This window comes from Cupressus sempervirens, chromosome 10 (genome assembly GCF_028749045.1).
Source record: "Cupressus sempervirens isolate cs-2001-9-10 chromosome 10, ASM2874904v1, whole genome shotgun sequence".
NCBI classification, from domain to species: Eukaryota; Viridiplantae; Streptophyta; class Pinopsida; order Cupressales; family Cupressaceae; genus Cupressus; species Cupressus sempervirens.
The window spans coordinates 35,629,431-35,773,609 of record NC_143127.1 but is presented as its reverse complement, the minus strand read 5'-3'; the positions used below and the strand labels follow the sequence as shown (position 1 = coordinate 35,773,609).

The window sequence follows — 144,179 nt, the reverse complement described above, 5'->3', positions numbered from 1 at the left end:
CAAACACTCGGAACTCACCCTGCTGTATAGGCAACGAAAAGGTGAAAAGGTGAGATAGAAATCTGCAATAACATGGAAATAAAAATCAAACATGACATAACAATTCTAAATTATTTTAAAAGAAAATCATTTAATAGCTCATGCATGTTCATACTTAATGTTCCCCTATTGTCAAGTCAAGCGGTGGTGATCGAGTCATTAAACCCATCCGAAAACCTAGGCCAAGGTCATTGAAGACATATTTTCCATCTATGATCACTTGATGTCAGTAGTGTCAGTTATTCAAACATGTCCATCCATAACTATGCTGACATTCTAAACACTAAAATGCTTAGGTGGCTGGACTAAAAGTATCCCAAGCCTGATCCCGGGTAGAGAGGACCTTTCTATTCAATATATTGTGTGGGGATGAATATGGTCTGAGGTTGAAAAGTTAAGCCTAAGTCAATGTTTCTCCTCTTATCAAAAACTGAGGCTTGCACAACTAATTAAAGACTCGCCAATTACTTCTCATATATTCCTCTTTCTATTTCATGTTATGCTTTTACTTTACTTGTATGCAAGGAAAGATAGTAAATCGTTATTACAGTTATTTCAATTAATTATTATTACAATTTTTTCAATTGATCATTGTTACAGTTATTTCAATTGATCATTATTACTGTTATTTCAGTTAATCATTATTACAATTATTTCAGTTTGGTTTTGCTATCTCAATAAATCATTAGTAGTTAAAATCAGTTAATGTCTCATAAAAAGGAATTCAAGATATTTTGTTTCAATAATTAGGTGAGGAAATCTCTTTCTAGAGCAATAATCCATTTACAAAAATCCATTTGTTACATAAGTATTTGTCAAACAATAGAAATATAACATTGGTTATTGTTCCCCCACAATGTGAAATTCTCACTTTTTCCATTATCAAAAGAGAATACATGTCTAACTATTCTTAAGAAATATCTCATCACTCCTTGTAGATGTAATTTATTCTTTCTTCTTTCTAAGTAATGGTCTTCTTTCAAGTTCCAATTCTGGTCCTTTCATCAAATGAATGTCAAAACATTCATTAATTTTACCAAGAGCAGAAATATATCTTTCAATTACTTGTAATCGATGCATATTTCAGACCTTTCAAATGATTAATCTTTTAACTAAATCTAATTCTTCAAACATTAGTCATTGATCACATAGATGTTGACTTTGTTAAACACAATCGCCAAATGATCATTTTGTTGACTCAAATAATCCTTTTATAAATTGTTGTTAATATCAATTGATATATCCAATTATCGTTGTCAACTTGGTAAAAGTTGATTATGATTATAAAATTGATTTGATTAAGTTTAATTCTCCACTAATGAATCAAACATTCAATCTACTGAATAATGTTAGCTTTTCATAACCACTCAAATCGTATCAGCCATTCTTAAACATCACACACTAAGGGAACAATTAAGCTTGGGAAAAAAAGCAACTTGGATATTTAAAACTTTTGGTCTAGGAATTATGCTTAGTGTGTGATGTTTAAGCCGTTCAGATCAGATCATATTCTTGATAAAATTCACGTGTCCAAGAACATAGATGACAATAAACTTTAGCAATTGTACAATCCTGTGAAGGAGTTTATTAGTTGCTGGGAACTATGATACATCAGTTGAGTTTTGCAAGTCGACTATTTAAAAAACAAATTAGGCTTCATTGCAACTTCCTATTATAACTCCACTTACATACAATGTAGGTTTTCTTGCGCAACCATATGTCTATACATAGATCACCTTTGAAATCTTGGTCATATTTATTTAGTTTCAGAAATTGCTAGTGTTGTTCACGAATACAAATATGCAACTTCAATAATGAAATCTCTAAGTTGAGTTTCCAGTAAACAATAGCAGAAGTATGAAAGCCAAATCTGATTACAACTTTCACAGTCCCTGTGTGCTTCCAGATGTACAATAACCTCCAAGTATGAATCAGAGTGTATTGAGTTTTGACATCCTCTGCAATGTTTAAAACAAGGTACTCATAGACCAATGTGAGCTTGAGGAACTTGTTCAATGATTAATGTTGACAGTGGCATCATCTATCAAGCTAACATCCACAGTCCCCTGTAATGTCAGTCATGTTAAAAACAACTCAGGAGAGTGGGATCCCACACACTTAATTCTTATCAGCTAACCGAAACCAAAGTGGAACTCAGAGAATTTAAACTCTCACAGTAGGCAAGTATTGTTGCAAGCTTATTCCAACTTATGGTAGCTGATGTATTCTCTTTGCACAGGCAAGTTCCATCTGCAAGGACCCCTTTCCATGTTCGTGTAGACTTCCCGAATGTGTTATAAGCTACCTGCACTGTATTCCCAGATGACAATGAAAATATTGCATAAGCAAATACCTCCACTCCCATATTCTTACATTGTTTTGAATTATTTGTTTCCTGTCTTAAATCTCCTCCCATCCAAGATATATATATATTGAAGGGGTGATATAAATATTATGCAGCCAATATATCTGCTAAATTCTTAATGAAATGTTTGCCAAACTTTATATCTCGATATTCAACCAGCGATAGTAAGCTTTGACGGCACTTCGAATCAAATAATTTTATTTGTTCACCTTATTTATAGTGGCCAAATAATTTGCCAGTGCTTTCAATATACTTTGTGGTATTCTTTTTGCAAATATTGATGACGCCTGTCCTGGTAAGACCCCAAAACCTCTAACCATGATTTCACACATCTTTAATGAATTTCTTGTTGGAGATTATCGTCTGCGTTGAAGGCTCATAAAAATCTTACGCATGTATAGATATTAGTGGTTCTACATTAGATATCGTCAATAATCCATCGTGGCTAAACTATGTTGTCTTCTCCATACGTGGCACGTCTTACATTAAAAAACGAAGGAATTTGAATGGCTTGATATTATTATGTTTTGAGAGGCTTGACATTATACAGCCACATATTTTGGGGAAAGTGATGGTACTTTTCCAAAGGTGTAAAAAATTTCTCCACCATCTTGTTCCAATGTAATAAAACCACTTTCTCAACTTTCAATACTTTGAAAAGAGAATAAAGACCAACAAATATATTTAAAACAGTGACCTCCTTGTTTGTTTGCCGGATTTGGGAGACCTTGTCATTACAAAATTCTTTTGCAGAAATTTATGTAACCGACAATTAGATGCTGTTATTTTTAGTATCAAATGGAAAAGCATGGAAAGGCACCCGAGGCCTATGAGATCCCAAAGAGAATTCTACAGGAGCAGTTAACCCCATCAATGTAGATCTGCTTCTGAAGAATTATTCTTCCAGAATTGTAACCTGCTATGATACCATGTTAAGGATGGTGATAAATCAATATAAAAAATGCTATATATAAATTCACAGGTCTGAATCTGAACTAGTGGTATTCAATCTACAAAAAGCAGAACACTTCTCGATTTCGATATCTCCTTTATGTGGATCGAATCTGCATTAAGTATTCATGGAAGAGACACAGCCCATGAAAAGACATGTCCGTTCATGACATGTCTCATGAATGTGCCTTTTCATATCAAATTAGACACTCATCTCTAATGGGGATTTATTACTCAACAAACACAAATGCCTATTAATTTCAATCTGATTTGACCTTGCACAGATAAATAAATATCCAATCTGAAAATGATCACTGATAATAATGCTTGATCTTGATCGGAATCCTTTATGAAACATGAAATAGCAATAATCTGCAAGTAATAATTCTCTAAATGCAGATTGATAATATACTTGGGGCATATGGTATTTCAATCAGTTATATGAATGATAATTGGTTTCCATTAAATAATGATACACACAGTTTAAATGAGTATATATATCAGTATCTACAAAGTATACTGATATATATACACAATAATGTATATATATGCAACATATAATCATTCACCATTCTATATCTGACCAAAGCTATTATTCTCAACACTTATAGTGAGAATAGGAGCTGAGTAAATCTACATGCCTAACCTTCAACGACAGATCTGGATGACTTCGATAGAAGTGGTCTTGTCATGACATCTTAACTTGATAATGAAAGCTCCATCTACGCAAATGGCTTCAGAAACAAAACACGAACAACTCAAGCACATTAATCAACAGAACTTGAACATTGTTTTTTATTTTAAAACCAGATCTAACAAGACCCCAGGCAAATGCTTTAACCATCTCAAGGAAAGTAAGACATAACAACAAACTAAAATGCAAATGCAAGTTATATACCATAAAGATAGTAATGCTATAAAGTTTAAACAATTTAAACAATTCATGCAAGAAATATAGCAAGGGAGTAAAGCGGGGACTTCCCTGAGGTACCTAAATCTCTCTTAACTATATCATTGCCTTTATCTCACGCATGAAACTTGTATGGCCTGGAAAATGTATTTTTATACCCCTAAATGTAAGTAAAAGCACTCATCCTAGAAATCTGATCCAAAGAAATTGTGTGAGAAATGCAACACAATAAAAACTTGAACTAAGCATGTAGTGCCTCTCCCATTCGACTTTTGTAAGTCATCCTGATGGATGCAGCCTTGTTGATCTTTTGTTGTAATGGATCATGATTGTGATCATGAGTGGTCTACACCATTGAGGTGATTGGATTTATGTTTTTGTATCAGTTGCTTTGATTATGCTTTGGCTGATTTATAAGATTATGATGTGATTTATGATTCACTGAGGTTTGTGCCAATGGTTACCAGGATCGATGTGGTATCATGAGGTTGTTCTATGATTACCTTGAGATGTGTGCAAAGATTGCACTGTGTACTATTACCGTGCTAGACTGGACTAGGTTCTTATAGCAGTGGTTAGTTATGTTTATGACTGTGTTGCTTATGTGTTTTAAGTGCCTTTCCATGTTGTTTAAACAACCATTATTAAATGCTTAAATAATCATAAATAGATTTTTTTATGTTGGATTCATTGGTTTTGTGTTGCAGATATTTGCCTTGTTATATTTTGATTTGAGAGATAATTGTTACTCATGTTATATTTTACATTTGAGATGACCTAAGAGTCAAATGTTATACCTTGATTTCAGTATCATAGATGTTAGACTACTATGCTGCTCAGTCGATCATATTGTATGATGATGTCATTTTGAGATGATAGTGTGTTTTATGATGATATCTGATTATCCAGTATTTGGACATATCTATGATTATGTTATGTGATGGATTTAATGTTATGGGTATTTATTTCATTCTTGCATTGTTATGCTTTATGTGAACATGAGTGATGTAAATAGATTATTTTGATAAAATTAAATAAATGGTTAAATTAGGTGATTTAATGCATTTATTGCTTCAACTATATTATTATATGCAATTGCACTTGATCATGTTGTTTAGTGTACATGATTTATATCCCTAGTAGTGGCACACGGAGTTAGTGATTTAGCCATTCATATTTTACCAATGTCATCCTTATATGGTTGACGTATCCTTATTTTAATTGTTTAATTAATCATTTCAATCATTATTAAATCTAAACTCATTTGCATTATGTGATTAGACCAGTAAGCGTGCTTGTGCATTTAGAGGTTTGCATTGTCGCAAAAGTTGTTAAGGAAATTTCTGTGTTTTTGAGTTTTTGGGCTTTTAATTGATTTATTTTAATTTCTGGCAGCTTTTCCATAGATGAATTCCTATTACTAGAAATAGTTTGTTTTCATTTGGGTTGATTCGGGGTTTAACTAGGTTGGTTGGTTATTTTTTCTAATCGATTATTCACTCGAAAAGTGAATAAATATCCAAAAAAGAATTTAATTCCTTACTTCTCACTTTTGAATTAGAAAGTTTGAGAGTAAAACCCAAAATCCTCTTTATGAGGATTTACTATTTTTTTTTTTGTGGGAGCTATGGGTGTGGGATTGTTGCGAGGTTAAGCTCGTTGGATCCATCTCAGGGAGACCTTGGATTGTCGTGATTTTTGGCTACTTCTACAGGTTTTTTATTTTATGGTTCAGTTTCCCATTTTGCCCCTTTTGGCTGTGAGGTAGGACTCTCCCGTTTTATTGTTTCTGCTTCATTTTTGCTTCTATTTTTGGTAGTTGTTTGTTACGAGGCTCAGAACTAGTGTTCCCCTCTGTTTTTGTATGCTAGCTCTACCAAGTTGGGCGGGTATGAGCATTTTCCTATTTTTCAAGTTGAGGGTTTGGGGTTTTGCACCATTATACTAGTGATTTTTGCATACGGTGTCCGAACTCAATTATTTTGGATTTTTGAAATTTTTGTACCCAAAGACCAAATGGGTTTTGATTTCAAAATTTTTGAGTTTTGAGATTTTTTGCCTCAATTTGTGTGCCGCCTAGTTTTCTCGAGTTTTCTTGACATGAGTTTGGTCATGGATTTTGATTATCCATAGGATGTTAGTCAAACCATTATTTCACTTTTATATTTGCATTGGGATGTGTGTCACATCCATACTCCCAATGTCATGTTCGGTTGAGTGATTTTATACCTATTGTAATGGTTTCTTTTAGACCTTTGTTCTTGTTTCGTGGACACTCAGATTTATGTAGAATTCATACTCTCGGATTGAGGCCAGTTGAGTAAGTTCATGATGTTTGGTCTTGTTGCATCATTGGGATTCGTGTAGAATCCATACTCCTGAATTGAGGCCAATTGAGTGATTTCATGATGTATGATTTTATTGTTCTTTGGAGATTTGTGGAGAATCCATCCTCCTAACTTGTTGTTGGTTGAGTGATATTTTTCTTGTGTTCTCATCCAATCTTTGTGTTATGATCTTCGTGATAGTGGTGCACCACACATGAGTACGTGCGAATACATTTTTCAGGTGACTTGCGAGGCCCGATCTTCAACCGTGGTACTTCTGAAAGTTATGATCATTTGGGTTGAATTGGGAATATGCATGCCCACGGGCACTTGTTGTAGGATGAGCATGGGTAGGGTAGGGTAGCATATGGAGGGGGCTTCTATCTCGTAGCTTGGTGTCATGATGCCATAGGGTTGGTAGAGGAAGTTTTAATTAAGTGATAACTAAATAAAATGTGTAAGTGGTAATAAAACTTAAGATAATAAAATTTTGTCTGATGGTTCCAAGAGAATACCTTGAGAGGGAAGTACCTTGCGAGAGTTTCCACATGTAATCCGAGCTTGGGCTTGTTGATGCCAAGTGACTCTCCATGTTATCAGCCCCTACTTAGTAGCCTATTGAGTGTCTAACCAGGACCTGTACTACTTGCATTGTCTTAAGTTCTTGGTTACGGTCATCATACTACCTGGCATGAGTGTAAGCCTTGGATGTTGTGCATTTTGTGTGTTTGTGGTTGGATCATTATCTTCATCAGCACAGTGGGTGTGGACCTATAGGTTCCACGTGGTTGGGAGGCATAGTTACCTACACCACTGCTAGGGACTGGTGTACAGAGATGGTCTATTGTCCTAGTGCGACCATTGTTGGATGTTTTCACTTGGTACTTCGAGTTTCAAAGTATGCTTTCATTGGGATGCTTGGATATCATGTTTAGATGATGCTAGTTTATTTGATGCATTCCTATATTATGATGTTTAGAATATGATTAGATGATGTGAATTGCTTCGTTGGCATATCCATTGCTTATTGGTTTAGCATGTTAGATTTTCTTAATCTTAGGTTGTAGCATGTTTTAGTAGTGACATTCTCATAAGATAACACCAAAAATCTAGTTGGTAGTTTGGGATGTTACGCACAGGGGATGGCTAAGATCCATGATGGTCTTATAACGCTATTGATAGTTCGGAGGAACTACGTACTTACTTTGGTTCTTTTGCACATTGCGATGTTATTTTTAGTTCTTGCTATGTTGTTTTAAGTACATTGCGATGTTACCTTTTGTACTTTCCTTTTTACTACTTGTTAGTTGGTTAGATGTTGTTTCCATTTTTCAGTATTGTGTTCGAGTGTTTATGCCTCGAATTGTGGATCTAGTACTCCTAGTGTGGAGGAACTTTATCCCTTAGCTCTTTTATCTTTTCATTCCTTGCTTGTTATTCTAGGAGTTCATGTGAAATTGTGCATCCTCGCACGAGGATGCAAGATCTCACATGGCGTATTGGGTTTCTTCGCCTGGTGGAGCATTTCCTTGTGCGAAACCCAACACTAGTGTTAAGTGCTTGGGTTGTTTGTCCAAGCACTTACTTGCACCACATGGTGCACATCCTCATGCAAAATGCACTTTCTCGTGGGGCATGTCACACATCTTCGCGCAAAAACTTGTCAGTCTATGGTCCTTGCATGGAAAATAGGGGGCTTCTCTATTGTCTTTTGGAGAATGCAATTTGAACTTTTGAGTACCCTTTAGGAATGCTAGTGGTTCCATGTTTTGACAAATCAAAGATTTTGTGTTTTGATATCATCTATGGTTTTCATTTTTGAGTTGTATGTGTCAGTTCGGTAGTGGCATTTGGAGATCTGTTGGTTGCTAAAATTTTGGTTAATTCTTTTGTTGCGATCTTTGTGATCCTTGTATGATGTTGACACACTACTACATTTAACATCATTTTTCGACCAAAAAATTCGACCATCAACTAAATAAATTTAGGGTGGTCAAAATGTAAAGGCAAAAATTTCATTTTTTTACATATAAGACCCATGTTGGTCGAAATTTCGACCAACACAGGGCTTATACATCCGCAAAGTTCAAAAAACATTTTCCCAATTATTTTTTTTGCGCTCGGTTTCATTTGACATTTTTGGAGCATTCTTGCATGGTTATCTCTGCATTTTCGCATGGTTTTCTCTGAGCCCAATTTTGTTTCAGGTTTTCTCCACCCACTTGATTAATGACGCCTGCTAGCCCTGGGAATAATATGAAAGGGGGCTCTGAATTTGCATCAATATAGGGGGGCGGAATAGTAGTTCGAAACTCTCGATATTGTCTTTCTTTCATTCTTCCTGATGTGCTCGACTTCAAAAGCTGTTCCATTCACGACTTCCAATCACACCTGCATCTCTGGTGGTCGACGAGAGGGACTTCTCTTCGAGCATATTTCCATAGGTACATGTGTATTTTTGTTGTAGGTTTTTATGATAATATTGAAGATGGAAGTAAATACTATTACTATCATTATTATTTTTTATGCCAAAGTTCAGCCATTGTTGTGTAATATAAATGGGAGAGTCTCCGCTCAAGTGTTTTTTCTCAATGATATTTTGATGATAAGTGTTAAAAAGAGTCTAGTTGCAAAAATAATGTAATGTACTTGTTGTTTCATTTTATTGAAAGTGTGTAGATGCAGATTTATCATTTGGAATGTTGGTCTATTGTAACAACTATTATACTTTTTGTTATAGTAGTGAAAGAAAAGAAAGTAAATGTATATGCAGAAGCTGTAGTTGTAAAAGCTTAGAAGAAATAATAATGACAAATTTTTTGTTTTATAAATATAGTTGTGTTGGTATCATATTTTTCTTGTATTTTTGTTTTAATAATACATAATTATATTATATCATTTAGACAATAGTTTCATATTCAAAAAAAGAACAAAAAGAAAAAAAAATTGAGTGTGTTTCTCTCTTCAACTCTAGAACATTCAACTTAAACATCAACACATAAAGATAATAATTTGAAATTTGGTGTGTTTAGTGCTTGGAGTTGTATCCTCAATACCTAGGCCATGTGGGCTATAAAACATGATATTCATGTGATTCTATGTTAGATGATGATGATGATAATGAATAATCACCATCTACTACTAGCTCATGTAGTGATAAAAGGTCTTCAATGCACCTCTAACTACAAGTATCCCATGGAAAACTTGTGATGGAGATGACTCTTCAAACTAATAGACTATCATGGAAATTTTTTGATGAAGATGACACCTATGAATACTAGACTATCTTCAAAAACTTATGATGAAGATGGCACCTAAATTTACTAGACTATAATTGAATTGATGTACTTTGGATCCTTCACCGAAAGTCTTTGTCATTTTGTTAGAAGATGATTTATCTACTAGTTCAACCAAAAGAATCTCTCTCCTATATTTCAACATTACATTTAATTGTTGCATTGCAATTAGGTCTTCCTACAAGGCTTTCCATTTGGAGGAATAACAAACTTGTTGGTGTTTTAAAACTACTAAGCAACAAAATGCTTAATACCAAGATGACAATACTCACACAGTCTAAAGACTAGCCAATTCTTATTATCAATTATATGTGCACACCATTTGGGCCAAACTTCTACAAAACCAAGGGTGGTTTTCTACTCTTTTGTCTCTGCAAAACCAGGGTGGGTATACCCAGGGATGATACAAGACTGGGAAAATTGTATGAGAATTATCTTAGTTTCATTCTTATTCTCATCTCAAATTCTCCAATACATGTACAATTCTTGATACTTTAATAAATACATCCCATATAACAGATATGGCCAAAAATCTTCTATAGGTCTGCAGATGTTCTCAACAATAATGGCTAACTAAAGCTAAAACATTCCATGCAAACAAGTAGAGGCCAACTTTGAAGATCTACAGGAAATAAAAGTAAAGTTGATTATAATTCTGCATTTTGACAATCATGTGTGACACATTTCTCTTTCAGTTGGATTAAATTTGATCAGTGCCTAATCCATTGGGGTTCAGAGTCTACTACAAATCTCTAGATCTAATTTGTTGCCTTACAACAAATTTTATCAGCAATTCTTATCAGAAATTGTCATTCAAAATCCTTTCCACTACTGCAACAACCTTATCAAATTCATCAAAGCTTTTACTTAATCCATTGAATTAACAACCATGATAAACATATATACAACCTAATTGAACTGCATTCAATTGCACAAGCCTTTACTTATACAACATCAAGATAACCAAGTAATCAAAAAGAGACAAAGTTCAGAAACAACTGATATGGGGATAGTTCATAATTTGTATTCATTTTCCTTGAAAATTGTATACAATTTACAATAGACTCAGAATGAGCTTTAGAAAGAAACACATATCATTCTATATTCATGTATTCTCAAGATTTGACAGAGAAAATACATCACGAATTTTTGCTCAAAAATGGTGGACCAAAAATAGACTAAGTGTATCACTTAGCAAATAGAATTCGGACCTTTTCTCTTGCCCTAGAATTTCACTTATATAGTGTGAAATGCAACAACCTTCAGGCTAAGAGAAACTGACAGGTATCTTTTACAAGGAATATCTACATACACCTATCACAAAATGACAAAACTATGGGTAACAAAAGATATCGAAATCAAATCATTCCTTTCGGTGGGTCAGCTTCTGTTACATGTTCTGATGTTGTTGAGTTGGCTATTGATCTGATTCATCTTCATATGTAACTACTAAATTGGCCAACGATGAAGCTTCTTCTGACGAGGGCACATTAACCTCCACCTGCAGGCTTCCACCACCTTCATTCTGCATGGTAAGGACAACTTCTACCTTTTCCTTTTCTTTAATTGTATTGGCATCTTGTGGTCCCGGTTCTGCAACTGAAAGTGACAGGTTTTTCTTGTCTTCTTCTTCTGATTGGGTTTGAGTAGTGATGGTATCAATGATTTGGACTTCCTCACCCTGCACCTCATCACTGTCAGTTTCATCTACATCAAACTATTCACTAGAAGGCATTTCTGCCATCCACCTGTCAAATAATGTGTCATATGGCCAATTGAATTGCAAAATATCCTTCTGTTTCTTTATTATATAATCAGCCTCATTATCAATATCAACAAATTTTTGTTTTAAAGAATCAAAGAATATTTTGGCTTTCACCATTTCTCCTGTTGTGGTGGCCCACTGTGCATGCCCTGTTTCATTTATGACTTGATTCATTCTTAAATAGAATAAATCATCAAGTTCCTTCGCCCATTCCTCTTTGCTTTTCAAACTATTTTTCTTATCTAGGGCATGAGGAAATAAATTAAATTTTTGGCTCTTATATTTGTCTAAGTAGCCTATTATTATCTTCTATAAATATATCCTTTTGCTATCAAAATTAGCAAGATCAAAAACAATGTCAAAGGTTTTATCAATCTGATCACGAGAATTATTTATAATAGATAGACACAATAAGGTTATTGCTTTCTCCCTTCTCACCCATTTGTTCACAATAGGCTTTAGAGCCTCATCATCTGCTTTTAACTCCTCCCAGATGTTAATCACCCTGGCCAATTGATCATGGATTAGTGGCCATTCAACCTTGTCTCCTAGATATGTAAGAGTTGTTCTTAGTTTATCTTCATATTTAGATTCCAGCTCTACATGTAAGGCCCACAGTTTACTCTTTTCTTCTTCAAAATCCTCAGTAGTGTAATACTATGGCCCTTGGGGTGTGTTTGGTATTTCAATGAGGGGGGTAGATTTGAAAGGTTCAACAGGGGGGCGAGGGTATGTTATTTTAGGCTTGGTGGATTGTCCCAGTAGCTTGTTCTCAAGCTCAACTCTCTTTTTTACCTCTTTATTGTAGGCATCCACAACTACTACATATTTACTTTGTAATTCAAACATTTCCTTTTCCTCCCTTTTAGTAGTAGCCAAGGCAAACTGAGAATAATCCACATTCATGTGGGCTGCCTATACGTGTGAGGTATCAACAACTCTCCTCACAATAATATTCCCTGTCAATCCTGAACCATCAGGCTATGCTAATACAATCCTAGATCCTCTTCTTAATGACCACATAACAAGAGCAAATTGATCATCACTAAAAGCAGTCCCTGCAAATTCCTTTTTATTTGGGTCTTGGAACTATAGTCTATTAGAAACAGAGTTGAAAATCAATGCATCTGCAATATCCCAATTAGGCAACAATAGTATGTTAGAATTTTTTACCATTTGCCTTCCCTCCTCAGGGGTAATGTTCTAAAATTCTTGCATCATTTGCTTCTTTATTTGGTTTTGGATGGAGGCTTCATCCACTTATGGATGCTCTGTTTTCATGTTCTTACATCTTTCCTAAAAATTGTGGATGTTTGCCCTCCAAGCAAATTGATGGAAAGCCCTAGACCTTACAAAACTGTCATTTGACAAAAATTGCTGGCTGGCTTGTTTCAAAATAGGGTCCAATTTCCTTCCCTTAAAATCAGCTACAGTTAGCTTGAGGCTTGGCACAGGAGGTTCCTGGGGGTTCCCTTCATCGATCTCTGCTTGAGTGACAAAAACTCCCCCTTGTGATCCAATTTGTTCAATTTTCTCAATAGTGAGTTGCTCCTTCCCGGTTCTCAAAGGGGTCTGTGAAGGTGAATACTCCTCAACATGAGAATCCTCATCTCTTATTATTTTCCTCCTCTTAGGGGGGAGCTCAGTAGGCCTCTCTTCCAAAACCCTACTAGTGGACTCAATTATTTGTTTTCCTTTGTCCACTGTATTCTTTTTAGTTTGAACAATAGTATATCCTGGCCTTTTTTGGATAGTTAATTGACTTGCCCTTATATTGGGAGTAAAACCCAATCTTCCCATTACTTCCCTGGCCTTATCCGGGTAGAACCTAATAAAGAATTGCTTCTTTTCATTCATTACCTCTATTATTTCAGAAAAATTATTCATAAGTTTTCTCATCTTATCTACATTTGTAACTGCATCGTCCAAAGGACTATAATCTGGATCAAAACAATGAATGAAATCCAAAATTTTAGAAAAGACTTTCCACTTTTCTTTCCTAGTCTCTTGCTCCTGCAAGGAGTACTCATTCCTTATTAAGTCTTCAAGAAAATAAAATTCATGCTCAATTTTACCAAGCTTAATTCTCTGCCTCAGAGCCAAATGATAAAATCCTTCAGAATCACAAAAATGAGGATGGGAAGTGGCCATCTTATAAGGATTCAAAATCTTGTGTAGAGAAAGCCAACCTCCTTTTATGATTACAAAATGATGAGCCACTGTGCAAGTAGGAAAAAATGACCCCTTTTGTCTTTTCAATAGAAGGGCTTCCTCCACTCCTCCCAGCTGCCACAATATCTCAGCAACTCCTAACTTCAAAGGCACTTGGTAGGGTAGTACGTGAGGGCTTCCTTTAAACCATATATTCTAAATATAGTAGAAACAGAATATGGAATGACATCTCCCCAATTATGTGAAACTTTCAAACCACTTGGGTTGTCCATAGGCCTAATGAGAGTCATCAATGCTTTGGGGATTCTGGGATTGTCCCTTAATAGGAGGCATCTCAGCTTTGAAGTGAAATACCTATCAAACTTGACAAAACTTGCATTCTCTGCATCCCAAGTCATATCTGCACTCCACAATTGAATTGGTAATACTTCCCCACTCTCTTCTCTATCTAATTCCATTTCTTTACTAAAATATGTTACTCCCTTGAATAAGACATGTGCATTAATAGAGAATAATGGCCAAAAGTTTTTTCCACCTTGCCCTTAGCAATTCCAATCAGTCCAATGTGAATCTCCTCAGCTAAGTAAGAAGCAAAATGAAAAATTATATCGACACCAAAAGAGGAAATCTGAGTAATCATATACATAAAATCCACAGGCATGAACTCTTCTTCATCTCTCCCAAAAACTTTACACAAGGACCTATATATTTCTATAGCCCTAGAATTGAAGTATGCCCTTTTGAAAGGCTCCCTGGAGGATGTTGTTATTGCTGGCAGTGTTCCAATTCTACCTATGTGTGTGCTCAACGCTCCTTGCCTAACTGCATCTCTCTTAGACATATACTAATTTTCTAACCCTTTCAAATCAATGGGCACATGATAATCAGTGACAGACCCTAAACTGAAAACTTCCCTAATCTCCTCTGCGCTGATTGTAATCAAGATTTCACCATCAGTTCTCCTCACTACCCTAAGGGTTTGGTTGTAATTCTTAGCTACAGCTTCCAAAAGATCATAATCCATGAAAACATTGGGAACCACCATTTTTCCTAGACCAAAATTCTAGATGTTGGCATGAGAGGCAAAAAGGTTCCTCTCTGAAAACCATTTTTTGAATAAAACAAGACCAGTCCATGAAGTTGTTGCATCCTTAACCCAGTTTCCTTTGTCATACAGCCCATCTACTATTTTTAGCCTAGGGTTTAATGAAGTTAGCCTCTTAACTTCTACAGTTTCAATAGTGGAAGAAGGGAGCAGTTCAAGCAAATCATCGTGGACATTCCTATCCAAATAGTTCTCTTGACTAGAAAATGCTTTATGTTTTGGAGCCATTTTAATTAACTCTCGAAGGAATTGAAACAACAGGAGGATTATAATGCAAGTACTTACTTTGAATTTTTCTCTAGTTCTTCTCAGTGTTACTGCAATATTTCTGTGAACAAACTGCTTCACAATCTTACCGAATCCAACACGGTCTTCTCAACAACTATTTATGCTTAGAAATGCTCTAAATCTTTGTTCGAGTATGGTGGAATTAAGAAAATCTTATGTGTTATACTCTATTTTTCTTCACACGTGAAGCTTTCATCTCTCATAAATGCACAAGGTGACATCACCTTCTATATTCAAATTTACACTGTGGATTTACAAAAAATCCTACGATCCAGGGATGTAAGCAAAGATGACTTATGTTCCTCTTGACAAGCTGGTAGTCAACCCAATGAAAATTTTTCACGTGTACCTTTCCTTCATTGTTGGCCCCTCTGAACTGGACCCACAGAACTCTAAGGACACATGTTACTTAGGCGCTATCTCGCTATACATAAAGAGTGAGCACCTTGCCATAGTGAGATAGCGCCCATCATTGATCCTGATTTGATCATGCGGATGACATTTGATGCATTGCTCAAAAGAAATATGGTGGGCCCTTTGTCGCCATGTCACTATTCGTAACCTTCATGCAACTCGCCATAGCAAGATAGAGACGATCATGGATCTAAGATAGATCTGACGATCAGTCTTTCAAATATTTTGTGAACAGGGCATGGGTCCAATCATTGATGACATGATGAAATCCTAGCTATATTACCTGCTGCTTGGGGCCCATATTTGTTTATTTTTCAATCGGGCGCTATGTCGCTAATGGCGAGAAGAACAAGTTCCTGATAGCGTCATAGAGAATCCCGGTGTCTTTGCTTTTCTCGACGTATACGTGTAGCCCATTAGATGCCAACGTGTTTCAAAGCTTTATAATTGATATCTAATGGAGTACTTTCTGAGACCCACTTACTCTGAAAAGTTGCCGCAGTACTACTTTCCGTCTGGGCACTATGTTGCTAACGGCAAGAGACACCAATTCTTTGATAATGACATACCAATTTTTGGTGACTCATCAAAATTTAGGGTCAAAAAGATAAAGGCGAGTGAAGTCATAACTACCCTCATTAATGCATCTGAAACATAATAAAATAGCATGTGCACCACGCACCCTGAAAAAAAATTACGATCATCGAAAAATTTAAAAGTGACTGCCGGCCATTATTTTTGGTGAAGTCATCATGTCGCTAATGATGAAGTGCCCAATTTCTTTGATAGCGACAAAGCGACTAATCAAAAAAGCTAAGATTTTTGTTGACACCTTTTGTACCTCAATGTTGTAATTCCTTTTCAAGTTTTGACATGTCTGTTGTCAACGTGATGAAATATCTCTGAAACAATACAATCTTCGGTCACCGTATTTTTACTTGACAGTACCGCTTTTCAACTTAGCGATGGTCGCTATGTCACAAAGGGTAAAATACTTGTATCTTTTCATAACGAGATAGCGATTGCCGTAGATCTTTTAGGGATCAGGTGGTCAGAAACACAAAAGAAAAGATGTGACTTAGGGCATAGAAAGTTTGAAAAGGATGGGAATCTTCGCATATTTTTAGTTTCGCGCCCGAAAAATTTATAAGAAAACAAGACCTAAGGTTTCGACAAAAATTTGCTTCAAAGACCTACAAAATATGACTTGGCTAGAAACCCTATTCACCATAGGTGGATCCCAATCTGAATTCTTCTATACCTTGGAAAAAGGAATTCGATTATGCAAAAATTCAGACCAACAAAACTATCATGGAAAAATTGTGACGAAGATGCCACCTGCAACTATTAGACTATCATAGAAAAATTGTGATGAAGATGACATTAAAAACTATTAGACTAGATCATGTGTACAAGTCACAAAATGATTCCAACATATGAAATTAAGTGTACTACATAGGATAGTGATGACTGAATTTTCATGCCCTCCAAATTTGGTGGTTGTAACATTTATACCAATTTCATTTGTGGGATACACACTCTTTAAATACTCCAGGCAATTCCTGAGTGTGGATGTTTCAATTCTTTAGTGTCAAAACTTGAATATATTTCATGCTTATCATTTCCTCTAGCAATTCTTACGTAAAACATCATTAAAATAATTGTTCCTTTTGACAGCGTCAAAGAGTGTATATATACAATATTTTTGAAGTTGTTTTGTGCTAAATGAACCTTTTGTGATCAAGTCTTGTAAATATCTTGGTTGGTACAACTGCAGATTTCTTACTGGCTTTGTACTAGTACCCAAGATTAACATTGATGACATTAGTAGAATTCCAAGTTTTTCTCTTGTATTCCTATTAATTGTACTTGATTTTCAAATATGTTAAAGAAGAAACAAATGCCAGTTAATTTACAGACTGTAATTGACCTGAATCGCTTGATGTATTTTTTAAATGTTGAGATGCATATACTAAGAATTTTTTGTTGTTGCAGACCAAGCCACAGCTGACAGACAGGTCAAAGCTTCCAACTATTGTGGATCCTGTGATTAAATAGTTGCTGAACTTGAAATATCTTCAGCAAGTAAGTTGCATGCAAAATATTTCTTTTGAAGGGAACTGACATTATTTTTAAAAATACATTCAGTTTATAAAATTTTACTCATGTTTTGGTGGACAAAAACTTAACGTTCTTCCACATTTCTTGCCCATTTTATTGCATATCTAAAATAAGACATAATCTTGCCATTTTCCAGTAGCTAAATGTCTTTAACTGTGATTGAAATTTGGCATAAAATGTATTTTTTAGGTCAGATTGTCAGCTAGTTCTGGTTGATCGCCATTTGAAAATTAGAGGTGCTAATCCTTTCGTTGAAGATAAAATTTATAGTGCACTACATATCATCACACTTACCCAAAAAAGTTGAGCCAAACATTTGATTATCTAGATTGAAAGTCATTGTCCACTTCATAATCTTAGCAAGAAGAACACCATAAGTGCTTGTGAACCAAGTATTTATGATGAAGCAAGAAGGAAAGAAAAATGAAAAAATGTGTTGAGTCGAGAGATAGACGTTGGAAAGAAAGCCATTGATTATAAAAAGTATTAAGATCAAGTTTAAAAATAATGTTTTAATTGACAAGCACAAAGAAAGATTAAAGAGCAACAAATTTTTCTTGTACATCCGTGCACTATCTCCATGATTCCATGTTTGGTCCTTAGCCTCTTTGCAATAACCACATGATCGATGATTGCCAAATAGTGCCAACATACTATGTGGAAAGACCCTTTCTAGATCATATTTTAATGCAACAATTTATCAAATGATGGCGCTTTGAGGGGACAATGATCATCTTCAACCGTGTGACTTTGGCTCATTGCTTCAAATTTGTTAGAGGATATAGAAACTTACTGACTGTAAACAATAGGTATGTTCTTAGAAAAAAAACCCATACTCATTGTAAACAGCAGGTATGGACTTAATGCATATTTCATGAGTTGTGGTTCATAAAAACCCATACTCATCAGCTTGAATTGTTTGTTTAATACCCAATGCATTGAGGTGATGCTTATAATTTGAATTCATAACAACCATTTCTCATCAACTTAAATTGTTTGTTTAGTACCCATTGCATTGACGTGACACTTACAAGGTTAAAGTATTGCAACTTCCTAGAAGGTCTGCCTACTCAATTCCATGATGATCCAACTTTCCTTGATCCTTGGGAGAATGATGCAGGAGCATCAAGGTCAAGGTTGAAGGCATGAGAAGACATTAAGGTCTCAAGATAACCAACATGACCATGTTAGAATAGTTGATGTAATAAGACCCTGTGAAGGTCCTTTTTGATATGTTTGTAATAATTTTAGTTACATTTGAAAATATTAATTAACAAAAACCATATGTGTAGATATAAACATTAATCACAACATGTGCAATTTATTTTTAGGTATATTTTCCTGTGAAGAAAGACCACACCTGACAATATGAATCTAGAAGAAAATAATGAGACAATGGCTGCATTGTGGGCTCAATTCTGAAGAAAACTTGATAAATGTTATTGTCCTTGCAAAAAGTGTAAGGGTTTAAAGAATCGAAGAATTCTAATCACAATAGCCCAGAGTCATTGTAGGCAATATGGTCATGTTGAAGGGGGCCATGATTTTCGTCCATTGCTGAATGTGGATTTCCTACTAGAGGAACATGGAGGTGTTAATATCCAAGTTGAGGATAACGCTCCCATGGAAGAAGATGATAATGTGCCAGAGGACATGATTGAAGAAGATGGTATTGGGGCAAGTGATCAAGAGGCTCACAATGATGGTACTAGTGAATCTGATAATAATGATGAAGATGGTCTTGATACACCTTTACTTGAGAAGGCACACGAGCCCTTATACCCAGGCTCCCAAACAACTCTACTATCGGCTATAGTTTGTTAGTGAACTTAAAGGTTATGAATAGCATATCCAATGTAGCAATGTCACGTATGCTAAGGTATCTCATTTTTGTCATCTTCAAGGTTAGCATACAATTACTATTCATTATATTAACAATGCATATTTTTTGTTCTAGGTTGATTAGTGAGTTTTTGTTACCACCATCAAACATTTTGCCTCGTTCATACCGAGAATTATCTAACATTATGGATCAGATTGGAATGAAGTATCAGACAATACATGCATGTCCCAATTATCACATTCTATATCATAAACAACATGAATTTGCAATAGAATGTCCTGATTGCCATGTTCGTAGATATTAGTCAGATCAAATAACAAAAAAAGTGCCTCACAAGGTTCTTCGGTACATTCCCATTATTCCACATTTGGAACGGTTATTTAGGTGCGCTAGCTTGGCACAATTTATGGATTACCATGCACACAATAGAAGTCAGGATGACATTATGCGAATGCCTGCCAATGGTTCTGCATTTAAAGAGATAGAAGAAACATGGTCACACTTTAAAGAAGAACCTTGTAATCTGAAACTTTCATAGGTGGTGGATGGTGTCAATCCATATGGAGATATGAGATCTATTTACTCAGTATGGCCTATTTTTGTTATTAACAATAACATTCCTCCTTGAATGTCCATAAAGAGGGAGCACATAATGTTGTCAATGATTGTGCCAGGTATTTTTTTTTTATAGTTATCTAAATTAATTTATAAATAGTGCATGAAAATGGTTATAATAATTACGTAATGTTTATGTTCATTCAATTGATAGGTAAATACCAAGTTAAAGATATGAACATGTATATTGAGCCCCTCATTGACGAGTTGTTGAAGTTATGGAATGGCATTACTATGTATGACATCTCTAGACTGATAGGACATCGACAATTTCAATTCCATGCAATGCTTGTATGGACAATACATGATGCCCTTGGGCTAACTCATTTTTGCGGTATGTTATATTGTTAAGATCACATATTTTTGGTCTGTTATAATGCTTACATATGACTATCAAATGCTTAAGTTGCGCATGATAATTGTACATGATCCAATTATACATGATCTTTTAGGTCTTCAAATAAAGAGAAAATTTGCATGTCCAGTTTGTGGTCTGAAGATGAAATGTCATCATTCGAGAAGTTTAGGAAAGCAGGTGTTTGATGAGTTTAGACACTTTCTCCACAATAATCATAGGTGTCGAATTAATTAAAAACATCTTTTCAATGGGAAAGAAGAGACATCATCAAGGTCATGAAGAATGACACCTCATTTATGGAAGTTGGAATACGATCGACTACATCGTCGAGGTAATGTCCAATTTGTCATCTAAAGTTTACAATTTGTATTTCGATATTGTCTTATATTTACTAATGTTGTAACTGATGCTCATGAAGGTTGTCAAGGCATCAATGACCAACTTCCTAGAGGAATGAAAAGTTATCCTACTCAATTTAGCAGGTTACCATACTACAAGGATCTCCCAATCGCGCATTTGTTTGATGCTATGCATATTGGAAAGAATGTAACAGAGACACTATGGAAAATGTTGGATGGAAGGCGTGATAGAGAACAAATTGCTAAAATTTGGACTGACATTCATGAATCTAATCATGCACTAAAAGTTTTCATTGAATCAAATAGGAATGGAGATCGCATAAATACAAGTGCCCTTCCTTGGTTATTAACAGAGCAACAAAGTGATGCATTAAAAGAAGTAATAAAAATTTTAAAAAAAAAAATTCCAACAGGATTTGTTGCAAATATAAGCACTCTTCTATCAAAGAAAGGTGATTTTGGGCCAGGGTTGAAGACACATGATTGGCATACCTTCCTCAAGGTAAGTCATGTTTTCTATTTACAGTATATTTGTAAGATTGAATGTAGTACCAGTTGCATTATTTAATAATATATTGAAATGATCATTTTTTAATGATTGCAGTTTGTCCTATGTCTATCCCTTCCACAAAAGTTTGACAACAATATTAAACAAGTTATATATGATCTTGGAAAATACATGACGTTAGAAGAGTGTTTTTTCTTAGATTTGTAGCTTTTTATCTGAAATCTATTGTATAATTTTATTTGAAATCTCCTCTATGTGTTTTTGCATGTTGAATCTCATTTAGGTGGTTATCATCTAAAGAAATTGATAAAAAAGATATAAAATATTGGAAGAGAAAAATTCCACAGCCTATGTGTGAAATGCAAAAGGGTTTACCTCCAACGTTTTTCAATGCTCAAGAACACTACCTCATACATCAAGTTGAGGAGATTGAATTGTGTGAACCTGTACAAGCTAGATCAATGTGGATGGTTGAGAGGCATTTGAAATTTATGAAGGGCTTGGTTCGACAAAGAGCATGTCCTAAGGGTTCTATTGTAGAGGGATATATGATATACCAAACCATGGTGTATATCAGTGAATATCTTCCGAAGTTTGTAGCAGGTATCCATCTAGATCGCATTTGGGATCCCAACTGTAATGAAAAATTCAAAGGGGAGTACCTGACGAGAAAAGGTAGATTGAGGAGGGTGAGAGGAAATTATAAGTTATTTTTATCCATCATCAATATATATAAGTTGTTTCTAACTGGTGTAATTGTCTTCTTTATAGTTGGTCGTGAGTGGGATGCACTACACTTGTATATTGCAAACAATCTTGATTGGATGACAGTGTGGATTGAACACTCTCAAGAAAATGGTCACTCATTAACATGGGATGGTGTTGCATCATTGGTTAAAGAAGCTCATCATAATGGAGATCTCAATGTTACATCAATGGTACTTGATCTAATATATGGCTTAAGAGATACAAAGGTATGCATAAGATTACTAATCATGAGACATAAGTTTAATATCAACTCACAGATCAATGAGAAGATTCTTGACATGTTTGAATAATTGCAAGTCAAATAGCACAAAGCTATGTACTACCATGGCTATAAATTTTGCACAAAAAAGTTAGATGAAATGAAGAAAACGTGTGATTTTGGGATAAGTGTTGTCTTCGCGGTCACCAATATTTCATCTAGAACTGACATACATCCTCAACAATTTGAAAATCGATACTATGGCATTTTGGATGATATACTTGAGTGCGACTTTAATTCATTCAAAATAGTTCTATTTTTCATCAAATGGTTTAGGTTACGACTGAATTGAAATGATCCTGATAGGACTATTATAGAACACGACAGTGGATTTACTATGATTAATACAAGGTCATTTGAGTCAGTCGGAGATGAGCCCTATGTTCTTCCAAGTCAATGCGAGCAAGTGTTTTACTTTGGTGTTCCAGACAAACCAGGTTGGTCATTTGTTGTTAGACATGACCCAAGAGGAAGGCCGGTAAAGTATAATGTGATCAAAGAAGAAGATATTGAAGAAGCACAAGAGGAAGTAAATGATTATCAGGAACAACAGTTACCTAGTGATGAAGAAGAAGAAGATGGTGATGATTTTGGTCATGCTAACAATAATGGTGATAATGATGATGATCATGATCATGGTGATGAAGATGGTGATGATCATGGCGATGATGGTCATGATGATGATAGTGATCAAGAGGATGATGATGGTGATGAAGATGGTGGTGGTGACGACGATGATCAAAGTGACGAGTACAATGATGGTGATGATGATGATGATGATGATGACATGGATGACGATCATGATGATCAATGAAATCTTCAGGTACGATCAATGTCAACTATGATGGGGTCTTGTATGACCAAATATTTCTTTCCAAACTATATGTGCACATATAAACATTAAGTAGAACATGCCAAATATTGTTTTAGATATAAACATTAGTTATGCTAAATTTTTAACTTAAGACAAATGATTTACATATACAATCTACTTTATTATTAATATTTTTTTTGGTAAGTCTTACTTTAATTTCGCTGCTGATTTCTAAGACTTACTAATTTTTTTCACAGGGCGATATGGATGCACCATGTCAAACACCTTCAGTAGAGGTAAACATTAATTATTGTAAATTTTAATGTTAATATAGAAACAAATGTCCTATTATTATGTTCTTTTCTTTATGGCTTTGGAGTTATTTTGATGAAAGTATACGAATATTTGATGTCACAACTGATAGGAAAAAGCTACAATGATCGCTGATCAAATGCAATCTAAAATATGGGCGTCATATCTACATGACATTAGCCTTAGTACTGACCCTGTATTCATCACCCAACAAATTACACAAAGATACACTGATGAGCTTGTTCAAATTATCATCAAGGGTGACAGAAGTGAGGAGAAAGAGGCACTGAGAATAGAATTGGACCGTAGAATCCAATCTTTGAAAGTAAGCAATAATTTGACTAAAGCAGTAATAGAAGTTCAATAGATATTAATATTTTATAGTATCTTATGGATCATGATCTCTGATTTTATGTATTCTTGTATAGAAATATGTGCCAGTTGCGACATCACGTGCTGAACATGGTCAGAGTTGTTTCACAGTACCTTTGTGTAAGTAACACTTTGTTTGTTTTGATCAACATTATAACACTTACCTTTTTTTTTTGTGAACGTTTCTCGCTAGTATCCCATTTGATCTTTATCCATTGCAAATTTCTTTGCTAACAATATTCTATTCTTCAGCTCATGATGAAGTGCAGACTCCTCCTTCGGTTGGTGGTCCACCATTGTCTGCTGCATTGTTGGCAACAAGGACCATGCAAACATTATCGTCTATACCCAGTAGAATTGGTAAAACCTTGTTTTGCTATATTTTGTAATGTGCTATATTTTGTAATGTCTTTCTACAAGTTGATGAACAACGAAGTAGCACATTAGTGCTTAAATGATGTCTACAGAAGCTTGCATACACACAAACACATGCATACACACACCACGCATACATACATACATACATACATACATACATACATACATACATACATACATACATACATACATACATACATACATACATACATACATACATACATATATATATATATATATATATAGCCACACATAGAGAGACATGGACATAGGCAGGGAGGTAGACCAATAGAGAGTAGTACTAAAATTGTCATTTAATTGTTATGATGTTTCAGTTGATAGAGCAACAGAGAGCAGTACTACTGAAGCTGATCCATTTCTTGGAGCAGTTAGTGTGATTAGTACTGGTTTGTATGAAGGGACATTGTTGCTGAATAAGAAAACTATGTTTCCATGAAGAGAACGAAAGCTTCCAGGTGCTTTAAAATTGATATTTTTTAAAGTGTAAATTTAGTTTACTTTTACATTACTCATTTTGGACTGATAAATCCTTTATGTTTTTGTAGGTAATAATGCTTTCTTTGAACATCTTTTTCATATGACATTGAGACTATTTGGACCCACCATACGTAAAAGGTACGTAGTTTCATATCATTGCTACATAATTTTTATTTTCTTCTATTTATTGTAATATATTAAAGTTATTGATCTAACAATCTATTTGTTTTTAAAAAGGTGGAATTTACAAGCTGGGGAATTAAAAAATCAGCTAATTGCATCCATTGAGGAGAAATTTGGAAAAAACATTTTTGACACTGGCCTACTTTTGAAAAGAGCAACAAAGCATATAAAGACTGTGAGGGATCAATATAGAAGGGGTCTTAAGGATAACCCAAAGTACGACCGTCCTCCTATGATTCCACCAATGGAGTGGAATGAAATAATAGAAGATGCAAAGGAGAAAAGGATATGTAAAGATAGAGATAATGAAGCAGCATAGGGCAAAAAGAGGTATGTCATTATAGTATTAAGTACATTGTAATCATGCAATAATTATTGATATTTGTAAATATATAATCTAATATGTTTGAAATTGTTCATAGATTGCAAGACACATTCGTGGCTACAAAAGCGATAATAGAAAAGGTTGGCCAACACAAACTTGGCTTTGGTGGCTATATGAATCTGCAACCTTGACTTGTAAGTAGAGAAATGAATTTTTTATTTATTTTTTAATATAATGTTGCAAACAGTTTTGTTTAATGAAACCATACATGGAAAACTGACGTTATCAAGCAAAAACCATAGGGCACAGATTTCAATGTAGAGGTCACAGATGAAGATAGAAAAATTTTCTTGAAGGAAGGCTATAAAGTTGTGGTTGCACACCTACGTGAAGAATTTGTAAGCCTTGCCCAAGAATCCAGTGCACCAAATGATATCTCACAGGTAAATTAGTCAGATGAAAAGTAAATGAAATTAAATAGTTGAGAAGATTCTTTTTTGGTATTAGTTTTAAACGTAAATTGACTACATAACAATGTGCATAACATTTTACTGCAACCTTCATATCCTACCACAGAACCTGCTCCTGACGAAGGCCATGATGTGCATTATAGTGGTGGGGGTATTAATTTTCTATTAGAAATTAATTATGCAATTATGAATACAATTTAACATCTTCAATTGGAATTTGACGTGTATCTTTTTTTTGAATATTTCAGAGCATGTTGAACATCATGCTGAAGGACTGGACCATGTTCCAAGTGTTCAACATGTTGACGCGATGGCAGATCAAAATGTTAATGTACATGATGTGGCATTATCAGGTAAGAAAAATGCATTTTATGTTGTACTCGTACTTAATTACAAACTTGTAACAGTTAGAAAAAGAAAAAGAGTATGCCAATTTATCACATTCACTTGTTCTTGCAACAGAGCCCCCTTTAGTGCAGCAACCTCCTACTCCTCCAAAGAGAAGGAGCCATCGTAATTTAACATTACACATGCCAGAAGAGGAGGAGAATGAAGCAGATATGGATGTCCCTATGAGCACTTTTCTTAAGAGAGCTCAGAAAAACAAAAAAAAGAAATGATGTTTTAAAAATCTTCTTTGATAAACCTTGTTGGATAATGAAAGAACTTTGTTTTAAGTAATTATGTATAAATGATGCATATTAATACAAATTTTTATTTTATGTTAATGAATATTGTTATGTGTTAATGAAGTTTTGATTAGTATTATGTATTAATGATTTTTATATCATATTAATGAATGTTATGTGATTGTATTAATCGAATGTTATAGTTCATAAATGGATGAATGAATGAATGAAGTATGTAATTAGATGATAATGGGTACTTTAGATTGATGTTAGGGGGAGGGGGGTGAGGCCAGATGAGCTTCCACCTTCACGTGGTTGGCCTTGTTAAGTAGAGAATATTATAGTATTCTTGAAACCAAGTGAAGCTCAAATTTGTTAAGTCTTCAAACACACATCCCAATTCTCTTTAACAAGACTGAAGTTTTTTCGCTTGTAATAGTCTCATTGCAGTCATCTTTTGGTTCCTTGAACATATAGTTCTTGCTTAGTTTAAATCCCAATTATTAGATATTTTTCCACATTGGAGTTAGTTTGGCATAGAAACCTGCATATTTTATTATATATATTTAGTCAACTAAAAGCAATGTAGAAAGCATTCACATAGTTGATGTCTAACAAAAGAAGACAAGATGCATATACTATTTAGCATGGAAATCCTTGTAGGTGAATTGTGTGTATATGTACACACACACACATATATGTATGTATGTATATAACTTCAAACAAATGTATAGACTCAATTAGCAAGAGACACCAACCTCAAATCCTGCAATGCAGAAGGAACTGACCTTTGAAATGCAAAGTGTTTATAATGTAGGTAGATTTACCTTAGATCTCCTTTGAGGTCTTCAACAAATCTGCCTTGTACTTATGAATAATCCACCAAGATTTGAAATATTGTTTTTCAATAAATGCTCTAAACTTGGAATATACCTTCATAAAAATTCTGCCTTAGATATTCTCATCATATTCAAAATAAGCCTTCACATGTCTATTCACTTAGGTCTGATTTAGGTCTTCCACAAATTTGGCTTATAATTATGCTCTTGAATCTCTTAAAATCTTCTTTGTATTCAAATGATATTTAATGAATTGATTGATACAAATTTCCTCATACTTCAATCCAAATATCATTGTCATTGTCAAACATAACACAGATATAAAATCATTTTGGTTATTCACTTGTTATACAAGTTAGTCTTATCTTTTTGGTTTTCACAAGTCATGCACTTATGCATCTTTGGGATATCCACAAGCTATTAGAGATGTTTGGGTGGTTCATGTCCTTTTTTTTTTTGTGTTGTTTGTAGGGTTTTTGCCATGAAGTCTAAGGACAGACATGTTGGATGTTTGTGATAGACATGTCCACCTATAAGAAAAGTATCAAATGTAGAAAAAATGCAAAGAAAAGCTTGTAAGGGTTTTAGGTATCTTTAGGCCTAGTAAAACTCGTAAGGGTTTTAGGTGTCTTTGGAAGGGTTAGTGAAGTTATAAAACCTTTGAAAAGGTTAGTGAAATATATTAAAGGAATATATGATTGTAAGTTGTCAAAGTTGACACTTTGTGTCAACTAGACAACAAATTTCAGTTTATAACTAACTGGTAACAGTCAGATAGTTAGACAACAGTGGTTGTTTACTATTTTTTGGTTATTTAGAATGGATTTGTAGAGTGTTTGGGGGAGAAGTAGATTTGGGGTGGTGAGACAAGGCATTGTGAAAAAATTATAATCAATAAAATAATCCTGTTCTCTGCAATTCAATCTCTGTCCCATGGAACAATGAGTTCCTATGATGTATCAAATGCATTTTGACTAATATTTAATGTGAGAAAATTTTATTATTTTTGTTATCTTGTCCATGCATTCTTTTAATTTTCATTGCGGGTTGAGTAAGGAATAATATACTAGTGCATGCAAACCAGTGACTGGTTAGGCACAGTCAACTGTACTTATTCTAAAGTTTCCACTGTAGATTCTCTCCTACCACCTGTAGTCACTGTTATTGGTGGGAGACAATGAGGTTGTGATAATTTATTTGTACTATATTAACCAAATGCAGGAGAGTGGGAAAACTTGGTGCAAGTGCAGTGTTGGATGGTAATTGTTGATGGAGGTTTAGCCTGGATTAGACACCAGTCTAATAGACAGTGGATCATTTCATGTTTGAAGATGTTTGGGGGGTGAATCCTTCATGTTTGGGGGGTGTCTCTGTTACCAAAAATGAGACAGTAGAGCACTGCTAGTGTTATGGTGGGAAAAATATGTCTTTCATTATGATAGACTATTTCTAAGTCATCTGTGTTGTTTCTTGCTATTGTCAAGCTGTCTTTGTTTTCCTTGAGACCATGAAAAAAATTATCTACCATTTTTGCTAATGATAAACTTTTGACTTGAACAATGATAAAGTTTATTAGTAATCATTATAGTGGAACAACTTTTGACTTGTTCAAAAATTTTAGTCGAAGGTGTTGGAATGTATAGTAAACCCCAAGCTCCTAGAAATCACCTGCAACCAAAATGCATGTTACATATGTGTCTGAGAGAGAATATGATCCAAAAAGCATGCCTACTTTGGTGATTTGGCTATTATTGCAGCACTACAAAGTGTCTTATAGTGTTTCTCATTTTCTTAAATAATAGGCAATTAGTTCATGATTTCATCATATCTTATAGTGGAACAACTCCAAGAATCTTGGGTAAATTGCTTGCTATAAGACTTTCTTGTATAGGACACTCAATAATGTGGGCTAAGTGGTGGGCACAAAGAGGAACAAGAAAGGATCTGTACAAGTGCACGGTGCAGTAGAATTCAAAAATGAAATTATCTTAGTTTCATTATGATTCTCCTTTGTTACCCTCACATACATACACAGCTCACTTCAATTCTTCAATGCTCTTAAACTTATACACATCCCTTATCAACAGATCTGGTCATAATTCTCCTAAAATTTACAAATATTCTTGAAAATAGCAGCTACCTAAGACTCAGGAATTAGATATAAATGAGTTGAGACCATCATTTATAATTCTTGAATAGGATTGAAAATAATTTTGATTTTGTAAGATGATTTGATATGCAGCAGCAGAATTCATCCTTGTTTACTTTTGATTTATAGGACCAGTGCCTTATCCATTGGGCAAGAAATTGACTATTGGCGGGAGATCTAATTCAAATAACTTGTATAAGAAATAATCAATTGCAATCACCCATCTCCATTCTTATGCAATATCCCTTTTATGAACTCATAACCCTACTAATTTACTGAAGCATTTATATAATTGCTTGAATTAAAAGCAACAATAAAACCAGCATACAACCCATTCAGACTGCATTCAGCCAAATAAACCTTATTTAAATGACTTCAAAGTAAACAAACCCATAAACTAGAGACAGAAATTGATGATCCACAGATATAGTGTAAATACCCCTTTGTATTATCCTTTTCATATGACTAATACAATAACCAATAGAAAATCAATTGAATGCCCATAATAGATTGCCATTTCTGTCATTTCAATTTGCTTATTAGAAAGTACAATGGAAGCAAACTCAAAACCTCTGCATACTATTGGACCGACTGAATATGTACTCTTCTTGAAAGAAACAAAAAATTGCACAAGTCTCAGACCATCACAATGCCTTGAAAACTCATTTATATAGCATGAGTTGCAACAAGCAAAGGGCAATTGTGATCTAACAAGTGTCCAAGGAACAAAGCATCATACAAAAGACAAAAAAATCACAACAGAATGCTAGGCGTATCAAATATTCCTTCAGGTAGGCCCGTTCCAATTTTTGTTGTGAATCATCAACTTCTGATTTGTCTCTCATTATTTCGGCTCCTCAAAATATGTGGCTACCAAGCTGGTCAAAGAAGGATGATCTTGCGATACCTCCAAATTGGTTTTCTCCTGCGGGTTCTCACTACTTTCACCCTGAGCAGGCATTATTACCTTTTCCCCTTCTTCTATTTTCAGTTCTGGTGTAGAGGTGTCAATAACCTACACCTTGCCTTCTAGTTTCTCATCATCATTTGAACTGTCCTCCTCTAACTGCTTGTCCAACAGAAGATCTGCCATCCAAGTGTCAAATTGTATATCATCCGGCTAGCTGAACTGTAGGATATCATTTTGCTTTTTTAAAATATAACCAGCTTTCTTTTCAAAACCAACAAATTCTTGCTTCAAAGAATCAAAAAATAATTGAACCTTAACCAATTCCTCTATCGTGGTGGCCCACCAGACATGCCCCTTTTCATTAATAACTTTATTTATCCTTGTGCAGAAAAGGTCATCCAATTCTTTACTCCACTCTTCCTTATTTTTCAATTTCTTCTTTCTATCCAAGGCACAAGGAAATAGATCAATTTTTTTATTCTTGTACGTATTCAAATAAGAAATAATTTTCAGTTACAGAGCAACTCTCCTGTTATCAAAATCTGATAGGTCATTAGCAATATCATACAATTTTTCAACATGGTCATGGGAAGACTTTATAACTGAATAATATAGAAGGGTGATTTTCTTTTCCCTTCTTCCCCATTTATTAACAATACGCTTCAGGGTATCATCATGAGTTTTCAATTCCTCCCATATATCTATTACTTTTACCAACTGATCAAAGAATAAGGGCCACTCAATTTTGTCCACTAAATACATTAGAGGCTTTCTAAGCTTATCCTCATACTGTGTATTTAACTCTACATGTAAGGCTCATAGTTTGCTCTTCTCTTCTTCAAATTCCTCAGCTGTATAATATTCAGGCCTTTGAGGTGTGTCTGGTATCTCTACAAGGGGGGTTGATTTAAAAGGTTCCTTTGGAGGACGGGGGTATGTTATTCTTGGCCTTGTGGATTTCCCCATTGCCTTGTTTTCAAGTTCAATTCTCCTTTTTACCTATCTATTATAGGCCTCAAGAAGTGTTTCATATTTATTTTGTAACTTAGACATAACCTGTTCCTCCTTCTTAGCAGTGGCCAACACAAACTTAGAAGAATCCACATTCCAATATGTTGCCTGTACATGTGAAGTGTCAGCAGCCCTTCTTACAAGTATATTTCCCATCAACCCAGACTCATCTGATTGTGATGGTGTGGCTCTAGATCCCTTTCTCAACGGCCAACTGACCAATGTAGCTTGATCTTCAATGAATGAAGTGCCTTGGAAGTCTCTTCTATTTGGGTCTTGCAACTCCAATCTACTTGAAACAGAATTGAAAATTAATGCATCTACAATATCCCAATTGGGCAATAATAAAATGTTAGATGCCTTTATCATTTTCCTCCCCTCCTCAGGGCTTATATTCTGCAATTCCTTCATCATTTCTTCTTTAATTTGGTTTTGCATGGAAGTTTCATCCATTTCTGGATGCTCTATTTTCATCTTTTTACATTTCTCCTCGAAAATGTTCATGTTTTTCCTCCATGCAAACTGCTGAAAAGCCCTTGATTTCACAAAACTGTCATCAGTGAAAAATTGATGACTTGCCTACTCTAATACAGGGTCCAACTCCCTGCCTCTATAATCAGCTATTGTTAGATCCAAACTTGGGAGAGGAAGTTCTGGAGGGTTACCCTCATCTAATTCTACTTGAGTAATAAAAATATCTCCCTGTGATCCCATTTGTTCAACCTGTTCACCAGTGAGTTGCTCTTCTCCAATCCTCAAAGGGGACTGGGTGGGTGAATATTCCTCATCTTGAGGCCTTTCTTCTGTCATTACCTTTTTCCTCTTAGGAATAGGCTCTTTAGGGCTCTCCTCTTGGGCTATACTAGTAGATCCTATTATTTGTTTGCCCTTGTCTATAGGAACCCTTTTATTTTGAATTATAGTATATCCGAGCCTCTTTTGTACAATTATTTTATCAGTTCTCACATTTGGAGTGAAAGCCAACCTCCTCATGACCTCTCTGGCCTTATCAGGATATGAATCAATAAAAAATTGTTTCTTTTCATTAATGACCTCCATTATTTCAAGGAAGGTATTCATGAGCTTACTTATTTTGTCAGCCTCTATAATAGCATTATCCAAAGGATCATATTTATTATCAAAACAATGAATGAATTCTAAGACCCAGGAACAAACTCTCCATTTTTCCTTTTAAGTTTCCTACTCTTGCAATGAGAATTCATTCCTTATAATATCCTCTGGATAATAAGAATCATGCTTGACCGGTCCCAACTTGATTCTATGCCTCAACATCTGATTGAAAAATCCCTTAGAATCACAAAAATGGGGATGAGAGACAACCATCATATACTGCTCCAAAATTTTATGCAAAAAGATCCATCCCCCTTTTGTAATCACAAACTGATGGGCCACTGTGCAGGTAGGGAAAATTGACCCTAATTGCCTTTTCAACAAAAAAATTTCTTCCACTCCCCCTAACTGCCATAAAACTTCAGCCATTCCCACCTTCAAAGGAACTTGGTAAGGCAAAACATGAGGGTTCCCCTTGAAACCATAGATTCTAAAAATAGTAGAAACAGGGTAGGGAATGATATCTCTCCAATTATGTGAAACTTTCAAGTCATGGGGGTTATCCATAGGCCTGATGAGACTCATTAGTACCCTAGGGATTCTAGGATTGTCACTCAATATGAGGCATCTCAATTTAGCAACAAAATATCTATCAAATCTAACAAAACTAGCATTACTTGCATCCCAGGTCATATCTGCACTCCACAACTGGACTGGCAGTATTTCCCCATTCTCCTCTCTGTTTAGTTCCATCTCATTACCAAAATATGTCACTCCTTTGAACAAAAACATATGCATTAATAGAGAGTAGTGACCAAAAAAATTTCCACCTTGCCCTTCGCAAGCCCAACGAAACCAATGTGAATTTCTTCAACCAAAAAGGAAGTAAAATCAAAAATAACATCTACACCAAAGGAAGCAATCTGAACCATCATGTACATGAAACCAATGGGCATAAATTTTTGCTCATCTTCACCAAAAACTCAGCATAAGGTCCTATATATCTCTACAACCCGGGAAGTGAAAAGACTCTTCTTAAAAGGCTCTCTAGAGGTTGCAGTAATTACTAGCAAAGAATCCTATTATACCAATATGTGCCCTTAGTGCACCTCCCCTAATTACATCCTTCTTTTCTTTATATTCATTCTCTAATTCTAGTAGATTGATTTGCACATGGTAGTCTAATAATGGTTCCAGGTGAAAAATCTCTCTAATTTCTTCAGGAGTAATCGAGACTAGAGGCACACCATCCTTTCTTCTTACAACCCTAATGGCTTGGTCATAATTCTTAGCAATGGCTTCAAGAAAATCATAATCCATAAAAACACTTGGGACTACTAACTTTCCCAAATCAAAATTTCAGACATTAGCATGCGGGGCAAACAACTTTCTTTCCGAAAACCACTTTTTAAACAAGGTAAGGCCAGTTTGAGTAGTTGTTGCATCCCTCACCCAGTTCCCCTTGTCATATAGGCCATCACCAATTTTAAGCCTAGGGTTTAAGGAAATTAACTTTTTAACTTGTGCAGGTTGTACAGTAGATTCTGGGAGTAATTCTAATAAATCATCGTGGACATTCCTATCCATATAATTAATTTTCCCAGAGAATGGTTTCTTAGGAGGAATTTTGACAGTATTGAGAGAATTGGAATGCCACAGAGGTTATAATATGAGTACTTACTTGACTTGTTGAACTTGTTCTTCTCTAAACTTCTAAAAGTTCTCTCAAACGACAGAAGAATAGTTTCACGTCTTTACCAGGCTTAACACGACACAATCAATCAGGCTCTTGTGCTCAAAAAATTTGCATTCTCTGTTCGCATGGGACAAATCTTTGTGTTATTCTCTGTTTCTCCCACACGTGAAGCTTTCACTTATCATAAATGCGCCAAACAGAAAAATAGAGTGGCGTCGCACTTTCTTTTTTAAAATTGTGCCGTTGATCCTTGAAAAATCCTACGATCTGGGAATTACAACTAAGCTGACAAATTTCTTCTTAACACATCGGCAGTCAAGCCAATAAAACACCTCCACCTCTACCTTTCCTTCAAGGCTGGCGCTTCAAATCGGGCCCATGCATGACTACGCACATGTGTCATCAACTTGCTAACTCATTATACATAATTCTCAAGCACCTTTCCACAGTGAGCTAGCAATGATCACTGATCTTACTTTAATCATGTGGTAGACAATTGAAACAACCTTTAAGAACATGATGGTGGGTCCATTGCTCGTTAACTCGGTATACCTAATTTTTGCACATCTCTTTATAGTGAGTCAACAAGCGTCGTCGATCCAGACTTGATCTTGTGGACAGCAATTTTACTTCAACAGTAGTGGGCCACACTCGCTAACCCGCTATACTTAACGTTCGAGCACTTCTTCATAGCAAGTCAACGCCACCCTTTGATCCCAGCTTGATCTCACGATCAAAAATCTTCGTACCTAGTACACGGGAAGTTGGTCCATGATATCGTTGTCCATGATATGGGCCCTACAGATTTCTACCAAGCATTGGTCGAAAGTTCGACCAATGAATGGCAGAAAATGCGCTAACAACGCCAACATTTTTCGACCACCGTATTCGTCGAAGTTTTGACCAACCTACTGGATGGTCAAATTTTCGACCAAAAAGTTTTCAACCAGTGCCATCTAGTTTTCCACCATGCATTGGTCAAAATTTTGACCAATGCCCCGTAGATTTCTACCAAGCATTGGTCCAAAGTTCGACCAATGAATGGCAGAAAATGGCTCAACAACTTGGACATTTTTCGACCAATGTATTGGTCAAAATTTTGACCATCCAGTATGTTCATTGAATTTTTGACCAAAAAATTATCGACCAATTCGTTGGTCAAATTTGCTCAAAGATTGGTCGAAAAATGGGTCAAAATTTTGACCAATAAAGGTCAAAAAATGAGCCCAAATGTACTAGTGACATGTGCATTCATACTTGAAAAATAATATCTTGGTTTGAATTGAATGCTTGTTCCAAGGATCTCCGAGCAAGGCATTACAAAGCATTTCCTATGATATTGAATACCAATAATGAAAACCCTGATCTATACCAAAACAAGCACAAAAATAGACACAATTAGGTACTGATTAATTTTTGTAAAGTCAGAATTCCTGCAAAGAGAAGCTCTTGTCCTCCAGTTTTTTACCATTGCCATTTATGTAGCATTCATCTTTCTCCAACATCATCAATCATCCCCACTGTCAGCTCCATTGTACACTTAAGTAGGATATTTTGAATTCTTCATTCACAGCAAAGGAAAAAAGTTTCATTGCTAAAGCACTAGTAAAATACAGAGTCTTCAAAAAAATCAATCACTTGAGTTTAACACTCTTCTCTCACTCATTATAATGCTCTTTCTTGACTAGAAACTGTTAACCATTTTTGCCCCCTTCCTAAAATTCCAATGTTGTCATCTTCCTAAAGCCCAGGTTGATAGTCATGTTCCACGTTCTTTGAATTTTTCAAATTGCCATGCAAGCATAATAAGGGATTAGTAAAAAATTAGTCCTTTCCTTTTATATCCCTAAGTCCTATGAATTCTTTGCATTGTATGACAAAATCTTATAAGTGTTTAAGTTGCAATGATGCAAACCCCTTCATCACCCTATCACTCCAGTTTAGGGCTTAATGGTCAAATGGGCTGTGAAGGTGCAAAATAGTTAAAGTTCACCATTAGCATAGCTTCGCAATTGTTAAAGTCAACATTTTGTTTCAAGCCATAAGGGTGCGAAAACAGTCAACCGCATGATCGCAGGTCAATTATATCAATAGGGATTTTAAGTTGTGAGGTTGCGATGAAGGATAAAAGCATTCAGGTTGATGACTTTCGCATCTTCACATGCGGTTGAGGTTAACCCAAGATCAAGGTGGTGATATTATGAAATGCATAGTAATGACACCATTGTACATCGTTCAAAGAAAACCTTGATTTAGGCTACAAAGTGGTGAAAGAAATATTGTCGCTTCATCGCACAGTTAAGTGATTGAACCAAGGTTAAGGCTGTGAAGCTACACAAGCCCATTGTTTGCACCATCGCAGGGTTATTTATCGAGTTAATGATTTTGGTTGCAAACGTGTGATGGCAGTCAATTATGTTGTTATTGCAATGTCGCGATCTAAAGAGCATTGATGAATTTTCAAGTTGTGCGACTGTGAACAAGGAGATGTTGAAACAATTAAGGGTTAGGCGCAACATTGCAACCTAGTTCATCTACAGTCTTGAATTTTGGTTGCGAAGTTGCAAAGAGAAATGGCAGTCATCAAAACAACTTCACAACATTGCGCAATTTCAGACAGGCTTGTGTCTAGCGATTGTGAAGTTGTGATGGAAGTAAAAATGGATGGCCTCGTGTTACATCCCAATTTTTGACCTAATTTAAAATATAGCCATTGAGGTTCACATGAAGTTAGTTGAAATTTAATTTGGTTATAATCCTATGAAATGGTAACATGGTTAGTTGTTATAATTTCAAAATGAAGATAACAAGTTAGTTAATCATTTGTCACGAATTTATGGAATTGAGAAGACGATTAACCATTATGATTAATTATGATTAAATAATTTATTATGATAATATAATTTAACTATGGAGAACTTCCTTGCAGGAAACATGTCGAAGGGGTGGAAGCATTGTTAAAAAGGAATTAGGGACAGGAGCATCACCATCACTAGGTAGATGGGTTAAGAACCTAGCAACTTGAAACAGGATACATCTGTGGGACCCGCATGAGCTATTTAAATAAATAAATTGAGAAACATAAAATAATTGAGTTAAAATATAATAAATACATGTAGAGATTGTTTATTAATTTTTATCTTATCATTATAATAAACACTTACATACGAACACATAAATATAAAAATGAAATGGCACTAATAAATTATAATAATATGATCTAATGATGTCACATCATCAATATACTTATGTGAACTTATATAAAAGCATATTATAATAATAAAATAAGTTTAAAACTCTTCAACTCCTCCTCAATTTTTTTCCCTCTTTATTTCTCTTCTTTTCAAATCAAATTAATGTTTGAATTCGAATGGACATCTTGAGAAATTGATGGAAGTCAAGGAGTCACAGCTAACCTTTAAATGAAGCCATGAACCGACTAAGGAAAATCATTCTTTCCTTACTTTTCTATTATTTGGTCCATTTCATATTAAGTTGAGCTTAGACGTGCTCACCTGAATATTTCCCAGTTTTTGTTTTCTCAATCCCGAATTCCTTATTTCCTCTTTATTTTACCAGTGATTGAAGTTTGAGATCTAGTATCAATTATTGGGTGAGCTAGTAGCCAGTAGGAGTTTCGACTAGGGCAAGAGGAGCCACATCTTAATCACAGGTCACGAATTTTAAACAATCGCATGCCATACTTTACCTTTTCTTTTCTAAGTTTTAAGCCCGATTGTAGTCAGTTGCTCATTCCAAGGTTGAATGAGATACAGTAAAAGCCTTTGTAATTCCATAGTTCGATTTCCACTGAATATTATGTCTATTGATAGTCAGTATAAAATGATAGGCTGAGATTAAAACAAATATGTTTTCAAGAGTATAACTCCCTTCTAAAATGATTTTTTTTCTTTACATTCCCAATTTATTCCTTCTTCCATGAATATAAGACCGACTGCAATCGGCTTTTACAATGCTAGGTATATGAACTGTAAACATGTGTAATCAGTTTATGCTTTCCTTACTGGAGTAAAGGTATGATTGCAACTACTCATAGATTAATAGGATTGTGAATGAAACATTTCATGTAATTGAATATCATAAGTCTACCTTCATTAGGTAGCAAACCGAATGCATCCAACATATTTATACCTTGCTGATGGTCTTATGCAAATTCTTGGAATCATTGAGATCTTTTAGTTTTACCTCTATAAATTTGTAACATCTTTATGAAATTAAATTATAGCTAGTATTGAAATTAGTATCAATAAACATGTTGTGATATTGCTATCAGGATTTAACTGTTCCATTTATTCTCATGAGGGATGGATTCATGTTGAATCACTACTCATGAAACATGGGTCAATGAGTTTGACTCAAAATTACACAGTTGAATCCTGATAGCGATATCACAATTTGACTTACTGTGGAAATTATCTCCTACTTATCAATCAATAAACATGTTGTCATAATCTTCAAAACAATAAATAGAATACTCATGGATTCAAAACATTAAGGATTCACCTGGGCAAAGAAGCCATGAAATGGTGAAGAGGTGCATCAATAAAATCAAAATACTCATAATCTTACAAACACCGAAGAATTCATCGACAAAAAAGCCATGGAATGGTGAAGAGGTGTAAATAAAATAGAATGATCATAATCTTTTAGGCACCTGGGATTCACTGGTAAAGAAGCCATTGAAATGGTGAAGAGGTGGAGATAACTTACAAGAACCAAGGATGAACTTAGATATGAATAACTAAGTAATGAAACACTTAATAGCTCATGCATGATCTTGTTATTCCAATCCCTGCTATCAAGTCAAATGGTGTGTTTATATACTAGGATGCTCAGTGGGTAATAAGATGATCCCTGTCTATTCTAGGTAGGAAGGACTTTCCCGATAGAGATTGTGTGGGGATAAGTTATGGTTCGAGGTTGGGTGGTTAAGCCCCTAACAATGTTTTTCCTCTCCCCAAGTTGTCAAATGTACAATAGACAAAGATAAGCAGTACATTAAATTGTTTGTTGAAAATAGGTAATATCACTTTTATGATGTATATGTAAGAAGGTAAGATTAATTGAGTTATTTCATAGTTACAGTTATTTTACACCTAGATGCAAGAGATAGATTTATGGATTGTTTTTCATATCAAATATGAGCATAGTTTCTAATCTTGAGTTATTGCCACATTTAAGCAATTGGAAGGAAAGGAATGATACAATGGTATCTGGAGCCCTAATTGATACAGTGGTATCTAAAGCCCTAATTGATATTGGTATCTGATGCTCTAAATGATCTAGAGGTAATTAAAACCCTAAGTGATACAATGGTATCGGAAGCCCTAAATGATCTAATGGTAATCGATGCCCTAATTGATACAATGGTTTGTGTTGCCCTAATTTTATATAATGATTTTTAATAGTAACCGTCATTTGATTTCGATATAGCGGTATTAGATGGTAGTCGTTATATGATTTTGTTATAGTGGTATTTTATGGAATAATCTGGGTGATTGTAGAAGCCTTCTTACAATGATTTATCAATTCAAATTTCACAGTATGTAGATTTTAATTTCTATGGTAAATTCATTGATGGTGTTTTAAAGTTCTTAGTTAAGAAATTTTGTCTAACTAATTTTAACGATAAATCTCATTAACATGAACATGATTGATATAATTGTCTTCCTATGAAAGAAGTAATAACTGTATTTCTATGAGTATGTTAGTTGTTAATTAAGACTCAAGAAAACTGGTTGTTATATATGGTATCAGAGCACTGTATTCAATGCTGAAATGTTGGGTCCAACACTATTTTTGAGAAACTAAAAATTTAAATATTGAAAAAGATTTATTTTACATAACTGGACATTGCAATCAAAATTGGAAAATCACACTAGGGAAATCATTCAGAATAGTCGGGAAGGGCTGAGATGATATAAAATGGACAAATGTATAAAATGCAAAATCATAAAGATGAAACAAAATTAAGAAATGAAATGATTGGCAAGTTGAGTGGTGGTGATCAGATCGTTGAATCCATTGGAAAATCCTTGGCCAAGGTAATTTATAGGCATATGTGTCAATCTTGAGATCACTTGTTTGTCTGTAGATGTTAGTTATATAGGCATAACTGATGGGGCACTCAAACCACCGAGTAGCTTGGATGGTTGGACTAATGAACATCCCAAAGAATTCATTCTAATATGTTAGAATGTGTGGAGATAAGTATGGTCCAAGGCTAAGGCTTGCGCAATCCAAAAATAACTTCTATAATCTTGATGAAATTTTATCAAAATCCATGATGATAGCTAAATAATTCCTTTCAGTTGAATGTTCCTAGCATTTACTTTATGCAATTATATTCCTGTTCATATGAAATGGTAGTAATATTTTGATATCTATTCTTGAACTTGAATTGAAGAAAAACAAAAAAAATCATGAACTATGATCCTTTCAAATGTTGATTAAACGACAAGATCATTTTGTGCTCTAGTATGGAGTAAATACACTTGCATAATTGAAACTACCAACGTTTGTTTATAGATGTAAACTTTTGTTTGACTTGAGTTTTTTCTTGAAACATTACATTGACAAGATGGGCATGAAATCCTAGGTCATACAAATGGAAAAGATAAACTTCCAGAGATTTATAGATGAATGATCAGCTACTTGATAAGAATCTTATTAATTGTTTAAGATGCTTATGATCTTGATTAGATGTATGATGATCTTGCATAGTATATCATGCTTTTACCCTTTGATGCACTGCTATACATGTATAATACGCATGCGATGTTGACTTTACATACTAAGCTATTGTATACTGTTTGGAGATGAAGTGTATATTCTATCATGAGATGGGCATGAAGACCTAAGTTACATAAATGGAAAAACATGGATTCACTAACCTTTTTCAAATGATCTGTAAGTTTGCAAGGATGATCTACCCATTAATAAGTGCCATATGCCAGATGGTATGTATAAGTGATTTAAATTATGATCAATTTTATGATCTAGAACTTGTTAGTTGAAGAATTTCAGTTTTGAATACTTATCTTACTCTCACTTATTGAACCCTGAAAATTCTCTTAAATGAAAATATCAGTATGGAATTGAACTAATGATATGGTGAGTATCTACAGGAGTATGACAGGAATATGAAATAGAATCAACTCAATTGATGCTAAGATGACCACAAGTATGGTGAGTATCTTTCTGAAAACGCTGAAGTAAAAATGGATCTTGAGTTTTGATTATGATTTTGACTTTGAAAAGAAATGATACCACGATGCTATATATATCTTGTATTTTGAATATTCTTTTAGTGTCTAATTTACAGTGATCATTGAGGACGATGACACACAAAGGGGAATGGTATGTTACATTCCAATTTTAAAATGCTTCTTTATAATGTTCTTTACAATTTCAAGTTCATCGAGGACGATGAACCACAAGGGGAATGGTAGGTTACATCCCAAATTTTGACCTATTTTAAAATATAGTTGTTGAGGTTCGCATGAAGTCAATTGACAGTTAATTTGGTTATAATCTTATGAAATGGTAAGATGGTTAGTTGTTATAATTTCAAAATGAAGATAACAAGCTAGTTGATCATTTGTCACAAATTCATGGAATTGAGAAGACAATTAACTATTATGATTAATTATATATGATTAAATAATTTATTATAATAATATAATTTAACTGCTGAGAACTTCCTTGCGAAAACACGTTGAAGGGGTGAAAGCATTGTCGAAAAAGAAATAGGCACAGGAACATCACCATCACTGGGCAGATGAGTTGAGAACCTAGCGACTTGAAACATGATACATCTGTGGGACCCACATGAGCTATTTAAATAAATAAATTGAGAAACATAAAATAATTGAGTTAAAATATTATGCATACATTTAGAGATTGTTTATTAATTTCTATCTTATCATTATAATAAACACTTACATACGAACACATAAATATAAAAATGAAATGACACCAATAAATTATAATAATATAATCTAATGATGTCACCTCATCAATATACTTATGTGAACGTATATAAGAGCATATTATAATAATAAAATAAGTTTAAAACTCTTCAACTCCTCCTTAATTATTTTCCCTCTTTATTTATCTTCTTTTCAAATCGAATTAATGTTTGAATTCGAATGGACATCTTGAAAAACCGATGAAAGTCGAGGAGTCATGGCTAACCTTTAAATGAATCCATGAACTAACTAAGGAAAATCATTCTTTCCTCACTTTTCTATTATCTAATCCATTTCATATTAAGCTGAGCTTAGACATTCTCAATCGAACATTTCCTAGTTTTTGTTTTCTCAATCCCGAATTCCTTATTTCCTCTTTATTTTACCTGCGACTAAAGTCTAAGATCTAGTATCAATTAGCGGGTGAGCTAGTAGCTAGCAAGAGTTCAGTCCAGGGAAAGAGGAGCCACATCTTAATCACAAGTCACAAATTTTAAACAATCGTGTGTCATACTTTACCTTTTCTTTTCTAAGTTTTAAGCCTGACTATAATCGGCTGCTCATTCCAAGGTTGAATGAAATATAGTAAAAGCCTTTGTAATTTCATAGTTCAATTTCCACTGAATATAATGTCTGCTGACAGTCAGTATAAAATGATAGGCTGAGATTAAAACAAATATGTTTTCAAGAGTATAGCTCCCTTCTAAAATGATTTACTTGCTTTACATTCCCAATTTATTCCTTCTTCCATGAATATAAGACCAACTGCAGTCAGCTTTTACAATGCTAGGTATATGAACTGTAAACATGTGTAATCGATTTATGCTTTCCTTACTAGAGTAAAGGTCTCACTGCAACCACTCATATATTAATAGAATTGTGAATGAAACATTTCATGTAATTGAATATCATAAGTCTACCTTCATTAGGTAGCAAACCAAATGCATCCAACATATTTATACCTTGTTGATGGTCTTATGCAAATTCTTGGAATCATTGAGATCTTTCAGTTTTACCTCTGTAAATTCATAACATCTTTATGAAATTAAATTATAGTTGTAGTGAGTATTAAAATCAGTGTCAATAAACATGTCATAATCTTCAAAACAATGAAAAGAATACTCATAGATTCAAAAAACCAAAGATTCACCTAGGCAAAGAAGCCATGGAATGGTGAAGAGGTGCAAAAATAAAATCAGAATGCTCATAATCTTACGAACACCAAGGAATTCACTGACAAAGAAGCCATGGAATGGTGAAGAGGTGTAAATAAAACAGAATGATCATAATATTTTAGGCACCTAGGATTCACTGACAAAGAAGCCATTGAAATGGTGAAGAGGTGGAGATAACTTGCAAGAACCGAGGATGAAATCAAATATGAATAACTAAGTAATGAAAAACTTAGTAGTTCATGCATGATCATGTTATTACGATCCCTGCTATCAAGTGGAATGGTGTGTTTAGATACTAGGATGCTCAATGGGTAATAAGATGATCCCTGTCTATTCCAAGTAGGGAGGGCCTTCTCGATAGAGATTGTGTGAGGATAAGTTATAGTCCGAGGCTAGGTGGTTAAGCCCCTAACAATGTTTCACCTCTCCCCAAGTTGTGGGACATACAACAAACAAAGATAAGCAGTACATTAAATTGTTTGTCAAAAATATGTAATATCACTTTTATGATATATATGCAAGAAGGTAAGATTAATTGAGTTATTTCACAGTTACAGTTATTTTACACCTAGATGCAAGAGATAGATTTATGGATTGTTTTTCATATCAAATATGAGCATAGTTTCTAATCTTGAGTTATTGCCACAGTTAAGCAATCGGAAAGAAGGGAATGATATAGTGTTATTTGGAGCCTTAATTGATACAATGGTATCTAAAGCCCTAATTGATACAATGGTATCTAATACCCTAAATGATCTAAAGGTAATTAAAGCCCTAAGTGTTACAATGCTATCAGAAGCCCTAAATGATCCAATGGTAATCGATGCCCTAATTGATACAATGGTTTGTGATGTCCTAATTTTATATATTGGTTTTTAATAGTGACTGTCATTTGATTTTGATATAACAGTATTGGAGGGTAGTCGTTATATGATTTTGTTATAGTGGTATTTTGTGAACTAATGTAGGTGATTGTAGAAGCCTTCTTACAATGATTTATCGGTTCAAATTTCACGGTATGTGGATTTTAATTTCTATGGTAAATTTATTGATGGTGTTTTAAAGTTCTTAATTAAGAAATTTTGTCTAACTGATTTTAACGATAAATCTCATTGACATGAACATTACTGATATAATTGTCTTCCTATGAAAATTAAGTAATAATTGTATTTCTATGAGTATGTTAGTTGTTAATTAAGACCCAAAAAAATTGGTTGTTACACCTCACATCATCGCAGGTACAAGAGATGTCAAATCCATGGGTTGCAAGGGTATGAACTGGGTAGTTTGGTAATGCTCATAGGGTCGCAATGATTAATGAGCTAAAGTGATAAAGAGCTGTGAAGCAGCAATAAGGCATAATATGAGAAGGTTGCGGTTTCGCAAGACTATGCAGTCAAAAAGAGTTTTAAGTTGCAAAGCTACGAATAGGAGCAAGCATAGGTCAACATAGTAGATAGAAAGTTGCATGAGGTGGCAGAATGCTTAAAAAATATAAGGCCACGTGGCGGGTTGGATGGTTGAATTTGGTTGACTTGATGACATGGTTGACCTGGCATGTCATGAATAATATCTGATGCAACAATTGGAGAGATTAAGGAGAAATGATTTGTTCACTGCAACCATTTTTTGGTGTCCTTGATGCCATTGCATTCCATGCTTCTTAAATGCATATCATGATGAATTATGTTTTGGTTTGATCTCTTGTAGCTAAGTGCACTCTTTCCCTTGCTCATTCTGTCATTTCTTGCGGTCAATTGCACTTCATGATCATATTTTGTTTTGATTCTTAGTTATTACTCTAATATGCAATCCAATCTCATGGTCGTTGGAGTTTAAACTCAAGGTTGTATCTGGATTATGCATGCACCCTATAAAGGCAAAGGTTTGTTGTTGTTCTAGGGATCTCTTTTTTTTGGTCTTCTACAGATATTCTCTATAAATGTTCTTGCCTCTTATTCAATAGAAATCATTTTTGTCATATCCATTCTCAGCCAGTTGAATTTGTGTAAACTAATTATACCTCATTTTCCTACATGTATTTTGGCAATTACAACACCATATGACTATGTTCATTTCGGTTAACTAATCTATTAAGTGAATCTATTATATTCCTTGTATGATTATGTTATCTTCTTGACTTTTCTATGGTATTAGGATTGAAGGAATATAGATAGTGATATATCTTGTGAGGTCTATTGGATCTTAGTGCAATTATTGAAAGGAAGTAGATCAACATACTATTTGATGTATCACCCCCTTTAGATTAGATTAGGTAGTTTGATTTTCATGCATTTCCTTCTCTCTTTTGCTCTCAAGAAGTAGTTAGGTGCACCCTGATCGTGAGAAAGCCAGCCTTCTCCAAAGACTCAATCTCATTGTTCAAGTCTCAAAACTTGGAGATCATTTCCATGTTACACGAGGTTGCTTGAGGGTCATACCTTAAGCAAGGGTATAGACTTTTTTGTCAACAATTTTTGGCACACCTAGTGGGACAAACATTGAAGCACTTCTTAAGTCTACCGGTTCACTGGTGTCAAGAAGGGACTTCAACTTCTATACTGAGGAAATAGTGCTTCTCTTAGCATTTCAAACCTTTTAAGAGGCTCACATTCAAGTACTTGGCAAATCCATCTCTACATCTTGGTTTCCAAACTAGAATTGTTGTAATTCATGCCTAAGGCTCAAACAAGGGAATCTTCTAGAGGTACTTTTCAATATATTGAACTTTCATTTTCAAATCCTAGAAGAAAGAGAAGTAGAGACTCTCTATCACCAGTTAGGAGTTCAAAAGTAACACATACACCTGTTAGATCTCTTTCTATTCCTCTAGTTGATAGGTCACAGCCTAGGGTACCATCTTTTCATTTGAATAGATCACTATTTCACATGGCCCTCCCTAGAAATCAGGTTTTTGCCACCTTCAATGGTGGGAGTCCTCTTATTTTAGCCCAAAGACATGATCTCCCAATAGCTTCTCTTAAAAGCCTACCAAATTTTACTAGTGAAACTTCAATTTCTCCAAAAGAGCACATTTAAGAAATCTCAAATATCTGTAATATGCATGGTATTACAGAGGATGATATTGTTGTTAGACTTTTAGCTTCATCTTTAAAAGGAAAAGTTTTTCAATGGTATAAGGGACTGCCACATAATTCCATTAATAATTGGGATGAGCTTGGAGAAAGATTGTGCAAACACTTTGAAGATAAGCGTAATCACCTATCACTCTTGGAACAACTAACTACAATCAAGAGGGCACCTCATGAGTTTATGACAGATTTCAATTATAGATTCCAAAAAACATGGGATAGAATCCCTGCTACAGTGAAGCCTATTCCTGGTAATGTTTTCTTGCATTACCTTAGAGCTTTTAATAGTGACATTGCTACCACACTGCAAATGATGCGAGAGGACACTTTGCCAACTGCTTATGAAATTGTTATAAAGGCAGAGAACACTCTAATTCAAGGAGGAAAGCTAGCTCCAAGGCCTCCAATGCCATTGTTTCCTGACATGCCTACATACCAACCTGCAATGGCTCCAATCCCAACTACGACTGCATGTCAAACTCTTGTTATTGCCCCTTCAACCTCCACATCTTCGAATGGGATAGTTGAAATTAAAATCATGATGCAATCTATGATGCAAAATATGGATAAAATCAAGGATCATAACTCTGATATAGATAAAAGATTTCAAGATCAAAATGTAGTGATGCAAAAAATGAACAATGGATTGATGACTTTAAAGAGACAACAAGCTCAGAGTAGCAGGCCTTTCCAGCCCAACTATCAGAGTCATCCACCCAATAGGCCACCAAATCAAGGTCAAGGTTATGTCCCATATAACCAAAAGAGACTTATGGGTAATACTGCCCCTGCAAGTGCGAATCCAATAAGGATAGTAGTTGCTCAAAATAACTTGGCTCAAGAACAAGAATATTGTTCAGTTTGTAACTTTTCATATGAGCAATGTATCTTTCATAGAGTGGAACCTTCTCAAGCCTTGGCTACACAAGAACAAGCAACATGGCATCAATATGATGCTAATCAGCCCATTATTGGTTTTCAATCCCAACAACAAGGGGACTAAACTTTCATGAATTATCAGCCTAAGGATTACTGTCATGTAAATCATGATGGTAATGACGGAATAGCTCATAACACTAGAAGCAAAAGGAGAGTTGTAGAAGAGGCCCCGTCCTTTTCATCAAATCAGGCTACAACTTTGAAGACTATTCCACATGTTGCAAGTGCAAATGTACAGCATAAATGTTGTTCCTCCATTGCAAAATCATAATAAGAAGAAGACTAAAGAGCCACATGTTGCTCGCATTCATATATCAAACCATGTAGTCACCAAGGTTCCAGCCAAGTCAACATACACTCCTCTCAACATTGTAGATTAGATGAAGAGGACCAATATCAGTGTTCCTATGTGGGATGTTCTTGCAATGCCATCTCAATTGCAATTATTGTGACAAGAACTAAAGATTGTCAAGGTGAAAATGGACTAGCCACCATGGAAGGAGCAATAAACTTTGGGCAACCTACACAGCAAGAAGACACAAGCATGACAAGTAAGCCTTCCTCCTTTTATCTCTCTTTGATTATAGGAGATAAATTAGTTCCCAATTGCATGATAGACTCTGGAGCTAGCAGCTCGGTTATGCCAAAGTATTTGGTTGATGGCCTTGGTATTCAGTATGAGCCAATGGCTAAAGGGGTTCTTCAGTTGGATGGTAGTTATCTCACAACAGTAGGAGTCTTTAAAAATATGAAGATGGCATTGCATGCATGTCCTAGTTGTACTATCATACAAGACATATCAGTTGTTGAGCTCCCTCCACATTTTTCTATTTGCCTATCTGGGGACTTTACTACACAAATTGGTGGTTTTATTGCATTTGACTAGTCTTACATGTTTTTCAAGACAAGTTATGGAATGAAGGCTTCCACAAAGTCTGAACCATTGGTCCTTAATCACATAGAAACTTATACTCCTAGCCCCATAAATATGAACCGCACAATCTGAGAAGAGGATGAAGAATGCATAACTCATGAACATGCTACACTCTTAATAGGGGTTCCTAGATATCTTTTAGATGAATGGTGTAATGCTTTCCAACCTAACCCAATACAAGAAGTTGAGGAGACAGGTCTTGGAACTAATTGTATATTTGAGGAGGGTGCTCCTGTTCCAAACCTCATGAAAGAAAAAGAAGATACAAATGGATTGTGGAATATGTTCTTTGATGGTTCAAGGAACAAAAATGGTTACAAGTGCTGGTGTAATGCTCATTTCTCCTAATTTGGAGAAATATTACTTTTCATATAGACTCAAATTCAACTGCACTAATAATGTGGCCGAGTATGAAGCTTTGATCTAAGGTCTCCAACTTGCACAAAGAAGATGCATAAAGCTCTTGAAAGTATTTGGGGACAACAAGTTGGTTGTCAATCAAATCAGAAATCACAAAGAACAACCTTCTCAAATCATACAAATACAAAGTTTGGGATCTACTTGAAGGCTTCCAAGCATTCAACTTTCAAAGTGTGGCTAGGAATATAAACAAACATGTTGACAGACTTGTAGCAATTGGTGCTCATCATGACATACTAGAACATGTTGTTGATGCAAAGGAACAACATATCAGACTTGTTGTAAGGCTCGTTGTCCCAAATAATTGCACAAATTGGCAAGTATTTGACTAAGATTTGCAAATTGTTAATTTTCTACAAAATGAAGCAGAATTCTTTGCTAAAAACCAGTTTAAGTTGCAAAGGCAATATGGAAATCAGATTATGAATCTTAATTCCAACAAATTGCCTAAAGGTCTAGCCACTTTAGAGGGTATATTCAACTCAAAGGATCAAGCAAGAAGCAAGGGTTCAAACTTGACTGCAAGGAGGGATGACTACATGTCTGTCACCATTGCTAATGGAAAGACTTAACTTGAGAAAGGTATGCACTGGAACTAAACAGGAAGTTTTCATTCAATTATGTCAAGAATTCAATGATGTTATTGCTTGGACATATGAAGACTTAAAGGGTTTTGACCCAAGCTTATTCCAGCATACTATAAGCCATGACGCAAATCCTGTTAGACAAAAGCAAAGCCCAGTCAACCCTATGATTAAACCATTGATGAGAAAATAGTTGTCCAAGCTTATAGAGGCTAATATCATTTTCCCTATTAAACACTCTTCTTGGGTAGCCAATCTTGTTCCTATTAGAAAGAAGAATGGAGAAATCATATTATGTGCAGATTTTAGGGACCTTAATAATACTTCTCTTAAAGATCACCATCCCCTTCCTTCTATAGAACAGATTTTGTCCAAAGTTAGTGGCTCGGAGGGGTTTTCTTTCTTAGATGGTTTTTCAAGTTGTAACCAAGTGCTAGTCCAAGAGTCAAACCAATACAAGACAACCTTCACTACCAAATGGGGTACTTATGCCTATTGTAAAATGTCATTTGGACTAACCAATGCAGGTGCTACATTTCAAAAGGCAATGGAGATGGCCTTCAAGGGTGTACTGGAGAATTTTGTGCTAGTGTATCTTGATGATATAACTGTCTTTTCAAAAAATGTAACAGATTACTTTAATCATTTGAGGCAAGTGTTCATCAAATGCAGAGAGTATGGTGTGTCTCTAAACCCAAAGAAGTGTGTGTTTGCCACTAATTAAGGAAAGCTCTTGGGACACATTGTGTCAAAAGATAGACTAGCAACAGATCCAAAAAGGGTGGAAGCAATTCTCTCTCTCCTACTTCCCAGCCACAAGAAAGGATTGCAAAGTTTTCTTGGTATGATTAACTTCATGAGAAGGTTCATCCCTAATCTTGCTTCCATGGTGAAACCTCTCACAAGCATGTTGAAAAAGAATATTATGTTCACTTGGACCAAGTAGGGAATTGCCAGTTTTGAGGAGATCAAGAAATCAATTGCATCAACTCCCATTCTTGTCAATCTCAATTTTGATAGAGATTTCACCCTTTACTCTCTTGGAGGTGAATCAAGTATATCAATTGTTCTAACACAATTAAATGAAGAGAATTTGGAGTAGCCCATTGCTTTCTTTAGTGAAGGGCTTAAAGATTATGAAATTAGATATAGGTATGTAGAAAAGCAAGTCCTTGCTTTCATAAGGGCTCTCAAAAAATTCAGACATCTTCTGTCTCATAAAAAGGTCCAGCTTTTAGTCCCACATACAAATGTAAAGGAATTCCTCTTGAATAAGGATATCAATGAAAAAAGAGCTAGATGGATTACCAAGGTCATGGAGTATGATATTGATATTAAGATCACCAAGCTTGTGAGAGGCAAGGGATTGTGTGAGCAAATAGCCTCATCTTTGAGACACCTCAAGACTGATCAGAATGATTGGTTGCACGACATGACTACCTTCATGGTAGAAGGAAGATATCCCCAAGGCCTAGACAAAGCCAAGAGAAGACGGTTCAGATTGCAGTCTATTCCTTATGTCTTGGTGGATGTATTGTTCAGGAAAGATTCTAATGGAGTCCTATTGAGGTGTATCAAAAATGATCAAATCAGCAGGTTGTTAAAAGAGTTCCATGATGGTCATGTTGGTGGTCATTTTTCAACCAGGATTACAGCAATGAAGATAATGAGGGTTGGTTATTATTGGCCGACCTTATTCAATGATTCTCATAAGTGGGTGAGGAAATGTGAGAAATGTGCATTCTTCTCAGGGAAACAGAGATTGGCTTCCCTTCCTATTCATCCTATTCAGGTAGATCAACCCCTTGCTCAAAGGGGTTTGGATTTCATTAGTCCAATAAACTCACCCTCTAGTTTTGGTCACAAATGGATCTTGGCACCCACAAATTACTTCACAAGGTGGACAGAAGCAATAGCTTTGGAGGATGCAACAGAGGTTTCAGTGGTTGAGTTCCTTGATGGAATAATGACTAGATTTGGCGTTCCTTCAACTATCATGTTAGATAATGCCAAGTTCTTTATTGGAACTCATATATGTTCTTGGGCTCTTGAGCATGGAATATATTTGAGCACTTCCTCAAATTATTATCCCCAAGGAAATGGCTTGGTTGAATCCTCCAACAAGAACCTCATTAAAATAATGAAGAGAACAATTAAAGATAATCAGTGGTATTGGCATGTCAAGTTGAGGATTGCCCTCTGGGCTGATAGAATTACATTCAAGAGAGCAATTGGAAACTCACCCTTTATGCTGGTATATGGACGGGAAGCAAGGCTTCCTATTTCACTTGAGTTTCCCTCTCTTGAATTAGCTCATCAGTTGGAGCTAGCTGAAAGTGATGCCATGACAATCAAGCTGGCAGAACTAGTTGAACTAGAAGGAAAAAGACAGCAAGCTATGCAGACACTTGAAGCACGTCAGCAATAGGTCAAAAGAAGCTTTGACAAGAAGGCTATAGCCAGAGTTTTCAAGGAAGGAGACCTTGTTCTCAAGTGGGATGTAGACAAAGCTAAACCAAGCAGACACTCTAAGTTTGATGCTATGTAGAGTGGCCCATATGTTATCACCAATTGTAAAGAGGCCAATGTTTTTCACTTATCTAGGCCTAATGGTGATATTCTGCTAATTCCAATTAATGGAATTTACCTTAAGCCTTGCTTCTAGAAAAGGTTAAGGATTTCTGTACATAATAGAGTAGTTTCCCATTTCAAAAAAGTGCCCGAGCACAAGCCATTTCTCTATGAGATAACAAGATTTTGAAGCTTTGCAGTTGTAGAAGTTGAAATTTTCTGGTTGTTGCAGGTAGAACAACAGGGCTCATTTTTGTGACCCCAGTCCAATGGATTGGTTAAGGCCACTAGTCCATGCTTAGTAGGCAAGCATTCCCCCTAAGTCACCATAAATGTTAACCATTTTTGCCCCCTTCCTAAAATTCCAATGTTGTCATCTTCCTAAGGCCCAGGGTGATAGTCATGTTCCACGTTCTTTAAGTTTTTCAAATTGCCATGCAAGCATAATAAGGGATATATAAAAATTTACTCCTTTCCTTGTATATCCCTAAGTCCTTTGAATTCTTCGCATTGTATGACAAAATCTTATAAGTGTTCAAGTTTCCATAATGCGAACTTGTTCATCGCCCTATCACTCTAGTTTAGGGCTTAACCATCAGATGAGTTGGGAAGGTGCAAAACAGTTAAAGTTCACCGTTAGCCCAACTTCACAGCTGTTAATGCCAACATTCTGTTTCGGGTCGCAAGGGTGCAAAAACAGTCAACTGCATGATCACAGGCCGGTTATGTCGACAGGGATTTCAAGTCGGGAGGTTGCGATGAAGGATAAAAACATTCAAGTTGATGGCTTTCACATCTTCACATGTGGTCAAGGTTAACTCGAGATCAAGGTGGCGAGGTCATGAAATACATTGTAATCGCACTGTTGCACATGGTTCAGAGAAAACCCTGAATTAGGCTAAGAAGTGGTGAAAGCAGTATTGTCGCTTCATTGCACTGTTAAGTGATTAAACCAAGATTAAGGTTACAAAGCTGCGCAAGCCCATTGTTCGCAATGTTGCAGGGTTATTTACTCAATTAATGATTTTGGTTGTAAAGGTGTGATGGCATTCAATTATATGGGTATCACAATGTCACAATCTAAAGATTATTGATGGCTTTTCAAGTTGTGAGGCTATGAACAAGAAAATGTTGAAACAATTAAGGGCTAGGCGCAACATCACAAAGATTCGTCAACTGTTTTGAATTTTGGTTGCGAAGAGAAATGGCAGTCATCAAAACAATGTTCGCAACATCGCGTGGTTTCAAACAGGCTTGTGTCTAGTGGTAGTCACCATGAAGTAAAAATGGATGGCCTTGCCTCATCGTAGGTACAAGAGATGTCAGATCCATGGGTTGCAAGGGTGCAAAGCAGTTAGTTTGGTAATGCTCGTAGGGTCACAACGGTTAGTGAATTAAAGTGATACAAAGTTGCGAAGCAACGATAAGGCACAATATGAAGTCATGATTTCGAAACACTATGCAGTCAACAAGAGTTTTAAGTTGCAAAGTCGTGAACAGGAGCAGGCGCAAGTCAACATAACAGATAGAAAGTTGCATGAGGTGGTAGAATGCTTAAAGAATATAGGGCCACATGGTGGGTTGGATGGTTGAATTTGATTGACTTGATGACATGGCTGACTTGGCACGTCGTGAATAATATCTTATATAACAGTTGGAGAGATTAAGGAGAAATAATTTGTTCACCTGCAACCATTTTTTGGTGTCCTCAACTCCATTGCATTCCATGCTTCTTAAATGTATATCATGATCAATTCTATTTTAATTTGATCTCTTCCAGCTGAGTGCACTCTTTTCCTTGCTCATTCTGTCATTTCTTGCGGTCAGTTGCACTTCATAATTAGATTTTTTTTTCTGATTCTCAATTATTGCTCTCATTTGCAATCCAATCTCATGGTCGTTGGAGGTTAGATTGAAGGTTATATTTGGGTTATGCCTGCACCCTATAAAGGCAAAGTTTTTGTTGTTGTTCTAGGGATTTCTCTTTTTCTAGTCTTCTAAAGATATTCTCTGTAGATGTTCTTGCCCCTTATTCAATAGAAATCATTGTTGTCATATCCATTCTCAACCAATTGAATTTGTAAACTAATTATACCTCATTTTCCTGGATGTAATCTGGCAATTACAACATTATATGGTTATGTTCATTTTGGTTAACTAATATGTTAAGTGAATCTGTTATATTCCTTGTATGATTATGTTATCTTCTTGACTTTTCCATGGTATTAGGATTGAAGGAATATAGATAGTGGTATATCTTGTGAGGTTTGTTGGATCTTAGTGCAATTATCGAAAGGAAGTAGATCAACATACTATTTGGTGTATCACCCCCTTTAAATTAGATTAAGTGGTTTGATTTTCATACATTTCCTTCTCCTTTTTCCTCTCAAGAAGTAGTTAGGTGCACACCAATAGTGAGGAAGTCAGCCTTCTCCAAAACCCAATCTCATTGTTCAAGTCCCACAACTTGGAGATTGTGTCCATGTTACACAAGGTCACTTAAGGGTCATACCTTAAGCAAGGGTGCAGACTTTTTTGTCAACAAAAACCGCTGCAAATTAAAATGAAACCTTGCCAATTATGTCAGCATTGGAGGATTTGAAAGCATTGATTAATATATTAATTTCTTTTTGCAATGATATGATGATGGTTGGTGCTAGAATGAGATAAAGAGTGTTATCTCTATTCTTAACTGTCTAGAAATATTGGATTCAAAAATAATTTCCACAAAAGGTGAAGGAGGGCTCCATAACATTTTCATCTTGACATCAAGTACAAGAGGCAAGAGGCACTATATTGACAAGGTGACAAGTCACCTATGTCAATTGTCAACATTTTGTGTAATGACCCTTACTATAAAGGCCACTGAAACCCTCAAACTGGACTTAGAAATTTTGTCAAACAGTTGGCATGTAACCGAATAAGGCTGCAATATTACTAATTGTTGTACAACGAAACCTCAATATATGATGCCAATAATGTATGAACAACAATTTCCAGATTATAACACTACCAATCTAAGAGATAGATGACAATATGAAGTCCAATGCAATTCTGATTTTATGACAACAAATAGAACTGATTACAATGAGAGACTGTCACAACTATGCACTTCTAATACATCAAGCTCTTAACAATGCAATGTTATGACACGAACAATAACCCAGTTCAGATTTGGAATGCAAATGACGAAACTTTTACAACAGTTATTAATGACTGGAAATAACTATTTATGCAATGACAGTGCTGACTGTTCTAATCCATAACATGCAATATTTTGGCAATCAAAAACTTCAGTTTGTGCACCTGGAATAGCTCCAATTTTGCTGGATATAAATGTTGAATTGATGCCACACGAAGACCTCACAGTCTGCCCCAAATCGACTCACAAAATTACTGCTGCTGCCCAACTGACAGGGTCGTACAGGTACGGCCTGGTACAGCTGCTAGATAAAAATATTGCAGCATTTTTTTGTCACTCCAAAAGCAATAAATCTGGGCGCCTAGGGTTGTTGAATAACCCCCTAAAAAAAAAAAAATCATCCGTCAAACCAATTAGGAGTTATGAGCAAAACGTGAGTCCAAACCCTAGACTGGTAGTCTGAAAATAATGCACAACTATGTCTTCAAACCCTGTTAATCAATCCACAAATGCTAGAGCACAACTGAAACCCTTATTCCAACCAAAGTAAACCCTTATAACTGAATCTCGATGAAGTCCAAATGAGATGGCTGAATTACCAACTCCTCAAATGCAACAATTCAGGTGATATTTCACACCCTCAAAGTCGCCAATCCAGGGGAGTGATTCGTTCCCAAAGATCAAATAATAATTTGCAGACCCAAGAGACTACAAATTTGCTCCACAATGGAAGAAGTAGAAGAAATCTCAAATCCAAGCATGTCCAAAATGAGAGGCTCAGCCCTCTATTTATTCACTTTTTCTAAGAAGTTGCTAGAACTTCTAGAAACATCCTTTATAAAATCTCATTATAATGCACTTTTTATAATAAAGTAATTTTATAAAATAAAAAGTGCAACTCAACTTAAAATTATAACATGTAGGCCCCAATAACACATAATAATAAAATATAACCTCTTAACACTTCTTCAAGAGCAAGATATGACCATCTGATCCGCAGAATTGACTCTCTCTCCACACCATTTGCCTACGAGAGTCTGGAATAGGCAAAATCCATGATCAATGTCATGTCGAACTAAAGAGGGGACATTACAGTCCGCCCCTCCTGAAATTGCTTGGCCTCAAGCAATCTCAAAGCCGGGTGCTGCAAAATAGCTTCCCCCTCCCAAGTAGCATCCTCAACAGGTAGATCTTTCCACTTAACCAAGTATTCTCTTATCACTCTTCTACGAAGCTGCTTTTCTCTGCTCTCCAGGATGGATTCTGGCACTAAAATCAATTTTCCCTCATTGTCTAAAGGAGGTAATACTGCGGAAGGCACCACATTCTGACCCAACGCCTTCTTGAGGCGGGACACATGAAACACATTGTGCACCCTGCTGTCTGCCGGAAGCTCCAACTCATAAGCCACCTCACCAATTCGCTTGATAACCCTGAATGGTCCGTAATAGCGTGGCTTGAGTTTCTCTACACCACTCTTCTTAAGAGTAGATTGCCTGTATGGCTGCAACATGAGGTAAACCATATCATCCACCTCAAAACTACGCTCAGTCCTCTTCTGGTTTGCATACTGCTTCTGCTGGTTCTGAGCTCTCGCAATATTATCTTTGAGAGTAGCAACTATATCCTTACTCTCCTGTAATAATTCTCCTGCACTGGGTACCCGGCTGTCGCCCAACAACAAATCCAAGAAACTAGGTTCTTCATAACCGTAAAGTGCCATGAAGGGTGTCATCTGTATAGTGATATGATATGTAGTATTGTAACAATACTCGCAGAGATATATCCATCTGACCCAAGCTCGCTGCTGAGTTGCCACATAATTCCTTAAATACCCTTCCACCCATTTGTTCACAATCTCCGTCTAACCATCGGTTTGTGGGTGATAGCTAGTGTTGGGTGTAAGCTCCGTGCCACATAACCGAAATACCTCCTGCCAAAAATGACTCATGAAACGGCTATCCCTATCACTCACAATGTTCTAAGGCAATCCGTGCAATCTAAAAACCTCCCGAAAGAAAACCTCTGCCACCTGAGCTGCTGAGTGGGTAGTGGTGATAGGAAAGAAATGAGCATATTTTGTTAATCTATCTACCACCACATAAATACAATCTCGTCCTTGTACCTTGGGCAAACCTGTGATAAAGTCCATGGAGATGCACTCCCACTTCCTGTTAGGGATCGGAAGTGGCTGTAGGAACCCTGCCGGATAGGTGTGTTCTTGTTTGTTTTGCTGGCAAACAAGACACTCTCGAACGTACTGCATAACATCAGCTTTCAGCCCCTTCCAAGTGAACCGCTCTCGAACTGACCTGTAAGTCTTGAAGTACCCGGGATGGTCTGCTGTCGGCGAGTCGTGAAATGCTCTCAAAATCAGTTGCTTAACCTTCGATCCTGGGACTAGGTAAATCCTGTTCTTGTAAATGATTAAATCATCTACAAATGTGTATCTGGTATCAATCACTGTTCCCTCCACTATATCGGAGGCCCATGTATCCCTAGCATACTCTGCTATAATCAAGTGTCGCCAATCTTCTGATATCTGAACCATAAGAGTGAGGTGTGGTCTTCGAGAAAGAGCATCTGCAACAACATTCTGAGTTCCCTTGACATATGAGATGTCAAAATCATATGCCTGCAACTTACTTACCCACTTTTGCTGGCGATCATTCAGGTCCCGCTGTCCCAAGAAATGCCTCAAACTGTTATGATCGGTTTTAATACAAAACTTGCTACCCACAAGATATTGTCTGAATTTGGCCAAAGCATGCATGATGGCCAACATCTCCTTATCATATATACTGAATGAATGCTCAGGGCCTCTGAGCTTCTTGCTCTCATAAGCTATGGGGTGCTTATTCTGCATAAGTACAGCACCTACTCCCTCTCCAGATGCATCACATTGAAGCTCAAATGGCTTCGTGAAATCAGGTAATGCTAGAACTGGGCACGTAGTCATTATCTCCTTAAATCTCATAAAACAATCCTGTGCCTTTTGAGTCCACACAAATTCCCCTTTTTTCAGTAGATCTATCATGGGAGCTGCATGTCGTGAGTAGCCACTGACAAACCTGCGATAGAAACCACATAAACCAAGGAACCCCCTCAACTGTGTAAGGTTCTTTGGTGGAGGCCAATCAACAATAGCGCGAATCTTTTCAAGATCCATCCGCACTCCATCTGCACTAATAATGTGTCCCAAATATAACAGCTCGGTCATCCCTAAGTCACATTTGGACTCTTTTGCATACAAGGACTCCTTCTGTAAAATGCTCAACACTGTCTCCAAATGCTCTAGATGCTCCTGCCATGATCAGCTATAGATCAAAATGTCATCAAAAAACACCAGCACGAATTTCCTCAACTGGTGGTGGAAAACTCTGTTCATAGTGGACTGGAAAGTGGCGGGTGCATTGGTCAGGCCGAAAGGCATGACTACAAACTCAAAGTGCCCACAATGACATCTGAAAGCAGTTTTCTCAATATCCTGTTCACAGACTCTGATCTGGTGATATCCTGATCTCAAATCAATTTTCGTGAAATAACAAGCCCCATGCAATTCATCTATCAACTCATCAATGCGAGGAATGGGATACCTGTTCTTAATGGTTCTCTTATTTAATTCCCTGTAATCAACACACATCCGAAGAGTTCCATCCTTTTTTACCAAAACAACAGAAGATGCAAAAGGTGACTTACTTGGTTGGATGTGCCCCATAGCTAGCAACTCCTCGATGGTCCTTTCGATCTCATCCTTGAGTCGCTTTGGGTGTCGATATGGTGTGATCATGATAGACTTAGCACCTTCCTCCAGCTCAATAACATGCTCAATGCCTCTGTCCGGTGGCCTGCCTGGTGGAATCTCACTGAATACCTTTTCGTACTTAATCCTCAATTTCTGAATATCAGTATGATATTCCATCTTATGTTGCTCCTCCTGTGTAGGTGTCAAAGTACAAACTGTTGCCCACTCTATATCATTATGCCTAGTTAATCTCTCCAGCCGCCTAAATGAGATAGTCCTGATGTCTCCATTACGGATAGCCTTAAGCACATGAGTCCTACCATTCACTTTGAATTTTATCTCCATATCCTCTAGTCTCAAGGTAACCACCTTCAATGAATGTAGCCACTGCATTCCAAGTACTATATCCATGTCACCCATGTTGACCACATGATAGTCCGCCTTAAACTCATAGTTGTTCAGGCGCAAAGGTAGGTCTCGTATCATCCTGTCAGAACGAAGAGTGTATCCATCAGCTACCTTGACTCTTAGTCCCACGAACTCCTCAGTAATGAGTCCACGCTTCTCCACGAATCGTGCATCAATGAAATTATGTGTGGCACCTGTGTCCAATAATGTAATAACCTTCTGCCCAACCAAAACTCCCCGAAGTCTGAAAGATCCCTCTCTGGATACTAGACAGTCGTGCTTCTTGTAAATGTAGCTCTGTTCCCTGCTGTTGCCCTGCACTGTCTATCTCCTACTCTCCCTCTACTTCATCAGGATCCTCATCATGATGTTCTGAACTATCTGAATCTGAGCCTTCGTAATAAGCCCACATTGCTCGGTTGGTCTTCCCTTTTGGCCTCATAGTATAGTCATGGCCATACTCATACGGGCCTTTGCAATAGAAGCATAGCTTCTTCCTACACAAGTCATTTAGTGTCTCCTTGTCCAACCTCTTACTTTCCTCCTTAGGTAGATGTGCCTCTCTATGAAAGGGTTTCCTGTCCCTATCTTTTCCTGAAGGGAAACTCTTTGCCTGGAATTTATTTTTAGAAACTGAAGAGGAGTCCATGTCACGAGCTTTCTTAATGGCTTCCTGCAAAGTGGGAGGGTTGAGAGCTTTAATCCACCCTCTCAATGGATCAACTAGCCCATCCATAAATAAAACCAATAGCCTCCGTTCAGATACATCTGTTACTAACACTGCAAGTTTCTGAAATTCTGAAATGTATGTTTCCAATGATCCCCATTGTTTAAGCTGAGCTAACTCCTTGAAATGGAGTTCTGGATCCTTCTTATCAAAACGTTCAATCAGTCTCTCCGTAAACTCCACATATGAGGTAATGTGTGCATGACCCATAGTGATCATACCATGATGCCACCACTCGTGTGTTAACCCATCCAGGTGAATTGCTGCATACTTAATAGCTTCTTCCTCAGACATAGGGTTCAATTGAAAGTATGTGTCAAGTTTTTGAACCCAAGCTCTTGCTGTAGACTTTCCCGAGCCATCATAATATGGTAACTGAAGTTTCCCTACTTTCTTTCGTAGCTCATAGCTCTGAGTCCTATCATGTCCACGGGGCATATGCTTCATCCGCACATCCATATACTCTCTAAAGGTGATTGCAGCTGTAAAATCTGGACCTCCTGCTTCCCAATCTCTCCTCAGCTGATCCTGTATGTCAGTGATATGGGGTTCTGGTACTGGCTGCTCTGGAGCTCTAGGAAGGAACGTGGGAATCATAGGTCTCGAACTCACTATCCTAGCTTGCTAGGGTGCATGACCGAAATTGTTCCCAATTTGTTCGCCTCCATTATGTATCCCATCCTGATTATTCCCATTCTGATTGTTACCATTCTGATTATTTCCTCCACCTATGTTAGTGTTCAACCCCATTTGACGAGCCATCATCTGCATCATAAGCTCCATTCTCTGATTCTGTTCCTGTGCTCTTTGTTCGGCTAATCGTTGTCCCTGTGCCAAGGTGTCTAATAACTGTAAAAATCTTTCCTCTCGCTGATCTGGACCGGCATTCCCGCCTCTATCCATATTGTAGTCGTAGTCTTGATCAAAGAATACCTCCCCTGTGTCTGTATGACTGGATTCTATGTCCACCTGTACAGATGAGCTAGACTATTCGCTTTGCAGGTCTGAAATCCTATCTTGTCTTGCTTTGGTATTGCGGAAATTATAAAGCCTCTGTCGCATGCTCAAACATAAATGTTCTGATTTTAGTGTTTTGACATTTCGTCAAACACTTTCCCTTCTATCTAGCTGTTCCAAATTCCCTATAAGACCTCCACAGGATGGCAGGACTTATAGCTCTGATACCACTGTAATGACCCTTACTATAAAGGCCACTGAAACCCTCAAACTGGACTTAAGAATTTTGTCAAACAGTTGGCATGTAACCGAATAAGGCTGCAATATTACTAATTGTTGTACAACGAAACCTCAATATATGATGTCAATAATGTATGAACAACAATTTCCAGATTATAACACTACCAATCTAAGAAATAGATGACAATATGAAACTCAAATATGAAGTCCAATGCAATTCTGATTTTATGACAGCAAATAGAACTGATTACAATGAGAAACTGTCACAACTATGCACTTCTAATACATCAAGCTCTTGACAATGCAATGTTATGACATGAACAATAACCCAGTTCAGATTTGGAATGCAAATGACGAAACTTTTACAACAGTTATTAATGACTGGAAATAACTATTTATGCAATGACAGTGCTGACTGTTCTAATCCATAACATGCAATATTTTGGCAATCAAAAACTTCAGTTTGTGCACCTGGAATAGCTCCAATTTTGCTGGATATAAATGTTGAATTGATGCCACACGAAGACCTCACAATCTGCCCCAAACCGACTCACAAAATTACTGCTGCTGCCCAACTGACAGGGCCGTACAGGTACGGCTTGGTACGGCTGCTAGATAAAAATATTGCAGCATTTTTTTGTCACTCCAAAAGCAATAAATCTGGGCGCCTAGGGTTGCTGAATAACCCCCTAAAAAAAAAAAAATTCATTCGTCAAACCAATTAGGAGTTATGAGCAAAAACGTGGGTCCAAACCCCGGACTGGTAGTCTAAAAATAATGCACAACTATGTCTTCAAACCCTGTTAATCAATCCACAAATGCTAGGGCACAATTGAAACCCTTATTCCAACCAAAGTAAACCCTTATAACTGAATCTCGATGAAGTCCAAATGAGATGGCTGAATTACCAACTCCTCAAATGCAACAATTCAGGTGATATTTCACACCCTCAAAGTCGCCAATCCAAGGGAGTGATTCGTTCCCAAAGATCAAATAATAATTTGCAAACCCAAGAGACTACAAATTTGCTCCACAATGGAAGAAGTAGAAGAAATTTCAAATCCAAGCATGTCCAAAATGAGAGGCCCAGCCCTCTATTTATTCACTTTTCTAAGAAGTTGCTAGAACTTCTAGAAACATCCTTTATAAAATCTCATTATAATGCACTTTTTCTAGAACTTCTAGAAACATCCTTTATAAAATCTCATTATAATGCACTTTTTATAATAAAGTAATTTTATAAAACAAAAAGTGCAACTCAACTTAAAATTATAACATGTAGGCCCCAATAACACATAATAATAAAATATAACCTCTTAACACTTCTTCAAGAGTAAGATATGACCATCTGATCTGCAGAATTGACTCTCTCTCCACACCATTTGCCTACGAGAGTTTGGAATAGGCAAAATCCATGATCAATGTCATGTCGAACTAAAGAGGGGACATTACATTTTGCATTACCTACAATACACGAGACCAATGGTCATCACATGTGCTTGCGACTATTAAAAGTAGATAAGCTACTGCCCACTTCTTGTAAAGCTCAAGAATAATTGCTAATTGTTGCTGCTGTTCTACATTCACTCGATAGGCTATTGATATTGTTAATTGCATTAGTCATATCAAAAGCCAATGAGATGTGTGATCAATGACATGTGAAATTGGTGAAAATGATTTGATGCTAGAACTAGAGAGGTAAGTGGAGAATACACAAAATTCAATGGGACCGTGCTAATCTAAAATAAAACTTGGATGAGAATTCACATCTACATTTGTACCTGTCTATTTATATATCCATAAGCATTAGCCATCAAGTTTTGTCATTGGAAGCTTTTGAAGAAAAAAAGGCAGATCAATCTTTAAAGTTTAAACATTCTATTTAACAGATTTATCCAAATTGCTTTCAAGTACCAATTCAAAAATAACCAGAGATAACAATAAATTTAGCTAAAACATCTCCTGTGCATCTGTATATATCACTACCAAATAGCAATGCAAGGAAAACCTGCCAAAATCAGTTCACTAAAACAACAACAGAATGGATTATTATCCAAATAGGAATATCCTACATATAGGCTGGTTGCTGATATATGGCATTAATTCATGAGTTGATTCCTAGGTGTTATTACCTTGTGTTAACTACACGGAGTAATCTCAGCAGTTTTTGGGGACTTACATCTTACCAGGTTTACAGCAAAGAGACTTTGCATATTGATAAATCACACTGTCTACATGAGAAGAAAGGTAGCGTATAATCAGAAGACAAACAAAGCAGGAAAATGTTCAATTCAAAAATTATCAGCAGTCGAGTTACAAGCATCATCTCTCCTCCCAGATGCACCCACTGATTCTCAGATTTAGTTTGTCACCCTCTGAGAATGATAGTGCCATGTTTCTCTGAATTATCAACCCATCATGACTATCACGGACTTCAGCGTGACTATCGACTATACTTCTTGGAACCCCTTGCCAAATCATTTTCCGGCCATTTGCTCCAACTTCAAGGCTGTAGCTAAAGTTCTTAGCTTCATTATCATCACCCATAAAGCGCAAAAAGGCTATATATACTGGAGCCAGTCCAAGCTCAAACTCTTCAAAATGTAGACAAAAGTATTGTCCAAAACAATTGAGAACCTGAATTAAGAAGGATAGAATGAGAAGTCATTAAGGCAGCTTTGCAGAAAGAGGATCTAGCTAATAATAACGTCTTAATCTAAAATATGGCATAGAAAGGAGAAAGACAATGATTACTGTTAACTTCCAAGTAGCATTCTCAACCAGATTCGGATTTGACTTCACATATTTGTGGCTGAAAACACTACCACGTTGCATATCTGCTTTATGTCTGTCCCTCAAATGGGCCACCAGAGAGGGAATACTGCCAGATACAGTACATTCATGACCTGCATATGGACATTTATATGGCCTAAAACAGCATTTTGATTCATGTGTTGCTTTACAATAGTAAGGAAATATTCCACCACAACCATATTTCTGATACTTGCAAGGAAATTCAAGAGAAGCTGCAACCTTTTCAAGAGCTAGGCATCTGATATTACCAAGCTCATTTCGGCATGTAGGGCATAAGTTATTTACTCTGGATTTGCATGGAAAACATAGCATATGCCCATTTGGACACTGCATCCATCATTAAGTAATCAAATTCTTGCATCAGTATCACATAAAATCGTCTTCCAAGGAAACATTGCATTTGAATGGAAGCAAGATACCATGCTAGATAAAAACAAATTATGGTACATCTGACATAGGAGTAACAAGCTCTACACAACATAAAACCTAACTTGAGAAATGAAACACAAGAACACATTTCAATGAATAATAAATATAGAACACTATAGAGAGAGCTACTACTATAGTAGTTTGAACTCCAATGGAGCTTTGTTAAGCTAATCACAGAAAAACTTCCATATACAATAAAACTTCTACTAACCTGAATAACTTCAAATAGAAGTAAGTAAAAATTGAAAGATTGTAGAAAATAAAGTTAAGCGGTACACCTCTCTCTTAACTATAAATAAATCACTCGTGGTAGGAATAATTGTCAAATTCTACCCTTTTACTTATTGGGATGTCTCTCAGCTTCAATGCCACAATTGAGAGAGGTCTCTTCTGTCAAATTAATTTGATATGATTACACCTAGACTCATCCATTGGGGTATGCTGCACCCACAATTGGATGTGTTAATTTACTCAATCTGCTATTCAACATTTGTGCAATTATGTGTTCTTCATAGCAGATGCCAGGGATAATTGTCAAGCTTATCCGTTATTTTTCGGCAAATTCCTCAAATGAGGAATCCTTGGCATTGGATGTGAAAACTTACCAATTCAATATTTAACATTTGTTCATTGAAGTACTTCACTGTTCCTAGCAGACATAATAGTCAAATCCAAAACTATTTTTTTAGTGGTAAATAATCCAGAAGGATCTGGAGAGAAACGTTCTTCAGAAGCATTAAAGATCAACAACAGAAAGCAACTGGTTTAAGCAGCAAATTGAACCCATAACTTCTATCAGGGGGCGATTTACCAATCACTACTCCCAGAAAACAGTGGTAACTGCCAATTCAGTTTTGAAACTGTCACTTCCACTAGAGAGGCAGTTTCATATAACAAACAGTGATAATTACAACAAACAGTGACGATTCTCTAGAGAATTCTTATTCTAGAGCCTTCAGGTGCACGGGAGGACCCTCCAACAGGCATTTAAGGAGAAGAGGAGGTCAGATTGGATTGTGGGAGGCTTTGAAATATGTTGTTTATAATCAAATTAAAGAGAATTCAGCTGTAAGAGGGATTGACAACTTGACAATAAACAAAGGAACAACTAACAGTTATTGTTATCTACTCTCTATACTTGATGATCATTTGTGATTTAACAAGACTCAATAGACACACAGTTACTGCTACAGTGCTACTAATTGGTTTTTCTGCTCCTTAGGATTTCCAAGATTTAATTTCTTCTTATTTATATTTTTTGTTTTTTATCTGCACAGCATTTAATCTTCTTGAACAATCGCTTGAGCAATTCAAGTAAAACAGTGGTTTAATTCAGTGACTTGTTAATTTCAACAAGCAATTGGAGGAAATTTCAAATGAGTAAGTTCCCTCGCGGATTGTCCTTGAACACTGAGCCTGGTAGTTTACTCAATTCAACATAGAACATTATGTTCATTATTCATAGCAGGCATGATTAGCAAACTTGCCTTTTCTTTAAATGCCCTTAATAGGGTGGCTTAGATGCAATGACTGAGGGTTCCTTTTTATTTGTGAATTCCCCTAAATGGAGGCTTCTTCAGTTTATGTAACACAAGGAAAGGGTATTTCTTCCATCAAATTCAAACAAGGCTTTATCAGAGCCACTTCTACAAGGGTACACCTAACCCAGAATCAGAAGTAGAAGTTTTGTCAATTCAACATTCAACTTCGACATTTGTACATTTAATTAACATCCATTATTCATAGCAAGCATAAGTGTCTTAACTCTCCCTTGGTAGATCCCCCTAATGGATTTCCTTCAGCCCTGGATGAGGATTTTAACTTTACTACTGATGTGTTGACTTGGGTTGATGGTTTTCTGTTGATATGGTGTCCCTTGAATTGAGATGAAAATGTGTTTTTTGTGTCTTGTGAATGAAAATCTACTTGAATCTATCTTCTTTCATTTTGTAGAAGTAAAAATTACACTTTGTCAATGTCAAGTGTTTGAGCTTCTGCAATCAAGAATAGTGATTCAACAAAAGCTCCATAAGATGTTGGCAACCACCTCTTAGTATTATGCTGACCACTTCTTCATCAACTATCTTTTTCTTCATCGACATTAATTGATCATGCACATCCTTAAGATGTGTGGTGTAATCTGAAACTGAACCTCCTTCCTGCAACTAAAAGTATAGTTGATTCTTCAGAAACAATGATCTGTTTGCTTCTGAAGCCTGGTACTTATCACACAACTTGGTCCACAAATCTGCAACAGATTCTTCATTGCAAACTTCACAAATCAAGTCATCTCCAACAGACAACTTTGGTATCAACAAGGCCTTGTTATGATGCCTGTCCTGATCCTTAGTATTGGTCGTTTGTCTCTCCTTTCTGACTCGAATTCTCGTGTGGTTTAAGTACTCACTAATCACTGATAATGTTAATACTCACTAATCATCAGGATCTTATGCTCCAAACACTACAGTTTGTGATAGTCAATTTAGGGGACTCTGAAAGTAGCAGAGTTTGAATGTTTGTTGCATTGTTTTAACAAGAAATAGATACTTGTCCTATTTCTTGTCACTCGGATCAGCAATATGCCACAAAGGAGAGCATAGTACAGGAATAACAATAGCATCTTAAATATAGCTGAGTTTGGCATGTTACATATAAGTTCTAAACTTCTAAGATGAGTGAAAATATGATAGCCCTCAGGCATCAAAATCAAAAGTCAAATGAAATGACAAAAAGATACATTGTCCGATATGAGTTGATAGTATACACAACTATAAAACCATTGTGCTAATCCAACATACAGGAATTTGAATGAAAATCATATATCTGATTATTGCATGCACAGAATCTACAGAGTGTGAAGTAGATGATCCCATATCCAAATACAAAATCTAAATGTGCGAAAATTGCATCACCCTACGGGTTGAAAAATAGACCTTTGGCAAGACCTTTCTGCTACTCAACCTGTCCATTCCACTTATCTCCCAGAAACTCACCTACATTGATTTAAGAAACAAATGTGGAAGAATTGATGACTGTAGGGTTTTGGTTTGGCTGATCACCGTTTATCATATGGCATCTCTTACAAACAATTTGCAAACAATGGAGCTTCAACCACTTTGTATTCAATCATTGATTCCCAGCAATGTCTCCACAAAACTGCATTCCAAGGATCTATTCTTTTATTGAGAAGCAAGTATTGGCAAATGTCATTCCACACCTCGACTTGTCTCTTGCCACTCTTCACTTGCACAAGACCCTTCAAATGGCTCCTACTATGCAATAACAATATCGAACAATACTATAATACCAACTAAATATTCCTCATAGCATCCAAAAATCTATAGCTTAAAGTAAATAGAAAATGCAACAATGGAACCAAAAATCTGTTGCAGCTAATCAAGGCCAAGTCTCTGAGGCATTTAATATTGACACCTTGTGGACCTTTCCTGTTGTTCTTGTCTAAGAGAATAATCGATATGGGACTGCAGAATGGTGAGCTGAAAAATCACCCATCAATAATTCCTTGATTGACACCTTGACATTACTATTACTAGATGCGTTTTTTTTGTGGTTGAGAGAACTCCAATATTATATGACTAAGTATTAGTCTTTTGCTACTGCATTATGCCATTATCCAAATAAGGTTGCATCAATGTTAAGTGAAGAGAACCCTAATCAAAATACTGCACTGAAAACCAGAAAACCTTGTAGACCTATGCAGTTATCTATAAACTTCTTGATATAGTCTACGAAAAGGTCTAGGATCTCTTTACCAATAGTATAATGGTCATGCACAAAGTTATCAAATGTGTCTTCTTTGCTGTTGATAAGTTGCTCCAGGTGAAAGGGCGATGGTACATGCCAGTGTGAAACTCATCTATAATAGAAGAATCCACAGCTACAGTACCTGCCTGATGAACATGTTGGCCAGCAGCAGTCTCACTGAAAAACATATTGAAAGTATTGTCTCCGCCTCCATGACCTATATTTCCATCAATATTGCAGCAATGATTGAGATGTTTAATTGCGACACGCAAAAGAAGAAGATAGATTATATCTGAGTTGCAGACATGCTTGCTCAAAGTTTTGAGATCAAATTTGATCTGTAGAGTGATCTAAACACAACTAGTCACTATTCTAAAACATGGCTCTCATAGAATCTCATAGCTCAAGGAAGCAAGGAATTAAAAAAATTGTCGCTCCACAGATTAACATATCGCTACTGTTAACCACTTGAATACCATATAAGAAATTTGACAAGACAAAGTCAATGATTTTATGTATGAAATAAGAAAGCTTTCTCATTGCTCTTCGTTCAATACAATTTAGTAATATACATATACATAAGATTGGCATTTCCTAAGTTGTGGGATTGTTATACCTCCAAAACTCTATATTCATTAGCTGTTTTAAAAACTCAAACAAACACCCTAATTAATACATTTTTCTCACCTAGATTAATTTCGCGAGTCATTACCAGAACTCACTCTTATTTTCACTTCACATACATTATTATACTTAGTATAACTAATGTAAACACTAATCTCTAACACAAATACCAACATGGTTTACTAATTGAGCTCATCCATTTTACAATTGTCAAACTTTACCTCACTTTAAAAGACTGATACTCATAAATATGGGAGTATATTATGTTGAATTAAAATCCTTGTATTTGAGGTTGGATGCATACTAAAACTTATGAAAGGAAGTGGAGGCATGGAATACACTTCCTATTCTATGAGCAAAGGTAGGGGAAAAATAAATTGATCATATAGCTACAAAAAAAAAAGGATAACACCAAAAACAATATACTACAAGAAAACAGTATTTGTACAGAAAATGCTTCCAAGGAGGGAAAAAACCCACTCAAAAGGAAAACCAAATGTATTATCCAGTAACCAACAAGTTACAATGCAACTTCTAGGTTATATGCCTTTACAGCAGTATCACCATCATTCAGATCCTAGAGCAGTTTTGACACATAATAGATTGACTTATGCAAACTCTATCTCTAAGCACCCAAATTATAGAATATTAGAACATAAAGTAGGAAAACATGAGTAGTTTTACAAAACTATGTACCAAATCTGTAATATCCCCATTTTAGGAAGATCCTGAAGTTTGGGCTTGTCAACTCATCATTGCGACCCTCATGAGTTAATGTTTGGTTTTGAGGGTCCTTGTTGCGACCCATTTTAATGAGACAATGACTATTTAATGCACTTTTAAGTATTATTGTGCTTTATATTATAAAGCTATCTCTAAGTGAAAAGTGTGATGGTGAAGCTAGTTGGCACAAAAAGCATTATAAATACGACTTCATTTGGGAGAATTGAGCACCTTGAATACTATATTTTCATTGTGATATTGCAATTAGGATTTAACTGTGTAGTTTTTGAGTCAAACTCATTGACCCATATTTCATGAGTAATGATTCAACACGAATCCATCTCTCATGAGTATAAATGGAACACTTAGTACTCATTGGATCTAGGTGATGCTCACAAAGGTGAAGCGTCGGAACTTCCAAGGAGATCACCCATCCCAGTATACTCCAGCTTTAGCATGCTTAACTACAAAGTTTCCTCCATGGTTAAACCCACTCTGTTTGCAACCCCATTTGCAAAACCTACACCAAGTGTTGTAGCTTATGAACCATTCATTAGAAAGCCCCTTAAGCTCATCAATTGATAAGTAGGAGATAATTTATACAGCAAGTCAAATTGTGATATTGCTATCAAGATTTAACTGTGTAGTTTTTTAGTCAAACTCATCCACCCATATTTCATGATTCAACACGAATCCATCTCTCTTAGCCCTCATTGGATCTAGGTGATGCTCACAGAGGTGAAGCATCAGGACTTCCCCAGAGGTCACCCATCCCGGTACTACTCCAACTTGAGTGCATTTAACTACGAAGTTTCCTCCTTGGTTAAACCCACTCTGCTTGCAACCCCATTTGCGAAACCTTCACAAAGTGTTGTTCCTTATGAACCATTCATTAAAAAGCCCCTTAAGCTCATCAATTGATAAGTAGGAGATAATTTTCACAGCAAGTCAAATTGAGTGGTGATTCAACACGAATCCATCTCTCGTGAGAATAAATGGAAAACTTAATACTCATTGGATCTAGGTGATGGTCATAGAGGTGAAGCATCGAGACTTCCCGAGAGATCACGCATCCCAATACTACTCCAGCTTGAGTGTGCTTACTATGGAGTTTCCTCCATGGTTAAACCCACTTTGCTTGCAAACCCATTTGCAAAACCTTCACCAAGTGTTGTGCCTTATGAACCATTCATTAGAAAGCCCCTTAAGCTCATCAATTGATAAGTAGGAGATAATTTCCACAGCAAGTCAAATTGTGATATTGCTATCAGGATTTAACTGTGTAGTTTTTGAGTCAATTACATTGATCCATATTTCATGAGTAGTGTCTCAAGAGAATAAATGGAACACTTAGCACTCATTGGATCTAGGTGATGCTCATAGAGGTGAAGCATCGAGAATTCCAAGGTCACCCATCCCAATACTACTCCATCTTGAGCGTGCTTAACTACGGAGTTTCCTCCATGGTTAAACCCACTGCTTCCAACCCTGTTTGCAAAACCTTCTCCAAGTGTTGTTACTTATGAACCATTCTTTAGAAAGCCCCTTAAGCTCGTCAATTGATAAGTAGGAGATAATCCCCACAGCGAGTCAAATTGTGATATTGCTATCAGGATTTAACTGTGTAGTTTTTGAGTCAAACTCATTGACCCATCATGAGTAGTGATTCAACACAAATCCATCTCTCATGAGAATAAATGATACACTTAGCCCTCATTGGATCTAGGTGATGCTCACAGAGGTGAAGCATCGGGACTTCCCGAGAGCTCACCCATCCCAGTACAACTCTAGCTTGAACGCACTTAACTACGAAGTTTCCTCCATGGTTAAACCCACTCTGCTTGCAACCCCATTTGCAAAACATTCACCCAGTGTTGTGCCTTATGAACCATTCATTAGAAATCCCCTTAAGTTCATCAATTGATAAGTAGGAGATAATTTCCACAGCAAGTAAAATTGTGATATTGCTATTAGGATTTAACTGTCTAGTTTTTGGGTCAAACTCATTGACGCATATTTCATGAGTAGTGATTCAACACGAATCCATCTCTCATGAGAATAAATGGAACACTTAGGATTTATTGGATCTAGGCGAGGGTTTGCGAATTTTGAGAATTGCTTGAAGGTTGTCTTTGCAAATTGTTGTTGTTGTATAGTAATTTATCATTTTCTCCTATTCTTGCCTACTGTAGCTAAGGAGAGCCTTTACTGAAATTATTCATGAGATTTGGGGTGGGAATTATTTGCAAAAGTTGGCATCATCAACTATATTGGTGAGAATTGATAGAGATTTCATTTGCTACGGTCCCAAGATCTTCAGCGGATTTTCCTTAGTCTAGAATTGCATCTGCTATTTGAGAAACTGTGTGTATTGAATAAGAGTGGGTGTCTATTGTGTTGGGTGATACAATCAGAAATTAGGCTTGTCATTGCATATACCAAAGAAATTATGCCATCCTATAGGGTCTACAGCTATCCTAAGCAAGCCACCAATCATTTCCAAGCCTGTGTTTCTCCAGCTCACCTACGGCAGCCCCATTGGAGACTTGCGTTCATTTGTGGCAGGTGGTAAAATAATTTTGACGGGTTGTTTCATGTTGGAGCCTTGTAAGAACGGGATTTGGCGTCAATAATAATTCAATGGTATTATCAACATGAATTGTGCCAAAAGCAAGCCGCCAAGTTTTAAATTATATGTATTATTCTAATTTACTTATAATTCTAGTTTGGTTGAAATTCTATCATTAGTAGTTGTTGTGTGAGTCTATTTATTTTCAGTCATTTATCTATGCAATTTTGTTATATCAAAAAACTAAAAAATATATATATATTCCTAAAACTACAAAAAACCAGAAAATACAAAAATACAAAAAATTAGTTTGTTCTTTAGCATTCCAGTTAGAAGCTAGTTCAGGTCTTTACGAAATCCATGAGCCCAAAAATGTAACCCAAATTGGCATGGTTTGATCTTGATCTTCTAGATTCTCGACCAGTCTGCTCTCCACCTCACAACCCTCAGCCCATTGCCATCTCTTCCCTACCTCCAACATCAATAAGGTTGTCAGATGCATGAGCAATAGAAGGTCAACAGATGAGGAAGGGTTCCAAGTGGAACTCTTCAAGCTTGGTGTTACAAATTGGGGTTCTTTCCTCATTGTGCTCTTCAACAGAGTTGTGTGCACTAGCTTCCTTGACTCTTGGTCACAGCATATTATCTATCTGATTCATAAGTCTAGGTCAGCCTCAGACCTCAACAACTACATGACCATCATGATAGGGCATACTTTCACCAAACTCTATGCCACTGTGTTGGAACAATATTTATCTAGAGAGCTTGATCGACGACATTGTCGGGCTAGGGGCAAGTCGGTTTCCACATTGATTTACAGAGCATGGACCACATTCTGACACTGCATGATATCATTGAGGAGGCTCGACAATATTTTGTAAAAGTTTATTGTTGCTTTGTAGACTTTCACAAGGATTTTGACTCTACCCCTCGGACGGCTCTCTTCTAACGAATTAGGGACATTGGGATTTCTAAGACTCTTTAGGCAGCTATGATGAAGCTTTTTGAGCGTATTGTGGGCAGATTGAAGACCCCACGGGGGTTCTTGGATCTTATTTTGAGCATCATTAGGGTGAAGCAAGGCTTTCCTCTCTCTCCTACTCTTTTTGGGATTTACATTGACAAGCTCAAGGCCTTCCTCCAGGATTTCTAGCTCCTTGGTGATGGCTACTATGTACAACAAGCCTTGATCTCCATTTTATCATTTGTTGACAATGTAGTTCTTCTATCGTCTTCCCTAGAGGGGCTCCAATGGCTTCTTGATGGATTGGCTTCTTTTTGTGACTCACGCGAGCTAGTTGTGAACCTGGGCAAGACCTAGGTGATGGTCGTCAACTGCTTGAAGATTTCACATCTCCACTTCTACTTTCAAGGTGAGGGGGTCGAGATCACTTCCTCCTATACTTGGGGGTTAAGTTCTCTAGTCCCTGCTTCAATCTGAGACTTGTCATGCAGCCCTACGTGAACAAGGGACTCGGTTCCCTGGTTATGCTGCTTTAGACATCACTTCCAAGATACTTTAACCAAGTTGTCCATCTTGGACTCCTTAGTCAAGCCCACCGTCCTCTACGACTCTATTGTGTGGGGGCCCTCTCTCCTTGTGTCCAACTGGGCTTCACTTGAGATAGTGCAGAAGCTCCTTTGATATTATCAGATATCATTAGTCCACTCCTCACAGTATTATCCTAGTTGAGTTTGGGGCACATCTTTTTGGGCTTGGGGTTGTCTTTGATTTGGTTTAGTTTTTCCATCAGATTCAAAACTTCGCAAACTTCGTTGATGATTGTCATAGGAACTCTTATCTGGCTTGTTGCTCTTTTGAGGTGGTTGTTGGTTCCAAGCCTTTTGTCAAAGCTCATTGTTGTTTCACCCAAGATTCTACTCTTCCTGGTTTGATTGGGATCATGATGGACCACCTTCCCCCTATCCAGTTCTCTCTAGATGCCCTTGCTCACCTCTTTCCCTTCCAGCAGGAGCTGAATGAGCACGTTAGGATCGACATTTACACACAATATATTATCATGAGTTGGAGTAACCCTCCAGGGGGGTATCGTCTGAGGATTGCTTCCTACCTAGAGTCCTACATGATTGTTCAGGAGGGGGTTATTGTGCATCCCTGGTATCTCATTCACCGCTTGTCCCAAGCCTTTCGTATTTCTATGGGGTCTTTTAGAGTGGGTTCTCTCTGGCTGTGTATATAGATGGATCACTAGATTGATAGAGAGGACAGGATTTTCCACCTCTACTCCCTAGGCGAGATAGAGTTGCAAACCCATTTTATCTTCTGTTGTCCTATCTACTATTAGATTAGAGAGAGGTTTTACTGCTTATTCAACGAGTGTAGGTCCCTCTCCTTGTTCTTCTGCTAAATTGATCAACAATGTCTAGCCCTTTATCTCCAAGAAGCCTTTTGACTTCGGGACCATACCCTTGAGACTTTGTTCCTGTCAAGGCACTCTTCTGACCAATGCATCACCTCCTCGCTTGGTTCTCCTACCGAGGAAAGATGTGGTTGCTCAATCCTTCTTCCTCGGTTAACATCAGATCCGTTAGACATTGCAGTGGTCACACTTTACAACTTCACTCCTCTAGCAGCTCTTCGAGACATTCGAGACTATAAACTCACCCCGAGTCTTACCCTTTGGTTCAAGACTACTTGTCTACGAGAAGTTTTTAATCTTTTCCTAATTTGTTCTTTGCTTTCTTGTTGGTTCTTCTCACGAACACTGTTTGGTGGTCCCGCAGCGATCTTTGGCTTTGTTATACAGTTTCCAGTCCCTTAGAACCCTATGATCTCTCGTTAGACATTAATAAATTTATCTTATCTTATCTAGGCTATTTTAATATTATTCTCACACTTTGTCATGGCTGTCATAACTGTCATAGTTGACCAATTAACTAGGGCACCCCAATTTGACATGTTCTCCATTTGATAGCATTAGGCTGGTCATGATTCAAATGTAACTCCTCTATAATTATGCTCTTACATGTCATAGAATCCATCACAGGCAATTGTCATCTTATAATGTCATAAGATGCTCTTGCACATCATAATACTTAAAAGTTCTTACATACTTCCCAAAGTACCCAACATATGTTAAATAATGCCAACACAAAGTGGGATGCCTCGTTTCACAATATGACGTCTAAATACCAAATAATTGCCACTCTAAGTCACTATGTCAATAAATTGTGTGATTTTAAACAATTTGAACATCAAAATACATCTGAGATTTGTTTAGCCTGTTGTGTCTTGGCTAATTGGTCTTTCGCAGTGAGAGTTAAATTCAATTAGACTACCTGTGAAGATTATTCTGCAATTTCATAGTATTAAAGGTTGGGTAGCAGAGAGGTCCATTCAAGGGGTGGACTTAAAAATTGTTCTTCAGAGTTATAGATGGGGTTTGGAAGTGGACGACTCTATTGCCCAAGTGAGAAGGCACTGATATAGAACATTCAAAATTAAGCCAGATATAAGTACGAAGATATCAAATCAAAAGGGAATTGTAGACCAGGAAGTGCAAATAACTAGGAATAAAATTAAAAGGGGCTTAAGACAACCTTCAATTCATATGCCAATTGGACTGGTCAAGCAAGAAATCATACAGTAAATCTACCGCTATATTGTCAATCAAAAAGAGAGAAGAAACATCAAAATATCAGGTAAACCCACTAGGGTTTGGTAGAGACAGAAATGCAAAGGAAGTCAACTACAAGTTAGTTACTCCTGTTTGTTGGCGAAGTCAAGTTGTAATGTCCCCAATTTAGCAAGTCTCTGGAGTATGGTTTTGTCAGCTCATCATTGTGACCCTTGTGAGCTGATGTCTAGATTTAGGGGGTCTTTGTCGAGAGATTGCTATTTCAGGACTTACTATTTTTAGTAAGTCACTCATGGCCAGTTGCTATTTTTGGATTGAGCAGTTCAGGCAAGATGATCATCTGGGTTAGGATATTTGGTCTGTCTTTGGGTTTTCTTTGTTGAAGTCATATTTACTGGAGAGCTTGTTGGCTTTAATGATTATTTAATACACATTTAATAATCATAGTACTTCATATTATAAAGTGATTAGACTTTATATTATAAAGTTGCTTTTTAAGTGAAAGGTGTGTGGGTGAAGCTGAATGGCTCAATGGCATTATAAATATGGCTTTTTGGTGAGAAGGAAAAACATCTTGATTATTACATTGAAATTCATATTGAATCTGTATGAGTACTGACTGAGGGTTCAAGCAATTGTTCTGAGGAATTCTGAGATCAATTTGAAGGTTAATTGCAAAACATTGCTGAGGTATAACGTTTGCACTATCTCCACTGTGCATACTGTAGCTTGGAGATTTAATTCGAACATTCTGGGAATTGAGAAAGGATTTGAATATTTTCATACATTGGCATGTTGCTGTCTGGAAGTTCGAAATTGGTGGCATTCAGTGGTTGTGGATTGACTTCTGGAATATAACGTGGGCTGAGCAGTGGTCCTTTGCAAGTTTCGAATGCATTGAATCCTTCACAGAGCTGGATGGTATAAGTAACAAGGGTGAGCGTTTTTCTGTCAGCAGTGGGGGGAACCCTGCCAACATTCATGTGTGCAATTTAGGCAAACGCATTCAGCAAAAAGGGATCTGCAGCTTGTTTTATGTGTCACGAATTGCAAGGGCAGTTTGGTTTCCAATTTTGGTCATCTGCAATTTACAACTAGAGCCTGGGCATTTACGTGGAGCTGAGGATAACCAAATCACCATCAAAGAGCTTGTTCCAGCATTCTCAACCTTGCAATTCGGGCCTGCACCAAGAGATCAGTCAAGTATCGATTTCCGATAATTATAACCAGGTTCTTTTAATTTGCTCATGCTGGATTATGTAAGAAAAATCATTAAAATAAGAGTTTATTTCAATTGCTTTGGTGTGACTTTGAATGATAGCAGTTACAAAGGCCATCATTGAGATGAAACCACACTCTTAGGAGGCATGTGATCACAGAGTACTTAGTGAAATGGAAATACCTACCAGTGGAAGATGCAACATGGGAGAATTAATAGATTTTGTTGTATCCGACACTGGTATTGGTTGAGGACGAGCAATTTTGGGGAGGGGGGACTATAATGTCCCCTCCAAGCTGGTAAAATTGTAATGAGCCCTGCTGGCTCACTCTGAATCTATGTTGTAGAAGTCACTATTTTATTTGAAACTTTTATAATTTCTTGTCTTTTAAGATATATGATTTTTGCAATTTTCAAAAGATATATATAACAATGCTTTGAAATGAAAAGTAAACGATTTTGATTCAAACTCCAACTTTATTTCCTAATGAATAAATTACAAGTGCTCACAAATTCTCTCACTCATATGCAATGAATTAACTTTTTTTAAAGACCCAAAGAATGAGCTTGGAATTCAAGTTGCAGTGGAGGTATATGAGAATCCACACCAACCTTTAGAGCAGATCATTTTATACAGATGCAGCATGTAAATGCTGCTAGAAATAATTAAATTGCAGCCTCAAGAAAGAGCCACGCCACCCAATACTAATGATTGCAGATGTAGGAAATGTGAACACCACTTCAGTTGTTTTGATTGCAGCTCATATAGATCCTTCCCAATTGCAGCAACATTAATGTTCTTGCAAAGAATGTAGATGTCAAACTTAATTTTATTCCTTACTCCAAATCGCAGCAGTATAATGTAATTGAATCACAGCAAATTACTGCCAAATTCAGAAGGGAAAAGAAGACCAGCAAATGCACAATGCATTGGCAATTAAACCAACTCAAAGTGCAACTCAGAAATGAGAAATGTCCAGTTTCTCCAAACCCCACATTGAAACCCTTCAGCATTTCAATTTCTTGAAAACATAAGCATATATTTATTCCTTTCGCACAAAGCATTGCTTTTATAATGAATAAAGATGTCCTCTTCAAGACACCAGAAGCAAATAGCTTCTCTCCCACACTTTTCACTAAAGAGCCTTCATCAATACACTTTTCAATTAGAAGCCTTCATTTAATAGCTTTGAATTAATAATAAACAACTCCTAGGATAAAAGCTTCATGAAGACACTTTTCACTTAAAAGGCTTCTTCAACAAGCCTTTCATTTAAAACCATTGCTTTTAAGACTTAGGATTATATTCCATGTAAATAATGATCAATACCCCCACTAGGCGCCAAAAAGTAATTTTAAAAACGTTAACTTAATATATACCACTAAAAGTGCCAGTACCATCACCTACTAAATATAGTGCCTAGGTGCCTACGAAAAATGGAAATTGCCATCATTGACTTACCAAATATAGTTAGTCGATCACCATGGACCCTGTAAACATTTTGGTAGAACACGAGGTTCACATTGATGGACTGGTCTCATTGATTATGTACCAACTGCTAAAAATAGTGGACATTACAAAAATACAATGGGAAATATCTAATTAAATACTAAACTTCCTAAACTACTAAATTAGATTAATTATAAATTTTCACCAAGGTATTATATATAAATACTTCGAGTTTGGTAAAACATTGTTTTTTTGTCTCATATGGATAAAATATTCTGAATTTGAAGACTGGGAAAAAACAAGGGGCATGCAATAGAAAAAAGATGGAATGGGGTGGCAGAGAATAAAAGAGGTAATGTCCAAATTACATAAGGGGGAGGAAAATATCAAACTTTGTTGGGTGAATACAAGGTTGCAGACACATGCATTGGGAAAGTGCTTCTGAAGGACTGTCTTCTTCAAAAGAATATCGTTTGCAGAGTTGAAAGATGCTCCCTGGGTGATTTTGGTTCTTTATTGCTACCGTTGTTTGTAGTAAAAAATAACAGACATTTTCCACTCTAAATGATTTGATTTTTAGTGCATGTGTACATAGACTTGAGAATACATGCATCTCAAGGAATGCTTAGATTTTTCTCACAAACTAATTGTGAATCACAAAGAGGAGACAAAATTTGAGGTTGGTCGATAGGCAAGTCACAACAGGAAGATGTATTGGGTTGTGAGAGGGAAGACAATAGCGGAGGAGGAACTCACGGGAACCATTGTTGCTTTTACGATTCTAGGAAGATGAATGGAATGCATGGTGAAAAACAAAAAGCTTTAAAAAATGACAACATTGGGAGTGCAAAATAGTTACCATGAGTCGCTAACATCTCAATTGTTTCCTAGGCATGAGTTTGACTCAGCAATCAAACCACATGAAAATTGGTGGTGCAAATTGAAGGAGCAAACTACATCAAAATGGACAGGTCAGCGCAAATGAAACCATCTAAATGTGGCTTTGGTGTCAAGAGCATAATGTCTTGAACTAGGCGATTCATAGTTATGTCATTATTATAGTTATGAAAGTCTTCGTCCACCGAAGATTCTGGAAATGACATTTCTCCAGTTCTTGTTTGCAACTATTAAAGGAGTTGGTAAAGGATTGTGGGTTGTTCAGGTGATGCTATGATTAAGGAAAAGAAGTGAGAACAAGAATTGGTCAATCAAACGCTAGATGGCTCAGCCTTGAAGGTGATCCAATTAAGCAGGTGCTATCACATTGCCTCAAAAAACTCAAGTTAATGTTTACAAACTTTGTAAAATTAGATGTGTCAGGTTGGTTCTTAAATATGTCTTGATTGTCAAGTGGGTCCTTTTGTCTCCTTCAAGTTACTGTGAAATTGTGGTTGTATAGTTGTAACAACTTTCTGATTTAATCATTTAAGAAAACTCTACTGCAATAGCATTAATTGTCTACTATAAAATTAAAGGCATTTTTGTGAAGACGGTGCTTGCTACTGCCCGTTACTAGTCTCTGTGCACGATTGCTTGTGCCTAGTCTTGCTTCTGCCTTCTCGTTTTTTACACTCTTACTCTTGTTCCTTCTTGTTTGGCCTCCCTGTCAAACAACATTGTTTCCCACTTTGTTCAGTGACATGCATCTCGTGCACTTGCTCTTCCTCGCTATGCCTCCCATGATGACTAGGCGCCTTCTCTTCCTCGATCTACCCTTCGTGTTTGTTGTGTGAGGCAATTGGGTTTCTCTCGTTTTTTTACTCTCCATCAATTCTTGGCAATTGTATTTCTACCATTTTTTTTCTCTCCATCGATTCCTAGCAATTGTCTTTCTTCGTAATTGCTTCACTGTATTGATGCTTATTTTTCCTATCGGGAGCGGGCTTTCCGTTCTACTATAGTTTTACTGGTTGTCATTTATTGTCATTTTGCTCTAACCAACTGTCGTCCTGGCTACCTCATTTCTACGGGTCTAGCTTCTGTACAGTGGTACCTCACCACTACGGTTTAATCTCTGCAGTGGCTTGTTTTTGGTTTGTCGACTGGTGTTTCTGCTAGTCTTAATGTGCTTCTATCGGCTGGATTGTGCCTGTGATTCCAGCACATGACTCCAATTTCCAATGCAATGATTCCCTATGTGATTTTCCGCTACAATTTTGTTGGCTCCCAAAACTTGCTTACGCTTGAGTTTTGCCTCTAGTGATATTCCCTTCCTGATGGTTCTACAATCCAATATGTCGGCCTCTATAGAGATCCCCCAATCATGGTCTCCATCTCTAACATATCAAAGGATTTACGACCACCTATGCAAGCTCAAATTTGATAACCAACACTTGAGAGAGACTATGCAGACGCTCTTAGAAACAATCCTGATACTCAAACAACAGACTGATTCCAACACTACACTTTTGGGCAGTTTTCTACCAACTTTGCAGCAAAGATTGCCAACGTCAAGTCCTACTTGGACTTCGTCATTGGGCAACTAGGCAAGCTTGATACCATAAAAGATAAGCAAAGTGAAATTGTGGCTCAACACTTTCCCTTTTTGTCTGAAATAGAGGAAAAAGTTAAAACATGGGCCTCCTTATCAAGGGAAGTTTGATTATGAATGTGTGAGGCATGCTCGAGAATGTAATGTCCCCATTTTTAGCAGGTTCCTGCAGTTGGCCAAGTCAATTCACCATAGCAACCCTCGTGAGTTGACATGGTGTTTTGGGGGTTGTTGATGTCAGTTTTTTACCACTACATAACATATAGCAATTGAACACTTGATATGGGATATCAAGCACTCAATTCCTCTCTTGAAAAGTTAATACTCATGAAGACATGAGAAGAACTCCAATGTTCCGTACACCTGTGAATACTATCTCAGTTATCGATGTGATTTGTTGGTAATCATGTAGACGGCCTTACATTGTTCATTCAAGGATAATTTGGGTTTTGGGATGATGGTGATGATAATGGGTTTGTAAAATATACGAATGCCAGATAATGTAGATGGTGATGATGATGGGGGTGTGTCTACCAATGATGTTTTTTCTTACTTCCTTCCTCAAAGCTCCAAATACTAAACTACTCACTGCTCTACTCCTAATCCTATGAATGGAAAGATTAGCAAATGGACGAGGATCAAATTTAATGAAAGCTAACGAGCGGCTTTACCTCCATAGATGCAATGATTCAAGGGAAAGGGACTAGTTCACCACACAAGGCTTCCTAACAAGTCGCTAGGATGCTAGTGGCCTAGTTTATAAATCCCTATCAAACATCCACTAATATCACCATGCAATTATCCATCTACTCTTACTTAGCAACTTTCTCAAAATGAAATCTACTTTAACAACTTCAAAGGAAATCTAACATTAACTATTGGAAGTAGAAACCATGCAATAACACCAAATGTTCTTAATCACCATGCAAGTCACAACAATGGTAGAGAAGTGATTTTGGTATTATCTTAGCAACAATTTTCTTCGACCTTTTACAAATGAGAGCAAATGGCCTTATATAGAGGCCAAAATTACAACCAACCATAGAGATTACGAGGCAAAACCAGCAATCCAAATTGGATCCTAGAAACCCTAGTTAGGGTTGCCACCCCACTGGCCAATGAGAAGACACCACCTCATCAATGGACCAATGAAAAAAGGAAAAGTGGCAACCAATGAGAAGGCACCAAAATGATAGCCAATCAAAATCAAACACCTATCCTACCTAAGAAGAAGGAGAATTCGCCACTTGGGCTTACATCAAATGATCTTCTAATATAGTTCTACCCCTTTAATCTTTTTAGCCAAAGCAATGAACTTGGCTAGCTTGTCGTTGACTTCCTTCGTGGGAGGGCAAAGTGTATGTTTCATCTTGAGCTCAACTGAATTCATCATGTTGCTCGCTACTTGCAGTGTTTTCTCATGATCCTTCTCATATTCTTTTGCGTATCCAATAAAGGCATTGAGGGAGGCAAGGGTGCCCAAATGTTTCTTCTTGATGGCAACCTTCCCCAACTCATCCAATCTTGATCCAAATTTTGTCTCATTGACGTTCTCCTCTTTAATATCTTGAAAATCAAGCGCAGCCTCAACATCACTCATCATGGTTGAAATGGAAGTGGCAACGCCTAGGCTGTGTTGTGCAACCTCATTCTGTACCTCTTCAAGTATTCTCAATCTGATAGTCAAGGCAACAAACCAAGACTCCACTATACTCAACCCTACTTCATCTATCAACTTGGCTCTTTCCAAATATTTCTTCGGTAGCTCAATGAATGCCTATAACCTGGGAATGGCCAAGTCCTTGACTAGAAGGAAATCCTTCCACTCCCATTCAAATGTTCTAAATTTATCTCTGATAGCCACCAATGACCTCAACGTCGAGATAAAGGAAGGCAAGAAATTTCGCCCATCTTGGATTGTATCATGGATCCAATCCTTAACTTCATGTAACTGAGTCGATATCTCTTCTATGATGCTCCCACTGTCTTGAGGAAGGGCTGTCTGGTGCAACTATTGGATAGGCTGGCAATCTCTCCAATATTTGTTCTTGGCCTCCATTTTTACAATCCTTCCGTTTGCCTTCCTCAACCTTTCTCTAATCGAAACCGTGTCATCCTGGATCTCCTCACATTCCATGTCATCCGTGATTCTTCCCAAGTTATGTTCAACTATCTCATATTCCTGAGCTACAATCTCATCCAATGCCTCGCTAACCGTTGGTATAGCAATCTGAACTTTTCGGTGACCGTCATCATCACTCTTGATTACCTTTGCCACTGTTTTTGCAATTTGTTTCTGGTTCTTGCTATCACCCTTTTCTACCAATCCTTGGATATCTTCAATTGTTCGAACAGTCACCACCTCGCCTCTTGGCATAAGCATTTGCCTTAACCATAGTGGTGCAGTGCATCTCCCCAAATCTGGATTTGGTTCAACTAGGAAACCATCACCAACGGCCTCAGGCGCCTGGCTTATCTCCTCGATATCAATTGGCCTATCTTCTTCTTCACTTGTGACTATCACATCATGTCCATGTTGGTTCTCCAAGAGAGGGGAGTACTTGGTGCTATCACTGCATCCACTTGATTCTGAATCAGACCTCATCTCTACCGCGGCCCCTTGTCCACTTGTATTATCTTCTTGGCCTCTAGCCTCATATATTTTCAAATCACTTCCTCCAAATTTGCTCTTCCTTGAAATTCACTCTTCCTAGAGATTCGCTTTTCAACTTTCATCGTCTCCAAATCAAATAAAAGAGGTAAGACCCCATAAAGAATTGCTTTTGATTTTTCACGGTCCTAAGTTGCAACTCTAAATTCTCGCTTATAATTGTAGCCCAATAAAACTTTCTCTTTCCATTTTCAATTTCATCAATAAAATAATACATCTAGTTTTCGAATTGCATACCTTGAGCTAAGCCCATGATCCAGCTAAGAAGCACAATGAGATCGCCATACTCTGATTTGAAATTCGACTTGGTAAGTTTTGACGATTTGGTGACTCCCTTCTTGCCTTCGTGTAACCAATTCTGCTTTAGATGAATGAACTAAGCCTCCTGATTATTCTGATATAACTTAGCCGTCTAATCCATCATTACCACTGTCATGCTTTTATACTGGGGAATATTAAATGCTTCTTCGACCACTTGTCCACCAATGTTGGCCAACGCTCTCTTCCCTTCATCAAAAATGGACTTACTAACCAAATCAAACCAGGATGCACACTCCATTACCAATTCTGGACAAGGCAAGGTAGGAGGGAAGGCCGCCGCGTGTACAATTCCAATTTTGTACATTTTCTTTGCCATGGGGGATTGTTTTTCCTTCAGTCGGTTCCTTAACTGTATCATGTTTATTGTGCCGATATTGGTATCACTTATTCGCCTTACTTTCAAGAAGAAAGTGGTCGTAGGCATCATGTCTTCCTTGTCCTTTTCGATGTTCGTTCCCTTTGAGTTCTTGCTTGCACTAACATCTACCATCCTAAACACTTATCTCTGCCCCTTCATTCTAAGTGATATGGATTACCCTTATCAATCTCCAACCTTCTTTCTATAGATGGAATCTAACTTATTTCTGCCTCACCAAGTCCTATCTCTACACTTATCAATCTCCAACCTCCAACCTAGGGGTGGGACTACCACTTATTTCTACCTCTTCGTTATCTTAGGATGGACTACACTTATATCTCCCAACTTCAACCTAGGGTGGTCTAGCTTATTTCTGCCTCGCCAAGTGTCCTATCATGAAATCTATACTTATCTCTCCAAACTTCAACCTATCAATGGGAAGATGAAGTGGTGGATGATCAATGCAAGAACATAAGGGAAACGAAACCAAGCAAGAACAAGGAGTGGAATCTGCCTTTAAACCAATCTTCACTCCGAAAATGAGTCAAATTTTACCTTAATTTTTTCTTTTACCAATAGCCGGGCCCTTTTTGGATTCGGTTCAAACTTTAGAAAATTTACGCCTCCTTGCAAATAGTGATGCCCTAGCAAAATTAGAACTTTGACCTCCTTGAATCTACCAAACTTTGCCAAAAATCAGACTTCTGATCATGTGTCTCCTTCTCCAAATAGAATCGCCCAAATTTAGGGCAGAAATTCGTAGCTTTTAGCAATAAAAGTTGGTCTTTGAAAAATTGCCAAACAAGAAGTTTCAGATCTACCACAAATTGCCTAGGGCAGAAATTGCAGCCCTAATGGAAGAAGGAAAATGATGCCAAACAATGAAAATCTGCTTCAAGGAAAATCGCCAAGGCTGAAAGCTACCTCTACAAGAAAAATTGCCAAACATAGAAGAAAGCTAAGATGGAATGAGGAGATGAGAGAGGGGGGGAGCCCTCTTATACCACAATCCCCTTGCTCCCTCAAGCTGGCCGACTAGCCATGTAGGAGAGAAAAACTAAATTATTGTTTTATTAATGGCCCAAATTTAAATGCCATGCTAAAATTTATTTTGCCTATAGTGAAATTTGCTCCTTTAATTGCTGGTTGTGACCAAAAATTGCAAAATACAATTAAGAAAGCCTTGGAGATGTTAAAATTTTCATTTAATAACATTTTGGTAGTTAAAATATCATTAAAATCGGATTTAGCAAGCTAAAATTGATTTTCAATTTTAAATTACCAATCTCTTTTAATATTTTTTAAATCTTCAAGGCGATTTTAACCAATTTAATGCAAAATTTTGTAATTAAGCCCACCTTCAATTTTGCAATACAATTTTTTATTTTTTACCAAAATAAATCACTTTTCTAGCATTTAAAATTGATTTTTCCAATTTAATTTCACTATCACAAAATTTTCCTTTTCATTTAAAAAATTCAAGATTTTCCAAAACAATTAAATCTAAATAAAATTCATTTTGAAAATATTCAAGTCTATACAATTGTTTTCAATTTCCAAAATCCGTCTAAGTCCCAAAATTTTTGTAAATTTATCCTGCCGAATATTGTTGTAGCCATTGAAAATGTTGTCTTTGAAATTTGCTTGGCCTAAGGATAAAATTACAAGTTCCGGAAAATCAAGTTAAGACCGGGTGAAAAAAGAAATCCAACCACATCCCTCCCGGCCCAAAGGCGTCCAAAGCGTAAAATTTCCAAATTAAAACTTTTGCAAAAAAATTCACTAAGGCGATAAAAAACAAAGGGGGGGGGTCCCCAAAATTTTGGGGCGATGATGTGAGAACCTCACAACAGGGGTCTCAGTTGTGGATTTACTATTTTTAGTAGTTGCTACTTTTGGCAGTGCAGTGGGTGGCTTGGTAGTTGGTCGTCACCTGCAATTAATCAAGTTAATAATTGCATGAGCTCTTCTTTATTCATTAATCGTTAAGTTGCATTATTATAAATAATGTTTATAATATTATAAAAATGACTTTAAGAGATATTTCTAAAAAAGTGCGTTGGGAAGTTTCTAGTGTTGAGTTCTTTTGGGAAACTTCCACAATTTCTGAAGTGGAGTTTTAAGGAAACGTTGGCTAACAAAAGCTTATAAATGAGAGCTCATTTCATTGGGAAAAGCACGCTTGATTATATATTTGATTTTGTACCTTTGTGGCTTTTTCCTGGGCTCTGAACTGTATGCCCTTGCTGATGTATAAGGGTTGGAAATTCTGAGAATTGCACTTGTAATTTAGCTGCTGAGGTATAGCTAAGATTGCCCAACTTCTCTATTGTTCATCACTATAGCTGAGAAGTGTTTTCATTCCACTGCTGAAGTATAGTGGATTTGTTATTGGTTAGATATTTTCCTTACTGTGTCTACTGTGGCTTGGAGATATCTGGTGTGGAAGGTTGACGTTTTATGCTGAGATTCTACATTGGTTTTGCTCACTGAATTAATAAAGAAAGGTTTACGAATCTGGTTGGAAATAAGGGTGGTTTGCATAAAAAGACTGGATGACGGTATATTGGAGTCTGATTTTTGAGTTGGGAAAGTTGGAAGTCACTTCTTTTAGCAATCAGAGCCCTGTGTTTGAACTAGGGCAGCTAGTGTTAGCATTTGCTGAACCTTTGATCCAACATAGTTGTCGTGTGGTGGTAATTGGGAGCCACATCTCAGCCCAGGCCTCACATGTGATTCTTCATAGCCTTCTGCAAATAGCTAAATGACAATTATTGTTTGCGGCTAGGTATTGGCAGTGAGAAACCAACGTGAACAATAAGGGGGCAATTTGGTGGCTCAGTTATCAAATTTATTTGCAATCTAGGTGCTTTTTAATAATATGTACTTCTGATTTATGATTGTCCCAAATATCAATTTAGTTGTAGTCTGATTTTTATCCTCATGTCATATTTCTTGAAATTTTTATCACATATCAACATGGGAAAATAAAAAATAAATTACAAAACATTTAAATATTGCAAATATTAGATTGTGCATCAATATTCAAATCAAAAGCCAGGGTGGGTTTTTACAGAGAATTCAATTTGTAGGTTTGAGGCCTTCCTACTTCTCTTGTGGATCCCACTTCAACCAATTATTCCTTCCTTGGTGATCAATTACAAATCATTAATATTACATTAGAAAGGTGTTGGCTCGGCCTGAATAACACCCTTTACCTCTAGTTTTCTCTTCCTATCTAATAGGCTTCAAGCCCTTGGGACCCGTTTTGTTGCTGGAATAAAACCAAAATAGGAATAGGAAATTAGAATATGTATTGTATTCTTTGTTTGGGTCACCAAATCAGAATTCAGAATAGGAATACATATTCCCATTTTGCCCCTAAAATGAGCATATGTCCATTCCAAAAAAAAAAACTATTATTGGAATAGCTAGTCCTATTCCCATTTTTGCTTTTTCTTATTTGATAATGTTTTCATATCCGATTCAAATTGATGATACTGACAAAATTATTTTCAAGATCTATAAGGAGACATTTTTGCTAAGTTTTGGCAATCACCCACGATACATTCTTCACAACAACCATTTGGCATACTAGTTGATGAATCTGCTTGTTCCCATTATTGTCGATGGTAAATCGGTTGATTTCAGCGCAAAAAGGCCTAGGATTGTCATGATTTTGGACATTTTTCCACAATCCCACCCTTTTGCTGGAAAACAAATCCATCACAAAATTAGAGTTTGCAGATTAATAAGAATAGAGTCAGAGAAGCTAAAGACATGGGTTTACAGTAGTTTTAAAAAAAAAGAACCAAATGACAAATAGGATCGGAATCAAACTATTTTGAAAGTGATGATAAATTGAGAAAACCGCAGTGGATTGTGTCCACAACAGAGCTTGAGGGATGTCCGGTTTATTCACAACATCTCAAACCCATAGAAAGAACGAGTGTTAGATCATGCAGCAAACCAGAGGATGATTGTCCTTGGGGAGGACATTGAGTCAGTGGATCAGTTGTTCAAGTCCCCAACCGTTCATGTTGCCTTGCATGCACTTGAACACTATGGGATTGATGTTCGAGTCTAGAGTTGGATCACCTTCTAGAAGGCTGTATGGAATGCATTCAAAGTGAATGTCTGGTGAATGTAACGAGAAGAACTCTAGCATCCAAATTCTTTGTGAACTAGAGCATGGGATTGGTGTGGCTTGTCTAATTCTCATTTATATTTTGTCTAACCAAACAGAGGAAAAAATTCAATTCTAGAATAGAAATTCCCAATTGTCAAATTCTATCCTCGCAACCAAACGGGCCCTTAGGGCAAAGAGGAAGTTATTCCCTCTTCCAACTAAGATTATTCTTGATGAGGATTGCACAAGATCACAGGTGGCTAAATTGAAATAGGCCAAGAGTCTTGTTGCGAAAGCAAGTCGCAGCAAGACATGGGCGGTTATCCGAAACCTTAAAGCGGTTATTCGTGACACTCCTAGTGGTTGGGAACCAAAATCAGCCCTAAAGGCCAAATGACGGTCTCTCCAACAGTTGGGCAAGTGCAAGCTCTCTACTGGCTCTCTACTTGTCAACTACAAGAATAGCAATGGCTCTTTATGGTCCTTGCATGTTCTTTTTCGGGATGCAATGAGTTCAGCTGGTATTCTGGTTGTTACTGAGACGCACGAGATTCCTACTCGACCTCTTCATAGGTATGTCAGATACTAGTGCAGAGACAAGGCTCATGCTTCTGGTAGTGTTCGGAGTTCTAGGGGAGTTGCTTTCTTGATTAGAAATGGTCTTTTCGTCTCTACCTCGGTGATTCATTTTGACACCTCTGCTAGGTTTTTGTGGGCTTTCATTGGTCGTGCGAGTCATCATCACAGCAATATCTTCGTGATTGTTTGCTACTTTATGTCGGCCTCTTCATCTTAAGCCTTACACAATGTCGAGGACGGGGACCCTTTTATGGTCTTGCACAAGTGCATCTCCAAGTTCACAGCTATGGGTGATATTATCATTTTAGGGGACTTCAATGCATGTACTAGGGATCTCCAGACTCCTCTTCATGACCGTAGTTCCGACTTGACTTGTACTAAGGAGACTAATCCTGCCAACATGGGTCTCCAACGCCTCTCTAAGGATTGTCACAGGCCTCTCTCCTACTATGGTCATCACCTTATCTAGCTTTTGAGTCTTCTAGGTTGGTCATTTTGAATGGCCTCTCATGCTTCTGTGGCTTTGAGCTCTTTACTTGCTAGCCTCATTGCAGTGGTGCAAGAATTGTTGACTATGCCCTTACCTATGCTTCCTTCATGCCCTTCATCCATAGATTCACTATCTCCCACCTCCCGTTGGCTAATCATGCCCTCCTTAGCCTCATCGTTCTATTTTCCCCCCACTCCTTGCCTCTCCCGCTTGCTCATCCCCCATCTGCTACGACATGTCCCTACACCCTTTTCCACTTCACTAAGAGCAACTGCGACCTCTTTGTCCTCCATCTTAGACAGCTCCTCCCCTTGATCGCTTCACTGATCATAGCCAAGATTCTTCCATGTTCGACCTTTTGGTTGCTACGATTTGGGAATCAACATATCTCTCCATTCCTCACCACACCACCCCCTCCTCTCCTAGTTCTAAATGTTGGAGCACCTATCCTATGAACCAGTAGTATTATGGTGACTGTAAAACCTTCCAATGCTCCTTACGCTATGCTTTTGCTACCCACTCCCCCTCTTAAACTCAGTTTTCTTTGTTATCACCATTTTCTTTGTTACAAGAAATAGTTGCTCATTGCATTTCAATGTAGATCTCATTGTGACACGCTTATCTACAATCCCAAGCTTTTATGGTGCACATTGTTCCCTCGCCACCCCTAGCCTTCCACCCTTGACCTCTGCTCCCTCACCTCACATACCTCCACTCTCTCTGATATCCCCACCCAACTCTCTATCCACCTCACCCCACCTCCCCATTGTTAATTATTCACTCCCTCCAACATTTATGAGGCTATCAAATCCATGAGATATAGCAGGGTCACAGACGAGGAGGGATTCCAGGCTAAGCTCAGTATCTCGTTCTTGAGCTCCCTTCCCACACTCTTCAACAGGGTAGTGTGTACTAGCTTTTGCTAATTCTTGGTCGATGCACATGATATGTTTGATACATAAGACCAAGAGGGCTTCAAACCCTAGCAATTACAAGACCATCATGATTGGGCACAACATTGCTAAACTTTATGCCACAACATTGAACACTATATTAACCAGAGAGCTTGACAAGAAACTTTGTCAGGCCAAGGGTTAGGCTAGTTTCTAGACAAATTATCCGACCATGGACCATAGCTTGACACTGCGGGCTATTATTGAGGAGGCCCATCACCGCTTGACAAAAGTCTATTGTTATTTTATGGATTTCCATAAGACCTTTCATTCCATCCCATAGGTGGCCCTTTTACTGAGACTTAAGGACATTAGCATTTCTGAGACTTTACTGACAGCTATTATAGGGCTCTATGAGACTACAGTTGGCAAATTCAGGACTGCGGAGGGTTTCTCCAATCCTATCCAAAGCACCATAGGTGTGAAGCAGAGCTGCCCTTTCTGGCCCACCTTGTTCGACATCTATATTGATGAGCTCGAGGTCTTCCTCGAAGACTCTGCATTCACCAGTGATGGTTTCTACTTACAACAAATTATGATCTCCATCCTTCTCTTCACAAATGATGTGGTTCTTATGGCCTCCTCTCCAAAGGGCCTTCAAAGGCTTCTCGATGACCTAGCATCTTTTTGCAACATACGCCAACTTGTGATGAACCTAGGTAAGACTCAAGTCATGGTCTTCAACTGTTTGAAGACCTCTCATCTTCACTCTATTTTTAGGGCCAAGAGATTAAGATTGCTTACCCTTAATCTTATGTCAGGGTGAAGTTCTCTGGACCTCACTTCAACTTGAGATCTGTGATTAAGCTCAGGGTTAGCAAAGGGTTGGGATCCCTTGCGATGCTAGAGAGGGAGTGCTTCAGGGATCACTTTCAGGACACTACATCTAAGTGGTCCCTCCTGGACTCCTTAGTTAGACCGGCTATGCTTCATGGTTTTGTGGTGTGGGCCCCTCTCTTCTAGACTCAGACTGGGCCTCAATCAATGAGTTCAAACACTTTTCCTCCTGTGTATCATTAGATGCCATCGATCCACCCTGCATGGTATTACTTTGGTTAAGTTTGTCTCGTCCTTTTAGATTGGGAGCTATCTTTGATTTAATCCGGTTTCTTCACTGTCTTTATGGTTTTGCAGACTTCGTTGATGGTCACCACCACTACTCTACCTCGCCTATTGTTCCTCTGTTGTTGTTGTTGACTCGGACACTGACGCCAAGGCTCATTGCTAGTACTCTCAGGCCACCACTCTTTTGAGATCAATTGAGATCAAGAACGACAACATCCTCCCTTCCAGTTTTCATTAGACACTCCCACTCACCTCCTTCCTTCACGAAAAGAGCTAAACGAGCATGTAAGACTTGATATTTATAGACAATACGTTATCACAACCTAGAATAATCCCTTGCAAGGGTTACGTCCATGGATGGCGTGCTATGTTGAGCACTTTTTGGAGATCCATGATGGGATGATTATGCTACCTGGTTACCTGCTTCGACACTAGAGCCATGCCTTGCACATCTCCTTGGGTTTCCTTTTGTGTTGGTTCCCATAGGCTTTGAATTCAAATAGATCACCACATTGATAGGGTGAACCAAATTTGTCAACTATGTACCTTGGCAGAGGCGAAAAAGCAAACTCACTACATTTTTTGGTGCCCCATCTACTACAAGATCAAAAAGAGATACTATTGTATGTTTAGGGAGCATCGGTCCCTCTCTACTTTCTTTAGATACACAAATCTGAGGTCTCTCGCGCTCTACCTCTGGGAGGCTACGCAACTCCGTGATCGCACTTTACAACTTCATTTCCCGCAAAGCCAGGCCTCAAATCAGCTTATCACTACGTTCTTCTTGTCCTTGCCTCTTGCCCAAGGTATGAAGCAGTTGTCCAATACTCTTTTCACCTGCCACTCTAGGTCCATGAGACCCTGCACAAGTACCACTAGACAGTGACACCCCTCCAACAATTATCTGAGGTGGACTAAAGTTCTTATCGTCCTGCATTGTACCCTTATGTTCAGGACTTCTTTCCGCCAAGGAAGAACTCCTAGTCCTTGCCTCAATGGTTTCTGTTTACTCATGCTTCCATGTTTGTTTTTGGTTCTTGTTTAGCTCTTTCCCGAACACCGTTGGGTGTTCCACTTCTTGGGTCTCCTTGGTTGTATGCTTTCAGTCCCTTAGACCCTTTTGGTGGTCTCATATTGAACATTAATAAATTTATCTTATCTTATCTTATCTGTAAGGAATAGTTGATGTGAAAGAAATTATGAGAATTGTTTTGTCAGATAACAAGTAATTTTTGGTTTTTTTAATTTCACCAAAAGAGGGTAGAGTATTACACAATATTTGCATGGCATTATTATTTGTCTAGATTATCTACATAAGTATTGATATCATCATTTTGTATTGCCCTCTTTAACAGCTTGTGCCCACACATGTTGTACTTTGATGGATATGATAAATCTCTCATGAGGGGAGTTTATGGGGAATGTTGCTACCTCTTTCACTATTTTGGGATATTTTCATCCCCCACCCCAATATGAAATGCTTGACTTCATTTCTAGAAGAGAGATAGAATTAAGAAGTTATTCATTACAGTTCAACTAAACCTGGCTGATTTTATTATGGAGATAGTAGGGATGTTAAATACCTTGTGGTTGACAGAGTAGTTGTTAAGAGTCTAGACTAGTAGACCACAAAGACAAGTGTTTAAACGTGAAGACAGTTCCCAAACCAACTTAACTTACTAGATCCAAGGTTCAAAATAGAGAAAATACTACTTTCTCCAATATTCCTCACCCAATTTGAACACTTTTCATCATACCCGAGAGTTTCTGAAAGCTTGGCATTTAGGAGTCTACCAATGATGCCTCCAAGGATGAATTCTGCAAACTCCTTTTAATTGAATTCGGGCAACAGATATTGCTTTGACTCATTGATCAAAATACAATTGTTGATAACAAAATAGATTCCCCTAATGATACAATCAACTACAGGATGCACCACCTCTTCTCTACGTTGAATTGCTTTCTCTTATATGAGAGACATCTTGCTCTGTTATAAATTTGAACACATGCATATTTCCAGTGCCTTCTAATTCTTCAGGGTTCACTCTACTACTTTTTTCTTCTTCTCATAAACCCTCTCATCGCTTTCTTGGTGAAAAATGTTATCAAAACTTGTTTCACTGTTATTACTATTGATGGTACTTTTGATTACCATTGTATTATTTTGGTCATATGTATACAATAATATACATGACTAGCCTTTCTTTCCACTTCAATAGTAATTAGACACATTGGTTCAACATATCAACTTCGTTGCTTTAATCTTTTTCACCAAACTGAAATTAAAATAATCTGTGTGATAAAACCACGCTACATATGGAGAACAAACATTTCCACTAATGGGAGAGAAGCCCACTACAGAGCTAGAGGGCAGAAATGCCCACCTCTAATACTTGTTCATTAACCCTTAGAATTGGTGCTTCATCCTATCATTTCCTATAAGCTAAGTGATTGGTTTATGGTATTGTACATCTCTTTCAGGCAGTTCTCCTATCTAAAAACAAAGTCACAATGCACAAATGGATCTTGTACTTAGATGTATTATGTAAGACATTCTCAAGCTATGAGCTAAAGACAATGATAGTTCAAGCTGCCATTGACAAATTAAGGGGGAACCTACAAAGGATTTATGCCTGCCATATAAATTCTGATTTTTAAACAAGTTCCTGACAAGATGTGGGTGCAAGCATATATGCTTATCCTAATACATTCTAAAAATTCTTATTGTTAAAGTCTATGATACAAGGGAGAAGTATACCTTAACCTCTTTGATATGAACAATGATATAATATTCAAGGAATGCTGTTTCGTTATATTTTATTCTAGTCAAGTTCATTGAAGAGCAATCATGCCTAAAAAAAAATCTAGTTGACATGTAGTACCAAATGCAAGAAAATCAACTTTAAGTCCATTAAATCATGAGGAAAACAATAAGGAGCTTGCCTATGGGCTTAGGCCTGCCACATAAAATCTATTAATGCAACTCACTCCTAAAACAGTGATGTTAATAAGGTAGATATTTAAATCCACTACCACTAAGATGAAAATGCAAGCATAAAATACTTATCCTAGTGCATTAATTATTCTTATCGTTAAGGTATATTATACAAGGGTAGAATAAGGCCCTAATATCTTTTGTATAAACCTAATCTTATCAGTAAGGTCTATGATGAAAGGGGTAATTAAAACTTAACATCTTTGATAGAAACAATGGTATAAATATTGAAGGGATGCTATTTTATCATATTTGACTCTTTTCAAATAAGAGTTTATGAATGATTTACCAAACAACATAACTCGATAACACGAAGTACCAAGTGCAAGCAAATCAGGTTTAAGTCCATAAAACCATGAGGCAAACATATGCCAAAAAACAGTTACCATGAGAAAATTTCATATTGGATTCTCTAACCAGATAGAACAATAATCATGAATCTCCAATTCAATTTGAAGAGCATTCTTGCAAGGAATTTTGTTGAAGATGGTGTAGCTATGGTCAGATTACAGAGATCAAATTGTATATACATATGTAAATATATGTCTTATATATATTCACATATGTATATCTATATTGAATCCTAAGTACAGACCATAGATTTTACTTAGATGAACTTGAGACCTACACAAATAAATATCAAATGTTATTGCTGGAAATATGATTGACATTTAGATCAATCCTTGCTAAACAATGGTCGGTTAGTACTTACTAACAAACCTGATACATACAAAACAGATTAGTCAGTAATTACTAACTAAACCCTTTTGTATTCCATTTGATATTGGAGAGAGACAACCGATCATGAATCGGTGATTCAATTCATATATAGTCTCATTCAATGGAAGAACTCATGCATCGAAATTGATAAATGACCTGTACTCTTCTGCAGATATAATCCCAGTGATATACACATGCACAAGAAACAAATTGGCTTCATATATTCAGATTGTTATTCACAGATGTGATACAACAATAAATTTGCTAGTGGTATATGGGCAAAATATAAATCTTGAAACAACAAATTCGGCCTTATTTAACCAGAATCTAGGTGTTCAATGATACTGAGGAGTACTATTCTCATTCTGATCAACAAGGATTGTATGTTTTTTTGTGTTTTCATCTAAAAGGGTATTGTGGATTCAATATTTTCCATGCTGTCAAAATTCATGTGCAGTAGACATACATATCCATACAAAGTCAAACTAATATAAATGTAAACAAATTGTGAACATTCTTCCATGATAGTCTTAGATTCAAAATACAGTTCAAGAATTAAAATATTAAACCTTCATATGGCAATTCCTGAAGGACTTCATTAAAACACAGTGGCTAGTGAAAACCTAAAACAATTATGTGATAAAAAATATATGCCAGATAAAAATTAATAAACAAAATATTAATGCTATAGTAGCAATTGCAGATGACTCATCGAACCTGGTAAATGGGAGGATACATAAATATGGTGCAAATGGGGCATTCAAGCAATTCACAGACACTACTGGTTGCAGTAATAGAAGGCTTGATTGCAAGAGTGAAAGAGTCCTTGATAATTTCAGACACTAGTGGGTCTGTTGCACTGGGAGATAAACCTATAATATCTGACAATTCTTGAATCACTTCCTCAAAGATAATGCATGAAGCCATCATTTGCACTTCTACACAGCTACCACAAATTGACAATCAGGAAGTCAGATCTTCTATAGAGTCTGCATATGACAGCTTATCATTTCACAGCCAGAACAGTTCTCTTCTGTAGATATAGCTAATATTTATACTATACACTACCACTACATAAGAAAACATTCACTTGCTTTTCCTCATATCCATTTTGCATCTGGAAGGCTGATTCTTGTGCAGTAAAATACTATGCGCTCTTACAGTATTCATGAAAGACTTTGCAGGTATATTGAGAAAACAAAAAGGTCAACATAATGGGAAATCCTGCAAGGCAAAAAACATTTCAGTGTTAACCCATTCAGGGAAATAAATCATTATGTATTTATTAATTTAACAAGCCATCTAGCTTGGAGATTTAAAGTGAACAACTGTCCTGCTTGAACTTGTATATACAAATATTAATTAATAAATTATTCAAAGGTGAAAGATGCAAAATGACTCCTCCAACTATACTTTAACATATAAACACCATGAAAAGCAACAACAAAACTTTAGGAATCTCCAAAATTGTATGATAGCAAACTTTTCATAAATATAGATTTAACAAGTTGCACAAAAATGGAGACTTGATATTATAAAAGAAAGGTAAGCATCTTCACAAACAAATAAACATTATAAATACAAATTTCAGAAAAGGACAAAACGTGGGAACCAAAGTTCCAATCTGAAAGGTCTATGTAATTTCATTTTCTGATACTGACAGCCACTTGTTCTAGTTGAAAACTACAACATAATAAATAATAATTGTTTATGCAAGAAAATAAAAGAAATTAAGCAGCAACTTCCAGACAACCTTTTTGAGCTTTGAAATTATTTTAATAAAATATGATGGTCTCAATTTTATTAAATATAATAACTGGGAAGTCAATCCATCAGATCACTATGGCTATCTAAGCTGTAAAAATGATAGAGAAAACATACAGAAATGCAAATACACCATATTGCAAAGAAATGACAATCATAAATTATATTAGAATCATCATAATAGGCTAAAAGTCAATAGAATTCACTTATAAAGCATTGTTTTCACATACAAACTTCCACAATAGTTAAATACCAACAAGAAACATCGCAACAACTACCCTACAAGCTAGTCACTAATACAAAACATTTATTAACACCACATATTCATTAATTATTTAATTCTATATTAATATGTAAACGCAATATAACTTCACCATCAATTCTTTTGGGAAACTTCTGATCTTGTGTAACATCCCCGATCTAGTAGGTTACCATAGCCAGGATTGGTCAGTTCATCATCGCAACCCTCGTGAGTTGACAGTGAGTTTTGAGGGTCTCTGAGGCAGAGTTGCTACTTATAGTAAGTCTAACTATGGGTGATTGCTATTTTTGGCAGTGCAGTGGTGACCCAGTTGATTGGTCGTCATCTACAGTTGATTGTGCATATTATTCATGGAGTTCATATTTTATTAAGTTATTAATGAGGCTTTCATTATTATAAGGCACTTTATATTACTTCATGTTATAAAATGGAATTGTTAAGATGAAGCCTATTAAGTAATGAACGTGAAGTAAAAGCTAATTTGCACAAATATGATTATAAAAATGACTCCAATTGTGAGAATTGATCATCCAATTATTTGTTATTGCTTTGATATTCTCTAAGGGCCCTTTTGGTTGCTCAAATACGACTAGAATAGGAATTGAAAATTAGAATTTGTTTTGTATTCTCCATTTGGTACGCCAAGTCGAAACTGGGAATAGGAATGTGCATTCCCATTTTGGCCCCAAAATGAGCATATGTCTATTCCCAAAAAAATAGTTATTGGAATAGGATATTCTTATTCCTATTCCTATTTTGACTTTTTATTATTTGATAATGTTTTTAGATCTGTTGCTGGTTTGAGTTCACTAGCTGCCCAATCTTATTTGATATCGATCTATTGGAGCTTCTATTGCCCTCCATAGATGGGACTCCACGAAGGCGTTCAGTCAATTGCAAACTTGAAACTTGGAAGCACATTTGCTCTACTTCTTGAAGCCATGGACAAGTGAGAGAAACAATTTGAGGCCATGTTGCAAAGGCGTCAACCTGATTTTGTAATCCATGATATGACGCACCATTGGGTTTCTCCCATGCCTGCCAAACTGGACATTCCCACCATATATTTCGTCATCACCTTGGCTGCAAGTACAACATTCCTTAAAGGTCATAATACTGAGATTGGCCAAGACCTGACCGCACTGCCAGCTGGCTCCCCCTCTGCGCACATCTACTTTTCAACCTTTTCAGCCCAGATGAACCTGCAAGTAAACAAAAATAAGGAAGTGCACATTATTGTGGCAGAGTGGTGGAACATGTGCTTACAGAGCAATTGGTTGACAGCTTTCAATACTTCCGTGGAACTCGAAGGTAAATACTTGCACTATTTGGAAGCAATCCAAGGACGATCCATGCTTCTTGTTGGGATTCAGATGTCCAATCTGACTTTGCCACCGGAAAATGACCACTAGTCTTCATTTGCAGCAGCCCCATTCTGTGGTAGTAGTCTCCTCTGGCAGTGAATGTATTCTCACCAAACAAGATCTAGCTTCCTTGGCACTGGGATCAGAAGAAAGTGAGGCCCCATTTTTGTGCGCTCTTCTCCGCCAAAAGGTTGCTGAGTTACCACAAGGCTTTGTGGAGCACACACAAGGAAGAGGACTCTTGGTGACAGAGTGGAAGCCTTAGCTGCACATTCTCATCCATCCTTCTGTGGAAGCCTTTTGACTCTGTGTGGGTGGAACTCGGTGATGAAAGGGTCGAGGTTTGGAATACCACTAGTAACCATTCTGCTGCAGCATGAACAGTTCTTAAATTCAAAGCCCATAGCCGGTGATTTCAAGTTTGGGGTGCCCTGCCTCCAGAATTTGTAAGTAATTTGTTGAATCTGAATCTAAACATTTTTCCAATTCCAATTCCATTTTTGTAAAACCAAATAAGGGATTACATATTCCCAATCAAATTCCAGGTGAACCAACCGGGATTGGAATTGCAATTTTCCATTCCCATTCCCATTCCATTTTCAATTCTAATTTCTAGTTCCTATGCCAGCAACCAAACAAGCCCTAAGGGTTTGAAGACTGAATTGTGCATTCAATCCATTGGTGCAGTATAGTAGATTTGAATTTAGATTTTGAAGTCTGAAAATTGGTGCTTCCTCTTACTGTTGCTACTGCGGTTGAGAAGCATTTATGTGGTGAAGAATTCGGGAGTTTGGGAGTTCTGATTAGGGCACCCATTTTGGAGATCCAATTTGTGAAGAATTGCTACAGCCTTCCTACAATTTTCACTATGATTCAAAGGCCATCAGGAATCATTGCAAATTTAGGTGATTTTACCTTGGCAATCAATAACATTGGCAGCATTGCGGAATCAGAGACTGGTGTTGCAGTTTGGGCAATTTCCCAGGGCCCGCGGATGGAGTTCTAATGCCATAACAGGCATTTATTCTTTCCAACACCCCTGATGTTCTAACGCCACAGTTGGCGCCTGCTCCTTGAGGTTTTAACTCCATTTCTTGGTGTCACATTTCTACACCGGCGTGACTATAGCAGCCATTTCTTGGAAGACTACGATCTGAAATTGAGAGTGGAGGTTGGCATTGCAAGCTGACAGCAGTGCCAGACATCTGCAATTCGTGGATAGCATATAAAGAGGTTGACGTCAATGTCTATGGTGGATTCTTGCTGCTAAACGACCAGCAATATAATCAGGTTCTTTACTTATGTTTGTAAATTGGTTGATAATAAGGAAAAATATAATTTCACCATTGAGATTCTTACAAATTTTAGACTTTGCATGATTACAACTTCTTTGTTAATTTTTTGAATTTTTTAGTGTGTAAAAAATCAAAAAAACTAAATATTCCAAAAATCCAAATAAATTCTCACTTCATCAGCATAGCCAGTAGAGCCAACTTGGGCTCTTTATCGTTGAAAACTACAACATAATAAATAATAATTGATTATGCGAGGAAATAAAAGATATTAACCAGTAACTTCCAGAATCACTTTTCATAAACATTTTTAGTTGTTCAAATGACAACCTTTTTGGGCTTAGAAATTATTTTAATAAAATATGATAGCTTCAATGTTTTTAAATATAATAACTGTGAAGTCAATCCATCAGATAGAGCAAACATACAGAAATGCAGATACAACATATTGCAAAGAAATGATAATTGTAAACTATACTAGCGTATAGCATTCACTCATAAAGCATTGTTTTCACATACAAAGTTCCAAAAATAGTTAAATACCAACAGGGAACATCATAACAACTAATCTACAACCTAGTCACTAATACAAAACATTTATTAACACTACACACATTTATTTATTTAATAGTATATTAACATGTAGATGCAATTGTTTACCGTGTGGATTAATTAAGCAACGCACACAAACAAAGAATACGAACATGAACAGCAACCAGCAGAACTCTTATTATTATTCGCATATGCCAACAGTACATTATGCTTTTCTCATATGATAATGATCATGATAAGATGAATACAATGCTTCCTGAAGGGGTTATAAATACTTTCCGACGAACCTTCCCAAAGGTATCCGTCGGCCAGATACATCATGTCCGCTACAAACTATTCACCGTCGGCTACATAACAAGAACTTTCCCGAAGGAACCCGTCGGCCAATACACAATTTCCTTTCCGAAGGGACCCGTCGGCCGATACACAATTTCTACCGACGACATCATTCCCCCCAAAAAAGAAAAGTCGTCTCCCGACGACTATTACAAAATCTCTGAGACAAATCAACAACCAAAATATAATGACTGACCCAACATTGTCACCTTAGCCAATCTGACATCTGACCCTGATAGCCACCTGTGCCGCTTTCTGCCTTCCAATGCCGAGTACACTGAACCAAGTGTCGCTGCACTGCCTCCAACTGGATGATCAGCTCCTCCCGAGCTCTCTACACATCCACCAAGACAGCCTCATGGCCAACACCTACTCTCAGTGCCTCTGATACACAGACACTCCATGCCTGCCGCAGCTCCAAATCTTCTCATTGGTCAGACTCCCACGGTTGATATCCGCAACGACTGGGGGTCCAGGGGGCAACGCCCCCGGCGGGGTCGAGGGGCAGCGCCCCTCGTCGCCAACACCAATTTAGCACTGTGAAACCCACACAAAACTGCACGGAACACACCATTTCTGTCATTTTCTGCCGATTCTACACTCTTTCTGGCAATCGCTGATTCTTCCTCTTCCCTATGGTATCATCTGATACTCATTCTGAGCATTCTCGATTTGTCGACGTTTTTTTTTTTACACAAAACCTCCTGTCACCCTTCTGTGATGAAATCCGTACACAAAAACCCCTCTTCAAAATTTGTAATCTTGCAATCCAAATCCCTACACATGATATGCTTGGAAAATCCGTACAATCACCTCGCATTCCTAGCTGCAATTTCCGTACGCTGCTTTTCTTTACAAATCCGTACAAGAAATGGCTCTAAAATCCGTATGCTAATATATGTGCTTTAAAATCCGTACGAAACACAAGCTTATAACAAGCCGTACGGTATCTTCCTCCAAAAATCCGTACAGCAGCCTCTTGAGAGCCCGTACAATTAATTTATCTTAAAAAGCCGTACACCATTCTTCAAACATTGAGAACCATACGACAATCTTTTTTTACTGTGAAATCCGTACGGTGCTTGTGGAAACCGTACAATGCCCCTTACTATGAAATCCGTATGATAACAATGAAATCCGTACAGTTGCAATAAAATCCGTACGGTGGTAATGAAATCCGTACGGTGGCCTTAAAAACCGTACTACAACATAAAATCCGTACATTCTTAAAAAACCCTACTGCAATTTGGATTGTCTCGCCAATGGAAAACCGTACGGCAACATAAAATCCGTACCTTGCTATGGAAAACCATACGGAAACACAAAATGCGTACCTTGCTGATGGAAATCCGTACGGTAACATGAAATCCGTACGTTGCTGATGGAAACTATACGGTGCTCTTCAAAATCCATACTTTAGTTCTGGAAAACCGTACGGTGCTCTTCAAAATCTGTACTTTAGTTTCAAAATCCGTACTTCACTTCTGGAAAACCGTACGGCACTTCAAAATCCATACGGTGCTTTCCAGAAACCGTACGGTGCTTTACTTCACTTCTCTCTTTTTTTTTTTTTTTCTTTTTTTTTTTTTTAAAATTTATAAATCTCACTCCTGGAACAATTATGTACAATATTTACATATATACAGTACTTACAGTCTTCTCTCAGCTATTCGTCCATGGGGGTGCGTTACTTCTTTCATTGCAGACATTCAACTTCGACCTCTTCACTACATCGAATACTTCCTTTCGGTCTAGCATCCACTGTTTTATTGCTCTGTTATTGCTTACTTCCCTCATCTGGTACGGCCCGACCCATTTAATTTTGAACTTGCCTGGTTTGATCTCATTTCGATCGTCGTACAACACCCACTGTCCGAGTGGAAACTTGCTACGCTTGTTCTGTGTCATCTCCATATCGCCCAGTTTGTTCCCGAAGCCCCGTACCATGGACTCCGTCAACTGCCCCTTCTGTCCATCAATAACACTTTCACTCCGTACTGCTGCAACTTTTATTAGACCCTTTCGCTTTGTTTCCTGTGCAGACCGTATCGTGTGCCTTCCTTGCTGCCAGTACCTTTCTGTTATATTTGTGGTTCGACATAATACTTTCTTCCTGCGCAATCGTACAGTAGAATCTTTCCTTCTTTTCGGTTCGTACTGTATGTTCTGTCCTTCAGCTTCAGTCATATCCGCATTTTCTTCTTCGGCTTCTCTATGTTGCTTCGAACATTCATTTCTTCTTTCGGCTTCTCCATGTTCCTTCAGACATTCATTTCTTCCTTCGGCTTCTCCATGTTCCTTCAGACATTCATTTCCTCCGTCGGCTTCTCCGTGTTCCTTCGGACATTCATTTCCTCCTTTCTTACCTTTGTCGATCATTAGCATATTACAACTTGGAAAGAGCTCATAATCCTCTATCTGCCAGTGGTAAAGACCATTTACTGAATCCAGATCATCATCTCCTTCCAATCGTAGGACTCCCTCCTGATTGGGTTCCATACTCTGCCTCCTCTCATCATCTTCTCCTTCGGAATCTGACGATAGAGCTTCTTCTCCAACCATCTGAGTGTGTAGATCAATGACATACTTCCGGCCTTTGCTTTCGAGTGATAAAGTATTTTTCTTCCAATCGTGCTTTGCCTTGGCTTGTATCAGCCACCCCCGGCCCAAAATGGCATCATATCCTCTCCGCTTCAGTGGGATCACGACAAAGTCCAACAGGAACGGTTGTGTTCCAATCGTCACTGGTTGTGCTGTCAGGATTCCCAATGGCTTGATTCCATGTTGATCGGCCGTTAGCAGCTGGAATGTAGGCGGCCATAATGTCGGCTGTCCCAACTTTTTCCAAGTGTCTTCAGGCAACACATTGACACCGGACCCTCCGTCCACAATTGTTTCTGTCAATACAGTCCCGAGAATTCCCATTTCGACGACTGCTGGATGGCGTCCAGATGAGAGGGCTAACAACATCGGATCTTCTGCACTTGCGCCACTTTCCTTCTCCTTTTTGTGCCCTGTACTTGCTCCACTTTCTTGCTTTGTTCCATGTTCTCCTGGTAGTTGAGCAGCGGGAACAATGTTTGTGAGTGCCGATCGGAGCTGAGGCATAGTGAGCAACAGATCACTTATCCTGACAGGTATCTCGGCTTGCAAAATTTGCCGAACAATGTTCTGTTCTGCGCAGTTCCGTACGGAAGTACTCGGCGTGTCCTTCAGGTGTGTCGTTTCTGCCTGTGTTGCTTTCTGGATTTCTGCCCTTGCTTCCTCCAGTCTCCTCTTTTCTTCTGCTGGGTCAGGATAAAGCTTCGCTTGCTTCCGAGTGATGGCCAGAACTTCTTCCTCGTCTGTTCCTACAGTAATCAGATTTACTCCGGACTTTGGGCACTTGGTATCATCATGATCACCAGGTCCACACCAGCGGCATAGTAACTTCGGTGTATTTGTTGTGGTGCATTCGCGAGCGAAGTGACCCCACAGATTGCATGCGCGGCATTGAACAATTGGCCGACCATTTGCATCATACTGAATTCGACTCCTTCCGCCATTATTGTTGTTGCTGGTATTGTTGTTATTTTGACCGTGCCGGTTGTTTCGGTATCCACTCGATGTGGCACCTTCCGTACTGGTGTTCCCGTTCCCCCCGGACGGAGAGGCCTCCTGTGTCACGAACACTTGCTGCGGTGTTCTTGTTTTCAAATTGAAAGGGCATTCCTTTATTGAGTGTCCCATAATCTGGCAAATCTCGCAAAATTGCTCTTTCGGGCAGGATCCCTTCGTATGGCCTTCTTTTTTACATTCCGTGCACCATAAGTCATTGCCCTTAGGTTCCTTGTTCATGTTCTTGAATTCCTTCATCATCCGAAGCATGTCTTTCTGAAGGGCACGAACCTTCTTGTTGCTTCCTTCGTCATCGCTGCTATCATTTTCGGAGGATGCATCGTCATCTGAATCGGACGAGCTGGTCTTCTTCTTCTTCTTTGTCTTCTGGTCACTTTCGAGGTTCATTGCCCGGTTGTATGCTTCATTGTATGTGGATGGCAGCACGATCTTCATCTTCTTCCGCAGCTTCGGGTGAAGGCCTTCAATGAACCATCGTTTCTATAACCCGTCAGCTGGCTTATTCTCCATCTTACTGATTAAGTCCTTCAACCTCCTGGCAAAGACCCGTACAGTTTCATTCTTCTTTTGCTTGGTATTGAATATCTCGGGGACAATTTCATTGTCATCACGCAAAAGTTGAAATTCTGCGATGAACTCCTTAATGTTATCCCAACTATTCAATTTCTGTGGATCGGCATCAGGAAACCAATCAATGGCAACACCCCGTAGGGTTGCGGGAAATTGTCGGATCCATTCATTTGTATCTGTTATGCCATTCGCCCTCCAGATCGTTTCACATGTTTTACAATGTCGAATGGGATCAACTGCTTCATCACCATCAAATTTAGGCAATTTTTCCTTCGGACCTGCCATCATTACTGTATGTCGAGGGTTTTGTTGTTTACCTGCGCTATTTTGCACTCCTGCGCTGTTTTGAGCACCCGCGCTGTCGTGAACACCCGCGCTATTCTGGACACCCGCGCTGTTCTGTACACCCGCGCTGTTTTGCACACCCGCGCTGTTTTCTGCTTCCGCACTGTTTTCAACACCCGCACTGTTTTCTGCTTCCGCGCTGTTTTCAACACCCGCGTTGTTTTCTGCTTCCGCGCTGTTTGGTGAAGAAGAGGGTTTGTCAACCGTAGCTGTCCGTTCCGGAAGTATATCTCGGACGAAGAGGTCACTCCACGCTCATGCTCCTTCTGCACTCCGAGCCGTGCGAGTCGATCTACTTCCGTCAGGATTCTCTTCCCGTGGCGTATGCAGGTTCAGAAACTCCTCCCTCGCTTCTTCCACCAAATCAAGCCGTTGTCGAGTCTCCTTCAACAATCCTTCCGCACTCTTGCTTCCGTCGGAAATCTTCTGAAACCTCCTTCGACGCTCTATCTGCTGAGCCAAAATTAAATTTTCCTGCGCAACGCGTATGTCATATTTTTCCTTTAGCTTACTCTTGTCTTTGTTCAACTGATTCGGCATTTAATTCATCTCCGCCTGCCTGCGTGCCAGATCCATCGGGCAACGGCGCCAAATGTTTACCGTGTGGATTAATTAAGCAACGCACACAAACAAAGAATACGAACATGAACAGCAACCAGCAGAACTCTTATTATTATTCACATATGCCAACAGTACATTATGCTTTTCTCATATGATAATAATCATGATAAGATGAATACAATGCTTCCTGAAGGGGTTATAAATACTTTCCGACGAACCTTCCCGAAGGTATCCGTCGGCCAGATACATCATGTCCGCTACAAACTATTCACCGTCGGCTACATAACAAGAACTTTCCCGAAGGAACCCGTCGGCCAATACACAATTTCCTTTCCGAAGGGACCCGTCGGCCGATACACAATTTCTACCGACGACAGCAATATTACTCCACCATCAATTCTTTTGGGACTTGTGCATCTCAAAGTCTATATATCACAGTCATTTCCTTTGATTTTATTATCATTAGACATAAATTATCAAAGTGGTTTCCACGCAAGGCTCTTTATAGGTATCAGAGCGGTTGCCTGCCATCCTGTGCGATAGGGAAAAAAATATTATTTTGGTCCTATTGTTTTTATTTCAGTGACAAGTACTCTTGCAATTATTTCAACTATGGACAAGTACAGGAAATCTAGTAAATATGGGAACCAGTAAAATAGCAAGGGTAGTCTCGGGAAGAAAACAAATACCCTGATGGAAAGTATGGAAAGGCTTAGATAAAATCAAAAAAGGATGGATGCAATACTTTCAGATCTGGCAACAGTTGATAGGGCAGCAAGGTATATAGTTTCCATTTCTTACAAAGTCTCCCTTGCAAAGAATGCAAGAAGAGAAACTAGAGTTTTTGACAAGTGGGACATCCAGCAATCTTCACCATGAGTTTTCAGTAGCTGGTGATCATGGTGAATATGATCATGTGCTCAGTGGGTCAGCCACTAGTCCATCTTGCATACGTGATGTCAGTGACTCTTCACAAGGACACGTAGATATGACTATTTTGCCGCAAGACAGCTACACCAAGTCACAACATCTTGATGAGACTAGAGTTAGTAAACAAGAAAATAATGATGACATGTTTACTACAATTGATGGCAACCTCACTCCAGTTACTACTTATAAAAATGTCAATGACACAAGGTCTGATTCTCACTACAGCGGACTCTTATTTGATCATGTTAATAGTGTTACTAATAGGGTGAGTGTGGAAGAGGTAGTTGATACCACCATTAGTTTAGACTTGCTTGATGAGAGTGTACTTTTAGAAGACTACAAAGAAAATATGAGCACTAACAGCTCTAATTTTTACTATGTTCCCCCGAGTTTCTGGGATGGGGATGGTGGGATGGGTTTCTACGACAGCAAAAAAATTTGGCGATTTTGGGGATTGGGGGGGAACGACAAATGGGGATGGATATATATATATAGGGAAAGTTTAAAATATACACTGAAATTTGCTAATATACATGTCATTCATATGAAACTAAGCACAAAGCATGTCATTTAAACATTATAGAACCTTAACATACAACATTTGAATCCTATCTAGGAAATAAAAATTTGAAAATCTAAATATGCCCAAATGCTAGAGGGCTGTCATAAAATATCAATGTATCATCATCATGTTCAAGTTCAACATAGAAAACAAAATATAGAAAAATGAAGCAAACTACTGCTTCTATTCTCCCTTTGCCACCGTGGCATCAAAAATAGAGTCCTCCTCACTATCATCCTCCATAGGAAGCATAGTCTCATCTAATTGAACCCCAACCAATCCTGGTGATGTGACATCCTCATCTATTTGGGCCACATCCTCAAGCTCAACATCCCACCACAAAGTTGGTGTCTTCCTATACTCTGGAGCCTGACAATCCACAAGTCGAAGAGCGTGATGCACTACCACTAACTTTTTTGCTCATTTAGAGGTAAGTTTATTCTTCTTGACGAAGTGGATACATGAATATGTGGACCAATTTTTCTCTGCAGCTGAGGAACTAGCAACTTGTGCAAGGAGGCGAGTGGCAAGTGTTTTTAACTCAAGCGTATCTCTCCCATGCCAGGTCCAACATCTGTGCCAAAACCACTCTATCCAACCTCACGTGTGGCTTACCCAAGTTTGGGCCACAAAGGTTGGTGAAGTCAAGGAACTGTGCACAAAAAGTAGAGGCCTCTTGAGCTGAATACATCGTATCAATGGCTCTTGTGAAGCCATCCAATACCTCAGGATCATCACATGGGAAGCTGCTTCCACCCAACTATGCATACCATTTGAGATTTAGAACAAAGGCTGCCATATGAAGTGGGGTATTCATCATGTTCCACCTCAGCATCACAATGAGCCTAATATGCTCCTCATAAAACCCCAATGCGGGATGAACAAGCAAGAAAAGGACTAACATTAAATTTAAAAATCAACAACTTACCTCATTGTGGACCACCATCTCTCATCAAGGATCCTTTGTTTCACCACTTTCCCTTCAAAGGACTTAGAATTGGACTATCGTCTGCACTCTGGATTCACCACCATCAATCGGAGGGCCTCATACACCTCAATCATCCTCGCCATCAAGATGAAGTGTGTGCAATACCTATAAAGACAATTATAAATTAAAATAAAGTTGAACATTAATGATTAAAAACATCACATGTTAGTTTGTAGCAATTATAAATAAAAATTAACTATAAGAAAGCTATAATTAAAATTGACGTACCTTGCCTCCGCTGGTTTGAGGAACTCCTTAGAGAAAGACCTAAATAGAGCAAGTGAAGTGTGGTGGTTGCATATAAACACTTGCACTTCTCTAGCTTCCAACACCGCCTATTTCACCCATTCAATCTTCCCTATGTCCTCTAATGCATTGTTCAAGGCATGAACACAACAATGGGTCCAAAAGATGTGCCTATAAGCACCCTCTATCATCAAACCGGTTGATTTGCGCACACGTACAGAATCTGTGATAACCTGTACTACACTAGTTGATCCAACCTCCTGTATGGCATCCCTCAAAATGGTGAACTAGAATTTTGCATCCTCCTTCTTTCTTGAGCAATCTATGGCTTTCAAAAAAATAGAGCCAATAGGGGATGTGACAATGATATCAATGAGTGGCCAATCTCTAACATTGGTCCTACCCATCCATCACAATAGAGCAGCCCATCCTAACCCAAGTCTATTTCATATCCTCAAACAAAAAAGCAACCGTTTAGTACTCTTCATCTAGGATGGTTGTTCGTAGCTTATGCTCACCACGGGGTACAAATGAGGGATTCATATTCAATATATCTTTCAGCATTTGTTTACAATAAGTGGAACGGGCTACATGATATGGGATACCATTAGTAACAAAGAATCTACCAATAGATGCCTCACACTTTTCCATTTGCCTGTGCATTAAACATACTTTCCACCGAGCCCTTCTCACTACTACTCATATTTCTCTTCCCTCCAGACTCAGTAGGGCTGCCACTAGTACAAATGGCAAATGACATATGCCTAAATGATTGTGACTGAATAGATGGTGATGTCACTGTGAAATTTTTACCCTCCATTTCAGCCTCTAAGTGCAATCTTTGGCATTCTAATCTCTATTCATCAATCAAGTTAGGGCAAGCTTTGACTCCATGGCATGCAACACCTAAAAAGTGTGATTCCACCCTTGTATAGCTGCCCCTAAAATCATCAAGACAAACATGGCAATCTCACACCCTAGTCCCTCCTGAATTCTTTTTATCTTTTGGCCTAGGTGTGACATATTGGAGAAGAGGTTTTTTCCTATCGAAATGACCCTTTGCAAAATCTTTCATGATGGTGGAAGGGCATTTAAACAAATCAGATTTAGGATCAGCTCTTTTCCTAGTCCCACTACTAGCAACATCACCCCCAACCACATTTTCTTCCTCATCACAACTATTACTAGTAATCCCACTACTACTCATTGTGCTTTGTTTTGAGATATAAATTTGCAATTGACAAATGAGCTGAAACAATGAAAAACAAATTTAAAAATCAAAATTTGTTTTCTAGCTGCAAATCTATTAAAAAAATGGAAAATGGAAGCATAAAGAGTTTCGTACTTAGTGCACAAAATGGAAGCTCAAACCCCTGCTCAAGCTCTTGGAAGCAAAAAAGTCACCTCCTCTTCTTGCAAAATGAAAACCCCAGCCAACTGCAACACAATCCAACTTCACTAGCAAAACCAAACAAATGACAAAGCAACCAAAATATGGTCTCTTTTAACCTTTTAAGGCATTTGGAGGGGTGGGTCCCACCTAGGCGACCAAGTAAAAAGCATAGTTTTTATGTTACTTGTTGACTTTTTTTTTTCTTTTTACATGGAACAAATAAGGGGCAGTCGGTCATCCTCAGTACGGTCAAAGGAGGACGTCTAGACGTCCCCTAACCGTACCGGGGACAGCATTTTTTTTGCCCAAGCATCCCTGAGTAGCCAAAATGTTCCCTTTGTTTTATGGCATTTTGGGGATGGCGAGGGGACGTCCCCATCTCAAAAACTTGGGGTTTTTTGCAGGTAGGATTTTTATGACAGTTATGATAGTGTTGAGTCAATGCAGGAGGTAGTTGTCTTCTCAAGTATGTAGGATGAGGGCATGGAGCTACCCAATGATGACACTCATGATTTGAGTATTACGGAGGAGTCAGGTGATATAGATTTATGCCCTAGTGTTGTTGGTTCACATGATGACAATGAGTCATGCATGCAACAACAAGAAATAGCAGAAGGGTCTCTGTTAGGCAGTATTGATACTAGTGATGTAGGGACCTCTGACGTTTCACACGATAATGATTATGCTATAGCGAGTCTAGTATATCATATTAGATGTTTGGTGATGACTCAAAATGGTTATTGTATAATGACAAGTTCCAAAATCATGATTTACAGGAATTTACAACTGAGGGGAAGAAGAGACATTCAAGAAGTTTGATACAACAATGGCTTCCACTTCTTCAAAGGAGGTATTGGTAGAGGTACCCAATGGTAGTACCTTGTTGGTGGACATGTGCAAGGTTGCTAGTGCACATGATGAGAGTGATCGTGAGGTGAGCAATGAGGATACAGTTTTCTATCATAGTGTAGTTAGTAAGTCAGAGAGCTTACGAAGGAGCCAAGGTACACAAAGACATTATGTGACCAAACAGCTAAAAGTGAGCAATAATGATATCTTTTCAGCTCTTGAGCATTATGATGTTATTCGGAAAATGTTGATTGTATTTGGTTGGGATGCTCCTATGTCAGATGAGCACAGTGGTTGTAGTTTTTCCCTAGTAGAGATTCATTCACTTCGAGAGACTGTCAAGAAACTTGAGGCATAATATTTATAGTTGGTAGCTAATAGGGATTACCTTCTTGTGTAGGGTAGCACTTATTATGAGGCATTGTTAGGGAAAGAGGAGAAGGTCGTTGAGCTCACCCAGGAGCTTAAGGCAACTTATGGGGTGTTGGAGAGGACCCAAATGGCTCTCCAAGAGTCGTAGTTGCAGTTGAGAGAGGTAGTTGTAGAGTTGGAGCATGTTCAATCTACACCACCCTCAGATTCTAGTTTGGTTACATATAGTGGTGGTTGGTGTTGCGATGACTTCCACAGATAGGGATGATGGATGTGATGAGGATGTAGTTACATCCATCCTTGATATGAATGCAATAGTTGCAACTGAGATGAGTGCATCAGTGGAGGACAGCTAGACTGCACAGAGCTTCCTGTTGTACCAGGTCCCCAATAGTTAGCACACTGACAGATGATGTGATACAAGTGATTGAGAGTCTTGATGTGACAGTAGTGGATTCTTCGAAGAGTTGTGTGCCAATTCCTAACACGACTCCCACTTTTTCACAGGACTCGAGCAAGCTATCATCTGATTTGGAGCCGAGTTCTTATGGGGATTTGTTTCCTTTTATCGAAAGCAAATCTATTACTTCATCTCATACAGCTAATAGCGATAGATAGTAGTGTGACAGTTTCAGAGGGATTGGCTACAAATTGTAGGGGAGCAAGTTGATGCTTCTTCATATTATTTCTACTAAATAGAGTCATTTATGGAGTATCTACTTAAGAGTCCAAAATTGCAAGAGGGACCATACAAAGCCTCTAAGGGTACTCTCATCTGAGGTTTTGCAGTATTTGTCGTTTGGTGGGAAAGATAGTATAGACCTTGGCTACAATGCTTCCCCATAGGGATTTTGTGGTTGACTTTGTTGAGAGGTTTACTAGGAAACCTATCCAACCAGTTGTTTACAGACAAAGATCGGAGCTATCTCTTGGTTCTCAGTTTGATGATGATGAGCCTCTAATAGAGATCGGTACATTTTATCGCAACTATATAGTGAGGAGTGCTCATCATTTTACTTTTGACCCACGGGTAGAGGAATTGGTTTTGCACAAGCGTGGGTTGGCTCCAAGTTCATATCATCTTTTATGGAATGGGTTTGCACCATCTACAATTGGTGGGATTAGTGGTTGCAAATTAGCAAGAGGCTACTTGCAAAGTCAGCATGTCCATGACGATTTTTGCAAAGGATGGATATTTGGGTTATGGTACAGATGCTTTGGGGAGTACTAGTTCCTGTTGCACAAATAGACTTCATATACATGGCCTAATGGTAGGGTGTGGAAGGAATTTTGATCTAGCAGATGATATCGGATATCCATTTTGGATGAGTTTCATCTCTACTAGGATCCACGTGGAGATAGAATTGGCACAGCAGATTGGGTGAGTTGTCATTTTGGTATGTGACTATATATTCAGGATAGCTTTGTGGATAGTGTTATCATCACAGGAGTTTGCAAGTGATGCCAAGAACATTATACATATTTATCCTTGGGATCTGGGTGGATCATTATGTTTCTTAGACTTTTGTAATTGTTTGAGGACAAGCAATCTTGGGGAGCGAGGACTATAATGTTCCCATTTTAGCATAACCGTGATAGTGGATGGATTTAGCCTATTATTGGGTCCTTGTAGGTTAATAATAGTGATTAGACCTTGTTAAGGGTTATGGCTCCGTTTGGTGGGACTTACTATTTATAGTAAGTCAACGAATGGTTCCGATGAGCTCAAATGTGTTGGAGGAGTTGAATGATGCTCTCATTTTTTTAGTTTTGACTATGGTTTGGGCCTCAAGAATCTTAGAAGGAGCGTCTATTTTTAGTAAGTCACTCCATCAGGATCATTCCTCATCTTTCCTTATCAGGATCACTCATGTTTTGTCAAATTTCAATTTTGATGCTTCTTTGATCATTTTCACAAGCTAAGTGACTTATGATTATTATTTAATTAAATATGTTGAGGTTGTTATTTTTGTTGGTATTATATATTGGCCACCTCAATGTCATATCTCATTGGAATCATGTTGAAGGTTTAAAATCGTGGGCACAAGAAACAATGGCCTTGTGTGTCAGAATATTGTGATATTGATGAAAAGGTCATTTTTGGATCCAAAGGAAGTTAATAAATTATATTATTCAAAGATGTGCCTAAATACAAAGAAAAAGGCATTTAAGTGAAGAGTGTGCTCATAAGGACTCTTGGCATTGAGTGTGAATAATGAAGCCTTTGCATTGAAATGTTATAAATATAATGCCTTGCAAGGATCAAATTGTGAATTTTTCACCATTTTAGCACTTTGAATCTGGGAAACATCAAGTGAATTGTGCTCTATCTATTGAGTATTGGTCTGAGATTTATTTGAGGTTTGAATGGTGTTGTTGTATACCATTCAATTAATTATCTATTGTTGCATTGGAGGTAGAAGGGGTTGTTATTAGCGTGGGAAACTCTCTGCAAGCATACCTTGAGTTTTTGTGTTGCTTTAAAGAGCTATATAGGTGGAGCGATCTTCTTTTCATAGCTGTGATTTCTTTCCTTGGATCTACATTCCTACTCTATGTGTTGTGTTTGGGTTGCTGGCAGCATTTACCATTTACAGGTTGCATATTATCATCCATTGTAGCAGTGTGTCATGCATTGCATTTGAGTTCTTCACTATGTTGGCTCCTAAATTTAGCAGTGTTTGAATAACTAGGAAATTGAAACAAAATACATATAAGGATAGCTAATTCCTATGATGGATGCCTTTGAATGAAACCTAGGCCAACTATAAGGCAACTATCCTTCTACACTTTAGGCTCTGAAAAACTTAGGCGGGTAGACCTTAGATTCATTAATGTCACCAATGCAAAAACATAATTCAGAATCTAAACAAAGCAGATAATAACCTGATTCTTCTATGCTAATGCAACAACATAGGTATGCAATAGCTAGTTACAAAACCGATGAATTCACAAGCTAAGTGAGGGTCTTCCTTTCAGCTCTACAAACAAGAAAGGGAAATGGTTAATTTGATTTAAAGAATTTCAGCAAGATCCATGAATCAAACAGCAAGAAAATGCAAGCTCTTGTAGCTTAGATCAGTGAATTATCTATTGGACTTTTGAATCACAAGACATACAACAAAGTAACACAAACTTATGACATAGCTTTCGATCTGTGAAATGTTTCCTTACAACCTCTCATAACTATGATTTCAAATCAACCTTCTTATCAAATCCACCTGTAGAATCAATGAGAACGTAACCTCTATCAAGCAAATTAAACAATTCCTTGGATTGAAGCATCAAAGATGGATTATGTATCTCACAACAAGACAATAAAGTAACACAAAACTTTGTTTCGCTTCATTCAAATTTCGATGATTTAGAAAGATGGAGAGAAGAAAGATGAAACCCTTTTCTCATTAAAAATCATGTTGTCTCTGATTTACACTTGGAATATGACTCCAAACTCAAGCAAACTACAATAGACTCAACCAGATTCATTAGTCTGCTCTATGGAAACTATACAATGGCTGCTTTAACAAGAAGTATGCTAAAGAAAGGTGGAAAACCAGGTTTAAAACTTGCTCAAACAGCTGGGAACCAACCCTTACAATGAAGAAGAATGAGAAGATATAGAGAGAGAAAGAGGGTCGGAACTGATCTGATCATGCAAAATGTCCTCTTCAATCTCCACCTAATATTGTTGTAAATCTTCTCTCATCTCTCCTCCTTCAACTCAAAATCATATCCCCATTATTTGCCTCAACAAACTCATCAAAATATCCCCAAATGATGAAGAAACCAATTACTGAAAAGATGCCAAATCTACTCCTAAAACCTTTGCCAAAAACTCCACTAAATGGTTTCTAAGGCAAAATAACATTGCTCAAAACATCCCTGTCAAATTTGGGACAAACCCACTTAACCATTTGCCTGGAAACTGAAAATGAAACTCCATTGACAAAGCCAAAACAATCTGTTGAGAATGCCCCTGTTTTACAAATCTGAGAATAACTTTTACCCATTGAGACTTGTGCACATTTGGCCTGCGAAATCAGATTCTTCATTCTAAGACCTTTCTGACAATATATGATACTTGTATATCTGGATCAAAATCATACACTAGGCATCTATTTGAATCTACAAGCTTTGAATGAAAACAAGCCCTTTGAAAGTTTAAAAATATCTCATTTTATTCTATAGTCAAAACTATATGAATAAAACATCATCTAGTTACTTTTATTTAAAAAGTGCAGGCGAGATTGGTTAACTTATTTCCACGTGGGCCTCACTTCATATTTTGCCTCTGAAAATTTCATCAAAGGTTGTGCGTTCATTTTGAAAGAAATGAAATATTAAAACACTTGCAATTTTCCACCAAAGTAATCTATTGGTCAAACCTCGATCAACTGCTGACAGCGAGCCATGTGTCATCTTTTGATTTGCTAACTCTACCGCATAGCCACCAAGTCACATTTGGATTGGCTGAATCTACCATCTCGTCATCAAGCAAGGCCTAGGCGCCACTTCTCATAGTTTCATAACTTCAAAACCATTTATCACCAACTACATTTTAACCCTCAGAAGATACGATGATGACATACACAACCTTGCAACACTTTCCACTAGCCACATGATTTATCTCGCGAGGTTGCGATGACCGCCAGTAGCCTCCTCATAAACCTCAAAACCAAGCTCGCGATTAAGCCTATACCCCTTGCGATTGCACACACAGCTACCTTTCGTAACTTCATGGGCCACAGAGTGGAACCTGCCGATCGCTCTCTGAAGTCAGCCTTGATGCCACATGTCCATGCGTGCAGACATCATCACCATGTGTGTGTTGCTTTGTTCAAAAGTTTACTATGTACCGCCAAGTTGGATGTGAGCATCGCGCACATGTCCTCAACTCCATGTCTTAAGAGAAACGCTTAAGACATGTAGGTATTGTGCGCTTGTTTATAAAAACACAACAAGAGCTCAATGCTTCCCCAATGTGGGATATGAGAAATAAGCATTTCCCTATGACCTGCAAGCATGTGCTTCAATGTTTCTCATTATATTTGCTATGCACTACATATAAAAGAATTTCTCCAATTCTTGGAATGGTCCACGTTATCTGACACCCCACTGCAATTCCAAAATTCTTTATTGTTAGCAAAAGTTACACTGCTCGTGACCTCATCATCATCTTCAGACAAAAGCAAAGCACCATTTTTTTTGTCGCACATTTTAATAGTAACCCCCCTTTGTTCTATCAGGCTCTGTTTATTTATAGAATAGGCTCTCTCCCTGTGTATATGCCATGTTTGAAATGGCACCCATATCGCCAGCAGTGCGTCTAGTCATTTTAACGCAAATCCTCAATTCTCTCGCTATCCACGTATGCACACTATAGCCCCATTAATTTGTTTCAGACTAGCAACGGTTTTGAGAAAAATCAAATTATCGTTCATCTTTGATCTAAGTCTCTCTGCAAATTCATTTGCTTCCACTCCAATCTTAGCTTTCATTTCAGTCATGGCAAATGTCAACACAACTTTCCCCCAACATCTAATATATTAGAATTTGCAATCAATAAAAGTAATGCTTCAGTTGAAACTCATGAGACCCTAGCGTCTTCTCCACACGTTGACCTCTGCCAAAACAAATCAAAGCAATAACAAACATATGTCTTCCCAATACTAACTTAGCCCTGTAAAAAAACAACGCCCAATCATCTGGTTCAGCATATTTGTATTACCTTCATCCGACTTCTTCCATAAAGAGTCAGCGAACATCTCTACTTGCAGGTCCAATCAGGACAAAGTTCTTGGCATGTGTTTACATGATCAAACTAGAAAAGAAACCATCAATGGTGGCTCTTAACTCTATGTAGTCATTTCATGTGCATTAAGCAAGCCAACACCATTTTCCTTTAGGGCTACATCGAATATCAACCAAACAAAGGTCAACACAACAATCTCCCTACAACCCGCAGATTTGCAAAGGGCTATGTGTGTATCCTGGCAAAATGGTGTGTTTCATTTCAATAGTTTATACTGTGTATAATAGTTGACTCAATCAATTGATCCCTTGCGAGCACATGAGAAGGTTTCAATGATGGATACGCTGCCAGTTACAGTCATGCTGAGGGTGATTCACAACTTGTTTAATGAATTCAGTTCCATCACACCAATAAAAAGCTCATTGCACATTGTCTTATGAAAAGGGTTAAAAACAACAGTTTTATGAGAAGAAACATCATTGAACAAGCCTCACACTTGCCAAGAATCACCCAAGATTACAAGGAAGACGTCTACCATAGGCATGTCACTTTCAATGTTCAAGCTTTACCAATGTTCATATACATTTGGTACTCAAAAACATTCCAAATCCAACCAATCAAACAAGTCAGGCCTTCGAGAATCGCCATGCCTCATCTATGTGCCATACACATCTCATTCTTCAAATGTCATTATGCCTCCATAGTATCTTGTCATATTTCTCTCCATGGTTCACACTTGGAACAGTAGCCCACTAATTTTGCATCTTTCACATTGCATTTCCTTTGCATTTAATTATTAATGTGGATGTCAAGTCAGTTATTTCAATCAAATTGAAAAAGCAATGTTCTCATGTATGGTGCAATATGAACTTCCTACTTTAGTAATTCATTTCAAACTATATGCACCCCTTTGTAATGGAATGACACAAGCGGCCAAGTATTATCATTCTTGGAACATATTAAGTGATGCTATTATTCAAAAATGGTCACTTCATCTGCGATTTGTACATAACAATGCTCACATTTTGCTTAATGACATTTCCCTTCTTAGATTAACAAAATAATCACCACCTTGTAAAAGAGTGCCATACATCAAACCTATCGAATATCCTTTGATAAAATGCATTTTAACACTACATCTACTTGACAAGGCATACTGGAAGAATCTAGATCAGGAAGTTGGGTTCAAAAGTGGACCCGACTAAAAAAATTTCAAACTCAAACACCTGAACCCTCACTGATCCATTGAACTCCTCATACTGATTGGACTCAAAATTGATCGCTGATTAAACATTTTAAAATCAGTTGTTCCTTTTTTGAAAAGTGTCACATTCGGTGTCAACGGGACTTAAAACCGGCTTTAAAAAAAACTGACAAAAACATTTGATCAAGCCTTGGCACTTGGCACACTTGTTTTGTGGTCAACAAACTCCCACTTCACAAATTTTCATCTCATGACGAAATCAGGGTTGAAAGTTATTACCTCTCTGAAATTAATCAGCATTCAAACATGTCAGAAACAGAAAATTGGATTTGGATTTGGCTTCGAAAATTAGTCAAATGGTCACTCAAGGAGATGAAACTCGGGGCACTTATTCTTCCCTATATGGAGAGTATGTGGTTACATTTTGGGCTCATGACAAATAACTGGGCACATTTGACAAGTGTGCAAAGTTGGCTTCCAAAATTTGCAAAACAGGGTGAACTACTAAAATAGTGATCTTTTGCAAACAAAATGGCTTTAGGAAAGTGTGCAAACGGATTGGTGAAAACTTATAAATTGACACACCTAAATTATTTTCAGTATAGAACACAGCGGTGTGATCAATTGGACCTCATCTATCATGGGCTCAAAGATATGACCTTACAAACAGGCCTCTTGATCAATCTGCAAATCTGATCAACAATGACTTTAAAATTGCATTTGGAATCACATTTGAAAACTGACCAAATGGATTCATCATAAGCTCAAATTTGAAAGATAACATCTCTTTGACTCCTAGAATGCAGTAACAAAGGAATTTCCTCATTTTGATCAACGAAGTCAAAGTTACACTTGGTCAAACAGAGCTTCCTGGAATTCTAGACAAAGTGCATCAGCACGACAACAATTAATAACCGACTTTGGGAAACTCAAAACCCTATCAAAACATGTCAAAACGACTTGAAATTTGAAACATAGGTTCTCTAATATGCATGCTAAACATTCCCAAAGTGTCGAATCATGACACTTAACCGTGTGCAAGATATTCAAATGCAAACTAGCTCTCCGAACATTGTTTGACACAGACAAATGCAGATTTGACAAAGTGCTCAAAACAACACCTCACCAAATGACTCGAAACTTCAAACTAATGACCTGAGGTGGATGAATATACTAAATGAAGGACAATGAGCACTTGAAACACATGATTGGGCTCAAAGCAACATCCAAGTACATGTGTATGAAAAGCATTTATAGGGGCTAACTTTTGCAAAGCTTTTAACTATGGTACTCAAAATCCTTTTGCAATTTTGAGTCCCAACACACTACAAGGAAGACGTGGTCTCTTTTGAGGTTGTGGTTAATAATCTAGGAGTGACATTACAACTAGAGACTATATTAATTATTGCAGATCATTTCCATTTACAACCTTCAAGGTGAATCTCTTATATCATCCAGGTTCTCTAAATAATTAATTTGTTGCTTAGAAGTATGAGCCTTGTCAATATTTGTTACTGATCAATTGCAAATTAAAGTTTGTGAACATTGTTATCAATTTTTTTCATTCAAGTTTATGTATTTATCTATATTTGAAAAAACAAAGAATTGCAAATTTCAAAACTCAAAACACAACAAAAACAATTTTTCAGCATTGTTCTATAGTGAGACATTAGGGCTCTTTACAAGAAAGAAAAGAATAATTTGACAATAATTTTCATTGAATAGCAAGTTGTCAAAAATGCATCCAATTGTTTTGATTGGTGAAGAAATAGTCAATGATCTAAAAGAGAATAAATCTGCAATGTGTGTGGACATGTTAGAATGGAAGCTCTCTACACTTGAAGAGCTAGACAGTGAGATAAGATCAGCTTTGGCAGAGTCTTCCTCAGACCTCAAGGGTTTGAAGCACCACTTGTCAATTTCAGAGATATATTTGAAGAAGATGGAGATAAATTGTGGAAAAGTGCTAAACTGGCTCAAAATTTCAATATGAGACTGGAAGAAGAGCTTTCTACAGAGGAGGTGGGCAAAAAGACATTAGAAACTTTGAGAAACATAGTGGCCTACCTTCAATATTTCAAGAACCATATTGATGACATACGCCCAAGGATTACAGAAGCAGATTGGAAGCTCAGTAAATATAACCTTAGGGTCAATATCACATGTGTAATATCCTCCCCTGATTTGAACTTTGGCTTGAAGAAATTTAACTTAAGGAATATTGTCAAACACTTTGTATGCAAACTCATAAAGCTGATTTCCTCAATAAATTGATTTTCAATGAGTAGATTTACAAACAACTATGAAGTGACATTCAAAATGCGTAATACACATCATAACATTTTGACAAACACTTGGCACACATTCAACGATATATATAAAAAATCTGGAAACTCTTTTAATGTGCTGATAAAGGATGATTTTAAATGTAGATGTGCACTTACAGCTGCCTTAAAGGCTGCAACAACTATTCAGACTTGTATTCAACAATTATAATGCATAGACATGGAAGTATGATAGAAGAAACCTAGAATTGAATGTTGTAGTGATTTGCGAATAGAGTGACAACCTTCCAAACTTCTAATCAGCCGGATAAACAAGTAAACTTGATACCAACATTGTTCACGCACTGTAGCAGCACTATTCACACAATACTGTACCAAAACACTATTCACACGATACTGTAGCAAAACACTATTCACGTCGTACTGTAGCAAACACTATTCGTGTGGTACTGTAGCAAAATATTGTTCATGCGCACTGTAGCAATAACTAACTTCAGATATGCACTTTCAAACCCTTGTAAATTCTTTATGCAAGAGCACCAAATGAAACCCAATGTGTTCCCTGAAGTGAAAACACCATTGATCCTCCTGGCTGTGTCTTCCAACACCGAAGAGAATGCTAGCAAAGAGGGATTCCGTCCTCCAAGCCCGATAATCAGATATCCAACAACATAACTTTAATCTTCATCCAAGCATACTAAAAAGAAACTCTTCCATTTCTTTTATAGTGTTCTCACAAGAGCTCAGTCCTTCGTTTTCTCAATGTGGAATAAAACATAACTCCCTTTATGTAACTTATGTATCCAATGTGTTATAAAATAAAGGGGACTCTTTTAATTTAAATATTTCCCACAAACTATAGTATATGCATTAATAAAGTTAAATATTTAAATTTAACTTTATAAAATAGCTTTATTAATGCATAACAAATCTTATCAATGATAAACAAGTCTTCTTGTCGATTTTAAACAATTACCATCGACATACCGCTGCCACTGGATGTCCGACCATGTCCAAGATGACTTACTATAAATAGTAAGTATGCCCAAAGTTGCCTCAAAACCCCTCAAAAAGACCTGCAACTGAAACTATCTAGGCCAAATGGCCTCTAAGTCCCTTTAATGTCCTGGTTAGCCTACGGGACTGTGGGGAAATAGGCTAATGACAACATCATGCTATGAATGCTAAAAAGGGGACATTAAAGTCTGCCCTTCCCAAAATTGTTTATCCTCAAGCAATTTCAACTCTGGATGTTGTAATATCTGCTCATTTTTCCAAGTAGCATCCTCCACTGGTAGATTCCTCCACCCAACCAAGTACTCCTTGATGATCCGCCTACGAAGCACCCTCTCCCTGGAGTCAAGTATAGCCTCGGGAACCAAGATAAGCTTTCCCTCATCATCAAGAGGTGGCAATACTACTGAAGGCACCACATTGTGGCCCAATGTCTTCTTAAGGCATGACACATGGAATACATTATGCACTTTACTATCTGCAAGCAATTCCAACTCATAAGCTACTTCGCCCACTCTCTTGATTACTTTGAATGGTCCATAGTAGCGTGGTTTCAATTTCTCTGCTCCACTCTTCTTGAGAGAGGACTATCTATACGGCTGTAACATGAGGTACACCATGTCTCCTACCTCAAAAGACCTCTCAACCCTGTGCTGATCAGCATATTGCTTCTACTGATTTTGTGCCTTTTGCAAATTTTCCTTCAAGGATCGCATAATGTCCTGACACTCTTGCAAAATATCCTTGGCCTTAGGCACCCTACTGTCCCCAAATAAAAAATCCAAAAAATTAGGAGCATCATACCCGTACAGTGCCATGAAAGGGGACATTTGAATAGACATATAGAAAGAGGCATTATAGCAGTACTCCCCTAGATGTAGCCACTTCACCCAAGCCTTCTGCTCTCCTGCAATGTAGTTTCGAAGGTACCCCTCAACCCATTTATTCACTATCTCTGTTTGCCCATCAGTTTGGGGGTAGTAACTAGTACTCGGAGTTAGCTCTGTTCCACACAACCTGAACAACTCCTGCCAAAAGTGGCTCATAAACCTACTATCCCTGTCGCTGACTATGCTCCATGGCATCCCATGTAATCTAAATACCTCTCAAAAGAATAGCTCTGTTGTCTATACTGCTGAATATGTGGACGAAATCGCAAAGAAATGTGCAAATTTCGTCAATCTGTCTACCACAACAAAAATACAATCCCGACCCTGTGCCTTTGGAAGGCCTGTGATAAAATCCATGGAAATGCTATCCCACTTCTTCTCTAGTATAGGTAGGGGTTGTAGTAAACCGCCTGAAAAAGAATGTTCCTGTTTGTTCTACTGACACACTGGGCACTCCCTAACGAACTGTAGCACTTCTGATTTAAGCCCCTTCCAAGTGAAGCGCTCTTTCACCTGCCGATATGTCTTAAAAAATCCTGGATGTCCTACTAATGGTGAATCATGAAATGCTCTGAAGATCTTTTGCTTCATGGCAGACCCAGGTACCAAATAAATCCTTCCCTTGTAAATGATCAAATCATTTACAACAGTGTATCGACTATCCTGAATAGCTCCTTCAATAACACTAGATGCCCAACTATCCTTGGCATATTCTACCAAGATCAACTCTCTCCAATCATCCATGACTATCCCAACAGCAAGCAAATGAGGCCTTCTGGATAAAGCATCTGCGACAATATTTTTCTTCCCTTTGACATAGACTATGTCAAAATCATAGGCCTATAACTTACCCATTTTTGTTGCCTATCATTAAGATCCTTCTGTCCAAGGAAATGTTTCAAGCTGTTATGATCTATTTTTATTGTGAATCGGCTCCCTGCTAAGTATTGCCTGAAATTAGCTAGCGCGTGCATGATTGCTAGCATTTCTTTGTCATAGATGCTGTAAGTTCTCTCAACACATCGTAATTTCCTGCTCTCATATGCGATGGGATGTTTGTCCTGCATGAGGATAGCTCCTACGCCCTCTCCCGAGGCATCACACTATAGCTCAAAAGGCCTGGTGAAATCTGGAATGGCTAAAACAAGACATGTACTCATCAACTCCTTGAACTTGTCAAAACAATCCTGAGCCCTCTCTGACCACTTGAAACTGTCTCTCCGTGTCAAATCTGTAAGTGGTGCTACTATCTGTGAAAATCCCTTCACAAATCTGCAGTAGAACCCACAAAGCCCAAGAAATCCCTTGAGTTGTGAAGTGTTCGTCGGCGGTGGCCAATCCAGAATGGCCCTGATCTTGTCTGGGTCAACCCGAACACTTCCTGCACTAATAATATGCCCTAGATAGAGCAACTCTGTCATTCCGAACTCGCATTTACTCATCTTGGCATATAATGACTCCCTCTCTAGAATGTTGAGCACTGCATCAATATGCTTCAAATGTTCATCCCAAGTACGGCTGTATATCAGTATATCATCAAAAAATATCAACACAAACTTCCTCAACTGATCTCTGAATACTCTATTCATATAGAACTGGAAAGTGGCGGGGGCATTAGTCAACCCAGAGGGCATGACTAAGAACTCAAAATGTCCGTAGTGGCATCTAAAAGCTGTCTTCTCCACATCCACCTCTCTAACCCGTATCTGGTGGTAGCCAGATCTTAAATCAATCTTAGAGAAGTAGCATGCACCGTGCAATTCATCAATAAGCTCATCGATGCGCGGAATAGGGTATTGGTTTTTGATTGTCTTCTTGTTTAGCTCCCTATAATCAATGCACATCCTCATTGTACCATCCTTCTTCACCAATACTACCGAAGAAGCGAAAGGACTCTTGCTTGGCCGTATGTGCCCCATGTTAATCAACTCCTTGATTGCCTTTTCTATTTCATCCTTATATCTCCTTGGATGGCGGTAGGGTGTGATGATGACTGGCTTAGCCCCTTCCTCTAACTCAATAACATGCTCGATTCCCCTATCCGGGGGTCTCCCTGGAGGTATCTCACCAAACACATTAGTATGTTTGGTTATTATTTTTTGTACATCAGGTGGATACTCCTGTTTATGCTGCTCTGTCACCTCAGGCATTACTCTGAACTCTGTTGTCCACTGCACCTGGTCGTGTCCAAAGAAACTCTGCATCCGCTTGAGTGACACCACTCGAAGTCTCCCATCTGACAAACCTCTAAGCACTATCTTCTTACCATTTGCCTCAAACCTCATTTCCATTTTCTGGAGGTTAAATGTAAACTCTTCCAGAGACTTCATCTAATTCATCCCAAGCACCAGATCTTGATCACCAATGTTGACCACAAAGAAATCTCCCACCATGTCATAATCTCCCAAACGAAGCTGCAAGTTGGAGATTTTCTTGGTATAGTCAATTTTGAAGCCATCGGCAACCATCACCTTAAATCCCCTATGCTCCTCTGTATGTAGCCCTTTGCGTGACACAAACTTCTCATCAATGAAGTTATGTGTTGCCCCTGTATCAATGAGTGCCACAAATCTTTGTCCATCCAAAGTACCCCTAACTCTGAAAGTGACGGCCTCCTATATACTGGACAACTGAGCTATCGTGCTATCACCGCGTGCTTCCTCATGTGAAGAATTATCATCTCCATCTGATTCTGATGACTGCTCTGAATCTCCATCCACTAACTCTTCGGCTGAAAAGTACTCCATCTGCTTAGCTTTTGCTTTCAATGGACACTTATGTGACAAATCCCAAGGCTCCCTGCAATGAAAAAAAAGCTTCTTCTTCCTGAGATCATTAAGTGTCTCATTGTCCAACCTCTTACTTTCCTCCTTAGGTGGCTGAGCCTCTCTATGAAAAGGTTTACTGTCCTTATCTTTCCTCGAAGGGAAACTCTTTGCCTGGAATTTATTTTTAGAAGCTGAAGAGGAATCCATGTCACGAGCTTTCTTAATGGCTTCCTGCAAAGTGGGAGGGTTGAGAGCTTTAATCCACCCTCTCAACGGATCAGCTAACCCATCCATAAATAGAACCAGTATCCTCTGTTCAGATACATCTGTTACTAACACTGCAAGTTTTTGAAACTGTGAAATGTATGTTTCCAATGATCCCCACTGTTTAAGCTGAGCTAACTCCTTGAAATGGAGTTATGGATCCTTCCTATCAAATCGTTCAATCAGTCTCTTCGTAAACTCCACATATGAGGTAATGTGTGCATGACCCATAGTGACCATACCATGATGCCACCACTCGTGTGCTAACCCATCCAAATGAATTGCTGCATACTTAATAGCTTCTTCCTCAGGCATAGGGTTCAATTGAAAGTATGTGTCAAGCTTTTGAACCCAAGCTCTTGCTGTAGACTTCCCCGAGCCATCATAATATGGTAACTGAAGTTTCCCTACTTTCTTCCGTAGCTCGTAGCTCTAGTTCCTGTCATGTCCACGTGGCATATGTTTCATCCACACATCCATATACTCCCTAAAGGTAATTGCAGCAGTAAAATCTAGACCTCCGGCTTCCCAATCTCTCCTCAACTGGTCCTGTATATCAGTGATTTGGGGCTCCAATACGGGCTGCTCTGGGGCTCTAGGAGGAAATGTGGGAATCATGGGCCTTGAACTCACTCTCCTAGCTTGCTAGGGTGCATGACCGAAATTGTTCCCAACTTGTTCACCTCCATTATGTGTCCCATCCTGATTATTCCCATTCTGATTGTTACCATTTTGATTATTATCATTCTGATTATTTCCTCCACCCATGTTAGTATTCAACCCCATTTGACGAGCCATCATCTGCATCATAAGCTACATTCTCTGATTTTGTTCCTGTGCCCTCTGTTCTGCTAATCGCTATCCCTGTGCCAAGGTCTCTAATAACTGTAAGAATCTTTCCTCTCCAGGATCCCGAGCATTCCTGTCTCCCATATTGCCAACAATCTGTTCACCTGTATCAATATGATCCTCTAGATTTCCCTTTTCCTCTGGTCCTATGTTTAGACGAGCCCTGGTTCTTCTTAAATTATAGTGATGAGTTAAAGGTTGAACACTCCAATCTGTCATATCACCACCTGTTCATTGTGTTTGTACCCACTAGGATGGCAAGATAAACAAGCTCTGATACCACTGTAATATCCTCCCCTGATTTGAACTTTGGCTTGAAGAAATTTAACTTAAGGAATATTGTCAAACACTTTGTATGCAAACTCATAAAGCTGATTTCCTCAATAAATTGATTTCCAATGAGTAGATTTACGAACAACTGTGAAGTGACATTCAAAATGCGTAATAGACATCATAACATTTTGAAAAACACTTGGCACACATTCAACGATATATATAAAAAATTTGGAAACTCTTTTAATGTGCTGATAAAGGGTGATTTTAAATGTAGATGTGCACTTACAGCTGCCTTAAAGTCTGCGACAACTATTCAGACTTGTATTCAACAATTATAATGCATAGACATGGAAGTATGATAGAAGAAACCTAGAATTGAATGTTGTAGTGATTTGCGAATGAAGTGACAGCCTTCCAAACTTCTAATCAGCCGGATAAACAAGTAAACTTGATACCAACATTGCTCACGCACTGTAGCAGCACTATTCACGCGATACTATAGCAAAACACTATTCACGCGATACTGTAGCAAAACACTATTCACATCGTACCGTAGCAAACACTGTTCATGCGGTACTGTAGCAAAATACTGTTCATGTGCATTGTAGCAATAACTAACTTCAGATCTGCACTTTCAAACCTTTGTAAATTCTTTATGCAAGAGCACCAAATGAAACCCAGCGTGTTCCCTGAAGTGAAAACACCATTGATCCTCCTAACTGTGTCTTCCAACACCGAAGAGAATGCTAGCAAAGAGAGATTCCGTCCTCCAAGCCCGATAATCAAATATCCAGCAACATAACTTTAATCTTCATCCAAGCATACTAAAAAGAAGCTCTTCCATTTCTTTTATAGTGTTCTCACAAGAGCTCAGTCCTTCGTTTTCTCAATGTGGGATAAAACATAATTCCCTTTATGTAACTTATGTCTCCAATGTGTTATAAAATAAAGAGGACTCTTTTAGTTTAAATATTTCCCACAAACTATAGTCTATGCATTAATAAAGTTAAATATTTAAATTTAACTTTATAAAATAGCTTTATTAATGCATAACAAATCTTATCAATGATAAACAAGTCTTCTTGTCAATTTTAAACAATTACCATCGACATACCGCTGCCACTGGATGTCTGACCATGTCCAAAATGACTTACTATAAATAGTAAGTATGCCCAAAGTTGCCTCAAAACCCCTTAGAAAGACCTGCAACTGAAACTATCTAGGCCAAATGGCCTCTAAGTCCCTTTAATGTCCTGGTTAGCCTACGGGACTGTGGGGAAATAGGCTAACGACAACATCATGCTATGAATGCTAAAAAGGGGACATTACAACATGCAACCCTAATGCTGAGTCACTGTCACCTATTTCTCCAAATAGAGGGCATACAAAGAAAAAGTGCAGGCACAAGCAACACGAAGTACCAGCAAACAATTTAGCAAAGGAGGCACCATGTGGAGACCAACAAGGGGAATATGAATGAGAAATTATAAATAATTGAATCTTATTATCTGATGTTTTAATATTTATTTCCATGGTTGGAAATCAAAAACTCTAGGTTTTGGACAGCTATTATTTTATTTTATGTTATCTCATGATTTTTAAGCTTCCTTTTAAACAAAGTAATCTTCAAGATATTATTAGTTTCAAACAAAGAGTTAACTGTTATCTATATATGCTAGATGCATAGATATGAACAAGACCTTTTTTCGGATGCTCACTATTTTGGATAGATATTAATGAAAGACATCTGAATGCAGTTTCATGAATCATAGTCTTTGTGTTATAATAGATGGATTGCTTGTTCTTCCTATATGTTGAATACATTGCTATTCACTGTTCAGATAATCTGTTTCTCAGATATTTGTTGAAGAGTTTAGAAACTTTATATATGCACATTGTTGTGAATGGCTTTGAACAAATTGAACAGTGATGTTTTGAATGTTACGAATCTCAGTGTTTTAAAGAAGAATCTTTGTATTGTATTCAGTTGTAATTATGTTGTGATTTTCACCTTTTGAAAGCTTTCTGTTAAATCTTTGCCTTATTTGTTTTCCAATGAAAAGCTTAAGTGACTTTTATTCTTTGTAGTTTGTATAATATTGGAAGGTAGTTGTGCCTTGTAAAACAAGCAAAGAGTAGGTGTAAAACATCATTACACCTGTCCCAACTACTAGTTTCAGTTGTCCATTGTGTGGGTGGAAGAATATAGATTTAGGTGACAAATCTGATAACTAAACAATTTTTAGGTTCATCTTTTGGATTCAAATATGTTATGTTTTGGGTAGAGGTGGAGAGATAGAGAATTGATTGATTCTATTGTTCAAAGTGTGCATATATTTCTCCAAGGGTTGAGCAGTACAGAATGTGTTGAGTTTATCATATAGCATATTGTCTTTCTTTCATTTCTATAATTGAATGTGTGTTTTTGTTCAATCTCCAATTTTCTTCCTTGTTTGCTTTTCATTGTGTTTTATGTGCGCCCACTTGCCAGTTGTTTGTTCAACCCATTGTCGATTGCTGCACCAACATTGGCTACCCACATCAATCTTCCAAAAGTTATCCATAACATTCACTAAACATGTTTTCAATTGTTTTTTCCTTCATTATTTCACTTTAAGTTGCAATGCTCTACCGGGATACTAGAATGATTTAACAGTAACCTTCTTCCTTCATGTGGAGAAACTCAGATTGAAACTAGGATCTACTATATTTTACCAAAGGTGCTTCTTAACGTATGAGATGTCAAAAATACACACATACTTCCTTTTATTGGAATTTCTAAGGTGTATGTTAATCTCATTTTAGCCCTAATTTGAGAAGGACCATACAATTTAGGTTGATGCTTACAATTCCCTTCATTTTTTAAAGTTTAGTTGTGTTGGACTAAGATGCATCAACCGGGCAAATGGTGAACTCAAGCATTGAGTTAGTAAAATGTGTTGTCATTGACTAGCAACCGGTTAAGAAGAAGTCACAAAGCATTGCAAGTGCAACCATCGGCAGACTAGTATACTAGTCAAGATAGTAGGAGAACCGTGAAAAGTGGAATGGTTGTAGTCCAGTCACCATTGATGTGACAATATGAGAGGTCTGCATACGATAAAGACATGCAACAGAGAAGAGCAGCGGAATTGTGGCTGAAGCACGCAATGTCCCAGACTAGATGTAGACTTGCAGACAGACAAGCAAGCCTACAAGCATAGGCACCTACGAATATGTAGTCACGGGTGTCTTGTGACAATGCTCACTGTGCAGTTCAAAATTCAAATTACAGTTTGAGCGGAATAACTTTTGGGTTTCCATCCATAAACAGTGAACGTGATTTTAAAAGATATTCTTCATCCAGAGGAAGAGCCAAGAATGGTGTTGTTGCAGCAACTGTGTGAAACAAAGAACTCAAAGCAGAGATTGGTTGTGAATAGAGTGCCACAGCAAGTCAGTGCAAAGCGCATGAGAGAAAGAAGGGTCGAGTACAAGGAAAGCTCAACCAAGCCAAAACAGTAGTGGAAGATTAAAGCATCTTTGTGAAAAAGCAACAAAGGATCTATCAGGCAAGGTGTGCCATAGATTTCAGATCTACACTTTAGTTTGCTTTCTAATCATTGCAATTGTGAGCCTTTAATAGGGAAGACTTGTGAGAAGTCTCTGAAATCCTCTAACAATGTATCTCTTAGAAAGAGATCTAAATCCTCTAACGAGGTAGCCTTAACAGGTCGTTGTAATCCTAAGAAATTATTGGCATTCCTAACAAGATGTGTTCTCAGAAAGAACAGATGTAAGCCTTTAACAAGGCACCCTTTATCTTGCAAGGAAAGGCTAGTGGGCATATTACTCCCACCATGGTATTCACCCTCACACCGGGGGTTTCCACGTAAAAATATTTGTCATTGATGTATGCTTCTGTGTGGAATATTGTATGGTTCTAATGTATAGCTTTTATCATTTCTTTACTAGTTAAGGAGGTAGTAACAAAGTGTGTGATAAAACTTAGTGGATTAACCGGTAGACTGAAGAGAAGTATGCATATTGATTCATCCCCCCTCTCAGTATCGGTTGGGACCAACAAGTTGTAGGGGTCCATGCAAACCAATACCATGTCACCCATGATGTGTTTTCTCTATTTTGTTCATATATAACCATTAACTTTGAGGGTATTCAAATAAGCTTACATTTCTATAGCGAAGTTACCAATTGGTGTTTTTGACTCTCCCACAACACATTCTTTAATGTAGAGGGTGAGTTGTACCCATGAAGTGGCTTCAAAGAAAACAAACTAGTTGAGAAACAAAGTAGAGTATTATATGAGTATTCAATTAAATGAAGCCATTTTACCAATTTGATTCAATCAATCATAATAACATTTAGAGACCCAATTACTTTTTCAATTTAAACATCAATTAGGTTTGATGTGCAATGTTCTTGTTGGATAGTTACATGTAGTTTGATTTAAGAAAGCCTCACCTTACATGAAGATGTTTGCTAGATGCATGTATGTTGTGATTTGTGCAAAAAAAGGAATAATTTTAAAACAAACAGCAATGACAAATATCTGTTTCTTTCCTATGAACAGTTAAAATCCTAGAACAAAGTCAGGAACATTTCTTCCAATTCATTTTGGGAAGCCTAATGGTTTTAAGAGGCCTCACAGGTATTATTTTCAAGTTTGTTTGTATCACACATTTGCATTTACCAGCAAAGTCGTGATTTTGTTTTTCATTTTTGGCAAATAAAATTGTTTTGTATTATTTTCATAAGATTTTTTGATGTCATCTAGTTATCCAGCAAATACTACGGGTCAACTTCCCATAGCTTTTCTTATGAAGATTGTAGTTTTGTTGTGATATATTTTATCATCAAAAAAATCACGGAAATTAATAATTTCATATTTTAATCATCTTTTGTACGTAGCCTATACTAATTGTAGTTTGTTGGTCATTGATTAAAGTTTTATATAATCAAATCTGTATTTGGAGTGGACATTTCAACTTTAGAAACAGGGCGTCATCTGCAATGTTTTCTTTTACTCCTCAATATGTTAGATGAAGTAAGGACAAGGGTAGGCTTTTGTGTAAACGCCAATTGAGACACCAATCAAGTATGAGACTCTGTTTTTCCATTTGACCTTTACTCGGTATGACATAAGAATGTACCCAGATTTGAACATGCAAAATGTCATCTGGGAACCATTACGTCCACGCAGTTTATGTATCAAGTCCACAATTGAATCTTTTCAAAACAATTATTTTCTTCCACAGTTGATTCTCACTACAACGAGCATTTCAGACTCTCCTCCTTTTCTTGGGAAAGCCTAATATAGTATCATATGGAACTGAAGAAACAACAATCTAACATGAAAGGCACAGTGTAAAGGTCTCCCTAAGTAACCCAAAAAAAAAATGTCTGGGCATGCCCCCTAAGAGTGAATGACTAAATCTTAAATATGTAATAAACAAGAGTCGATTAGCTTTCTAAATGCAACTGTGCATAAATCTTGATGCAAAATTTTATATCAAAATGTATACACAGTTATATTCAGAAGCTCTTTCCAGTCCATTTCAATAGACTGTGTAGGAATGATATCGTCTATGTGATAAGAAAAGCGAAATCTTGCTTAAGTAGCCTCGAGTCCCCTATAAACTGATCAGAGGAGGGTGTCATGAGAATTTCTTTTGATTGAAAAACTTTAACTTCTCTTATACCAGGTCTACATACTTCACACTTCCTAATCGTTGCAAAATACATGTTATGTATTAGATCTGAGTAAATTACCAAATTTAAAAATTGAGATAACTCGAGAAAAAGTTATTAAACAAAAATTACAATTGTCAAAAATTATGGTTCTGAAAAAATAACCTCGTGGCACTCAGAAACCCTAATCTGAACAGACGAAGAAGCATTTAAAACAAATCAGAATGAGCAGCGGAAATAAGTAGTAACTAACCATTTTTAAGAAGCAGCGACGGTGAAGCAGAAGGAGACATGGCCTTTGCGCAAAATTAGTATGCTTTGAAGTGAGAAGTGGGGAATGCTACGGCATTCCTTCCATATTTGCACTTTTTAATTTTTCACGCGTGCAGGAGCTGTGAAACTCTCGACAGTGAATGAAAGAAGTTGCAGGGAATTTTCAAATTCAAATTAAAGCAAAGAGCAACGAGCGCGATGGTCATTGGAGGTGATAGAAATGATCGCACAGCATTAACGAATGCGCATAGATTTCCGGTAATCTGCGCGCGCAGTCTGCTGCCGCAAATGGGCTTTTCAAGCGTCATCATTTGGATTCCGAGTGAGAATTGTCTAAAGTTAGTGGATTTTTACTGTCAGATATATTGTACGGGACGGTTTACACGCACTCCGAGCTCTGGGGAATGGACTCCAAACTTTCTGGATTGAAAGTGGACTTGAAATCAGAGCTCTCTCTCTACTTCCCACGCCTGTACCCATTAACATTGACCAGCTATCAAATCTCTGTCTCTTTCTCAGTTAATGCGTGAGCTTTTTCGTGAAGCGGGACCCTGCCTGGAAGTGCAATTTAATGTAGCAGGCCTGTCACTTCCAATCTATTCTTTTCATACCGGTGAATAATGGACCAGTGGATCTGAGTCAACATATATGCACCTCTTTCAAGTGTTAAATAGTGGAAGCTTTTAATACTTTCATTGAATAATGGGGCATATATGTGGTCGTATGTTGTATAATGGTCAGATATCATAATTATTGGGTGTATATGGCTACTATGAGGGGATGGTTATACACCAAAATAAATGTATTTGATATGACATTATTCCAAATTTATTAATTTGTATTTGTATAAAAAATCTAAATGTTAAGAGAAACATCTAAAATGTAAATCTTATGAGGCAGACATTTAGGGTTGGTTTGGTTTGTGGAATTAGACCTGAATTAACTTTGGCAAAATCAGATTTGAAAAATTTTGCATTTTTGTCCAAGATTTCAAAATGGAATTTGAATTGAAGATATCTAATTTTACCTCAAAAACCAAGTTATCAAACTTCCCTCTGTGGACTTAGAATTGAAAATTGTAACCTAGTTACACTTTTTGAGTGTTGAAAGAAAATTTTGCCCATTGACGAATCAAATTCAATTGGATACAAAACCATTGAGGTGGGCAGAGTCAGCGCCCCAAAGGTGGTGTCATTGTTTTCTTCAGATAATACTGATTTCACCTGCGATAGAGACAAGTATTTCTAGTGTGATAAAGATTTTAATATTTTTTTGTTCTCGAATAGGTGTTTTTCCCAGTGAAGAAATTCATAGCAAGAGCAACATATCTCAATTTGTGAACATAGTGAAGAGAGGGTGAGGTCATGAAAGTAAGTGTTTTTGGTAATGGAGGAGACGTTGCCTCAAAAAATGGGAAAAGAGAGGAAAGCATAACCAAATTTTCCTTTGACGAGACACAAGTGAAATTGCAAGGCGAACTAGTTTGGTAGTTTGTTTCTGTCCTTTTTTGTAGTCATGAAATGCTTCTGGAAAAGCTAGACAGTCACTGTATGATGTGGAACCAATGCATTGTGAATGCAAATGAACCTTGCTTAGCCTACGACCTTTGTCATAAACTTAAAAAATCTTTATCTGGTAACCATTTATCTATGTCAAAAACAGTAAAGAAATGAACACTAGAAACACTTGCTTCTATTACCTAGTTCCAATTCTAATTTGAGGAATGAAACACAGAAATGGAATCTTCCCACTCATCCTCTAGGTGTTCAAACAATTCTATTAAAATTGCTAAAATCATTTTCAAGATTTGCAAATCTTTGATTTGACTAAATTGAGTTTTGTAGAAATATGGATTTCTACAATTCCATGAACCAAACAGACCCTCTCTTTTTTTTGTTCAAACTTTTTAGTGCCCCCCTTGGTAAGATTTATGTTTTAGTTTATGATTTTGTCAATACCATGGTTAAGCATATACTAATATATTGGTTCTACAAATTACATCTTAAATCTAATATGACACACATTATTAATCATGATACTAACCTTAATCTAATGAACTATGCCCACTCATTTTTAAATATCTTATGGATAACCACCTCCTCTTGCTCCTCCACCTCCCTCCTCTTCCTCCTCCTCCTCCTCCTCTTCCTCCTACTCCTTTGCTTCTCCTTCATCTTGGTCATCTCCTCCTCCTCCTCCTCCTCCTCTTCCTCTTCTCCTCTTTCATCTTGGTCTTTTTCATCTCCTTATGCCTCTTCTTCTCCTTCTCCTCATCCTTCCGCTTCTTTTCTTGCTTTTTCTTATGGTTATGTTTAGGCTTCTCTTTCCCTTCTTCCTTTTCTATTGATTTTTCAAGCTCAAAAGAAATTGTAGAAGAAATAAGAAAGCACAAACACAGAGATGCAAAAAACTAAATATTTTATAGTGGTTCAAATATAAACATGCTATGTCCACTCTTTAACCTAGGATTCTCAATCTTATTGTTTTCTCACAGCAATACAACCATAGCATTCATCAATATATAAATAGTCTATAGTTTATGGAATATGGAAGACCATGAGTTTTATTGTTACAATTGAAGGATTAGTCATGTTAGTTAGAATATTATCCTACCATAGTAAGTTACAAAACTTATTGGACTTCACACACCTAACAATCTCCCACTTGAAGACCAATCACCAAAAAAATTGAGAAAGAAAGCTCGCAAAGATATCCCAAGGTTAGAATCCTCAATCATAGAGAACAAATAAGTGTTGAGAAGATTTCAATAGTTCTAAGCTTTGTTCTCACATAGTTCGAGCAAATTTTCTCAACATCATATCAAAGTTAGAGATATCTTCTCTCATCACAAAGCCACATGCTCCTAAATCCCCCTTCTCTGCAATCCTCAATAGAGAATCTATAAGACCAATGCTCTTAGCCGTTGTAAATACAACTCTAGTTGTTGATTACTCAACCATTAGAACCATGTGCTCTGTTATGTCCAACAATAGGGGTCCTACAATATTCGAGAAAATGTAAACAACAAGCACAGCCAATAGAGTAGCTTATTGGCCAACAACCTTATTGTTCAAACATCACTCTTTGGTTCCTAACAAACAAATCCAAAGAATGTCTTACGAGTCATCACATGGACCTTCATCTTAACTCTTTAACTTCAAATCTACCTTTCATGCCTTCGCATACTCTTAGATAGTTCCAAAAACCATAGGAATGCTATTGTATCGTCTTAAAATGGGCACACTTCATTTTGAGACCTTTTAGCCCTCCTTAGAGTGGTTTTGGTCTCTTTTATCCTCTCCTCTTCCATTTCATGCATCTTTGTCATCTCTCGCTTTTCAACATGGTCTTCAAGGTGTCATTTTGATGCTCTTATGACCATATCTCCCGATCAACTCATTATCTCTCACTTTTTTTTTGCACATCTCTCTGAGCCTTTTTGAGGCATTCTTATCATGTCCTTTGGGACCAAAACGACCTAGTCTAGACTAAGGTAACCTTGGGTGGACCTAGTCCTCGATGGTTGCGAGGTTTGGGGCCCAAAAGTCCTCGAGTTTACTAATTATTTTATTTAACTCCCTAGTCAACCTGAGTTGTTTTCCCACCTGAAAACTTGTATAAAAGGAGGCTTTGGGGCTTCATTTTCATATCACGCATTCTCAAGACATCCACGAGTTTAAGCAAGTAATCAAGGAGTTCTTCAAGCATTCAAGTCTAAGCATCTCCTTCTTGCATCAAGCTTCTTCCTTCAAGATGGTACTGGAGTTTCGCTCTAAGAAGAAGATTTATCATTCCAACCCATTCAAGATCATCTATTATTTATCCATGACATGTCACATACATTTCCATACATAAGGTTTTGGCTTCTTTGATTTCCTTGTGGTTTCTTGAGTCGAGGCTATTACATTTACATACTTGATCACATATCAAAGTCAATTGCATCTTCGAAGGTAATTGTATCTTTCACTTGATATTATTTAGATCTACTACATGCAAGAATTTCCTTTATCAATTACATTTCAATTTACGGTTGATTCCTTAACCTAGGGCTTAACCAAGGTGAGCTCTTGTCTTACCCAACCACAAAAACCCTTCTCTTTTGTGTTTATTTGTAAGGTATCAGTTGGAGCTTATATGTTTGAAACCTACTCATTAGGAACTTTCTGGAGAAATTCATTATTGAATGGTTGGACTATGTCAACTATGTTGTAAAATGTCCTTCCAAGTTGACCTAGTCCTCCAATGCCTTCTTGTTGATAATTTTTTGGGTTTTTTTGCTTTCGTCATTTCATTCTAAGACCCACAATGAGATATTAGGAAAAAGATTTAGATCCGTGACTTTTGGAGTTAAAATACATCTTCCTCTACACATTCAAAGGTGAGTCTTTCATATTTTATTTCCTTTTATATCTTTACCCTAGATCTATATCTTTATTAGGCTAATTGTATATACATAGCATCTCTATTTACATTATTCAAGCAGTTGGTTCAATTCTACATATACATTATCCTATCAGGGCTAAAGAGTACATTGCCTTGTATTGCACTCCTTTATAATTTGAATTTAGTATTGGCACCCTTCTTCCTTTGGGTTCTAGCTAATCTAATTTGGATCATAAGTAGAATCATATTTGGAAATTCCCCTCTTTCCCTTTCATACATATTTGAATGGCTTAGTGGCCTAGAAAATGGGAGACCTATAGTCCTATTAAAGTGTTTTCCTTTCCCCCCTAAACAACTACCACCCACGATCAGATTAACCTTTTGGCTGTAGTAAATAAACTGCCTTCCAATTTTATAATTATCTATGCCTAGATCTGTATTGTTATTTCCTATAGATGAGAACAACATTGTTGTGTTCTTTGTATCATGCAATTGAAAGGGACACTATCTTAAGTGCAAACACCGTGGGATGTAGAAAGAAAATTTTTATGGGAAAACACTTCATTATCATCCATCACATTTAAGCTATGCTCCTTAGTCTTCCATACCCAATATATATCATAAAAATATTTTTGCTAAGAACCCAATCTCTGAGCAAAGAAGCCAATCAAACCATCATCATCTATAATTTGGTAAAGGTTGTTCAAGGGATCAATAATTCCTGCATTATCCATGTTAACATTTTCTCCTTTGGTAGTGTCACAACCAAGATTTAGTTCTTCACCTTCTTTTAATGTAGAAGAATTCATATGAATGACCATAATTTTTTCATTGTTGACCTTATGGGGGACACTTTTATTGATGGTGAAATTAGAAAATAACAAAATATCTTGTACAAAATAGTGTAGACATCGCATAAATGGCTTGTGATATTGGCCAAGTTTGACAATCTTCCCAAGACTAGACTTGAGGAGCAATTGCCTACCATGAAATGTGATTGTGTTTCCAACACTCTTCATACATGTTGTTCCTTCTACTATCTTCACAACAGCTGCGTGCAACTCAACAATCCCATTTTCCAGAAGTTCAAGAGCCTTTGCATCGGGTTTGCAAATAGGCTTAGCAAATGTGACCTTGGCAATTTCATTATCTCCAAAATTAACACCAAACTCTAAGGTCATTTGGATGTGTCCATTGTATCCATATCAATGGGCTCAAAAATTTTGTAACACTTGACTGCCTCAATGATGGCAAAGAAGATGTTATAATATATCACCCCCAACAAAAGTAGAAAGTTCAAGATGAAACAATTTTTCTGCTTCTGGTGCATGCTCTGTTGAGGAATATCTATTCTTGTCATATACATGCTCGTTCATTTTATTTATATGAAATATATTATAGCTATTATTTTATTTGTATACATGCTCGATCATTTTATGGTATATGAAATAAAATGTAGCTATTGTTGATATTGTGGCAACTAATCATGTAGTGGGTGTTGATGTTGTGGCCCTAAATGGTCAATTTTAGAGGTTACCCTAAAACATTGTTATAAGTGGCTAAAATGCATAATGCATTGTAATGTTGGTGTATGCTTTTTTTAGATAATAGATGGGTTGAAGGCTATGTAGGTGGATGTATCCCAAGTTTTGGGTGAACCACGTTAAATCTGTGTGTTATATGTGTTCATTTTGTTTTCTTCTTATGTTTTTGCATATAACTATTTATTCTTATATTGTTATGGATCTGTCAAACCTTAACAATTATTTTTAAAAGCCAGATCAAGTCTTTTTAATTTTAGCTTTATTATTTTTTCAAATATGGATAATAGATTTTTCAATTATTAATTCTATTGACACACCTTTACAGAAAAAATAATTTTTCTCCTCTTGACAAATCTGTTAAATGTTTTCTTACATATGTCATGTTATTTTGAAGCATAAAAAATATTGTATATGCTATTATATTCCTTTAAATTATTTACTATGCAACTTCTAACAAAATGTAGAAGCTTCTTTCAAAGCTTAGACCTTACAAACTCTAAAATAAAACTTTTTAAATACATTTTCCAAAAAAATAAAACATTTTCACGTTGTAGACTGAAAGGTAGGGACTTTAGTTCTCCAAGAGTTCTTGTTAATTACTAACTGTATCAATTAAGATGTAATGGTTAAGGGAAATATCTAAAATTTCAAATAAAAAATATAAATCTTATTAAGGTGGACACGTTTTTTTTTTTTCAAACTTTCTAGTGTCCTCTTTGCTTAAATTTTAACCAATACTATGGTTAAGCATATAGTAATGATTTGGTTGTACAAATTAGATATTAATTCTAATATGACATACAATATTACTAATCATAATACTAACCTTAATCTAATGAACTATGACCACTCATTTTTAAGTATCAAATATCTTATGGATAACCACCACCTCCTCCTCCTTCTTGGCTTCTCCTTCATCTTGGTCATCTCCTCCTTCTCCTCCTTGTCTTCTCCTCCTTCATCTTGGTCTTCTTCATCTCCTTGTGCATCTTCTTCTCTTTCTCCTCTTCCTTCTCCTTCTTTGCTTTCTTCTTTGTGCGGTTATGTTTAGGCTTCTCTTTCCCTTCCTCCTTTTCTATTGATTTTTCAAGCTCAAAAGAAATTACAAAAGAAATAGAATAAAAATAAAATAAAAAATTAGAAAGCATGAACATGTTATGTCCATTCTTCAACCTGGGATTCTCAGTTTTATTAATTTCTCACAACAATACAACCACAGTGTGCATCAATATGTAAAATTTATGGAATATGGAAGACTAAGATTTTTACTATTACAACTGAAGGACTGATCATGTCAATCAAAATATCCTCCTACCATAGTAATAGTTACAAAACTTATTAGACTTCACACACCTGACAATCTCCCACTTGAAGATTAATCGCCAAAAAAAAATGAGGAAGAAAGCTCATAGAGATATCCTAGGGTCAAAATTCCCAATCACAGAGAACAAATAGGTGTTGAGAATATTTCAACAGTGCCAAGCTCTATTCTTGCACAATTCAAATAAATTTTTGCCAATTCAAATTGAAGTTGTAGATATCTTCTCTCATCACAAAGCCACGTGCTCTTAAATCCCCCTTCTCTGTAATACTTAGTAGAGCATCTAAAAGCTCAATGCTCTTAGTCATTGCAAATATACTCTAACTATCAATTCCTCAACCATTAGAACTATGTACTCTACTTTGTCCAACAACATGGCTCCTACAATATTGATGACAACATAAATAGCAAGCAGGCCAATAGAGTAGCATATTGGCCAATAGCCTTATTATTCAAACACAATTATTTGGTTCCCAACAAATAGGTCCAGAGAATGTCTTTTGAGATGTTAGAGGAACCTTCACCTTGACTCTTTAGCTTCAAATCTACCTTGCATGCTTTTACATACTCTTTAGATCCAAAGACCATTGGAATACTACCACCTACAGTCAGATTAACCTTTTGACTGTGGTAAATAAATGACATCCAAATTTTATAATTATCTATGCCTAGATCTGTATTGTTATTTTCCTGTAGATGAGAACAACATTGTTGTGTTCTTTCCATCTTGCAATTGAAAGGGGCACTATCTTGAGTGCAACCATCATGGGTTGCAGAAAGAACATTTTAATGGGAAAAATCCACGTCATCGCTATGTTATCAGAAACAAGAAACCAAACAACAACCGCAATGTGACAAGAAATGCAAACATCTAAAAGTTGTGCATAGGAAACGTGTATATATATACAAAATAGTTTTAAATATTTATCTATATTTATACTAATGTATAAATAATAATAATTTATTAAAAATAAAACTTTTCAATATAACAAATTTCATGTATTTAAAAATTATTTAATCTTATAGTTAATTACTTTTAATAAAATTTATAAATTAAATTAATATATAAATAAATGATACTCTATAAATTAATATCATAATTGATTACTTCTTAAAAGTTAGATAATTTTTTTATAAAAATTTATAAATTGAACTACAGTTAACTAATGTTAAAGCAAACACTAAATAGTAAACCCTTATAAACTAAATTTGAAGAATATAATATATTTCTTACAGTTTAATAAATTACTCACTGTTAAATTTATGTTTGCTTTTATAATTATGTAGTTATCAAAACTACAGAAAGGTTAATGTTCATTTAAAATTAACTCTAATAATCATTGTAGTCACTGCTATGAAACAGTGGCTTTGAAATGGTCGTTCGCGATGGGAAACCTGTTTCGGCCATTGAAACGTGAAATAGAGGGCTGCCGTCGCATTTCTAGTAACTAAGCATCATCATCCATCACATTTAGGCTATGCTCCTTAGTTGTCCATACCCAATATATATCATAAGAACATTTGTGTCAAGAACCTAGTCTCGAAGCTAATAAGCTAGTCAAACAATCATCATTTATAATTTGGTCAAAATTTTTCAAGGGATCAATAACTCATGCCTTATCATGTTAACATATTATCCTTTGGTAGGGTCATAACCAATATTTAATTCTTCAATTTCTTTTATTGCGAAAGAATCCTATTTGTGCCTTCTACAATCTTCATAGTAGCCTCTTGCAACTCAACAATCCCATTTTTGGAAGTTTAAGAGCCTCTACATCAGGTTTACAAATAGGCTCAACAAATGTCACTTTGGTAGGTTTGTTATCTCCAAAATTAACACCAATCTTCAAGGACATTTGGATGCATCCATTGTATCTATACGAGTACCAATTTCTATAAATGCAAACCCATGACTTGATCTTTCATTCCGAGTATAGGCATACCCAATATCATATTCTTCTTCCACTACATGTGAATGTTTTTCATTCTTACAAAATTGAATCTCTCTAAAATCCCTTCCTATGGGGATAACATCACCTGTGTGTTGCTTCATATCACAAACCACACTATTAGAGGAGTTGTCTCTCTCTTTTTTTGCTCATTTTCTACAGATTGAGAAATAATTTGGGCTTTTTTATTATCTTCTTGGCCAATACATAAGCCTTCTATGTTAAATTTCTCATATGTCCCTTTATATTCTTCTATAAGGAACATTGTGTGCTCTCTGATGTACTCTAACTGCAACATCCTATAAACTATAGATACAAAATTATTTGTATTATTGAGGTTTGAACCAAAAATAAGAGAAGTCATTTTATAATATGTCAACACTAGGCATCTTACAAACTCACCAGTCTTATCTTGTCTTGTTCGCTTTCACAATTCTTCCAAGAAAACTTTCTTATGTGCGCATGTGCACTCAAGAATTGCATTAAGCTCAAATTTAAAAGATTTTAGATCTTCGGGTTCAACATCACGCATTTTTTTCTAGCCATCCCACCAGTGCACATGGCAGATTCTTCTGCCCTTAATAGACGTAACCCCGTTTTCTACCGAGCCCAAATTTTCAAGAAATTTGTTGATGATAAAATCAACTTCATGTTCTTTCTACTCTAGCCTCACTTCGACTCTCATAGCAATTGTTGATTTTTCAAACTCAAAAGAAATTGTAGAAGAAATAGAATAAAATGAAAGTAAGAAATAAGAAAGCACAAAGACAAAGGCAAAGAATTTTATAGTGGTTCATTTCTAAACATGTTATGTCCACTCTTCAACCTAGGATTCTCAGTTTTATTAATTTCACACTATCAATATATAAATAGTTTGTAGTTTATGGAATATGGAAGACCAAGAGTTTTACTATTACAATTGAAGGATTGGTCATGCCAATCAAAATTTACTCCTACCACAGTAATAGTTACGAAACTAATTGGACTTCATACACCTAACATTTTCCTCTTTGAATTTTCCTTTTTCCTTTTCATTTTGTATCTTTCTCTTTCTTGATATGTTATTTTTCAACAACTACTTTCTTGTCTATAATTTAAATTACATATAAATTCATATTTATTTAAATAAGTTGATTACATTTGATGAGATGTTTTAAATATTTTCAAAAAGAAAAAGTGAATTATATATCTTATAAACCATTCTCCTCAATTCATTTGAGAAAATATAAATATTATAATAAATTAAACAATTTATAAAAATGAGTGTTGGAAAGTAGCATTCAAAGTTTATCAACTCATTCTTGTAGGTTTATTGACGAAGCAACATTCAATGTCAAAATCAACTAAGAAATGTTTTTATTCCCTTTTTTATACTTTTGGATAAGATTGGTAAAAACTTACACATATAAATCTTCCTACCTATTTTTTATAGAAATGTGGCCTCACTAAGTAGGAACTTACACCCCTGAATTTCCTGGGTGCGTATAAGAACCAAAATCCACTAACATTGTCACATACACAAAACAACCATAAAATACATAAATATCAAGTTGAAAAGTCAAATGTCGACTACATAAGTATAGTTACTTGTTCGCATTTCATTAAAGTTGAATTTAAATTACAATAACATTCAAACGAGTTACAAAGACAAAACATGTCATCATAAATATCATAATTTGTACACAATTAATGTCGTTGGAAACTAATACAAAGCCAAACACATGTCGGTACTACATATGCATAAAATGTTGAAATATACATATAACATGTCGATCTTATGTCACAAACTATGTTGACCTGCACGTCGAACATAAGCATAGGATCAATACATCATATGACATAAAATGTATGATAACTTAAAACATATAAATTAATATGCCATCGAACCTATGAGTCCATGTGCATGTTGTCTTATCTCCAAGCCATCGAATGTTGTCCATCTGCTAACGTGAGATAGAATAGTGGTCCAGGTGTTTTTACCACCCAACCATGGAGTAGTTAGCTTGTCGAGGTTCTCCAGTTAAGAAGAACTACCTAACCCAGGCACGAGAAGGCTAGCAACTCGACACAATTGGATCGGAAAGATCTAGTGCAACCATGTGATCTAATCTACTTATGCCTTTGTCTAGTAGAAACATACACAAGGATGTGGAAGAGGGAAAAACAAATATTTAACCTTGCATTTCAAACATATGCATAATGGTTTTACCGAGCTTGGCCAAGCTTAATGAACCAACATATTTGTAAAAGACTGGTAGGTAATTTCTAAGGAATATGAATGCAAATTTTTCATTAATTACCCTCCTCTTTAAAACCCACATTCAAAACCCCTCTACATAAAACTAAAACTATTTGTAAATCAATTACCATTTCCTACTATAAGTTTCATATTTAACTTGAATGGTTGATTTAATCAGCATTTAATATCATTTTCTCAAATGGATAAAGTAATATTTCAAGAAATGAAAATAATCAAATACTTAATAGATATAAACATAAGAAATGAAAAGAATCAAATACTTAATAGATATAAACATAATAAGAAAGAAAATTTAATTAAATATAGGAAACTATTCTTCACATAAATCAATAAGCCTAGAAATATGGTAGCAAATTTGGAGAAATTTTTTTATATGCTAGTGCACTCTATTTTCTCAAGATGCATTGTACCTACGTTCTTACTTGGTGTCTTGAAGAAAAATATAG

General features: G+C 37.0%; 1 protein-coding gene across 3 annotated transcripts; it reads right to left on the bottom strand.

Moving 5' to 3' along the window:
* Positions 1 to 62,990: 62,990 nt before the first annotated feature.
* Positions 62,991 to 132,895, bottom strand: LOC149532437 (E3 ubiquitin-protein ligase DIS1-like). 3 transcript variants are annotated; one of them, XM_089803677.1, is made up of 4 exons: positions 132,257 to 132,895; positions 95,727 to 96,233; positions 63,800 to 64,186; positions 62,991 to 63,682 (listed from the first exon to the last, which is right to left on the bottom strand). In XM_089803677.1, exons 2-4 carry the CDS (start codon positions 95,937 to 95,939, stop codon positions 63,368 to 63,370), a joined length of 915 nt encoding a protein of 304 aa, XP_089659803.1. In that variant the 5' UTR covers positions 95,940 to 96,233; positions 132,257 to 132,895; the 3' UTR covers positions 62,991 to 63,367. The 3 variants fall into 3 exon arrangements, with proteins under 3 accessions (XP_089659803.1, XP_089659801.1, XP_089659802.1); XM_089803675.1 differs by lacking the exon at positions 95,727 to 96,233 and adding an exon at positions 68,062 to 68,270 and having other exon boundaries at positions 132,257 to 132,730; XM_089803676.1 differs by having other exon boundaries at positions 63,791 to 64,186; positions 132,257 to 132,727.
* Between the last annotated feature and the right edge of the window lie 11,284 nt (positions 132,896 to 144,179).

Coding starts and splice junctions, on each gene's coding strand:
- LOC149532437 (XM_089803675.1), bottom strand. CDS start 132,296: ATGTCTCCTTCTGCTTCACCGTCGCTGCTTCTTAAAAATG. Junction 68,271..132,256: donor GTCGCTGCTTCTTAAAAATG/GTTAGTTACTAC, acceptor ATGGAAATATAG/GTCATGGAGGCGGAGACAAT. Junction 64,187..68,061: donor GCATGACCATTATACTATTG/GTAAAGAGATCC, acceptor TGATGGATGCAG/TGTCCAAATGGGCATATGCT.